Below are 141316 nucleotides of genomic sequence, written 5' to 3'. Positions count from 1 at the left end.
CCACAGAGGCATTAGGGATGTAAGTGATTATGAGCTAACACGCTCTGCTCCTATCTTATCTACACCAGAGGTTTCTCCCTGCTCAGGCCTGAACATGATCCAGCTGAGCAGCTTTAGCAGATTGTCACCAATGAAAGGGGCAACACTGCAGTCTCACACCTTCCTCTGCATCAGCTCATGCCTCAGCCAAGGCAAGACAGGGTGCTCTGTGTCTTTCTGCAGCCTTATTTTGTCCCACTTTTCCTCTGGAGTTATGATAGCTGTTGGAATTCACATTCCTCTGTAGTATCACAGAATCCCAGCCTGGTTTGGGTTGGAAGGGACTTTAAAGCTCTTCCAGTTCCAACCCCCTGCCACGGGCAGGGACACCTTCCACTAGAGCAGGTTGCTCCACTCCCCTGTGCCCAACCTGGCCTTGAACACTGCCAGGGATGGGACAGCCACAGCTTACAGCCACAAGTATCTTGCTTAACTCCTTTCCTGATATTTAAAGCTCGCAACCATTTGCCAGTGTGGACTTAAGTTCTATATAACTGGTGATTTACCTCTCTCCTTCATAAACAAAGTATCAGGCTATGTCAAAGGGGGTGTAACTTGTACCTCTCCTGTGCAGTCCAGTACTAAACTTCTGTTTTTACTTAGCTATGCAGGAAAATGAACAAGGGGCAGCACCATACCTGGGTTTATCTGTGCCAGAAGATTTTAGATCAAATCCAACATGGGATTGAAAAGGCACGAACTGAAACACAAGGGTTGTGGCAGCAGAGGGAGAAAAAGATGAGACAATTTAAGATGCTGTGTGAAGCTGAGTCCCAGCCACCTCAGCAGCAGGTGCTCTGGAACCAGCCTGGCTCCAGAGCAGAGCTGCTCCAGCCCTTGCAGCAGCTCCATGCCCTCCTCTGGCCTTGCTCCAGCAGCTCCATGTCCCTCTTGTGCTGGAGCCACATAAACCACAGCATTGATTCTATCCTGCGTTTGCTCCTCCTGACCATTATTAGTGAGTCAATTCTTCATAGGCCTGAGCTTTTCAGGTGCCCTGTCTCTGTCCTGAAACCCCCTTTTTGCTCCTATTCTAATTCAGGATGTGATTCACTACAACTCGCACAGGCTGTTAAGGGGATAAGGCAGGGAATTACCAAAGTCTTACCTGTAGAGACCCAACCAGTCACCCTTAAGCACACAGGTAAGTTGGGGCCCAGCATGCTCAAGGGTCTTCATGAAATCTTCCTGACAGAAAGGACGAATCTGTGGAGGGTTCTGCACAACAGAAGGTCCATATTAAACACACCAAAAGAAACTGGGGCAAGATGAGGTGTGTATTTACAGTGGAAGAGGCTGCACAAGGCACACTTGGTAACTAAGAGAACAAAACATGGATGAACATCTTAACCAGCCTTGTAGTAAAATTCAAATTAGGCTCACAATAGCTGAGCTTGCTGCAAAACAGGAAGCATCTGCCCCAGTGTTTGTTTCAGCTTGTATTTAAAGGAGTAATAACCCTCTTCCTTCAATGAGGGAAGTTCACACAGAGTATCAGAGTATGTGATCAGCATATGGCACAACTATTCCCAATCCCTGCAGGCAAAGTAAAGAAGTGACTGGAAACTGAGCATACCTTCCATGGAGTAATGGCCCTCTGCAGAGGCATCAGACTTGCAATGTAATGCTCCTAAGAAGAAATAAACCCCAAAACCATTAAATAATAATTAAAAAACTCAAGTTGCAACCATCAAGAAGCCTATTGAATGCTCATGGAGTTTGATGGTCTTCTCTGATACATCACAGACTCAAAAAACAGCCTCATACTCTCTGGTTTTTACCTCATGTGACATGAGCTCTAGTGTTCCAGCTTGTTTCCCACCATGGCTGGGTCAAAGGTCAGGTGGGCAGAAGTTGGCAGGAGAGACTAGAATCTGAGGAGACGCTCTGTCCTCCCATGTCCTGCCTCCTAAGATGATGTAGGAAAGGAAGTGGAGGAGCCAAACCTGGCCAAGAGGGAAGGCCTTGAAAGAAAGCATGTACTAAAACCTGCCCTAGGGAAGTGACCACCATGTGGAGCCTCTAAAGGTCCACAGCCAAGCTTCCCAAGCCAGAAGGGATTGCTTCATGCTGGCAATAGGTTTGATTCCAGCATTAGAGGAATGTTTTGGGCTCCCTTCCCTTCCTTATATACCTGCTTTGACTACTTGTTGAAAAGAGCAGAGAAGATCAAGTAACAGGGAGTATCTATCTATTCCTACACTGCAAATGTTCTGTCTTCACACACCGTGTGCTCCATAACCAACATGCAGATTTAAGGCTGATTACTGAGATCAAGGAGACATTTCAAGAAGCATTTTGTTCCTTTCCTTGGAGTAAAACATTTCTGGAGTGCCACATCCTGAACCTATTACAGATGCTCAGCTATGGGTAAACAATAGAGAGCAAGGGCAAACTTGTCACTCGCACATCTCCTGCTCACCCCCCTCGGGCACGTCTGTGTTCAACTCCTTACCAGGGGAATGATGAAACTCTGGGTGAGCTCCAGGAGGTGACGTCTCAGAAGGGCACTTTGGACTTCGGACGGGCGCTTCCGCTGGATCCCCTGCAAGTACACAGCACATTGCACATTCTCAAAGGTGCCATCTCCGGTATGCAGGGAACTGCAGAACCTGCACACTGCACGCAGAAGCAGCCAGTCCAGAGCAGTCTGGAAAACTGCTGTCCAAAACACACATTCCACCCTCTACTTAAACCTATCGCTCACATTTCATTGCCTACAATCTGTTTTTCAGACTCTTTTTGATAGCAATTGTTCACAGAATCAGGAAATGGTCTGGGTTGAAGGGACCTTAAAGCTCATCCAGTTCCAACCCCTGCCACGGGCAGGGACACGCAGGTCGCTCCAAGCCCCTGTGTCCAACCTGGCCTTGAACGCTACCAGGGATGGGGCAGCCACAGCTTCTCTGGGCACCCTGTGCCAGTGCCTCAGCACCCTCACAGTAAAGAGCTTCTGCCTTATATCTAACCTGAACTTCCCCTATTTAAGTTTGAAACCACCATCCCTTGTCCTGTCCCTACAGGCCCTTGTTCAAAGCCCCTCTTTAAGTTTCTTGTAGGTCTCCCTTAATAATACCAAACGAAAAATGTTAAAACTGGCACAATGAACATGTCCAAGTAACTCGACAAAATTACTGCATGCTCTAAAAGTCTGTTACTTTTGGAGAGTTCTGTATGTTTAAATCAAGCTGTTAGCACAGGTTTCCCATAAGAATGTAGGATAGAGTTGCAAGCCCTTACCTTTAGTAATCTTTTGATCAGGGTTTTGTCTTTGTGCAGGAATGTTTTATAGGAAGTATAGATTCCTAGATTGAAAACAAACCCAAACCAGGAAAAAAAACAGATGTTAGAAACAAATCTTCGCCCACATATCTAGCGGAGGCACTGCTGTATAACACAGGGATCACAGAACCCAAATTCCTAGTACTAACCCTAACCCTGGCTGCTCTGTGTGTTAATTACAGCAATGATTAAAAAGCTATTACAAGAATAGAGGAATTGCTCATGCAGCCAGTACTCACAGCAGGAGTAAAGCACACTGAACTATCTCAAGAGCCTTCTTGTGCTAAGCTGATAGTGAGATAAGTTTACTGGAGTCAGCTTATGGCCGGGCCTGAGAGGAAGTTAGTTAAGAGACAGCTGTATCTAGGCAAGCAAGTTCCTTTGACTTCCACCACATCTAAAAAGTGGGTATGATATAGAAAATAAGCCCATGAAAATTAGAAGCTCTTCTCCTGAGACTAAAATCACAGAATCCCAGACTGGTTTGGGTTGAAGGGACCTTAAAGCTCCTCCAGTTCCAACCCCCTGCCACAGGCAGGGACACCTTCCACTAGAGCAGGTTGCTCCAAGCCCCTGTGTCCAACCTGGCCTTGAACACTGCCAGGGATGGGGCAGCCACAGCTTCTCTGGGCACCCTGTGCCAGTGCCTCAGCACCCATACAGGGAAGAGCTTCTGCCTGAGAGCTCACCTCAATCTCCCCTCTGGCAGGTTAAAGTCATTCCCCTTGTCCTGTCCCTACAGACCCTTGTCTGAAGCCCCTCTACAAATGATCATATTGGCTTTTTCAACCTCAAAACAAAGCTGTATAGTTGTCTGTATTACATGGGGGATGCCACTACTGTGTAGCAGTTCAAATGTGAGAAGATGATAATGTGAGAAGATGGTGACACCAAAACACCCATTTGTTGAGAAGCAAAGAATAACATATGCCATGTTCATGTGCTAAATCCCTCATGTAGAAGGATAAACAAAACTAAATCATGCCTGACAAAATACTTACCTGGTTTTGTGTCTAGAGTTTTTAGTTTTGCCAGCTTCTTCACCTTCACTTGCTTGGGTAGGTCTCCTGTGGAATGACATTGAGTGACCAGTTCAGGCTCTGAATCCACCCCCACATCCATCGCATGCACCTGAGACACTTTGCGCTCAAGAACATCCAGTCCTACACTTGCACTACTTCAATGATACCCTCCCTTAACTCCACTTTCACATGAGCCTTCTCATCTGCTAACTTTCCTGCTCCAGTTTTGGACAAGAGAGGTGTTACGGAGGCATTGTACAAAACCCAACTCCTCAACCTAGAGGTTTCCTTGGCTTCATAGCTAATAATTTGAGCCTATCTCTCCACCTCCCTCTCCTTCTCTATCCAGTTTTCTCTTTCCTGCCCAGGAAGGACTTCTCTTTTTCTTAATGCTTAAAAAAATACAGCAAGTTAACCTCTCAATGATTTGTCTTTGTCATTGTGCTCATCCTGCACATCAACTGAGGCAGAGTCTAGACTTGCCTTTGGTTTCTCAGCTCTCACAGGAATGAAGATGTGTCAAACAACAGCTAGCACCACAACTGTGAGCTCAATGCAGGTCTACCTGCACAACAGGACTGTGCTTCCACCCTTACCTGACATTTTGAGCTCCCCAACCCGAAGAATGTGTGGCCAGTGCTGGAGAGTTTTGATAAAGAAAGGGTTTGTGACTCCCACAACAATGTTTGGCCTGGAAAGAGGGGGAAAAAAGGCAGATCAGTGTTAACCTGGGGATTTCCTTCACACAGCAGTGGCAAGGAGGGCAGGAAGGGTCTAGTGGCTACTTACGGAGCTTGTGTCCTGGTGGTGTACTCTTTAAATTCACTGTCGTGGATGGTAAAGTAGGGGCGGTAGTCACAGCAGTACCTCAGAGGAGCCAGGCAGCTGTAAGGAGACATAAACCCTTCACAGAGCAGGAATATGTGTTTATATCATGTGTATGAACTGGAGCAGTGGTTTTGTCCTGCCAGAGGTAACACTTTGGAGGAGTTCCAGGGTTTGGGGTTCCTTTTTGCTAAAGCAGAGTTCAAAGCTGGGGAGACAAAGTTCCTCAGGGCTATGAACCATCAGATCTCCTCACACAGGAGATTCACTTTTACTCCTCTTTACCATTATAAAGTATGAGCAACACTCTCTTGCTATGCTCTTTGTTTCCATGCTTTCATGTGCAAATTCAAGCTAACAATTGACTTGGCACAAGAATGAATCTGAAAGAGAAGAGCTGCCAGAACCCATTATTCCAGCTCCCTGTATCTCCAAATTTCCTGGCATTACCTGGTAAGTGCCAGAACCATTTCTGAAGACACTGTAGGGGATGGTGCCATGACAACAATTGGCTCTCCCAGTAACATCAGCTCCCACAACATCTGGATGTGAATTAACACTGGCTGGAAACATCTGTTAGTGAGCAGAAGAATGACAAGCTGAGCTTAGAGATGCAGTTCAGACACAACCAGACACAGTCTTTGCATATGCCCCTGCCCAGATGTGCTTCTATCTGGGAATCTGAAACCCAGGACTGAGTTTTAGCATTCCCCAATAATGCCACGTCTTTACACATGCTGCTGCTCAACCATTTCAGATATGTTTAAAGGAAATGTAAAGCAATGTAAAACAACCAGCTGATCATGTTGCTCTCTGTGTGTTTTTTTCATCTAAGCAAAGTAAAATGCATGCGGATTACAGCAGATGTGTCTCTATTGGAATTACACTGATAATGCAGACAAGTGCGGTTCAGGCACTCCATGTCAACATGTCAAAGCTTGAGCTGATCACTAGCCAAGGTCAAGAGAAGAAACCTCCTCTAACCAGGACACAGGGGTGTGGTAAGGGCAGCACACACAGGTTTAAACACTGAAGCTCTGCAAGCTTTAAACACAAGCTCTGCAAGCCCAGTATTCTACATGAATCTCTGCAAAGCAGTAAGTTTTGGTTCTTCATTATCCTTAGGATTTATAAGATGCTCTGAGGAAGGAGAGGGGAGAGCAGAGGGAGAGGAGGGGGTTGCAGGGATGGTGGCTCTCACCTGAAAAGATCCAGTTCATGAATACTGGGGAGAACCAATGGGGCTGGTAACAGATTCTAGATGAGGGAGAGAAAACACCAAACAAAACCAAAACTGTTAGTAAATGGAAGCCTCCTGGCTGAAATGCCAACTATACTGACCACATCCACTCCCTGTACAACAAGCACAAAAAGAAGAGAACAAGGTTAACACTTAGAGGGATGGATCTGGACTGAGCATTCAAGGTCCAAATGAATTCCCTTTCCTACAAGATCATCAGGAATCCCTTCTTTCCAAGATGCGAAGGACTTCCCATGCCTGCTCCTTAAGGTCCAAATGAATTCCCTTTCCTACAAGATCATCAGGAATCCCTTCTTTCCAAGATGCGAAGGACTTCCCATGCCTGTTCCTTTATATTCTATAGTTTCCTCTGGTGGAAGACACAGCTTAAGATACAGATGGAGACAATAAGGGTTAGCAATATGGATACCAGAAGTTGTGAAAGATGATAACATTATCCAAAGAGAGGAAAAGGGAGAAGATGAAATGAACAAGAATCAAAATGAAAGCTGAATCAAAGCAGTAAAGAGCGGTTTCAAACAGGATTAAGGCTGAAAGAGTTCCAGCTCTTCTCCATCCTCCCTCCTCAACAGTCTAGATTCTTCTCATCATGGGCTTGTGTCACACCATGCCTCATCTCACCTCTTGGTTGAACTGTTTCACTGGGCTTGATCCTGGCTTATCCACCCTTGATGGGATTCTCACCTAGATTACAAGTAAGAACAGATTATCCAGGGAGATGGGATCAGCATGCACACACACTCTGCTTTCTTCCCTAAGAATCATCCGCATGAGAAAGCTTCCCAATTCCAAAGTCTATTTGTACAAAGGTTGGGACTAAAGGGACAGACTCTGGAGTAAAGAGCAAACTGAACATCCAGAAGGAAAGGGAATACCAGTCCCACCTCCCAGTTTGCCCCAGTCTGCTGCTGAAAACATACCATCACCACCAAGTACCTGAATGACAACGCCCATCACTGGAAGGTTCAGGGTCTGTCCTGGTACAGGAGGTGGCCACTGATCAATCTCGTTGCACACTGCAGGGACACAGAGAAAGAAAAAGCTGAATGTGAAGGTCAAAACAGTTGATTCAGCTGGGCTTGTGAGTTCTGCCCATTCAAATCAGCCTTAGTGCACATGTCCCCCTGGCTAGCTGCAAACAAACCCTCAATCAAGTAATAATAGAATGGTTTGGGTTGGAAAGGACCTTAAGATCATCCAGTTCCAGCCCCCTGCCATGGGCAGGGACACCTCTAGACCATGTCACTCAAGGCTCTGTCCAACCTGGCCTTGAACACTGCCAGGGATGGGGCAGCCACAGCTTCGCTGGGCACCCTGTGCCAGCGCCTCAGCACCCTCCCAGGGAAGAGCTTCTGCCTAACAGCTCATCTAAATCTCCTCTCTGGCAGGACCCCCAAGTCCTCAGCACCCTCACAGTAAAGAACTTCTTCCTTTTATCCAGCCTAAATCTCCACTGTTTCAGTTTGAACCCATCACCCCTCATCCTGTCACTACAATCGCTGATAAAGAGTCCCTCTCCAGAATGTTTGTAGCCTCCTTCAGACACTGGGAGCTGCTCTGAGGTCTCCACGCAGCCTTCTCTTCTCCAGGCTGAACAGCCCCAATGTTCTCAGCCTGTCTCCATAAGGGAGGTGCTCCAGCCCCTGATCATCCTCATGGCCTCCTCTGGATTTGCTCTAACAGCTCCATGTCCTTCTTATGTTGAAGGATACCAGAACTGCTCACAGTGCTCACCTGACTTACATCTGCACCACCATTTCCAGTGCAGTCCCAGCAGCACTATACTGCTGATAAATCATGATTAAATTGAATAGTGCAATAAAGACCTGTACAGAGATGTAGCATTAGCAGGTTTTCCTCTCTCTGGGAATACATTGTATGGAAAACTGACAGCGACATCTATGAGGGTTGTCAGACATTTCCCATTGATGCTTCCTTTACAGCTGTTTATAATTTTGACATTTAACCACTTGAATGAAAGTTTTCCCTGTAGGAATCTGTTCCAGAAAGAACTGATTTGGAACATTTCAACTGTCTTTCAGAAACCTCCTGATAAAAACCTTGAAAGACCCCAGTGTGCAAAGCCTCCCCCCCGAGATGTGAGGGCTCACCTGCCTCCAGGCATGGCTCCAGCTTGTCAAAGTACTCAGGAGCAATCAGCTGCAGCAGGGACTGGAACAAGTTCACATATGGAAGGCGTGACACTAGCACCAAGGACTGAAAAAAGGCACATACAGGAGTCAGAAAGCATGATAATTGCTAGCACTGGATATAATTACACTGCTTACTAGGGGGTTAGCCTTGAAAACCAACATCAAACACATGAAATTGCTTCAAGGCAGCACTTTTACTGGTGGAGTTCTTCCTAGAACCATGGAATGGTTTCAGGTAAAGGGACCTTAAAGCCCCTCCAGTTCTAATCCACTGGCACGGGAAGGGACACCTTCCACTAGAGCAGGTTGCTCCAAGCCCCTGTGTCCAACCTGACCTTGAACACTGCCAGGGATGGGGCAGCCACAGCTTCTCTGCGCACCCTGTGCCAGTGCCTCAGCACTCTCACAAGGAAGAACCTAAGAGCTCATCTCAGTCTCCACTCTGGCAGGTTAAAGCCATTCCCCTTGTCCTGTCTCTACAGGCCCTTGTGCAAAGCCCCTCTCCAGGTTTCTTGCAGCCCCTTTAGGCACTGGAACTGCTCTAAGGTCTCCCTTTAAGGAGCTTTCTCTTCTCCAGGCTGAACCAGCCCAGCTCTCCCATCCTTTTCTCACATCGCTTCCCATCCCTTGGATCATCTTTGTGGCCCTTCTCTGGCCCCTCTCCAGCCTGAGACCCTCTGTCATTTGTTTGAGAGGATGGCATTTTATCTCTCGATGTGAAAAACCACTACTGAAAGTAATTCCAGGGACCCATGGAGAAAAGCAGATCTTTGGATCAAAGCAAAGAGTGCAATTCTACTCTCTTTCGGGCAGTGACCATACCCATCTGGCTAAAGAATATAAAGCACTTTGTGTATTTATGCTGAAAGAAACCTGCAGTTTATATTATTTTTCCCAGTGTCTGTGCCACAAGAATTCATATTAAGAGACAGTGTTGGTGAGGTACCAGCAGTGCCACTGCTGCTGGGCAGAAAATGCATCCCAGGAGGAGATCCATTCCCAGATGGCTACTAATGACAGTAAGGTTAAGGTATAACTAGCAACAGCGAGCAGATACTCTCACTATCTGTGACACCAGAGTATGTACTGAAGCAAATGTTCAGGTGCTTGAGGATCTCGTGATTCAGACAGCAGGTCACTGCACAACACACCATGGCAACAGCATCCAGCTTTGTTTGGAATGACACTTTCCACATACTCCTGTTCCCTGCGACCTTTGCTGTTTCCTGCAGAAGCACTGGGGGTGTCACGTAGGAAGTGGTGCTGGTTACAGCTAGGGCTAGGTGCCTTCTTACAGCTACGTAGCAGCTGAGTAACAAGCTATCTGGTTGCAGCACTCACCTTCTGAAAATAGCCCCTCTTCATGGAGCTGTCCTTGACTTGCCTGAAGTACACATAACCAAAGTAATGAGCTGATTCCCTCTGCAAGAGACCAACAGTGCTGTTACTGAGCAACCCATCCCTGCTGCCACCAAACTGCCTCTGGCCACTGACCTAACAGCACGCTGCACTCCTGTGATGATGCAATGACAGCATTCCCTCCTGTTTACCAGCATTATCTATGCTAAACTATCCAGGAGAGCTTCCAAATGGGAAGATAGAGAGGAGATAAACATCTAAACTCCCCCAGATTACAGCCTCTGGGTAGCACTTTTTGCTAGCCCCTTTGTGCAGCACCTTCAGGGCATCCACGCAAAGGGTTAACTGAGGTTTCCACTATTAGGACCAGCTCAGCCAACCCACTGAGCTCATCTGTGCTGCCAATCTTGTGCTCTGACTCTCTTTTCCTTCACAGCTAGAGGACAATGTACTGTTGAGGAAGGAATACTTCATCTTCTGAGGGGAGGAAACGTCCTCTGTGGTACCCATCGCATTTACCTATTGCTTTATGACGTATTTAAGGCAGAACCCATCAAACTTGTCTTTATATAATTTTTTGAAGTCCCAGTTTAAGGCACCTTTGTCTCCCCAAATATTATTTTTGCACAACAGAACCCAGTTTTCCTTGCCTTTCTTCTCTAAAGCTGGGTAACCTGTGAGGCAGTGTCTGCTTGCTACAGAGCACTAGAGATGTTTGCAAGCTGAAACACCTCTAGACCAGAATTTAGGAAAAGAAATCCTCCTGCTCCCTCTCAGATCAGCAATCCATTTCTGGACTGCACATTACAAAATCACGTCACAGAAAGATTGCAGAAGTATTAAACAGGCTCATGCACAGGAAGCATCACCTCAAAGGAGAGAGCAGAAGACGACAAGCTGATCTGATGGCCTTCTGCTCAATAAGAAGAAGCAACAGTGCTCACCCCTTCCGTGTGTGAAATGGGTAGTTCACTGATGGAAAACCCACAGCTAATGGACACTTCTGATCTTAGTGCTTGGGTTTGGTTAGACCAGCCCATGCAGAGCAAGCCAAGCATGGATTTGTAGCATGCCAATTATTCTGGCTGGTTTTATATGCATAGATCCTGCAACAAAAGAAAAGAACCATCACCCCTCAACAACAGAGGTAAACATGGGCAAGAATATTCTTGCCTTGCCTCATAGAACATGCACAGGTAGCCATGCACGCTGTTGGATGTCACTTGGGTGCCATCGTTTTTCTTTTTGCTATAGCCAGCCATGATCCTTGCCCTAAGCTGGGGTCTCCTGATTCAGTTCCACCTCTCAGAGTAGCTGGGATTCTCAACACAGCCCTCTACAGATATTAACATGGAAGTAAGTCCCTGTGCTGAAAGCTTTCTCCTTTGCTGACTGTTCCCACAGCCAGATAAAATGCGTACTTCATGCAGAGAAAACAAATCAAAAGCATAGTTGGTTTTTACCCCAATAGCACTACCATTTGCTTAGCATGTGTAAGCAGTGCACTGAAACCCAACTGACCTGCAGCATCAGAGAGGCTTCTCTATTGTACTCGCCATCATCCTCGTAGTGAGTGGTCCTCTGCCCCCCCGACTGGCGCAGGCGAAAGCTGAACTGAGTGTCCCCCAGGCCACCTGAGACAGAGAAACCCACAAATGCTTAGAAGGAAGTTTCAGTCAAGAGAAAGCTGGGAACTGGTTACATCTGAAGTGCTGACATAAACAGGGATGCTCATTTACAAGGAATTCTAAAACTGAAGAAGGAATTGGAGAGTAACAGCATAAAGGAACCCCAAAGTCTCAGTGCAGGACACGTAGCTCACCAGAAGAACCAGCATCACTAAGCTAAACTTTGCCAAGCCATTGCTGGGAACATTACAGATATCAGCCAGTATCATCAAACCTGAGCTGCTATAGCCACCACTTGTTATACACCCTACTGAAAAACCTACAAACAACCCTAATCCAGGACCACACAAACACTGATTTTAAGGACAATCCCCTGCACAACAGTTCCAGCACCATGGCTGGGCAGCCCATGGGTCACACTGTGCTATTCATCCCCCTCAAGTATAATTTGTCCAGCAGGAAAAAGAGAAGCATGAAGTGCTCAGGATTTTTCACCAGTTGGTTAGGGCGGGCAGAAGGTGTAGGGCTGAGTATGTGCAAGTCAGCTATGAGGAAACACATAAAGCTGACTGAACAAAACCCAAGGCTCAACTGATTAAAGTAGTCCAGCATGATAAGAGGGCATGCTCCCTTCTCACTGCCTGCAGATGTTGTGCTCTGAAGAAGAGTAGTGACTGCTGTGTATGTGTGTTATGAAGATATTTCTATTAGGAAACAATTTACTTGGATAAAAGAGACACTTAGTGTGAGTGTTCACTAAGGTCTAGTGCAAGTACATCCTTAAAAGCATTTCAACCTAAACTGGGAAGGCTGTAGCAAACTAAGTCAGGAATCAGCCTTAAAGAAACAGGTACTGGGATGAAATTAACCTGCTTATTTCTTAATGTCACCTTCCTGATTTATAAAGCCAAGCTTTGGGAATACTTCTGCTGTGAAAGCATCCACCCTCTTCCCATCTACTGCTCTTCACTGAGCACATCACAAACACAGAAATGCTGCAGTTGAGAGCTGCAGACTTTAAGGAACATACTCTCTGTGACTGTTTTCTATATCTTACTGGCACGGGTGAAGCATGAGTGTGTGAGAGTATCAAGATATTGCCCCATCACCCACTCGATCCAGATTCTACATCCACAGAGCAATCAATGTGCCAAGAAGCCTCTTTGTTCAGACCTAAGGGAGGGTGCTCCTTGATGTCACAGTGTTAGAGGCGAGGACTCATTCTTTCCATCATGAACCCATTTCTTCATGGCAATGAACCATCCCAGAAAGGCCAACAGCTGCTATTACTTACCTGAGTAGGAGTCTGGGAAGGACAAGTAACAGATACTGGTTTTCTACAACAAACAAAACCACACATTAGAAAAGCTCCATCTCTGCTGCTCAATATCTTTAGAAACAGGGGGGAAATAATTGAAATAGTTCTTACCTCTTTCTCTGTTAGCCTGAAGTCATAAGGATACACCAGCTGCAAGAGACAAGAGCCATGAAAGTCAGTCCCTCGGCTCCCCCACGACTTCTACCCCCATCTATAGATACTGCTGCCATACAATAAGCACCTTATTTTTCCCAACACAACACATCCTACAAGGAGGTTCTTCCCTGTGAGGGTGCTGAGGCGCTGGCACAGGGTGTCCAGAGAAGCTGTGGCTGCCCCATCCCTGACAGTGTTCAAGGCCAGGTTGGACACAGGGGCTTGGAGCAACCTGCCCTAGTGGAAGGTGTCCCTGCCTGTGGCAGGAGGTTGGAACTGGAGGAGCTTTAAAGTTCCTTCCACCCTAACCAGTCTGTGACTTTATGACAGACTAAAAATGGCTTTTAAAATGAAGCAATGCCATAGATGTGATGAGGTCTGGAAGGAAGAGCTACTGGGGGATGGTAACAGCCAGGGCTGGGAAACCACTTTTCTAGCAGCAAAGGGCAGGATTACTGTTCTCAAAGGCAGAGGAAAGGAGGCAGCAGTCATCAAAGGTGACAGTCATAGTCCAGACAAAGGTTCTGACTGTACGAAGAGATCAGAAAACAGAACATCCTGCGTACACTGAACAACACCAAATCTGATGTTAGACACAGCCTTGGGAATATATCCTAGCCTCGGGGTGAAAACACTTATTTAAGAGTCCTAAGGGAGTGCTCAGATAGAGATGCTGTTCCCTGTAACCAGGGAGAGCAGAAAGTGGGTAGTTAAGAGAGGTCTGAGAGGATTCAGAGCTGTGTTGTAGGCTCCCTGATTTGAGATCTGTTGTTAGAAAGCCAAGGTTTAGTTTGTAAGGAAAGAGGTGGCTGTGGCACGGGCTTGAACATTTATGCTTTGTCAGCATACACTGAGTTGTGTTCCACCCAATTTATCAGCCAGCATTTCAGATAAGAGGGACTGTCAAAGGCTCTAGTTAAGGACTCCAGCCTTGTAGCTGAACTGTGTAAATACTGATAACACTGTTTCTACATTTACCCATTGAAATTTCATTTACCCAATGAAAGAGAACTCAATGCAAGACTTCTCAGGTCAGAGCTGAAAGCAAAAGCAACATCCACTGCAGAAACAATTGCACTGAGGAGTGAGAAATGACAAAGCTATGGTAGGAATGAGTTTCACATGTCCCTGGGCAGGGGGCAAGAACCAGAGTCTTCATAGATCTGCAGCAGTTCTCTTCCCAGCCTCACAGCAAGCACTGATGGGGATGTGCAGAGGTTGCCAGTGGCTTTACGTAAGCGAGTAAGTCAGAACTGAGCCCTGAATGGCTTGGGAAATGGAGACAGCTCATCAGGCTTCTGCAGTGACTCTGCTCCAGGTCAGTGTGCGAGTCATCTGGATCTCAAATCAGGAGCTCAGCTCTTCTAACAGGGCTATAAATAGCAGGAGTGGCACCATGCCAGAGCACTGGAAGTTCACCGAGCGAGCTTGCTTTGCTCTGACAATTCCCCACTGATTCCTTGGCAAGGTCATCTCATCAGCTTCAGAGAGGGAGCCAAGTGAACAATTAAACATTCCCCTGATTAGCCCTCAGTTAAAGCTGCTCTGAAAGATGGAAGCTGCAAAAAGCAGGAGGAAAATGAGCATGTGCAGCTACAGCGGTGAAGGCACAGCAAGAGGATGAGTGCCAGAGCATGAGGGGATGCACCACAGAAGACACACTCCTCTGCTCATTGTGTTACTGCATTAAGTGACTGAATAAATTCTTGTGGTCAGGACTAACTTAATGCTCATACAACCATTTATTTGGTTCATTCCCATGTAATAATGGTTAGACCAGGAACAGAGACAGGACATCTGAGGCTGATTCATTGAGAAGCTCAGGAATCTCACAGCATCGTGCTTGCTGCTGATGTAAACTTCAAGAGTCCAGGTAGACTTAGAACCCTGCTGCTACTGTTCCTGGGGGGTCTTTCTGCAAGTAAATCAGACCAGAAGCGGATACTGATGGTTCCTAACTGCCCCGTGGGCCCAAGTTTAACTGTCCAAGGCCAGGTTGGACAGGGCTTGAAGCAATCTGCTCTAGTGGAAGGTGTCCCTGTCCGTGGCAGGAGTTGGAGCTGGAGGAGCTGTAAGGTCCTTTCCAACCCAAACCACTCCATGATATGCTAAGCTCATGCTTCACTTGGAGGTGTGTGTTCAGGATTTTAGGGGGGTAAAAGGGAAAAGAAGAAAAAAAACCCAGCCTCAAATGCTCCTGAGCACAGAAGTATTGATGGACTCCAAATCTCAGATGACTTTGAAAAATACCTTATCTTCTGCTTCCTTGCTATCCCTTCAGTTTAAGTCTGAAGTGTTTCTATGTTTTGGGATGGGGAGGAAATCCCTAAGTGTTTACCAGATTAAACCCCCAGTCTAAAGCAGTAAGAATCAGTGGCTAGAACTTCCCAAAAGTAAAAAGACAGTAAACAAAAAGGAATGTTTTACTTGTACAAGTCCCTGGATATCTCAGAAATAGTCCAAAAGGGCTTAAATCATGTCCTAACTTGTAATACAGCCTTCTCTCCCATCAGTGGTGCATTAACAACCGTGGAGGTGACACATGTTGCTGGAAGGAGATCCTTGCTGATTGCCAAGTACTCAGCTGCTGTCAGCAACACATCCAGAAAATGACTTCTGGTGACTCTGAAGTAACCAGGCTCCACAGAGTGCCTGAGTTTGGGAAAGCTCAGGAGGGAGGAGCCAGTGTCACTGGAAAAGGGATATTTTCAAACCATGGGGAGGAATTAGTGGTGTTTCTGTGACAGCAGCAGCAGAGAAGCTGGTATCCTTGAGGAGCTGGACAGTGAGGGGCCGGTGGGGATCCCAGCCTGGAGAGGAGCATCTCAGACACAAGTCTTCTCTCTCCTAGTGTTTTTTCTGTCTGTAGTAACTATTTGAAGAAATGCAAATTGGTGGATGAGTCAGAAACAGCAGTTGTATCTGATTTTTGCATTGACCTGCTTTTAGAGCAGCCCTGAGGAGAAGGACTTGGGGTACTGGGTGAGAAGAAGCTCCCCATGACCCAGCTTCAGTGTGCACTTGAGCCCAGAACCCCCCTGTGTGCTGGGCTGCACCCCCAGAGCACGAGCAGCAGCCCAGGGAAGGGATCCTACCCCTCTGCTGCGCTCTGGGGAGACCCACCCACTGCAGTCCTGATCCAGCTCTAGGGAAGCAGCACAAGAGGGACGTGGAGCTGTTGGAGTGAGGCCAGAGAAGGCCATGGAGATGCTGTGAGGGCTGGAGCAGCTCTGCTCTGGAGCAAGGCTGAGAGAGCTGGGCTGGTTCAGCCTGGAGAAGAGAAGGCTCCTTAAGGGGAGACCTCAGAGCAGCTCCAGTGCCTAAACAGGCTACAAGAAACCTGGAGAGGGGCTTTGGACAAGGGCCTGTAGGGACAGGACAAGGGGAATGGCTTTAACCTGACAGAGGGGAGATTTAGATGAGCTCTTAGGCAGAAGTTCTTTCCTGTGAGGATGCTGAGGCACTGGTACAGGGTGCCCAGAGAAGCTGTGCCTGCCCCATCCCTGGCAGTACTCAAGGCCAGGTTGGACACAGGGGCTTGGAGCAACCTGCTCTAGTGGAAGGTGTCCCTGCCCATGGCAGGGGGTTGGAACTGGAGGAGCTTTAAAGTCCCTTCAACCCAAACCATTCTATGCTTCCTTTGAAACACCTTTTCTACTGTATATTCAAATAGCAGCAGAGTGGGATTCACTGAATTTCAGGCCAATGGTGTATCCACACCTCAAGATGACTGCACAGAACACAAATCATGCAATGCCTGGAAACCTGAGCAGAGCCTAAGCAAGGCCTTGGTTGTATTCACAGAGCCTACCCCATTCCAGGATAGAAAACAAGATATTTTCCCTGGAAAGAGTCCTATACCTGAGAAAAAGTTATCTTCAGGAAGGGATGGGAAGGTCTCAGCACAGAAACCCTGACAGGGACAGGCCTGCAGGGGACATCCTAAGGTCAGGCTGCACTTGGGATGTCTGCACCTTCACACACTGGTTTACAGACATGATGCATGAGGATGGTGCAACCTCCAGAACAGAGGTTTCCCTTCCTGCTGACTCACTTTGCTGCGAGCATGAGGTAGTACAAGTTACTCCAGGTATTTGTAGCCTGTCACTCGGTGCAATCCTCGGGTGTGTGATCAGCTCCTGTGTGTAAATCACTCTGCAGAGGTTTGTACACCCACAAAACCACAGAGAGCTCTGGCAAGATCTAATCCCAGCCAGCTACACCAACCTGGTCATGTCTATGGCACACTGCCATAGGCGTTCCAAACTTCCCACACACTCAGCCAGGCCTGAGGAAGTCCCACAGATGTGTTTTAAACCTAGAAACATGCAGTTGAGGGCACAAACATGAAACTCCCTCTTCCTGGCTGCAGAAAGCAGCCTGCTTGGAGACAAGCTGATCCTGGACCAACTAAATCTGGACCCAATCTAGACCAACTGAGGCACCAAATGGAGATAAGCAGGAAGATAATGACCCCATTTGACTACTGGCTATTCCACTACTGTGGAATTTTCATTGTTTTAAATGCTTTTACCTGGAATTCCCCTAAAAGACAGCAACAGCTTGAGATTTCTTATTTTCCCAAGACCAAAGAATGGAACATGGATCTTTATCACACAAATTCTCCTCAGCCTCCTCCTTTCTGGGTGTCTCACACAATGCAGACCCCTGTTCCCTGCCCAAACCCTTTGTTCAGAGACAGAAATACACATGGATACCCAAAGGAAAAGGAACAGAGGGGCTGTGTCCTCACTCAGGCCAAGTACTGAGGTGTTCCCAGTTGTCTTGCTCATTTATACCACAAGAAACATCTTCCCATCACTACTTATGTAGGCAAAGGAGGAAAAGGGAAGAAGAAAAGCAAAGGAAGAAAAAGACCTTTCCAGGGATTAAGAACCCACATTACTCAGTTGATTGCACTTCAATTACAAAGTCCCCTCCTTAGAATGCTACACAGGCAATAAAACTGGTAGGAAAGCACCTCTGTAGCTCCATTAAGACACACTTATGAGTCATTAAGTTGTAAATGCTAATTATTATCCCGTATCCATATCCTTCCCAACATGTACCAGGTCTAGGAGAGAGTCCAGAGCATGTGAAACTCAGTTCTACAGCACATTGGTTTTATTTATTTCAGGTTTCATGGAAAGAAACATAGTGAAGTGTTTAAGGAAACAGAGCAGCAATGGGCTGGCTTCATCTCTGCCACTTTCCACTCCCTTCAGAAGCTTCAGCATGACTTTAAAATGCCTCAGATCTCTGAAAAACCCTGTTAACCTCCTTACACAAGGGGGAAGTGAGGAGCATTTCCCCACAGCTACACAACAGATGAGGAACTGGAAATAAGCCCTTGGGTTGAAAATAGCCCAGACATATCTGCCCCCCTTACATTGCACTGTCTATAACACCAACCTCTTCTTGCCTTCAGCCACGATACAAGCCGTGGGTATCTACCTCCCTTTGAATCCTCTTTCGGAGGTAACTTCCAGGGATAGGGCAAAGCTGTTCCAGCCCTTTCCCTCCCAGTTCATCCTCTCTGGCCCCTCAGTGATGTATCAGACCTGGGAAGCTCCTGACAACGCAGGAACTGTAACACTTCTGACAGAGCTGCTCAAGCACCTCATTATCTCCCCACCGCCCCCCCCCTATTCCCACCCAGCTCCTGCGACATCCCCCTCAGCTCCTCCTTATCCCCCACTGATCCCACACATCAGACCTGTGTTTGTAAGCGAGATTCATCCTGAACCCCTGCTCCACACCCCATCTTCCTGCCTTCAGCTCTTCCTCCACAGCCTTCTCCCACCACGCTCCTTCTCCCTTCACAGCCTGCCCCCTCTTCGGCAGCCCCCTGCCCACCTAAGTCACACCACTGCCGCCGTTTGTCCCGTACACACACCTCGCATCCTGGGCCCTGCACACTCCGTCTTCCCATCCGCAGGGCGCTTCTCTGGCCCGGCTCTGCCACCCCGGCCCACCCCGGCGCTGCCACCGTGGGGTGGGATGAGCCCCCACATCTCTGCTCTGCACCCACCGTCCCATGCCTGTTCGCTGCCCCGCACCGCGACCCTTCTCCCCCACAGCCTGACAGGGGCTTCCCCACAGCTCTGGGACCAACGCCCACCCCACGCCCCAAGGCCCGCCCGGGCCCAAGTCCGCCCCACGCCCCCCCGGCCCTGCCCGCACCTCCATGGCCTGGCCCAGCTCCAGGTCGAAGGTGACCACGCAGACACAGTCGAGCCAGGCGGAGAAGCGGGCCCAGGGCAGCGGGGAGGCGGCCGCGGGCCGGCGCGGCCGGGACTCGGCCCGGCACAGCGCGTCCATGGCAGCGGCCGCTCCGCCCGGCCCGGCCCGGCCCGGCCCCGCCCCGCCGCGCCGCGCCGCCCGGCGGCCCGGAGGTCCCGTGCTTGCCGCCACCACCATCGAGACGGCTCCGGGCGCGCAGAGTGGCTCTGGGGCGGGCGTCGGGGCGGGCGTCAGGGCGGGCGCGGCTGTGGCAGTGGTTTGCGGGGCCGCGTGGGCCCGGTACGGCCGCCGGTAAACCCAGCTCACCCTGCCCGGTTCTGCTTCCTGCCGCGGCTGCCGCTTTCCAGAGCCTCGCCCTTCCGCCCCCAGCGCCTGACTGCAGCTCGGGCTCCCCGTCACGGACCACCCGCGGCTCGGTCACCCCAGGCCGGGGTCTCCTGCCCCGGTCCGGTGCCCTCCACTGGGCCCGGGCTTGGGCTCCTGTAGGCGGGGAATGGTGCGGGGGCACCAACAGAGCAGGGGTGGGTGTGAGCAAAGGAGATGGGGAGAGGGTAAAGCAGGACCCTAATGTTCACAGCGGGGACCTCATCGCTCCCTACAACTGCCTGACAGGAGGATGGAGCCAGGAGGGGGCTGGGCTCTGCTCCCAAGGAACAAGGGATGGGACAGGAGGAAACGGCCTCAAGCTGCACCAGGGCAGGTTTAGATGGAGATGAGGAACAATTCCTTCCCCAAAGGGTGCTCAGGCACTGGAACAGGCTGCCCAGGGCAGTGCTGGAGTCACCGTCCCTGCAAGTGTTCACACACCGTGTAGCCGAGGCCTCAGTGCCATGGGTTAGTGATGGCCTTGGCAGTGCTGGGAACGGTTGGACTGGATGAGCTTAAAGGGCTTTTACAACCTGGTTGATTCCATGATTCTAGTTTTTAAGCATGTGAACTCCATGGCACAAGCCACTTCCCTCTCACCTTCATTCAGTGGTCAGGGTGGGAGGACAGTGCCACCGAGGAAATGCTAAAATATCGCTTAATAAGTAACACTTCGTGGCAGTTTCGTGAGGCACAGGCTAAAACCCATTAGCTTTTTTTCTCCCCTCATTTATTGCTAGGCTACTGGTGAGCCTGTTTCAGTCATGGAGCAAATCAGCAGTAGGGCCACTATAAAGAGAAAGTGTAAGAAGGAGTCTGCAGCAGCAGCAGCTCAGACACACATGTACAATGACTGAGCATCCCACTTGTGCCCTGTGCCTCCTAGAGAAGTTTGTTGCTGAGTTGTTGGGATGGAGAAGGAGGTTTTCACTCACTCAAGCAGTAACCTCAATCCGACCCTTAGCCATGGGAGCTTGGCCATAAAGCCTCATTCCTGGGCTAAAAAATTTCTGTTATCTAATTTTATGGCATAAGATGGGCATGTTTCTATGTGTTTCCTTCATGAACCCAGCTGGGGCAGTTCTGTCAAAACCAAATCAGATTTACGTGATTTTAGAGGAGAATCTGACTTATTATGTAAGTAATAACTAAGTACGTAAAGGGGTCCTACAAGAAACCTGGAGAGAGGCTTTGGACAAGGGCCTGTAGGGACAGGACAAGGGGAATGGCTTTAACCTGCCAGAGGGGAGACTGAGATGAGCTCTTAGGCAGAAGCTCTTCCCTGTGAGGGGGCTGAGGCGCTAGCACAGGGTGCCCAGAGAAGCTGTGGCTGCCCCATCCCTGGCAGTGTTCAAGGCCAGGTTGGACACAGGGGCTTGGAGCAATCTGCCCTGGTGGAAGGTGTCCCTGCCTGTGGCCGGGGTTGGGAATGGAGGAGCTTTAAGGTTCCAACACAAACCAGTCTGGGATTCTGTGAAAAATTCTTCAGCTAAGAGAGTCTATAATAAATAAAAAGCAATATCGCTTGAGAGTTGCTACTACAATTATTTGTGTTAGTGCAGCACCTCTGCACCCTGGTGACGGGCTACATTTAGCAAGCTGTGATACAATCCGGACAAGGAGATTAGATGGCTTACGTGTGAAGAAACAGCGTGTCAAGACCATCAAAAAGTGCAAAAGGAGGTATAAAAAGGGAGGTTGGTAGTGGTTAGTACAATGTGTGTTGCTTAGTACAATGTGTGGTGGTTAGTACAATTTGTGGTGATTAGTACAATACTTGGTGGCTTCACCACGTCATGAGCAGAGCCACAGCAGTGCTGTGCTGCACCATGCTGCTCTTGGCAAACAACTTCTGAGCGCGTGTAGCTGCTCTGTCGTAACAGCCACAGGATATGTGAGGGAAGGCCCTGCATTTGATCTTGACTTTGATACCTCCTGACAATGCAGAGAAGCTAAGGACGTGCCCCAGAGTATTTTTGCTTTCGTGTTGGCTAAACACAAGAGCTTTTATAATTCATTTCCTCTGCTTTGCCTTGAAACAAGACCAGGGAACACTGAAAGCCCTGATGGGCACCTGATTCTGTGACCCTTTGTGAAGGTGGGGAAGGAGCTGGTCCTGTGCTCCTCCAGAGAGAAACTGCAAAGTGGCTGGTTCTCTGAGAGAACTTAATCTGCTCATGTACAGCTGGGCTGCACCTTTGCTCTCTCCAAACAGCTCACCACAGGCCCATGGTTTCCAGCCTTTTAAGCCCCTATATGCTCCTGGACCATATTTGGGCAATTAAGGTCCTGCAGAAGGCTGTGTATCACTCCTCTGCAAGCTCTGGCCTGGCTGGAGATGCTGTGCTGCAGAGGGACTGCACTGCACAGGGCCAGCATGTCAGGTTTGCACTGCTCCTAAGCAACCTGAGTAAATAGAACATTTCGCAACCCTTAACCACAGCGCTTGCTCCACTTTCATCTATAATTATCTTCTGCATCAGAGCTCTCAAGAGCAACCAGCCTACCAGATTTTGCAGGATATTTTGCATTCAGCTTCAGTTTGGCTGCCTTTTCTCTTGCATTGCCAGTTGAGATAATATTCTCCAGACAAGAGGAGAAACATAAATACCCCTCAGACAGAGGAACGTGCAATATGCTGGAAGCCAAGAAGTGGTCTCTCACCAGCCTCACTGCTGATTGCTGTTTATATTCTGTGTGCTTCAGAGCTTTGTTATTTGAAAGAGGCCTTATAACTTGCCCCAAAAGGCAGCCAAATCCAATTCTTGGTGTTTGGAAAAGCTAACATGCAAATTCTATTTAGGAAAGAGCCTGTGACTCCAGTAGAACGGAAGAAGACTCTTCCCCTCCTCCCTTCAGTGTATCTCAGAGCTAATGTCCAAACCATCCCTTGGTGATCCTGATCTAAGGTGTGTCCTAGGCACTTCATTTCAAAGCCAAGAATAGAGACCAGGTTCCTGGTCAACGTCCTCTTTCTGGTCGTGTAACCTCTGAGCAAAATGTCTGCCTACTCCTTCTCTAGGTGTGAATCTGGGTAAGGCTCAGGCTCATGCCTCTGCTTCCAGAACTGGAAAGCTGCGCGCAGGGCCTGGAGCCCAGAATGCTCCTTGGCTGAGGTCTGAAGACACAAGTAGCCCAAGTCTTTGCTGCAGTGATCTCTGGATTTCTGACAAAAGCTCTGCTCTTTGTGCTTGTTCACTGAACTTCAAGTTCAGACTCCAAACTGTCTTAGAACAGGGTTCAGCGCTTCAGAGGAGTGAACAAACCCTCTCGTAGCTGGTAGTCCAGCAAGTCACACAACAAAATGTGATTTAATATGTCCTGACTGCTTGATGTGTAAATCAGTTCTTTGAGTTAAAGAGTGGCAGCTTTTCAAGCTCAGAGCTGTGTGTTAACGACAATTTGGGTTGTGAAATACATCTTCCACATGCAGAAAACAAGCAAGACAGTGCTCACCAGCCATGTAATCCCAAAGTGAAGGTTTACTTGCAGGGTGAAGATGCAGTTACATGTGCTGATGCTTGGGGAGGACCTAGGAAAGCAGTGATGACTGCTCTGGACTGGATGTGGTGTTGGGTGGAGGCTGTGGCTTTGGGTACAGTTCAGCAGTGGTACAGGTAATACAGTCAGCGGCAGGCTGTGGAGCAAGGGGGTGAACTCTTCCCATGCCCTTCAAGTGCCTGTTTGGTCACCTGCAAGACTGAGCTTTGCATGTTGCATGCTTAAACAATGTGGATTAGTTCTAAGTTGTCCATATGCATTGTTGTTAACATGGACAATGTGCTGAATGACAGATAATCTGGCACAATGACAATTTTGTGATCCCGGAGAGCTCGTGGCTCAGCTGCTCTTACAGAGCATACAATCATGTAAGTGTATATCTTATAGAGCATAGAATCACAGAACCATAAAATGGTTTGGGTTGGGAGGGAGCTTAAAGCTCATTCAGCTCCAACCTCCTGCCATGGGCAGGGACACCTACTAGAGCAGGTTGCTCCAAGCCCCTGTGTCCAGCCTGGTCTTGAACACTGGCAGGGATGGGGCAGTCACAGCTTCTCTGTACCAGCACTTCAACACCCTCCCAGGGAAGACCTTCTGCCTAAGTGCTCATCTCAGTCTCCCCTCTGGCAGGTTAAAGCCATTTACATCCTACCACTACAGTCCCTGATGAAGAGTCCTTCTCCAGTGTCCTTGTAGCCGCCTTCAGACACTGGAAGCTGCTATGAGGTCTCCACGCAGCTTTTCTTCTTCAGGCTGAACAGCCCCAACTTTCTCAGCCTGTCTTCATACGGGAGGTGCTCCAGCCCCTGATCATCCTCATGGCCTCTTCTGTACTTGCTCCAACAGCTCCATGTCCTTCTGTTGCTGAGGACGCCAGAACTGCACACAGTGCTGTAAGAGGGGTCTCACAAGAGCAGAGCAGAGGGTTCCACAAGACATCTTTGACACAGCACCATGGCACAAGACTTGGCTGCTTCATCTCTCTCCAAGGCAGGGGGAGCTGAGGCCACCAGCCAGGACAGTGGCTCTGTCCAGGCTCTTGAGTTCCTGTTAATTTAAGCAGCACTGGCACGTTTGTACCTTGCTCCTTCTTTCTGTCCATCCTGCGTGATGATGTGTAAGAAACCAAGTGACAGAAACCACCACGGGAACAGAAATCTGATTTTAACTTCCAGGTATGAAGATTTCAAAGTAAATTCATGTTTTTGTAACCTGTTTAGTACAAAATGGCAAAACTCCTTAGGAACTTCACTACAAAACTGTGAAAGGGGCAGTCATGATCTGAATTAGAAAAGGAACGCCACTTTTTTTTCTGTATTAGAAACTAAATAATCATAAGATCATTCCAGATGCATGCTTTAAAGGAAACAATATAGACAACATGGATTGCAATAAACAATTGTTCTGGAAATGCTGACACTTGGAGGAAGGACACTGAACGATCAGCGTCTTCCAGTTCAAGACAGGACAATAGCATGATAAGATTTCTCATTACTTACATCCTGTGTGGATTTGAACATCAGCAAAGGATGTTAAACCTAAAATTACTGTATTTTCCTAGGTGCACAATGAGGCAAATGCTGAGTTTTGTATCTGTTTGAACAAGAAAGAGGTCATACCTGTACTCAGCATCTGCATGTCAGCACGAGCAGCTGTAGAGGATGGTTTGCTCGCAGTAGAATGTCGCTGCCCTTGTAAAACAACAGGGTCTTGGACCCGCGGGATATTTCCCTACTTAAGGAACTCTCCCTGTTCTTGTACCTGCCTGTGTCCTGGCTGGGAGAGCTGAGCTGGCAACCCCAGCCTGTGTCTGCTGCCAAGCCCAGAGTTCAGCTGCACTTTAGTGTGTTTCACAGGGCTGAAGGAGAACAGGAGGAAATTGTTCCAAGATTGGTATCCTAGAAATCATAGAATCATTAACTGGTTTGGGTGGAAAGGACGTTAAAGCTCATCCAGTTCCAACCCCTGCCATGGGCAGGGACACCTTCCACTAGGGCAGGTTGCTCCAAGCCCCGTCCAGCCTGCCCTTGAACACTGCCAGGGATGGGGCAGCCACAGCTTCTCTGGGCACCCTGGGGCAGCGCCTCAGCATCCTCACAGGAAAGAACTTCTGCCTAAGAGCTCATCTAGATCTTCCCCTTGGCAGGATCCCCAACTCCTTCTCCTCAGGCTGCTCCATCCAGTCTCCCCCAGCCTGTGTTTGAGCTAGGGATTGCCCCAGCCGATGTGCAGGACCTTGCCGTTGGCCTTGTTGAGCTCTATGAGGTTCACACAGTCCCACCTCTCCAGCCTGTCCAGCTCACTCTGGATCCCATCCCTTCCCTCCAATGTGTCAACTGCACCACACAGCTTGTGACAAACTTGCTGAGGGTGCTCAGTAACGCTCATCCCAATCAGCTGGAGGTGGCAGTGTCCACAGCTTTGGCCATCCTGTGTGACATGGGAGGTGGATGTGCTCTGGGGATGGCTGAAAGACTTGGGAATTTGCCATTGTAGCGTCCCCAGAAGCCATAACAAGCCGCAGAAAATGCTTTATTAGCTCATTACCCTCCAATAGACAAAATAGAGAAATGAAACTTATGAAGTTGTGCCATTTTTTTCCTTATTAATGGCCAACACCAAGTTAATTACCACACTGGATCTGTATAAACTCTTGGAGCTGTTGTCTTCAAGCCCTTCGGCTGCAAAACCAGGTAATTTTGCCCATTTAGTTGGTGGCATTTTTGTAGCAAAGCCTCCAACACTGTGGTGCAAACAGGGCACTTTAAACCTGTTTGTTTGTCCTCATGCCCTGCTAGGACATGTTTTCCCCATGGTTTCTCAGGTTTCCATCCCATCCACTGGCACACCATGGCTCTTCCACAGCAGGTCTGTCCGCAGGTCCTGGGGCAGATATGGATGTGTTAAACTTTAACAATGTTGATTAACATTTGCAGGGTCAAGGCCTAAATAAGACTGGCAAAGAGGATGAGAAGTGGTAAATCTCCCAGCAGGAATTCACTTTGGAACTAGGATGCAAATCGGGGCAGTTCCTGTTGTGTTCCAGTGTGACTCTGGCACTTTGGAAGTTGTTTATTCATATAGGAAGGCAAATCCAGGCACGGTGACACTGAAATCTGCTTCACCCAGCGAGCAGTGTAACCAAGAGGTAGTTTTCCCCTCAGTGCTGTCTTCTGCTGCTGTTTCGGTCATCCCTTTTCCCCCTTTTCCCCCATTTATCCCCCTTTTCTCCACCACAGTGGACGGGTTCCCCTATTCTTTCTCCCAGCCCCATCTCAGCTCTACCCGTCCCTCCTGGGACCTAGACTGGATCTAGACTAGATCCCAAGCTGTCTCGATGGGTTGAGGTTCAAGAAGGCAAAGTGCCGGGTCTTGCACTTGGGCCACACCAACCCCCTGCAACCCTCCAGGCTTGGGGAATTGTGGCTGGAAACTGCTCATGGGAAAGGAGCTGGAGGTCCTGACTGATGGAGCTGAACAGGAACAGCTTGTACCCAGGCAGCCAAGAAGGCCAAGAGCATCCTGGCCTTTATCAGCAGGGCCAGGGCAGTGATTGTGCCCCTGCACTGGGCACTGGTGAGGCTGCACCTCGAATCCTGTGTTCAGCTCTGGGACCCTCACTGCAAGAGAGACGTTGAGGTGCTGGAGCAGGGCCAGAGAAGGGCAACAGAGCTGGTGCAGGGCCTGGAGCACAAGTGTGATGCCGCCGCCATTTTGGAGATAGCCGTAGCGCCCGCCCGCCGCTCGCCGCCCGCTGTCAACGCAGCCCCGGCCGCGGCGCCCGCCTCGGACGCGGCCCATGCACCCCGGGCCGCCGGCCCTCGCAGCCAGGCAGCGCCGCAGCGGCCTCGCCGCTGGGTGGAGGGCAGGCCCGGACCCCTAGCAGGTGAGACCCGCGGACGGGCCCGCTGTCAGCGCCGCCCGCCCCTCCCGCCGACACCTGCCGCCGCGCCGAGTCCGGGGCCTGCCGGGGCCGCGAGCTGCACCCCGCCGAGCGCCGCTTCCGCCTTCCTGCGCCGTGGCCGGGGCGCTGGGCCCGGCGGGCCGCGGAGGCGGTGTGCGGCCTGCTGCCCCTCCGGCCCGTGCCGCCACTGCTCCGGCCTTCTCGGCTGCAGCGACGCGGCCCGGGCCGCCGGTTGCAGCGGTCACCGGCCCGCAGTGCTGCCCCCGGGTTGGTTTGCAGTGGTTTCAGGGGGTTTTAAGCAGCCCGAGGCCGCGGCGGTGCTGGCTGCGCCGCCCTCCTGCACCCTCATCCCGGAGCACCCTGGTTGAACCGTTGCCCTCGGCCGTGCCCAAGTCCCCCCTTGTCATTTCGCACCATGGCTGGGTTAAATTGGCGCCTCTCAGAGTCATGTTTCCCATTTTATATTCCGGGGTGTTGACCTGGCGGGGCCGCCGGGATCCGGTTGCTGTGACACCCACCGAGCCCACCGTCAGGGGCTGAGGCCGGTGGGGAGAGGTGGTGGTAGCAGGGCTGGAGGTGGGGGTCAGGCCGCTGGCACCCACTGCTTTGGAGTGAGCAGGGTCTGAGCCCCAAGTGAGGGACCCCGGGGGCTTCCGTGTGCTGTCTGTGAAAGTAAATGTCACTGTGGTGGTGCTGTTAATGTCCAGACACTGGGGAAGGAGTGGAACCAGGAATGGAATGGCCCCAACACGGAATGTTGCAGAAAAGTGACAAGATGAGGTTGATGAGGGCTCCCTCCCTAATGTGAAGGCCTTGTTTGCTTTAGTTAAACAACCAAAACAACTAGGAAGTGAGACAGAGAAACTGAGGGAGCTTGGGGGGACCTGGGGTGTTTTCATCACTTGATCTCCCACTTAAACATTAATATTTTAAAACCCAAAGCTTGTTTTCATAATGTACTTTACTTCCTCCCTCAAAAACCGAAGGAGATAGTTGTGATTCCAATCCTATGCAGAGCTGCATGTTTGGAGCCAAGCATGGGATTATTTACTAGCAGGTTTTTGTTCTAAAGCACTGTTTGAAGGCTAATGGGAGAGTCACCCTTGATGATTTCTCTTATTGCTCTGACACTTGAAAGCAAACAGGCTGCCAAAATACCTCAGTGGCAAAAAAAACTCTGTTGGATGGTAGTATAGCAATTGCCATAGCAACCAGTGGTGATATCATGGTAAGCAAAGTTACATTTTGGAACGTGCCATAGGAACACATAACATTTGGACTGGTTTGAGTGATACCAATTGATGTTTGCTCAGGAGGAGGTGACTGAGGGCTGGATAAGACCAAAATGGTTTGAAATGGAAGGTTTTGGGTTTTGTGTCTTTGATATGCAGATATTTCTGGTGATTTTTGTGCTTGCTTTGTACTACGTTGCCAGTCCAGGGTCCTGGACAAGATCCTGTCTAGAAATCAAGGAAAATACATGGCATTGCAGCAGCTTTCTGGGAAGAGCTTGCTCTGTAGCAGGCTAGTGTCACACAGGTGGTGCAGAAAGCAGCACTGAGGCTTTGGGAGGTTCCTGCAAACCTCAGCCTGGGTACTGGCTGTTTGTTCTGAAAATGGCAGGGAAGAATCCTGCTTCCCAGCCTGGTGTAAGTTCATAGCTCAGAAATTGGAGACTGTCAAAATGAATAACAAGGAGAAAATTATCTTTAAGAGCTCATGTTTGGGTGGTTTATTTCCTAGGAGGAAGCATCCTGAGTCCATGGGCTTCAGTCACTTTTAGGAAGCTGCTGGCCGCTGTCAGGAGCGGTGTTGCCTGTTCTGCAGTGGGCAAGGCAGGAGCCCTCTCAGGCCCCCTTCTTCAGAGGGGTGCTGGTGGGGCTCCCCCACCTCAACTCACCATTTATTTGCTGGTTGGACTGGCTGTCAGCCAGAGGGAATTATATTCTCACTGTCCCCACATAGTGTGATCCTGAGCTAGAAGGAGGAATCCTTTAGTTATGCTTCTCCTCCTCTTTGGCAGGCGGATGGCCCCAGCATGGCTCATTGTGCTTTCCATGCTTGGTGATAGGAGCACTTCATTCATGCTCTGCCCTCAGTTTTGTTGCCCGTTAGCTAGGTGGCAAAGGGAAACCAAGTGTTTTCGTCCCTGAGATGCAGGAGGACATCAGACAGGAGAAGTTCCCAGCAGGAAGGTGTGTTTGAGCAGAGCTTGGGGCAGGGGAGCAGGGTCATGAGCTTTCCTACTCTGTATCTCTGATAATGAGGTGTGCAGAAGTGCAAGTGTAAAAGCTGTGGATTATATGTTAAGGAAAATGACTTCACATACATCATCAAGCACTGTGTTTCCTTAACACAGTGGCTTGGAGTCTGAAGCGTTAGTGCCTGAAGCAATAGCTGGAACACTGTAATCAGCTTAGCCATAAAAATGGGCCAACTGGAACGCCAAGAAATAGAAGAGTATCTCATTAGGGTAAATATTTCTTTAACAATAGCAGAATGACAAGAATAACAGGGAAACTTGGGTGTAAATGGTGCAGGAGAAGCAGATGAGGTCAGTGAGTTGAGAGCAGGAGCTTGACACAACTTCTGATGACTTGATAGGGAGGAATACTTGTGGGAGGCTGTGTTTTGTTAGATGCAAATGATTGAGAAGCTGATTGAGAAGAGCAGAGTTAAGAGACTGTATTCATGAGTGATGTCAGCTCTCCATGTGAGCAGAGACAAAAAGCACAGCTCAGAGCAGCAGTCTCTTACTCCTGGCCCTATTTATAGGGTACCACAGCTCTGTTCTACATTAGGCTCTACAGGCTGGGGAATCACTTTGACTGTCCTCTCCTTCTCACCAAAAACCTACACGTCAGTGGGTTTAAAGAAGGATCAGGGCAAAAAAGTGGCCTCTGTGTGACCAGTAGTAGCAACAAAGGCACTTAAGTGTCTTCTTTGATTCAATATTATTAGAAGCAAAAGTATGTTGTCTTTTCTAGGGCGCTTGTTTCTTTAATTGCGCTTTTCTCCCTCCCTGTCTGTGGCTGTATCCCTCCCACCAGCCTCCTCCCCCTATGTCTACTCCTCTGCTCCTTGTTTTGATCTGCCAAAGTAGTCAGCAGTGCAATAACCAATATTGACATTATTATTACATGCCTGGGTTATTTTCACCTGTGTGTTAGCTCTGTTATGAGGGGACACTCGGGCAGATAAATCTTAGTTATCTGGAGAAGCAAAGCTTTTGTAGCCAAGGTTAAAAATCTCAGCCTGAAAAGCTCAGGTTTTGGTGGAATTTGAATGCCACACACATCACATAGATGGTGTTTGCATCAAGTCAGTTTGACATCCCTGCCTGAATTAACAGTGACATTCTCTTTCTCTGCTTATTAATGCCATTTAGGCCTCGATAAAGCTGAGACACTGTGAGTAGTGATAATGCTAAACGGAGCGATGCCTAAAGTCCAGCTCAGGTAGTCATCTTTGGCAGGGTCACTTCAAACCCAACTCTGTTTGGCACTGAACTTTGGAAGGGGGGTGTCAGCAAAACAGGGAGAATGTCATGTCAGAAGGAGGAAGTTGAAATCATTACCCTGAGCATGGAAGTGCTGCAGCTGCTGCTCGTGTGCCTCTTGGTTTCTCTGTGTCTACCTGTGGTGCTGGTCTGTGCAGCAGTCCCCAGTGCTCTGGGTCAGCATGTGGCACCCTGCAGTGGTGCCTCTGGATGTCCCAGCATTGCAAGTACCCAGTTCCTTCAGTGCCATGTGCTTCAGGACAATCTTATCTGGACAGGAGGGGAAACAGAAGGCATGAGAAAACAACATTATGGTTCAGTGGCAAAGTTCACCAAGTGATTTGAGATGGGCAGAGCTAAGAGCTGTGTCCCTGCCTGGGCACACCAGGAAACTTTGACCACCTTTTGTTTCAGGAGGTGGCGCAGAAGGTGAGCTGCAGGGTTGGCAGAGAAAGCTCCAAACATATACATTCCTTGATTGAGAGTTTGTGCTCAGCTGGCCCTGCTCTCCTTCCCTGTGTGCCCAGTCTGCACTTTGCTCCTGTGGGAGTGCTGTGGCCTGCGGTGACACTCACAACTGTGAAGTCACTGTGATTCTGATTTAGTTTAGCAGAATTAGGAGCAGTAGCAGCAGAGCAGAGGCTGCACAGCCTACTGGGAGAGACAGATAAATGCAGAGCCTGCAGGAGTAGAGATGGTCATTCTTGCTGTAACCTACAAGGAAGGAAGAAGGAAATAGAGTACAAGATAGTTCAGTTTCAGTTTTGTCTTTGATTTTTCTATGGTAGACTTAATTTTGTTGGCTGAGAAAGTGCATGATGGATGTAGTTTGATATTTTGTAACCAGCAACTTGGATTCTCTGCTGTGTAGCGATTCCTTCCTTTCTTTTCATTCCCTATCATCTTACAAAACCTACAGATTGTTTCAGCTCCTTACTTTGATGTGCAGAGGGGTGGGATGAAAGAAGTTGTGTTTCTATAGCTGTTGACTTCATTTTCTTCCTTCAGAGGATCCTCTGCTCTGCCTTTTGATATCATTCTTTTGTGTTAAGATGGTGAAATGGATTTATCCTTTCTATAAGAAGGATAACTGAGACTATAAACTAACAGGCTGAAATGTGTATTTCCTTTCCCTGAGCCCACGGACTGAGGGTGCAGCTCCACAGTGGGTGAGAGTCCAGGTTGCCATGTGTTGGCGTTGGCACAGGACCCCAGAGAGCCCTGCATGCAGGAGGCGTTTTCAGCTGGATCAGCTCCCTCAACCAGCTCGATGTGTAGTTGCATAAACTGTGCTGACACAAGGGAGGACCCAGGGAGGAGAGGAGGAGTAGGAGCCCATCTCTCACCCTCTGCATTTAAATAGGGTGTGGTGTCATTTAGTTCATCAGAGTTTGCTTTGGTGCAGCATGTTCCTGGTCTGTCCCTCGGTGTTAGTGCTGGTCCTGTCCTTACAGGGAGCCAGGCTGTCACCAGGCTTCCTCCCTTCCCTGCCCTTTTCCTACTGGTTAATTTTACTGAACATTTGCCGGACAGTTTAAATACGAAGGGCTTGGGAATGGTGGGGCTGCAGCAGTGCTGATGTTGACAAAAAACCCCTGATTCCGTGTTGGATTAACTCAAACTAAGCCTAGTAAATAGAATATCCAGGTCATCATCCAAGCCCCAGGACTTCAGCTCCTGAGCCAGAGTACCTGATTAATGCTCAACAGATGCTCAATCAGCACTATTTCACAATTAGAATACACAAATGACGGATTTCAACTGGGTTCTGTTGCATGTTAGCCTTTTCTAATATAGAAGATTGCTTTTGCTATTGCTCAGTTGGTTTTCATGCTTCTCCATTCTCCCAGCCCTTTATATATTATTTGTTAACATTACACTGTCCGTGGTATAGTCTAAATTCACATTTTTGATTTCTTCTATGACTTTCTAAGCCTTTCCCCCCTCCCCCAACATTGTGTTTCAGATTCTGCCTTTGCTTTCAAGGGGCTGGAGACCTCTGACCGAAGTTCACACATCTGTGATGTAAATGCCTACTTCTGAGGTAACATTTAGGATTCCTTTTTAGTCAATGGAGAGACACAGATGCTTATTTCCTTTTGATGAACAAGTCTAAAATAGAGCTGAGTTTTGCTGTAGAAGTGCTTGTTTCCCTGCTCCTGCAAAGGGAGTGTGGGTGACTAATTCACATTAGTCATCCATAGTATAAATATCTACACGTTCAGTGAGACAGATCCTATTGCAGAAGGCCCAACTTGCTGGGCAGAGGTTCTGAAGGGGACCTCCTCATCTCATCTCATCTCAGTGAGGTGCCTTCTCACATTTGACGGACCAAGGTGAAAGAGCCATTGGGTATGTTTTGGAATTTGTTGTGCCCTTGCTCTGCTTGATGAATCTTCTTCCTCTTTCATAGCTGACTGCTAAGTTTGACGCTGAAGGCAGTGCCTATAAATAATTCAGAATCATGTAGTTATCTTCACTATAAAATCCTTCTCTGTGAGGGTGCTGAGGCACTGGCACAGGTTGCCCAGAGAAGCTGTGGCTGCCTCATCCCTGGCAATGTTCAAGGCCAGGCTGGACGAGGCTTGGAGCAACCTGCTCTAGTGGAAGGTGTCCCTGCCTGTGGCAGGGGATTGGAACTGAGTGAGCTTTGACGTTCCTTCCCACCCAAACCATTTCCTGATTTAAGACCAATGCAATAAAACAAGTGTAAGTTTTTGTCACACACATGACCAGCACAATTGATTATCTGGATTCTGGGTTGTCCGTCTACTAGCCAGATATGTTGTGGTTATCTGCCTCTTTTTGGGTCATAAGGAGTAAGCTCTGTGGGTGTGCCAGACAAGATTTCTCTGTGTTTCTTCAGCACTTGGCATGAGAAGGACCCTCTGAAAGCTGAAACAAACTTACCTCTGCTTTAGTATATATAAATACTGATTATTTTTCTTTCCCTATACTTTCCCTAAAGCCTAATTATGACCAGAGGCTGCTGCACGTGGATGAGTTTTGGGAAGGCTCAAATATGAAGTAGCAGAGGAGTTTACAAAAATAACAAGGGGTTTGAGGATGCCAAACTTGGCAGAAAGGCGTGTTATGTTTGAGGGGTGCAGTGCCAGGAATAAATGCATATTGGATTTCAGTGGTGTTACACTGTACCCGCTGCTTCCTCTTACAAAATAGGCAGCTAATTTCATTACTTCTCTTTTTTCCTGTTGCTTCTGTCAGCTTTGTTCTTAGCTCACTGGAGTCCCTCTAAAATACCTGTTACAAGTAATAGTTGTTAATACCTGTAAGTGCTTTCAGGGTGGCAGCTCTCACCCAGTGTCTGTGGTCTCCCTGGTCCCATTTTCCCCCTCCACTTTAAGTAGCAGCACTGCTGAAGAACATTGTGTCTTGCAGAAATAAACCTCACTGCTTTGACTTTGTTCTTCAGGAATGAATTGCAGTGAGTTTGTAAGTGCTGCTTTATGCAGTACCTGGAAGTAAATGTTGGAATGAAGTTCCCAAGAACTATTGTAACTAGTGGGTAGAATATCCAGGTCATTGTTGGGGTGTCAAGGCTTCAGCTCCTGCGCTCATTATAATTAAGTAGTCTTAGAGAAGCAAGTGAGAATATTCAGTGTATACTTGGGGTTTGGGTATATACTTGAGTTTGTACAAGGAACTGTGAAGTGAAACTGAATCACCTCATGTCACAGTGGACATTTGCCACATGAGGACAATATTGTTGCACAACCAGGGTTTGTTGTCAGAGCTGGTGGACTGTGCCCTGGTCATGAGTAAATTATTTTGGGAAAAGCAGAAACTTCAGCAGATCACTGACAAGTAAACAGCAGAGCTCGTGTTGGCAGAGGAGGATCTCAACAGCCCTTGATAGAAAGAAACAGCCTTCCACTGATCTATGTGCTGAAGTTCAACATGACCAAGGCCAAGGTCCTGCACATGGGTCAGGGCAGTCCCAGCACAAACACAGGCTGGGGGAGACTGGATGGAGCACCCTGAAGAGAAGGACTTGAGGTGATGGGTGAGGAGGAGCTCCCCATGACCCGACTTCACTGTGACCTTCAGCTCAGAACCACCCATGTGCTGGGCTGCACCCCCAGGGCATGAGCAGCAGCTCAGGGGGGGGATCCTGCCCCTCTGCTGTGGTCTGGGGAGACCCACCCCCTGCAGTCCTGATCCAGCTCTGGGGCAACAGCACAGGAGCAATGTGGAGCTGCTGGAGTAAGGCCGGAGGAGATGCAGCTATGCTCTGGAGCCAGGCTGAGAGAGCTGGGCTGGTTCAGCCTGGAGAAGAGAAGACTCCTCAAAGGGAGACCTTAGAGCAGCTCCAGTGCCTAAAGGGGCTACAGGAAACCTGGAGAGGGGCTTTGGACAAGGGCCTGTAGGGACAGGACAAGGGGAATGGCTTTAATCTGCCAGAGGGGAGTCTGAGATGAACTCTTAGGCAGTTCTTCCCTGTGAAGGTGCTGAGGCGCTGGCACAGGGTGCCCAGAGAAGCTGTGCCTGCCCTTGGCAGGGGTTGGAACTGGAGGAGCTTTAAGGTTCCTTCCCACCCAAACCGTTTCCTGATTTAAGGCCAATGCAATAAAACAAGTGTAAGTTTTTGTCACACAAAACTTAGCAGTGTTCAGGGCCAGGTTGGATGCAGGGGCTTGGAGCAAGCTGCTCTAGTGGAAGGTGTCCCTGCCTGTGGCAGGGGTTGGAACTGGAGGGGCTTTAAGATCACTTTCAACCCAAACCAGTCTGCAATTGCATTGGGTGATTCCAGGTTGTAATACATGAATTCTTACTTGTTGGAAGGAAATCACTACAATTTATGTATATTGGCTGCTTTAAATTCCTAATGGGTTGGGAAGAGATAGGGGAAGACCAGGCAGTGCTGGTGGAACATCAGTGAAAATTCATCTCAGTGGGTGAAGTAATAAGCCAAAATAACATTGGAAGTACAGTCATTGGAATGGATGCTGTGTCTGAAAATGGCAAAGTATTACGTGTGTTGGTGTTGAGATGGTTTTGAGGTATGTGATTAAAGAAAATAGCAGAGCAGATAAAAACCACACTGGGTAATCTCCTGTGTTTAAAAATGGAAAGGGGAGGTCTGAGGATGTGTGTGGAATTCCCAATGTATTTCTTGCTCACAGTTTTTGGGGGGTGTGTAACTTGTCAAGCTTGATGTCAGGGATATAGATTAGGCCATGAATTACTGTGTTTTACGCGTTAAATAAGAGGGCAAAATGCTGTTTAGGAGTAGTGGTGAGCACCAGCTTAACGTGCTGTGAAATACATTGGTGGGACTGAGGGAATCACAGAATAGTATCATGGAGTGGTTTGTGTCAGAAGGGACCTAGCTCTTGCAGTTCCACCCCCTGCCATGGACAGGGGCACCTTCTACTAGGGCAGGTTGCTCCAAGCCCTGTGTCCAACCCGGCCTTGAACACTGCCAGGGATGGGGCAGCCACAGCTTCTCTTGGCACCCTGTGCCAACGCCTCAGCACCCTCACAGGGAAGAGCTTCTGCTAAGAGCTCATCTCAGTCTCCCCTCTGGCAGGTTAAAGCCATTCCCCGTTGTCCTGTCCCCTTGTTCAGAGTCCCTCTCTAGGTTTCTTGTTGGCCCTTTCACGCACTGGAAGGTCTTCCAAGGTCTCCCTGGAGCCTTCTCTTCTCCTGGCTGAACAACATGCATCAAGTGGAGTTTAGGCTCCTGAGGCTGTGCTGGTACCATGGTGCAGGGGGGGCTGTGGATGAGCTCTGGAGCTGGCAGGAGCCCCAGTCCTTCACCTCCTGCTCAGGCCGTCACTGATGTTCCTGCTCTGCTTTCGAAACCTGAGCTAGTACCTCTGTACAGGGGCACATGTAAATGCACCAGCTTGCTAAGTAGGTGGGAGCATCACTTAATACAGTGCTTTACTTTGTTTTCGAGATACAGAAGCAACAAGAGCATTATTTGAAATGTCATTGTGGCATTTTCTAGATGAGGAAAAGCCACATCTTGCCTCCAGGATTTGATGAAAGCAGAAGGAACTCTCGTCTTTTCAAAGGATCAGTTGTCTTTTGTAGTCTTTGGAGCTGAAGTCAGGTTTTGCATTAACAGGAAGGTATTTCACCCAAGCCATGTTGCTGGTGGGGACCATTGGGGTGCCTCATTCTCTTACAGAGGTTGCAGTGGGAGTGCTCTGGGCACTGCAGAGTTCTTGTCCCTGCAGCATTGGTGTGAATGTTCCCATTGCTTATGGGGTGCTTGGCTTGAAACTGAAGCTCTGGCTTGGGAATTATTATTTAAATTGACTTGGAGTGTTGTATTCAAATGAATACCTTATGGTGTCTCCTTGGAATGGAGTAGTGAGTTGCAAGAACAAGCCAGCTTGAATACAAGGTTTTAGGGCAGAGACAATTGCTAAAATGATACTCAACTGCTGTTGCTATCAGAATTTGTATTCTGTGAGGTACTTGTAGAGAGCAGGAGTACTTCCTGTGCATGGTCTTTTGTGCGTGATTGATGTTAATTTATTTTGTTCATAGACTGGTTTGGGTTGGAAGGGACTTTAAAGCTCCTCCAGCTCCAGCCCCTGCCACAGGCAGGGACACCTTCCACTAGGGCAGGTTGCTCCAAGCCCTATGTCCAACCTGGCCTTGAACACTGCCAGGGATGGGGCAGCCACAGCTTCTCTGGGCACCCTGTGCCAGCACCTCAGCACCCTCACAGGGAAGAGCTTCTGCCTAAGAGCTCACCTCAGTCTCCCCTCTGACAGGTTAAAGCCACTCCCCTTGTGCTGTCCCTACAGGTGCTTGGCCAAAGCCCTTCTCCACAAGGTGCTTTGTGATGAATGAAGTGTAGCCCCTAAATACAGTTTAGATGATGGTGTGCAGGAAGAACAGGCTGGTGGTCTACCATCATACATAAAACTTTTATCTTCTGAAGTGTCCTAATACTTATTTTAACTGCAGAACTACTTAAACCCCATGTGGACTGTGTCTATATGATGTCCTGAAAGATTAAGGAAATTAAAATGAGTGTTGTTTAATATCCTGTTCCAAGGCACTGGTTTGTTATGGGTTTAGACAGTGATCTTGTGCCTCCTTCGCATGTAGCTGGGTTCGTGGAGCAGTGCAATGTCAGGATATTCTGGTTACAAACTGCAGCCTGCAAAGGGCTGAGCTGCTTTAATGTAGGTAGAGGCATAAACTCATTTGTGAAGCTTTGAACTGCGTAAAGCACCAGGAAGGGAGGGCAAGCAGTTGTTTTTTTTTGAGTATCTCATGGTATTGATAAAATAGGTGTATCTGAAACTACAGCTCTTGATCTTCAGCTGAAGTGCAACAGGAAGTCTTAGGTTGCAAATCTGCTGAGCAGAATGATGTCTCTTTGCTAATATTGCCTTATTCTGGGTGTGCAGCAAAGAATAAAGTATCCAGAGTCCATAGATGGATGTGGTAAATGACTTTGAGCAACTGGGTTTGTTGCCAATACTGCTTGTGTGCCCCAGTAAATACCAGCATCTACTTCTGAGATAACAGTTTAATACTAATGATTTCTGGAGGGTTTAACTAAGATGAGGCAGAAAAAATGTAATCTGTTGCTTAAACAACATGTAATAAACAGCCCAAGTGGCTTCAAAGTCTTGTTTACTGCTGTGAGCAGTGCAAGTGAAGGAGGAGTGGAGTGTCTGAGCAGTCCTGCAAGAGATGTAAAACAGCACTTAACAACCCCCCCCGCCCAGGACTTGGTTTTGCTTGTTTAATAGTGGTTGTATGTTAGCTCCTTAATAGCTGAATCAAGTTGGAAGCCTTGCGTTGAAAGATTACTCTGCAAAGCGAAGCACAGAGATCCCTGGGCTTCCTGCTGATGGCGCCTTCCAGTGGGGAGCAACTCCATACCTGGAATGTAGGGAAGAGAAATTTAATAGTGAGGAATTTGACTCTTAATGTTGTTAAATAACCTGTATTTCACTCAGTCACTGGTAATGAATCTGGAGATAACTACACCTTCGTAGATAAGGTGGAGCTGGTAGGTTGGGGAAGCTGAATTCTTTGGTGTGTGATCAGCTCCACATGCTTTTGACTGACCTAGGGGGAAAAGGACCTTTTTTCCTGGAGTCATGAATGGTTTGGGTTGGAAGGGGCCTTAAAGCTTACCGAGTTCCAACCCCCCACCACTGGTGGGGACACCTTCCACTAGAGCAGGTTGCTTTAAACCCCGTCCAACCTGGCCTTGAACACTGCCAGGTCTGGGACAATTTTGTGCCATTCCCAGTGTTTGGTGTATTTTCATGGCTGGGTTTTCCCTGCATTTTTTGAAGTTTCCTCAATGCCTGGGTGTGTTGAATTTAATTAAAAAAGGAACATTTACATGAAGAAGCTGTGCAAATTCTGTCCTTAGCATGGGGTAGGGCATCAATTAGAGGGCTGTGTAACGAGATACTGAATGGGGTTAAAGCTGATCATCAAAACAAAGTACTTCTTGATATCATCTCTTTATTAGGGAACTTCAGAAGCAGGGAATAATTAGAAGGAGCTCTTAATTCTGTGTGCATATTTGTACAACAGACAGCCCTTCATAACTTACTTGCCTGCAGCAGTTTGGTATTAAAAGAAGAAAACCCAGCACAACCCCTTGCTGTGCTGGGGAACCAGACTCGTGTAACTCTTGTGATTCACTGCTTGTGTCCAAGGAATTGTAGGTCATAGAATCATGGAACGGTTTGGATTGGAAGGGACCTTAATCCAGCTCTGTACACTCGGTCACAGTTACGCTTCCCAGCATGGGAGAGACCTGTGCCTCATACAACAGTGCCACAATCCACCCCACGGGCAGCCCACAGCTCCAGCCAGCTCCCAGCTCCTGCTCCATCTTCTGCTTCTTCACCGCCTCTGCAGCTCCTTCTCCAGAGCCTCCTCTTTGCACCTCTCTGGCACAGCTTCTCCTGCCACATTGTTCAGGGTTTTCCTGTGACACTCTCCCTGTCCCCCATCACCAGAAAACAGCAGGGGACAACCTCTGTCCCAAAGCCACCCTTCAGAAACGGTGTGCAACCCCACAGGGCACCAGTGCTGTGAAGACCCCCATGTTGCTCCATGGCCACAGCAAACATGGGGAGGAAGGTGGAAAGACTTAAAAGGGGATTCTGTTCATCTTCAAATTACATATATATGTTTATATATATATTCAGTTTGTATAACTGAAGATGTGTTTCAGCTCCCCAAGAGCTTTCTTGGCCCAAGCTGTTGGTTGGAAAGCACTGAGATAAACTTGTGATTCTCAGGTAAAACTTAACCAAAATAGTGTTTCACCAGTTCACCAAAAACCTCCTTTATTTCTCCTGAGCCAGTGACATGAGTGGCTTCATTTTCTTTAACATCTAACTGACAAATAGAAGAGACGGGCTGTGTTGGACAGGGCTTGGAGCAACCTGCTCTAGTGGAAGGTGTCTCTGCCCATGGCAGGGGGCTGGAACTGGAGGAGTTTTAAAGTCCCTTCCAACCAAAACCAATTCTATGAATCTGAAAATGCCATGAATAAAGTTTATGTTGTTAGTTGGTACCATGGGGTAAAAATTCCACCTGGGAGATGTGACACTCCTCCTTGTTCAGGAGGTATTCACCTGCATTAGCAGGGTGATAACTCTCCTTTCCATTTTGAAGTAGCTGAGCTTGGGGGGCAGGAGCAGATGCCTGCACTGGAGCTCTGGGTTGTGGGCACTGGCGGAGGCTGGTTCCCCTCCCGAAGACCTTGACAAGCCATGCTGCCATCCAGACAGAGCTTCATGGCCTTCTGCTCTGCAAGGGGACTGCAGGCAAAGCACTCTTGAGTTTTTGTTCTCTTTTTCCCCAGAGATGCATCCTTCACCTGCTTAAAACAGAAGCTTCTGATTGTTCACTCTGAGATATGAGACTTTGAAGGGGTGGAAGGAACAGAAAGTAATAGATTTATCATTATTTTTAGTGCTTTTTTTTTTGTTTTGTTACTGAGGCTGAAACATGATGTAAGACATACACCATGTAAGTTTTCACAGGGTTTAAGTATTTAAAGGGCTAGAGGAACGTGTCCCTGCCTGTGACAAGGGGCTGGGACTTGATGAACTTTAAGGTCCCTTCCAACCCAAACCAGTCTGGGATTCTGTGATTTAAGTTATCCCAGTGCTAAGATAACAGCTAACGACAAAGCTCCTGAGTACAACAGAGACAGTGTATAATTTTGTTGCTCAGGTGTAGGAGGGAATAAAGGTTATAATTCATTTTTGCATTATATATTCTGGAGACTTTGATGTGTAGCTCTGCAGTCAGAGCTCGGCTGAAATTGTGATCATGGTTGTTTGCTGCTCAGTGGATGTAGAATCATGGAATGGTTTGGGTTGGAAGGGACCTTAAGGATGCCCTGTGAGGAACTTCTGCCTAAGATCTCATCTCAGTCTCCCCTATGGCAGGTTAAAGCCATTCCCCTTGTCCTGTCCCTACAGGCCCTTGTCCAAAGCCCCTCTCCAGGTTTCCTGTAGCCCCTTTAGGCACTGGAGCTGCTCTAAGGTCTCCCTTTGAGGAGTCTTCTCTTCTCCAGGCTGAACCAGCCCAGCTCTCTCAGCCTGGCTCCAGAGCAGAGCTGCTTCAGCCCTCGCAGCATCTCTGTGGCCTCCTCTGGGCTCGCTCCAGCAGCTCCACATACTTCTTATGTTGGGATGTCTGTGCTGAAGGGAGGGGTGGACGGTTGCTGGAGCCATCATTGCCTCTGAGCATTCCAGTCTATCCTGCTTTGCCTTTTATTCAGAGGTTACAGAAAAGAATCAAACAATGAGTGCGGGAAGGTAACAGAGGGAATCGTGATGAATGAAAATATATGTATGTAAAATCCTGATGCGAAAATAGTTGTTTTATTCATGTCCTTCAACTTCTAAAGGTGTCCTGAAACTGCTGTGATGGTTCTTGCAGAGTTTTGGTAGACAGTCCTTCATAGGTGGTGTCCCTTGGCTTTATTTTATTTTATACATGTATATAAATATATATATTTATTATCACTTATTCTGTTGGCCCAGTTGAAGCTGTGGCTGCACCATCCCTGGCAGTGTTCAAGGCCAGGTTGGATGGGGCTTGGAGCAACCTGCTCATGTGGAAGGTGTCCCTGCCCATGGCAGGGGGTTGGAGGTGGATGAGCTTTAAGGTCGCTTCCAACCCAAACCAGTCTGGGGTTCTATGATATGAATCTGTGATTTTCACTAAACTGTTTTGAGTGAGGATGGGCTCATTGCATGATCTTAACTTGGGAGCAGAGAAGGCTGGTTTGGACTCATTCAGGCTGCTTCATTGAGGACAATTGCACATTTTATCTTAGTTCCTTAACTTACTGCAGCTATTGCTTGTAAACCTGTGTTCTTATACTTAAGGGCTATTTGAGCTTGCTTTGTGAACTGCTGTTTATTGCAGAGGCTATAACCCAAACCTTGGTTCTATTTTTCTCCAGGCTTTGTGCTTAATCTTTCACTGTGGCATTAAGCTACAGTTTTAGTGTGGCACTAAGGTTGGAACAGAGTTCCCTAAATGTTTGATCTTGGGAGGTGAAGGCTCTGTGTACCTGTAGAAGACAGATTTGTATCCTGCTATTTCATTCTTATGCTTTGGATTTATTGTTTGCAGGAGACTCTACTTAAACAATGCCTTTCTTATGAAAGCACATGGAGCACGTCAGTGCTCCATAACGTCTGGTTTTGTTGCTGTTGGGTTGATTTGACACCTTTTTGCTTGGGGAGGGACTGATGTAAAGACTTGGCTTTCAAAGAGTGTCTGCAGGTGGGTTTCTAAAGACAAAACCATTCTTTCAGGCAGGAGAGGCTCCTCTGTGATAAGGTTGAATTTCTTTCACCATCAGACGTAGTTTGACTACCCAAGGCGGACACAACACCCCTTTGAATTTGGAACAATGTGTATTAATGCAGTCAGAGTCCTTCCAAATTACAGCTTAGGTGGGCAGGAGAGAAGTAGAACATTGGTGAAGAGGCGTTTGCACTTCCTGCCTTTACCTCTGTATTTTTTACTGTGCCTTCTTGTGGCTCCTTGGACAGCTACTTCACAGGAGGAGCTGAGCTGGTAGGAGGGAGATGGGTGACTGCTGAAAGGAGTTTATTTCTTCTCCATGTAGGGGTGGGCTTCGGCAGCTCCAGCCCTTACAGATAGAACAGGAAATCCTCAGAACTGCTGTAGTTTGTCTGGAGAACCACAGACCTCTCGGGTGTAATTGTATAATAATATGGAAAAATTTCTCTTCTTGAGTTGTCATATATACTTACACAACAAACCTTCTCTCCAGTGGTGTTTTGGACCATTCTTCATGCCTTGAGTGAATGTGAGAGGAATCGATACAGATCTTTGATTGAATCTTGGCTATAAGATGAATTAGGAAATTGTTTAGTAGTGTTGTTTTGTCTTGGAAACCAGCACTGAGTCTGTTCCTACAGAGTCTGAAGTAGGATCCTGGAGAGGTTGAGAGTGAGCTCTGGAGATTTGAGTAGCTCGTGATTCTTTTCCCCTGACAGACCGAAATGGAGGTTTTGAGCCTTCTGGACCCAAAGGAGTGTAAGCCTGCTGTAAATCACCTTTGCTGTATTGTAATACAGCAGCAAGGCATGGGCAGCAACCATGGCCTGATTACTGTTACTGACAGTGATGGGTGATGTAGCTGGAAGGTGACGGCAGGACAACGGTGGGACTGAGGTTTTGGTCATGATGAACTGCAGAGGCAACAAGTGACAACCCATAACCTCAGCCTTAGGATGGGGGATTGCAGTGGGGTTTGAAGGGAGGGCACTGGGGAGATGGATGTGCACAGCAGCAGTGTTGATGCTTCAGTAGATTGGAAGTAGTGTAATACAGAATGTGGTAATGCAGGTAGTCTGTGTCACAAACAGTTGTCTTCTGGCAGGTTACAGTAGTTAAATCCTCCAGAAAGCACAGTGGGGTGTGCAACAGCAACAGAAGAGTAGTTGAGAGCTGTTAGTGTGCAGGGCCTTAGCAGCAGGAGAGGCATCAAAAGACATTCAGAAGGTGCTAACATCTGATATGTGCTCTATGCACACAGTCGTCAAGACTTCCCTGAGTCTGACTGAGCTAAAATCCCTTCAAACACAACAGCTGGTGACTGATGGGAACTGGAGAATGAGTTCAAAGAGACTGTGGGTGCCTGGAGTGCATTTTCAGTTGTTTTGAACAGATTCACTAACAGTTCTTTCCTTGTTTCCATTCTTCAGTATATGATACTGTTCTGGCCACCTCCAGTGCAGTTGTGAAGTGCTTGCATCTTCAAAAGCTTGATTCTTCGGAGAAACATAGGCTCATAGAATGGTTTGTGTTGGAAGGGACCTTAAAGTTCCTCCAGTTCCAACCCCTGCCATGGTCAGGGATGCTTTCCACTAGAGGAGGTTGCTCCAAGTCCCAGGAAGCCACAGCTTATTGTGCAGCCTGCTGTGTCAGGGCCTCACAACCCTCACAGGGAAGAACTTCCTAATGTCTGTTCTCTGGCTTCTAAATAGAATGTGCTTCCAGTAGGAGAACATGGTTTGAAATCCTGCTGGAAGCAAGTGGGAAAGAGCCTTGAAGGTGGCTACAGATGCTCAGGGGAAAATGTCCACTATCTGCACAGACTGTTCAGGAAACCCTGGGGAGTACACAGCAAAGCTTCACCTTCCTCTTGCCAATGTACTGCTGGCTTGGGGTGGGCTGCAGACAAAATGGAACCTCCCCCATGATCCCTGTTCCTCCCATCTTCTCCCCTATAACCTGAAATAGCCATTTGGATAATATGGAGATGTTCTTTAGGAAAGGAGATGTTCTGGTCACTGGACAGTTCTTCAGAGCCGTTACATGGTGTGGTTGTGATGTTTTTGCTGTGATCTTTTTGCAATGAGGAAGGTATGTTTTATTTTTCATTTAAGTGATAATAAAAGAATGGGATGAAGCACAAGTAAGACCAAACATCTCTTTAGCTGGTGGATTTACGTACTGATGACTCCTGGCAAGTCAGGCTCGTGTGGAAGACTGCCCAGGAGATCTGCTGCCTTTCTGTTGGTGCAAAACATGTTAGTTGGAGCTCGCCAGACACATTTCTTCTGGCTGCTTTGCCCTTAATGGGTACCAAACAACCCGCAGAGCTCCTTTTATTTCCCCTCCCAGCTTCCCATGGACCCGAGGTCGAGGAGTGTGCTACTTGTCAGCACCGGGCTGCCAAAGCCTTGGAGCGCGCTTGGAACCAGGCGCCTTTCCCATTGACTCTGTAGAGTTGTTTCTCTGGGAGTACACAAAGAAATGTTCTGGGAGCTCTTGTTATGCAAGTTGGGTTTCAGAGCATGCAAATAGTCGTGGCTGCAATTGGGAAGCTCCTTCCTCAAAAAGCCATTAAGTTGGTGTGAAGTGGTTGTGCTCCTCAGGAGCCTGCTCAGGGCTTCACTCATGGCAGGAGCAGCCTTGCTCTTGCCAGGTGTGCAGATGAAGTAGCTTACAAGTAAGACTCTAACTTACAAGTAACACTTCTGGAAAGAGTGTGATTTGTTTTCTTTATTTATTTTCTACTGTTTGCAGCATGATTCTGTGCATATTCTTTATGGAACTTCTGCAACTTTGGGCCGATGCATGTACCTCACATGGGATCATCAGTTCAAATGGCATCCTGAAATGCTTATATCGAAAGAAATAAAACATTCTTGCATCTTTCTGTTCAAGACTTAAAAACCAAGCAAGAATAGGGATGATGTTCTAGAAGTGTAAATAGCAAGGCATGTTTTTTACTCTGGCTTTTGACTTTCATAGAATCCCATCCTGGTTTGGGTTGGAAGGGACCTTAAAACTCCTCCAGTCCCAACCCCCTGCCACGGGCAGGAACACCTTCCACTAGTGCAGGTTGCTCAGAGCTGCCCCAGCCCTTGCAGCATCTCTGTGGCCTCCTCTGGCCTCACTCCAACAGCTCCACATCCCTCCTGTGCTGTTGCTCCAGAGCTGGATCAGGACTGCAGGGGGGGTCTCCCCAGAGTTCAGCAGAGGGGCAGGATTCCCTCCTTGAGCTGCTGCTCACGCTCTGCATGTGCAGCCCAGCACACAAGGGGGTTCTGGTCTCAAGCACACACTGAAGCCGGGTCATGGGGAGCTTCTCCTCACCCAGCACCCCAAGTCCTTCTCCTGAGGCTGCTCCATCCAGTCTCCCCCAGCCTGTGTTTGTGCTGGGATTGCCCTGACCCAGGTTCAGGACCTTGCCTTTGGCCTTTCTGTGGAAGCAGTGCCATTCTTAGCAGCACTGTTCAAGGCAGGGCTTGTCCATTCACAGTGTGTCCAGTGAAGCTTATTTCTATTCATGTGCAGGTTTGATCCCTAAATTAGTACATTCTGAACCCTCCAAATGCACTTCTGAGGAAGAGTAAAGAATCTTGAAGGTGGAGAACATGTTTGGAGTTCTGGGTGTAGCGGGGTGAGCATTCTGAGCTGGTCTGAGGTCTGGCTAAGGGAGGCAGAGGCCATGTGTCTTGAAGTCTAGCCATGGGTCTTTTAAGCCCTGGGAAGTTAAGCTGAGCTGTCCTTAGAGTGTGCTGTCTGTGAATTTGATGCTGAGTTACAGTGTTTGGATTGCCTGGTCTGTGGGTGAGCATAGAGAAAAGCCAGGACTGTAGTTTGTGTCCATGTGTTTGCTTAGACTTGGTCCCTCTTAGACTTTTCCAGCAGCTTGTCCCTCTTCATGGGTGCTTGGGGAGCTCCTGGGTGCTAAACTGGTCAAAACTGGCCCAGGGTTTGCTTTTCAGTCGCTTGCTGGGTTTTTCCTGGCACTGAAAGCTGGCACACCAAGAGTTAGGGTGCTCATCCCAGGGGAGAGACGTGGCAGTGTGGATTCAGAGGTTGGCATGAGCTGCTGTAGAGCTGCCATTCAAAAGCTCTTGTTTTAGTCAAGACAGGTAACTGGAAGAGGGTTAAATTATTTCTCCTGTGCCTTTTTCCTCTTGCTGTGACAAGATGAAGGCATTACATGTGCTGCTGAGCAGGTAGATGGAAACCACTGACAGCCCTGGGCTTTCTGCAAGTGATGGAAGAGGTGGAAATGAAGAAGAGACTCTGAGCTCTGTTGGCAGCGAGGCCTGAAGTGTGGGAGCAGCATGAGAGATGAGGTTGGGAAGAAAACAGTGGAATGCACAGAAGCTCCAGTGTTTCCAGGTTCTATCAGAATTCCTTCTAGACTGCATGTGCTCAGTGAATTCTCTCATTTATTGTGTCTTGAGTCAGAAGCATGAGAAGTTTTAGGTAGTATTTGTATACATTTCTCTGTCCCTAGAAATAGGTGGGCTCTGTGTGATCCTGTTTTTCCTGGTAAGGAATTACGTACTTGCTGACAGGTTTCGTTCTGTGCCCACATTCCCCTCATGCCCTGTGCATAGGTGGCTTTGTCACAGAGTACCTGAGAAGTTTGGCAGCTTCTCAGTTCAGTGCTAAAACTTGGGTTCAGCCTTGCAGAAGTTCAGCAAACGTTAGTTCGTTAGTTTCTGAATTCACTGTGGTTTTGGTTTATTAAAGCTAAACACATGATTTCTGAGTGGAGTGAGTTCAGTCTGCTGCTCTGTGTATACCTGGGACAGTGCCAGTGATGGCATTGGACCACAGGTTGAGGTTTGTTGTTATTTTACCTCAACTTTCCTTGTGCCTCTGGAAGCAGCAGTGGAGTGTGAGGGAAAGGAGCCTGGTTGTTGAGCAGGAGCGGCAATGAGAGGGTTCGTGTCATGGAGCTTTGCACTGGTTGAATAGACATTGGGTTTGAATGTGTTCCTGAAGTGCTGCTGAAGCTTATCTGTTGTATTGTTTCTGGGTGAGTTTTCTGAATAGTAGAGGGATTTATGGTTCTTTAGCAGAAGAACTTGGACGAACAAGGGTGATTCCAGTGCCTAAAGGGGCTACAGGAAAACTGGAGAGGGGCTTTGGACAAGGGCCTGTAGGAACAGGCCAAGGGGAATGGCTTTAACCTGACAGGGGGAAGACTGAGATGAGCTCTTAGGCAGAAGTTCTTCCCTGTGAGGGTGCTGAGGCGCTGGCACAGGGTGTCTAGGGAAGCTGTGGCTGCCCCATTCCTGGCAGTGTTCAAGGCCAGGTTGGACACAGGGGCTTGGAGCAGCCTGCTCTAGTGGAAAGTGTCCCTGGCCGTGGCAGGGGGTTGGAACTGGAGGGGCTTTAAGGTCCCTTCCAACCCAAAACAGTCTGGGATTCTGTGATTCTCAAGTGTGTCTTGTGCCTTTTTTGATATGAACTGGGTCCAGGATGATGCCTGTCTCCTCCAGCAGGCACAGGAGGAAGACTTCAGACTTCTCAGACTTCATCATGGATAACTTGAGACATTTATAGTGTGCTCTGAATTTTGCAGGGTATTTACTTAACTCTTCTGTAAAGTTGGGCCGTTTTTAGGTGAGTTAAAGTTGTGCAGTGAAAAAATCTCGCCAACCCAAATGATCTGATTTCTTGGGAAGATCTTGGTGATAAAAATACTGCAAATGTAAATTGTGTGAGGTAGCAGCATGGTGTTATGTATGAAACTGGCAACTTTCCTCAGCTTGTTTAGTTACTGAGTGGCTTGACAGATTCTTAAAATGGATTAGAGCTGACTTCAAGTACCAGCTTGGGGGTGTGAAAGAGCAGTAGCTGCATTGGCAGGAGGAGAAACATCACTTCAGGTGACACTGTCCCTGCCTTGTGAATCACTGGGCTTGGTAACACTTCTGGTATTAGTACCAGGTAAGGAGCAGTAGGACGGGTTTTGGGACCTTCCATACCTCTGCAGGTGAATTACTGTAGACTCCAGCTTCTCTCCAGCCAGTGCATTGGACAGGAAACTCCTGTTTCTGATTTCCTTCTCTGCCACTGCTCTGGTGCCTTTGGCACTTTGGTGGTTTACTGCCATAAATAACTGCCCTTGCTCATCTTCAGCTTGGTTTTAGTTATCCGGTTACACCTGACCTTGTGGATTCAGCCTTCTGTGGTCTTCATTGTCTAACTCAAAACCCCACAGGGACTTCACATCCATCCCGTGTTGTGCTTGACAGGTTTGGGCAGGTTCTGTGCAAGCTCTGTCACCATAACATCTTGTTTTTGGGGATGGTCAGCTTTTGTGAAAGACATTCCCAGCACTTGGCCAGCAGTTTAAAATAGGACCTGGTCTCGGTTACTTCTATAATTACCAGCATCATTTCATGTATCTCATGATTTACATATCACTTTGCACATGTCCAGATGGAGAGGAAAATAAATTTCAGCAGTCACTCTCAACCTGAATTTATAAGGGATGTGTTTAAAACTGGTATTTGCTGTTAGGAGTGTGTGTGAAGTCCAAGAAATGTGGTGCAGAGGCACCAGCATTGGGGTGGAGAGGAGCAGGCTGCTGCTCTTACAGTCATAAGAGTGTTAGTCTAAGATCAGACTGGTTGCTGACTCCTTCAGTGGTATTTCATAGAACCCCAGAGTGGTTTGGGTTGAAGGGATCTTAAAGCTCCTCCACTTCCAACCCCTGCCATAGGCAGGGACACCTTCCAGTGGACCAGGTTGCTCCAAACCCTGTCCAACCTCGCCTTGGTTTGTGTTTCTTTTTTTACAATTTCAGCAGTTTCTGTCAAATTGGAAGTGCTCTGATAATGGGAACTAGGTTCTCTCCTGAAAATAGCGTGGTGGTGGAAGTTGGAGGAGGATTCCCTGTGAATGCTCTGTCCCTGGCAGTGTTCAAGACCAGGATGGACGAAGCCTTGGGTGAGATGGTTTAGTGTGAGGTGTCCCTGCCCATGGCAGGGGGGGTGGAACTAGATGATCTAAAGGTCCTTTCCAACCCTAGCCATTCTATGATTCTATGACTCTGCTTACAGCATAGCTTGTGAACAGACAGCACTATGCATCATGTTCAATGTGTCCTCATGACACCAGAAGGATCCATGAAGTACACAGCGGTTCCTTTGTGTTTGCTGCTGTATTTATTTACCCTGTAACTGGTGACTGTGGGAATATTTAACTTCCCATATTGTGGCTGTGTCTCAGAAGAGTTGGGGGATAGTTTTTCATTCATTTATTTATTTATTGAGGAATGAGGAAGTGTAAAAGACCAGTCATTGCCCAAAGTGATCATAGAATCATGAATCAGACTGTTTTGGGTTGGGAGGGACCATAAATCTCCTCCAGCTCCAGCCCCCTGCCATGGGCAGGGACATCTTCCACTAGAGCAGGTTGCTCCAAGCCCCTGTGCCCAACCGGGCCTTGAACACTGCCAGGAATGGGGCAGCCACAGCTTCGCTGGACACCCTGTGCCAGCACCTCAGCACCTTCATTGGGGAGTGCTTCTGCCTAAGAGCTCATCTCAGTCTCCCCTCTTGCAAGTTAAAGGCATTCCCCTTGTGCTGTCCCTACAGGCCCTTGTCCAAAGCCCCTCTCCAGTTTTCCTGTAGCCCCTTTAGGCACTGGGATCTGCTCTAAGGGCTCCCCTTACAGCGCCTAGGGGCTGTGTGTAGGATGGTACCAGGCACGGGATTTGGTGCACTAAAATTAGTTGAGGGTATCTGGAGCAATAATCTTAGTCAGTTGCTGTTTGTCTCAGCTCTGTCATTCCAGCTGAGGCTTAAAGAGGTGCCCTGTTCAGCAGAATGCTCCAGGAGGCTTTTTGTTAGTGCCCATGAAGCGATTCCAAATAAGATCTCAGTGTTGTGTGTGAGGCCACAGCCTGTAGAACGGTGGTGGAGCTGACAGCAACGCCTTGAGGACAAAATAGGGTCTTCTGTGGAGAATAAACTCTTGACAGCTTTTTGGGAGACATAAAAATATCCCGAGTTTTCCCTTGTCTTTTGGAAATGATAAATAAGTTTTGTTTTGTTTTTTATTATCCTCCTTGATAACTTCACAGCTATTACACCCTTTTATCCATGAATTTCTGGATCTTGAGAAAAGCAGGGTTGGAAAGGAGTTGATGATCTCCAAAAGCCCAACTTCAGGAACTTGATGGAAGTCAATAGTATAAATCCCATGAAAGGGCTTCTGGTCTGCCTTAAGTACTACTTCCATGTCTCACTTGTTGCACTGGAGAGGAAGACGTGGGAAAGGACAATGACCACTTTATACTGGGCTCTTTTTCCCTTTGGATTGTGGTGTTTTTTTGGTGGCTGCTCCTAATGTAGGTGGGAAGAAATCTGAATTAATTCCAAAGTGTGTGCAAGTGGAGATCAGATTGATTAGAGAATTGCTTGCTGGTTTGATTTAAGCTGCCTGTTGTTGTTCAGCCTATGAGTGCTGTGGAGATGCCCTGCATAAATGTCTTTTTCCCCTCAATTTGCATAACTAACTTAATTAGTAATGTCTTGAGGGATACTATTGCTTATATAAAAGCTTGAGTTTCATTAATCTTGTTTGATATTCCTGATCAACTGCATGCAAGCAGCGAAGGCAGTGGGAAGAGTATCGGTTTCTTTAAAAATAGCTGCTTTTTATGTAATATTATCAAATGCTCACATCCTTTCTTCATGGACTTGCATCCCAGTACTGACTGCTGGGAGGTGTCACTGGTTGTACAGTGAAGATAAGAGTCTTGCTTCCCTCTTGTGTTCTCCAGCTGTTAAGATAGGCAGCCAGAGATTGTGGAATCAACCAGGTGGGAAAAGCCCTTTAAGCTCATCCAGTCCAACTGTTCCCCAGCACTGCCAAGGCCATCACTAACCCATGGCACTGAAGGCCTCGGCTACACGGTGTGTGAACACTTGCAGGGATAGTGACTCCAGCACTGCCCTGGGCAGCCTGTTCCAGTGCCTGAGCACCCTTTGGGGAAGGAATTGTTCCTCATCTCCATTTAAACCTGCCCTGGTGCACCTTGAGGCCATTTCCTCTTGTCCCATCCCTTGTTCCCTGGCAGCAGAGCCTAGCGCCCTCCTGGCTCCATCCTCCTGTCAGGCAGTTGTAGGGAGTGACGAGGTACCCCTGAGCCTTCTCTTCTCCAGACTGAACCCCCCAGGTCCCTCAGCCGTTCCCCATCACACTTGTGCTCCAGGCCCTGCACCAGCTCCGTTGCCCTTCTCTGGCCCCGTTCCACTACCTCAATGTCTCTCTTGCAGTGAGGGTCCCAGAGCTGAACACAGGATTCGAGGTGCAGCCTCACCAGTGCCCAGTGCAGGGGCACAATCACTGCCCTGGCCCTGCTGCCATACTGGTGCTGATACAGGCCGGGATGCCAGTGAGATGCTCTTTTTTTTTATGAGTTAAATATACCTTTTGATTATTTTTATCAAGGGATTCTCATTCGTCTCAGTATTTTCCTCTTCACGTCTTTTCCAGATAAACAATCTCTCTTTCCAAGTATTACTACAAGTTGTGCACAGGGATTCTCTGCAGGGAGGCAGCATTCCAGCCCCTAGGAGCCTTGGTGCAGCCAGGTTGCTTTTCCCTGCTTCCCCCACAGAAGCAGGTACCAAAGCAAAAGGAGCTCAAGGAGAGTTCTCTGCTTGCCAGCAGCTTCCTTATGTGTGCTCTGGTTTTAATGTTTTGTTTTTTTGTAAGCAGAGGAGCACTGCAAGAAGCATCCAAGGTCTCCTGGCTCCCATGCTGCTGCCATAGTTGGGTTTTGGATACATTCTGCAGGCTCGAGGGCTATGTCTGAGTTGCCTTTCTGGCTTTAAGATGAAAGAGGCTAGATTTAGATCTTAGGCAGAAGTTCTTCCCTGTGAGGGTGCTGAGGCGCTAGCACAGGGTGCCCAGAGAAGCTGTGGCTGCCCCATCCCTGGCAGTGTCCAAGGCCAGGTTGTATGTGGCTTGGAGCAACCTGCTCTAGTGGAAGATGTCCCTGCCCATGGCAGGGGTTGGAACTGGATGAGCTTTAAAGTCCCTTCAGCCCAAACCAGTCTGGGGTTCTGTGATTGTCGTTCACAATAACCAGTTTCCCATTGACTGGTTTTGGGCATGCTGCCACACCAGTGAGAAGGTCAGAGTGAGAGCAATCTGGGATGTGTGTGCTGGAGGCCTGAAGAACAAGTGCAGGTCTAGCACAGGAGCATCCTCAGACAGTTGAATTCCTAGGAATCAAGAAAGTGCAGTTGGAATAAGGAAAGCTGTCACCTTGAATTCACATGATTCCCAGTTGTGTCTCTGAAGGCTTCTCTTTATGGATTCTCTATGGCCTAAGTTAGGCTAGATTTCCTCTAAAACCTGTGACTTAGGGGGTTAAGTTTGACCTGCTGGGTTTGTTCTCTCCAGCCTATGCAAAAATGCAAAATGCCTGGAGAAAAGGTAGAAAATATAAACTCCTATTTACTGGCACCACTTTGTTGTGCTCTGTTTCCAATCAGTTGTCAGACAAAATAAAGCGCATGGCTCAGGAGAGAATTAGGCTGAAATTGCAGCAGTGTGTGTTCGGGATGTAGGAAAGGACTTAACCCCATTACTCAAATCTGTTCTGACTTTGCTGAAAAGCGGTGGATCCCATTGTCCTGCTGCTCTTAGCTGGGAATTTATGAGCTGTTTCAGTTAAATAATGGAAGAAATTGAAGAAAATTGAGAGGAATGGAGTATCAAACTGAAGGATGACAGAGCTGGAGGCTGATGCCCGTCACTTGAAGTGTTGGAGGTTAAGTTCTTGCTGTTCTTCAAGTCAGAAGAACAGTGTCACGTCGGGTTGCTTCCACTATTCTGTAATCCAGGAAGGCCACTTCAGAAAGGTGTGACATGACTGTGTCCTTAAGATACTGATGTGAAATTTGCTTTCAGGAAGAACAAGATGGGTCCTTGCTCCTGTTCTTCATGGGTTTTACAACATGGACATGGGGTGAAAAGAAGCATTGAGGGAGAGCGGGACACTGTGCAGTCAGTTTGCTGACACCTTAATATGGATTGTGTAAGCTTGGAAAAACATCCCTGGCTTTTGCCTTGGTAAATCAGAATCACAGAATTCAAGGTTGGAAGGGACCTCTAAGATCATCTGCTCCAACCTTTTTAGGCAGAGCATGACCTAGACTAGACGGCCCAGCACCCTGTCTAGCCCAGTCTTAACAGTATTCAGGTTTCTTATAGCCCCTTCAGGCACTGGAGCTGCTCTAAGGTCTCCCCTTAAGGAGCCTTCTCTTCTCCAGGCTGACCCAGCCCAGCTCTCTCACCCTGGCTCCAGAGCAGAGCTGCTCCAGCCCTCACAGCATCTCTGTGTCTTCCTCTGGATTCTCTCCAGCAGCTCCACGTCCCTCTTGTGTTGGGGGAAGATGAAGAAGGAAGGGGAAGAAAATGAGAAAATACATTATTCTGTCTGTTAGTGCTGTGTTACACTCCTGTGCTGCTCTGGGTTGTGATGTTAAGATGTCAAGGCTGGTTGGAAATGTAGCATCAATGTGAGCATTCTCTTTCTGTTGGGGTAGTGAGAGAACACCATTTGATGCAGGGTCTGGCTGCTGTTGTCTTCTCTTTGATCAGGATCCTAGCATAAAAAAAAAAAAAAGGAATACCTGGATAGAGACAGGGGTTTGGTTAAACCCTCTTCACCAAGGCTCTGCAGTTGTGGGTGGGACTCAACAAGTTAAGCCAGGCTTAGTTCTCTTCCCACTTCCATCTATGAATCCCCTTTTAAAACCACGGCAAGGGCTCTTGTGGGGCCGGGTTCCTTGCTGCCGCCTAGAGGTGCTGGGGCCCCTGACCGAACGTGGGATACGTGTGGTGTTGCTGCAATTATTCTTGGAACAAGTGAAAATGACCCTCACGTTTCCCTGACAACCTACAACTTGCTTTTTGAAACCATGTCAAGAAAACAAGCATGTGTTCTTGAATGAGGTACAAGTCTCACAGCAGAGCAAGGGCCACGAGGGGCCGGGGCTGTTAACCCCTCACTGCCACAGCAGGGAAGGAACATGTTTGCCCTGTGCTGCAGAAGGAGCACAAGTGGAAAGAGGATGTCTGATGTGGTGCTGGTAGCTTTGCAGAGTGTTGGTCACCCATGGTCTTGCTCAGAGCTCTCGTTGGGTTGAAGGGTTGCATGGGAGTTTCTTTATGGTGGTAAAAAACTCTTTGGCTTTCAGTTACCTTTGGTTAATAACAGCTTTTTCCAATCTTTTCCAGGATAGGAAGCTTGAGGAAGAATTCACACTGGATGAAAATAATTTTCTGAAACTGGGAGTATTCCAGGAACTGTAACCCAAATGTTTCTCTGTCCGTGCAGAAGATTTCACATTTGAAATAACTTCTACTGAAGGTATGTACATCTCTTTTTTAAGCTCAGTAATGACAACATATTGTATTATGTGTTCTGGTGGTTGCTGCTGAGATTGTTCTTGCTGGTCATTTGAGAGGGAGCTGTAGTGGCCCTGGGATGGTCCTTCTGAGGAGATGAGAACTGGTTCCTTACAGCTGAGCAGCTCAGCTCTGCAGTCTAGTCATGGGATGTGGGTCAGGTTACTCCCTAAAACCAGGTTTAGCTGGTAAGTGTCTCTCAGAACTTAAGCTGATGGGAAGAAGATAGGACTTCTTTCTTTCTAGTGACTGTCTGTAATTCTGGGAAGCACTTGTGGCTCTTCCAAGAAGTAGCAGTATGGAAATGACATGTAGTAAGTACATTTTGTCATGGGGGTAGTCAGAGTGACCAGGCCGTGGTTACTCACTGGTTTTCATAAGGTGAGACATTGGAAGCATCCAACAAAGTTATCAAGCTGGCAGTGAAGCAAACAAGAGGAACTGCTCTTTGGTGCAGCGTGGGATTACACTGAGGATTTACAATTCAGGATTATTGGGATATGGACTGACTGCCTATGGGAGCCCTGGGATCCTCCTTGGTATCACCTGGAGCTGGCTGACTTGATCATTGTTCTGCTGCTGATTTGGTTATGAAGAGCTTTCTTAATGATACAAAGGCAAGAGATCTTATGTAAAGCAACGTCTCCCAGGGGAATAAGTTATGAATTAAAGGCATTCTTAAAACTCCACAAGGAAGGAGCAGACACTGAGTTTTATTGCAGAAAAAGTGCGGCTTTAGGTGAGCTGTGAATAAAGATGCTGCTGCTGAGGGAGCTGGTAATATTTATGTTGTGTGTCAGACCTGATGGCTGGGAACTGGTGAAATTTAAGGGTAGACCGAGATGAGCTCTTAGGCAGAAGTTCTTCCCTGTGAGGGTGCTGAGGTGGTGGCACAGGGTGCCCAGAGAAGCTGTGGCTGCCCCATTCCTGGCAGTGTTCAAGGCCAGGCTGGACACGGGCTTGGAGCAACCTGCTGTAGTGGAAGGTGTCCTTGTCTGTGGCAGGGGTTGGAACTGGAGCAGCTTTGAAGTCCCTTCCAACTGAAACTATGGCTCTGTGAACATTGCTCTGGAAGCCATCTGGGATCTGGAGCATATGGATGGTGCCCAGAGGTTAGTAATCATGTGGGTCAGTGACATACATAGAGATAAATAGTAGCAGGAAACGATGTAGCCCAGTCTGGCAAATTCTGCTCATCCCTGAGGTGTGGCTGGCTCAGCACCCTCAGTTACCTGCTCTTGCTGTCAATGGACACAGGAGAAGTTCAGAGCAGTGCAAGTGCAGGGTAGGCAGTGCCACCATCTGCCAGTCACCTGGGTGAGTGACCTGTCTGAAACATTCTGGCTGTAAAACCTTTGAGGGTCCTTTATAAACCTGCTTGATAGGAACTGGTGCAACCAGCTGGGGTCTTGAGCTCCACTGAGCTTTTGGTCTCCATAACCAGTAAGTTCTATGGCATTTCTTGGCTGCTTGATAACTTTGAGGTGTCCCTGTTCTTGGGTTTACTGGGGACTGTAAATAACTGTGCACTTCCTTAATACCATTCATGCCTTCTGCTGTATCTCCTGTTCTTCTGTGCTGTAGTCATGAATCAAGGCAAGTTTAATGCATCTTCCATTAGAAGCTGGTCTGCTTCATGTTCTGCTCAGTCTCTTTAAAGAGAAGCTGATCAGACCAGCTGCACTTTTTGAGCTCTGCTGCCTGTTCTGAGAGAAGCAAAGCAGACCTCGAGCAGCGAGATGCAATGTGCGATACTTGGGTGATGTCATGCCTCCTGTTTACTTGCTTGATCTTTGTTGGAATGACTTCTGACATGCTGGAGTGAGGCCGGAGAAGGGTAACAGAACTGATGCAGGGCCTGGAGCACAAGTGTGATGGGGAACAGCTGAGGGACCTGGGGGGTTCAGTCTGCAGAAGAGAAGGCTCAGGGGTACCTCGTCACTCCCTACAACTGCCTGACAGGAGGATGGAGCCAGGAGGGGGCTGGGCTCTGCTCCCAAGGAACAAGGGGTGGGACAAGAGGAAACGGCCTCAAGGTGCACCAGGGCAGGTTTAGATGGAGATGAGGAGCAATTCCTTCCCCAAAGGGTGCTCAGGCACTGGAACAGGCTGCCCAGTCACTATCCACAGACTGCTGGAGTCACTATCTCTGCAAGTGTTCACACACTGTGTAGCCGAGGCCTTCAGTGTCATAGGTTAGTGATGGCCTTGGCAGTGCTGGGGAACAGTTGGACTGGATGAGCTTAAAGGGCTTTTCCAACCTGGTTGATTCTCTGATTCTATGGTTACTTCTGCCTCTTTGGCTGCAGCACTGTACTGATATCCTTGACAGTATCTCAAAGATCATTCCAGGATCAGGATCTGTTCTGTTTGTATGTTAAAATGTCTTGTTTCTTCAAAAGGACCACTGTTGCATCACAGGAGGGCTGCTTGTCTGCTGTTTCCTGGCTCTGGCACTTGGGTCAGGTAGAGCCCTCTGGAAGGAGGAGAAGTGGCTCCTTCCTGGGATCATCTGAGCATATCTGGGGGAAGAGATTCCCAGAGGATGGGATAGGGCAGGCAGAAGAGTTGAGAGTGTGTGAAAATACAGCAGGAAAGAAACTGGTGATTCAGGAGAGTGTGGGATACAGCTCAGATGAGCAAGGGGCAGAGGGAGAGCCTGGCTTCAGAATTGGTGGACAGTGAAGGAGTTCTTGAGGATCCAGAGGAAGCTGCAAGCATTGACTGGATGCAGAAAGCTCCTGACTTAGATGAAACCCAAGGCCTATGGGGAATGGCTTTAACCTGCCAGAGGGGAGATTGAGATGAGCTCTTAGGCAGAAGCTCTTCCCTGTGAGGGTGCTGAGGCGCTGCCACAGGGTGCCCAGCAAAGCTGTGGCTGCTCCATCCCTGGCAGTGTTCAAGGCCAGGTTGGACACAGGGGCTTGGAGCAACCTGCTCTAGTGGAAGGTGTCCCTGTCCATGGCAGGGGGTTGGAACTGGAGGAGCTTTAAGCTTCCAACACAAACCATTCCTTGATTCTGTTATTTTTTTTATCTCTTTCTCTGTATAGGAAAGATGAAAACTAATTATTCTTATCAAGGAAATAAAAGAGGTTTTGTATTAAAACTCAAGGGAGGAAAAGCATAAAATAACCTTAAAATTCACATCAGGAATCCTAGCTGTCAAGACGAAAGCACCTGACTGCATTAAACACGACCTAGGGAAGACTCCTCAGTTGTGATGTAGCTGCTGGAGTTCCGTTTGCCCTTTTGTGTTCATAACAGAAGGGATGTTACAGGAAAGTCAAAAGGACTCAGGAATCCTTTCTTGGTGGAAACAAGCAGGATAATATACTTCTCTCAGCATTTCCATGTGGTTCCACTTAGTAAGTAAGTGGAAAATGTTAAATATTTTATTATATCAGGAATGGGCTTAAATAGGCTTAAATAGAAACAATAAATCAGTAAATGTTGGTGTTTTCCTCCCAGTTTCCAGCAGGAGTTGCCTGGGGATTGCTGGCATCCACTCTCCGTTTTACTGGGCTTGGAATACAGGGAACATTATGAAAGGGTGGAAAATGCTGTGGATGTCTCGTACGTGTGCCCATAGTCAGTGAGGCTCAGGGTAGCCTCTGGTACCTACAGGACTGACTGCAGGGATAATGCTGGGCAAAACAACACAAATATAGAATCCAGGTATGAAGAGGAAGACAAAATCTGGATTGACCTCCTGGTGGATAAGATTCTGGCCGGATGGTCACACTCAAAGAGTTGTGGTCAATGGCTCAACGCTCAAGTGGAGACCTATGACAAGTGCTGTTCTTCAGGGGTCAGTTTTGGGACTGATCTTATTCAACATCTTTGTTGTGACATGGATACCGGGCTTGAGCACCCTCAGGAAGTATGTGATGACACGGAGCTATGTGGTGCAGTGTCACAGTGGAGGGAAGGGATGGGATCTAGAGGGACCTGGAGAAATGGGAATGTGTAAACCTCATGAAATTGAGCAAGGCTAAGTGCAAGGTTCTGTCCCTGGGTCAGGGCAATCCCAGCACAAACACAGGCTGGGGGAGACTGGATGGAGCAGCCTCAGGAGAAGGACTTGGGGTGTTGGGTGAGAAGAAGCTCCCCATGACCCAGCTTCAGTGTGTGCTTGAGACCAGAACCCCCTTGTGTGCTGGGCTGCACATGCAGAGCGTGAGCAACAGCTCAAGGAGGGAATCCTGCCCCTCTGCTGAGCTCTGGGGAGACCCCCCCTGCAGTCCTGATCCAGCTCTGGAGCAACAGCACAGGAGGGACGTGGAGCTGTTGGAGTGAGGCCAGAGGAGGCCACAGAGATGCTCTGAGGGCTGGAGCAGCTGTGCTCTGGAGCCAGGCTGAGAGCTGGGCTGGTTCAGCCTGGAGAAGAGAAGGCTCCTTAAGGGGAGACCTATGATTCTGTGACAAGTTCACCAGAGATCCAGGGGAAGCAGGAAACGCACTGTGGTGGTGTTATTTTTGTTGCAGCAGCCAAGGAAGCGTTGCAGGGCCCTATGAGTTTTGTGATATGTGGAACTTGAGCCATGTATTTTAAATCTTCAGATCTGGAATGGACATGTGAAACTTTAAAACATGAATTTTAATCACCTGTTACTTTTGTAGATGCCTCCTGACTTTTTCTAGAACAGGTAGAGAGAGACCTTTGGACTCGACTTAATAGTGCTCAGGTGAAGGCTCTAAAAAGCCACTTCGCACTTTCCCCTAGAAGAACTGTTAAATAAAATCCAGGCCACAAAGTGAAAATCATAGCATCCCAGACTTGTTTGTGTCGGAAGGGACCTTAAAGCTCGTCCAGTTCCAGCCCCCTGCAACGGGCAGGGACACCTTCCACTAGAGCAGGTTGCTCCAAGCCCCTGTGTCCAACCTGGCCTTGAACACTGCCAGGAATGGGGCAGCCACAGCTTCGCTGGGCACCCTGTGCCAAGGCCTCAGCACCCTCACAGGGAAGAGCTTCTGCCTAAGATCTCATCTCAGTCTCCCCTCTGGCAGATTAAAGCCATTCCCCATTTTTTTGTCCCTACAGTCCCTTGTCCAAAGCCCCTCTCCAGTTTTCTTGTCCCTTGTAAATGATTACAGGATCATTGGAAGGATGATACGCAGTGAGGCAAACCCAGTCATTATGGGCCTCACAGAGGAGCGTGGAGGCTTTGGGCATTCTGATCATATAAGGAAGAAGATGAAGAGCAGAGATTACCTCAAAACATGCACAGTAAGGGGCAATATTACTGGTTTCTTACATTTCTGTTGTTGACCATCTCTCCGGCCCCAGTGTGCAGCCAGGGATTGCCTTGTGTGGTGTTGTGCTGCTTGACTGGAGCCTCCACATACCTTCTAAATATTCAGACATTCCTGGTGTGCATTGTTGGCAAACAGCAGGTGTTTGAGTGACACTTTAATTCTGCACGTTCCCATTTAGAAATGCTCTCCAGAAAGCTGTTAATGTTCAGAAACAGCAGCTTGTTCTTACAGACAGCTCCTTGCTTCACATAGCCGTGGGTTTGTCTTTCATTGCATACCCCAGCTCAGAAATACGATGGATAGCTTTGGAGGACTTTGAGATGTCCACCTGCAAAGGCAGAAGACATGGTCTAGGGTGAGGTATCCCTGCCCATGGCAGGGGGTTGTAACTGTACGGTCTTAAGGTCCTTTCCAACCCTGACTGTTCTATGGTTCTATGATTCTGTGTCTAGTTTCTGTTGATGTAGATGCCCTAAAGAAAAGTACCCAAGTGGCGAGATGCCATCCAGAGGGACTTGGACAAGCTGAAGAAGTAGGCCCACTGCAAACCTCATGAAGTCCAACAAGGCAAATGCAAGGTCCTGCACATGGATTGAGGCAGTCCCCAGTATCAACACAGGGTGGGGGATGAAGGGAATGAGAGTAGCCCTGAGGAGAAGGACTTGGAGGTATTGTTGGGTGAAAGGTTGGACATGTGCGCTTGCAGTCCAGAGGAGCCAGAGGGGGGCCAACAGGTGGTGGTCCTGCTCTGGTGAGACCCCTCCTGGAGCATGACATCCTGCTGTGGAGTCCTCAGTACAGGAAGGACATGGACCTGTTGAAGAGAGGCCAGAGGAGGCCACAAAAATGATCAGATCATGGAGCACTTCTGTGAGGAAAGGCTGAGAGAACTGGTCTTGTTCAGCCTCAAGCAGAGAAGGCTCTGGGGAGACCTTATTGTGGCTTTTCAGTTCTTAAAAAGGGTCTCTCAGAAAGGTGGGGGGAGACTTTTTAGCAGGGCCTGTTATGAGAGGACAAGGGTGATGGTTTTAAACTGGCAGAGGAGATTCAGGCTGGATGTGAGGAAGAAATTCTTTACAATGAAGATGCTGAGGTGCTGGCACAGGGTGCCCAGAGAAACTGTGGCTGCCCCAACCGTGGCAGTGTTCAAGGCCAGGTTGGACCTGGGCTTGGAGCAACCTGCTGTAGTGGAAGGTGTCCCTGCCTGTGGCAGGGGGTTGGAACTGGAGGAGCTTTAAGGTCCCATCAACCCAAACCTTTCCATGATTCCATGCCTAATCCCTATGGACAGAGCAGTCCATACAAACCACTCTGGGCTTTCAGGCCTGCTGAGCAGGCAGGGCTCCTGCTAGGACAGGGAGATCTCTGGCTCCTGCTTTGCTGGATGTCAGCAGCATTGGGTGTTTCTTACTGCCTTTTCCCCTGCTGAACACTGCTTGCAGCCTGGACAAGAGGCGTGAGCACAGTTGTAATGAGCACAATGAATTTTCTTCTCCCCAAATGCAAGAGCTAGAAACAGCTTTAAGAGAAAAATAGCAGGAGTTATCTAGAGCAGCAGGAATGTGAACCCTGACCCCACCATGTTTATCCTCATGTTCTCATATTCTGATTTAGCTCTGTTTTACATGTTGGGTAAGGAAGGAAAATGCAATTTGAGAAGCTGTGTGAGGGGGATTGTTTGGAGGATCTGCAGGGCTCTGAGCAGCCTCTTGCTATCTCAGACAAGCTCTGCCTTGGCTACAAATAAGAGCAGGCTGGTGGTGGGGATGGCAGCTTGGTGAAGAAGTACCCACTTATGGAAGGCTTATTCTGAGCTGTTCACAGCTGGTAATCCCTGTAACATCCTCTTGCAGCTCAGGACTTCCCCAGGTCTGCAGAACTGGGAACTTCAGTACGGGGAGAGTAAGTGCACTGTGGTAGGAATGATGTTTGTGGTATGAGGTAGGTGAAAGAATGACAGCTAGATGGTTGAATATGGTTAGTAAAATGAGAAAATTCACAGTACTTTTGAATTATAACTATTTAGTTGTGGTCCCAAAAGCACTGATGTGACTGTTCTCTTCATTAATGTATCCAAGGAATTTACCCATCATCTTTAAGAGGAAGTTCTCACTTTTACCAAATGCTCCTTTTTGTTTGCATCCTTTTAAAGTAAGTTTTATGAAGATTTTGACTTTTAGTGTCAATTAGATCAGAACAAAGCCTGGGACTTAACTTCTTATTTACAGAAAAAGTAAACGTTAACAGCTCTCCAGTTTCACGTTTCAGAGCAGCTTCCTCTTAATTCATCTGCTGTACACAGCTTGAAGTTTTCACCTTATCCTGCTCCGTAACTTATACCATCCTTGTGGATTTCTTAAACAATTTAACTGGAAGCAATAAGTTTAATGCACACAACGTAATCACTGTAGACAGCTAAACCAATGTGTTCACTGCACATTGTGATCAGTGTTGTCTTTATACTCATGCTTTACCCCTTCTGCTTTCAATAGATCAGTAGTTTTTAAGGACTGACTGGTGTGTCTTGAAGAGGTTTTATCCCATTCTGTGTCTGAGAGAGGGAAAGTGAATGTGAGGAGGTGGTGTTTTGTAACTCAGCATGGCTGCGAGGAGCAATGACACACAGGGAATTCCATCCAGCTGCTTTAAAAAGTACTTTTCCAAAGAGTTTGAAACTTTGCTGTGGTTTAAGGTCAGGGAACACTTTTGACACCAAGCTCAAATGGATTTAAAAAGGTTAATCATAGAATGGCTTGGGTTGGAAAGGACCATAAGATCATTCAGCTCTAACCCCCTGCCACAGACAGGGACACCTTCCACTAGAGCAGGTTGCTTCAAGCCCCTGTGTCCAACCTGGCCTTGAACACTGCCAGGGATGGGGCAGCCATAGCTTCTCTGGGCACCCTGTGCAAGTGTCTCAGCACCCTCACAGGGGAGAATTTCTGCCTTAGATCTAACCTGAACTTCTCCTGTTTCAGCTTGAGCCCATCACCCTTGTCCTGTCGCTGCAGTCCCTGATGAAGAGTCCCTCCAGCATTCTTGTAGCCCCCTTCAGACACTGGAAGCTGCTCTGAGGTCTCCACTCAGCTTCTCTTCTTTAGCATATCTGTAGGGTGTATTAACTGATAATTGTTAAACATGAGATTTCAGGTGGCACTTGAGGTTATCTGTGATGAAATGAGAGAATGTTGAGGCAGTTTACCAGGAAAACCTCATTCCTACCCTTCTTCCCAGCCCTGGGTCCTGTGCTTCTGGGAGGGGGCTCTTCTCACCCAAGATGGGCATAGCATGTTGCTTCCTGTCATCGTGAAGGCATCTCAGTGCTGTTTTAGACATTCTGCTTTTGCTTTTTCTGAGCAGATTCAAGAAATTAAGAAATCCCAACTAGAGAAGTGACTCTGTCCAGAAAGCCTCTTCACTTGCAGAAGGGGAGATTGTCATTAGTTGGAAGCTGAGGCTTGGGCTCTGCTTGGCTTCTTGCCTACAGAGTTCATAAATGCTTCCTTTTCCTTCTCAGCCCTGTGTTAAAGGTAGGAAAACCAAAACTGCATCCAGTGTGCCTGGAAACTGAAGTTTCCCTTTCTGGAGTACACTGATGCCAAGCAGTGGTAGTTTCAGAACAGGGTAAGTAGAAGGATAGTTGGGGAACTCCCGGCATTTGATGTGCTCAGCACTGAAGATCCATTCTTGAAGCACTGTCAAAGGTTAAATTAAAAGATGATCCCTAACTTTCATTTAATGACAACTTGGGAGGGAAAAATGGGCATTCTTCAGTTGAGAAACCTTTCCCTCTTACAGAATCACAGAATGGTTTGGGTTGGAAAGGACCTTAAGATCATCCAGTTCCAGCGCAAGTTATTTCACTTCAGCATGGAAAACTCTGTCAAAGTGAAAACTGCCATCCTTGTACTAATGTTGGAATAGCCTGTTTCATCATCTCAACCCAAGTCTGTTGAAATACATCAGTTTGAGAGATTTTGTTCCTATTAAAGATACTTAAAACCCCAATTCCTGACCATGTTCTCATCCCTTTAGCGCTTGAGGTTAGGCAGCTGCTTCAAACACTCCTGCGCTTGGCCTTGTTACCATTACATCCCTGAAACTCAGAGCATGTTGAAGTCTCATGGAGTATAATGCTTTTCTGGACATAGAATAAGTAGCTGTGAATACTAAGGAGGTGTAAGGAAGGGCAGTAGGAGCTGTTATATGACCATACAAGAGTTGATGTATGTTTCATTGCAGACTTCTATAAACCTTAGAGATCTGTTTCTCCATCCTGCTTTCTGATGTGTCTCTCTGTTAATTTTGTATCTCCTAGAGCACAAGTGTGATGGGGAATGACTGAGGGACCTGGGGGGTTCAGTCTGGAGAAGAGAAGGCTTGGGGGGCCTTATTGCTCCCTACAACTGCCTGACAGGAGGATGGAGCCAAGAGGGGGCTGGACTCTGCTCCCAAGGAACAAGGGATGGGACAAGAGGAAACGGCCTCAAGGTGCACCAGGGCAGGTTTAGATGGAGATGAGGAACAATTCCTTCCCCAAAGGGTGCTCAGGCACTGGAACAGGCTGCCCAGGGCAGTGCTGGAGTCACCGTCCCTGCAAGTGTTCACACACCGTGTAGCTGAGGCCTCAGTGCCACGGGTTAGTGATGGCCTTGGCAGTGCTGGGGATTGGTTGGACTGGATGAGCTTAAAGGGCTTTTCCATCCTGGTTGATAAGACAATTATATGAGATTTTTACCTCTTTGGCTGTGGCTTTATATTGAGTTTGAGAGGGGATCTCGTCAATGCTGATCAGTATCTTAAGGCTGGGTGCCAGGAAGACGGTGCCAGAGTATTTTCAGTGTTGCCCAGTGACAAGATGAAGAGCAATGGCCAGAAACAGCAAGCTTCATCTCAACATGAGGAAGAGCTTCTTTCCATTGAGGGTGGTAGAGCACTGGAACAGGCTGCCCAGGAGGGTTGTGGAGCCTTCCTCTCTGGAGACATTCCAAACCTGACTGAATGCGTTCCTGTGTGATCTGCTCTGGGTGGCCCTGCCTTGGCAGGGGGTTGGACTGGATAACCTCCTGAGAACTCTTCCAATCTGAAGGATTCTGGGATTCCTTTGTTGGGTCCCTTCTCTTTGCTGCCATACCAATATAGGTGTCTTGGTGGTAGCTTGTTTCATGTTGAACATGGTCATGATTTTCTTCTTGTTGGTAGGATTTAGGGAGTCCAAGGTGGTCATCGAGGATCTACTATTGAGGACTGGAACCTTCTTAACAAGAATGAAGGAATGAGTGCAGAAGACGGTTCACACTGACAGGATGTAAAAACCAAGCTGAGCTCTGTAAGAAGGTTCTGCAATTCCACAAGAGGAAATGATGCAGACCACAGAATTATTCAGCAGAGATGGGATGTTCCTTCTCCTGCTCTCACCAGCAAATAGTGAGAGCTATGAGAGAGTCTCTTTTGCCTTCTGCTTTCGTTCTCATTGAGTTACAACTGCACACACACCAGCCTCGATGGTGACCGAGTGGCCTGTGGTGAGCAGGGTGTGCTTCGTTTCCACACCTCTTACTGCTGACTTCCCTACATGGGTCTGTTTAATGCTTCCGTGTCCAAAGCAGCTTTTGCAGCAGGGAGTACAACGTAGCTTTTGGCTTTGGGAGCCTCCCATTCACACCGTTTGAAAGGCCTGAGAGAGCCCTGCTCAGAAACTGCATCAACTAGAGCCTAAAACCAGGGACAGAACTCTGATTAATGCTTGGTAGTTGCAAGTGCTTGAAGCTGGCAGTTACCATCCACTTTGTGGTCTCTTGTCCTGGAAATCTGCACTCTTTTTACTATTATTTTGTAATTTTTTGCCATCAAATGCCTCTGATCCCTCTGATTTGATTAAATTTCTGGTTTTTTCTTCATTATGGTGTGCAATGCAGCAACTTGTTAAAAGTAGGATAGTCTTCATAGCCCTGTTTCTGCATCTGTCTCTTCTGCTGTGCCTTGTATTCCTTAACTTTCTTCATAGAATCCCACACTGATTTGTGTCTGAAGGGACCTGAAAGCTCATTCAGTTTCATCCCCCTGCTACAGGCAGGGACACCTTCCACTAGAGCAGGTTGCTCCAAGGTTTCTTAATGTTAGTAGTGATGTCTAGTGTTTAGTATTTTAGTACTCATATATTCCTCAAGTTTAAATAGGTGTCTAAAGATAGCAGAAACAGGAAACAGTGTTGAACCTGTAAGGCATTCTTCACAAGAAGAAAGTGTATTTACCGCTCATTGGGCTCATTGTACTCAGCAACTCTTGTGCTGTTTTTTTCTCTCTTGGCACAATTCCCGTTACTCAGGAGAAAGATGGAGAAAGCTGAGGTGCTCAGTGATTCTCTGCCTCAGTTTTCAGTCGTAATCACTCGTCCCATATCTCTCAAGCCCCTGAACCTCAGTCAGTGAAGATCAGGTTCAGGATGGCTTGAGGACACTGAAAATAGGACCCATCCCAGGGTACCCAGGGAGTTGGCAGATGTAGTTGCCAAGCCAGTCTCAGTCATACTTGAAAAGTTGTGGCAGTCCCAGTGACTGCAAAAAGGGAAACATCAGCCCTTTTTTAAGAAGGGTAACAAGGAGGATCCTGGGAACTGGCCACAGAGATGCTGTGAGGGCTGGAGCCAGGCTGAGAGACCTGGGCTGATTCAGCCTGGAGAAGAGAAGGCTCTTAAGGGGAGACCTCAGAGCAGCTCCAGTGCCTAAAGGGGCTACAGCAAACCTGGAAGAGGGGCTTTGGGCAAGGGCCTGTACAAACAGGACAAGCGGAAATGGCTTTAACCTGCCAGAGGGGAGATTGAGATGAGTGTAGGCAGAAGCTCTTCCTTGTGAGACCCTGCAGACAGTGTGACAGCAGCGTGTTACCTCTCTTGTTCCTGACTTGTTCCAGTCTCTGGGTTTTTTGTATGTGGTTCCTTTTTGTTTTCAAGGTGGTAGACATGTTACGTGGATTATGAAACCTCACTTGATCACTGGACGCTTGCTCTGGCATAACTTCTGGTTTCAGTTTGCCACAAACAGTCATTTCCAAACCTCACTTGCTGTGTTTTACTGCGTGGCCTGTTGCTGTAAGAGGGTTTTTTGGCTGGGGTGAAGAAGAGTAGTCTCACATTGAATGTGTTCTGGGCAGCGTGGTGGGAGAGTCTCTGCTGCAGGACAGCCTCCTTTCCCAGCTGGATGTAGCTGTGCCCAGTCCCAGAGTGCTGGGAATTGCAGCAGCATCTTCCAGAAGCCCAGCTCTGCCAGCAAGGCCCTGGAGAGGACAAACTCCTCAGGAATCCTTCCAATGAAAGGGTATCTACCTGTTCTGTGCTGAGAGAAGAGCCACCTTCCTTCTGTAAGGACAGCTTACTGGAGAGTGTCTCCTACAGATTATCCATGTATAAGAAGTTCCAGAGATACCTAAAAAGTTATGGAATCATGGAATCCCAGACTGGTTTGTGTTGGATGGGACCTTAAAGCCCCTCCAGTTCCAGCCCCTGCCACAGGCAGGGACACCTTCCACTAGAGCAGGTTGCTCCAAGCCCCTGTGTCCAACCTGGCCTTGAACACTGCCAGGGATGGAGCAGCCACAGCTTCTCTGGGCACCCTGTGCCAGCGCCTCAGCACCCTCACAGGGAAGAGCTTCTGCCTTAGATCCAACCTGACTCTCCCCTAGTTCTGAAAACCTGTAGAATTGATGGGTTAATAATGGGTTTAAATTTGCAAAGTGAGACTTACATGTGTGTTACACATGTATGTATGAGAGATGTATGTGTTTGGGTTAGCTGTGCACCCAGCCTCCTTAATTTAAGGCCTTTTATGCCAGCTTTAACTTGAGGAATATATAACTAAGCATAGCTGGTTAAAAATATCTGAAGAACACTTTGTAAGGAACACACTCTGCAGCCAAACAGCATTACTGCCACAGCAGTGTCACGTAGGTTGAAAATTCAGATGTCTGCTCCTAACTGAGGAGCTCAGTGACTTGAGTGTATGTTCAGCACCTGCATGGATGGATGCAGGAGCTCCTGCTCTGCTAGAAGTTAACATTTTCAATTAATTTCAATATATTCTTGAGTTAAACAGCACAAACTGCTTTGTTCTGTGCCACTTGTTAGACTATTTTAGGGAGGGAAATTAGTTTCCAAAAGAGAGAGGAATCCCCTGCAGTGCTGTGTCCAGCTCTGGGGACCCCAACACAGGAGGGACATGGAGCTGGTGGAGAGAGGCCAGAGGAGGCCACAGAGATGCTGTGAGGGCTGGAGCAGCTCTGCTCTGAAGCCAGGCTGAGAGAGCTGGGCTGGTTCAGCCTGGAGAAGGCTCCTTAAGGGGAGACCTTAGAGCAGCTCCAGTGCCTGACGGGGCTGCAGGAAACCTGGAGAGGGGCTTTGGACAAGGGCCTGTAGGGACAGGACAAAGGGGATGGCTTTAACCTGCCAGAGGGGAGATTGAGATGAGCTCTTAGGCAGAAGTTCTTCCCTGTGAGTGTGCTGAGGTGCTGGCACAGGTTGCCCAGAGAAGCTGTGGCTGCCCCATCCCTGACAGTGTTCAAGGCCAGGTTGGACACAGGGGCTTGGAGCAACCTGCTCTAGTGGAAAGTGTCCCTGCCTGTGGCAGGGGTTGCAACCGGATGAGCTTTAAGGTCCCTTCCAACCCAAACCAGTCTGGGATTCTGTGAAAAGTTTGGAATCAACATAAGTGACTAACCTGCAGTTGAGGAGACAGGAAATGGCACTGGGTGGGTCATGGGGGAGGTTGGGTAAGCTTTTTTTCTTGACAGCTTCCCCTCACGTTTCCCTGTGCAACTGAGCTGGGACTATCACAAATGAAACCTGTAGACTTGATGATTATAGGTAGCTGTACAAGAAACTTGTAGTTTTGTCTAGAACTTGTTGACCCAGGATGATTAAAAGGACCTTGGTAGGCACAAAGTGATGTTCTGGATGTGATGCTTCATCATGATCTCAGTTCTGTTTCTGCTGGGTACGTCCCCATGATCTGTGTGTGATCTCTGCCTCAGAGTGCTGGGAGTCCAACACCAACAAGTAAATGTGGTGTATGGGAGGAGAAAGCCCTGAAGAGGCTTTGTATGTCTTGATAGCTCATAGCCGAAATGTTCCCTTTATCTTCTAGTATTGCAACACCAACACGTTCAAACAGGGCTTCGTTACGTCAGCAGCTCTGTCACAAAGGACAGTCTTGCAGTGAGTTTCTTGAGTTCTTCCGAAGTTCAGAGGTAAAGGCATGTAAAGGAAGAATGATGTTGATCTGGATAAAAGCTCTCAAATAGAGAAATTACCTGTGACAAGTTTGAAGCGCTGAGTGGAGCTCCACAGAGTTTGTTATCAAATATCCTGGGTAACAGAGCTGTTCCAAAGGAAAATAGCCTTAATTTCAGGAGGTGATGAGTCCTCTTTGGTTTAGAGATCCTTAGGCACATACACATATGAAGAACCCTTGAACTGAAGTAAGGCGCAAAGTGCAAGTCAATAACTTCATTAGTAAAAATAAATGAAAAGCTGTTCCTTCTTTTACTGTGTTTCACCTTGTTCACTGCAAGAAAGCGGATATTAAACTGTGATCAAGAAGTTTAGGTTTTTACCCTGTTGAATGGCTGTAACCCTTCCTGAAGCAAAAGCTGGTGTTTTCTGCTGGTCTTCTAAAAAGACTCATTTCAGATGCTGCCTCAGATGCAGTTATACAAGCAAGGAACTGGCACACAGTCAGGTGTGGTAACATTTTGGGATGCTGGTAAAAGCAAAATGAATGGTTGGAGCAAGTGTTCCCGCTGCTGTTGTAATAGCAATGTGGGTTAGGTTAAAAACAGCAGTGGGATCTGTGTATGTAAAATCATGTTGAGCACAGATAACAGGGGAATGGAGCATGTTGGCATCTCCCATCCAATTGACTCCACTTTATGAAACGTTGCTTAGCTTAATGGTGATGTTACACAGAATGCTTGTCTTGAGTGATGCTCATCACCTTTCATAGAGTGCCAGACTGGTTTGGGTTGGAAGGGACTTTAAAGCTGATCCAGTTCCAACCCCTTGCCATAGGCAGGGACACCTTCCACTAGAGCTGCTTGCTCCAAGCTCTGTCCAACCTGGCCTTGTACACTGCCAAGGATGGGGCAGCCACAGCTTCTCTGGGCACCCTGTGCCAGCGCCTCAGCATCCTCACAGGGAAGGACTTCATTACCTCCAACCTGAACTTTCTCTGTTTCAGTTTGAACCCATCACCCCTTGTCATACCGCTACAGTCCCTGAAGAGTCCAGCATCCTTGTAGCCCCCTTCAGATACTGGAAGGAATTACAATTAATTACAATTCATACTGAATACAGTTAATAACCATTCTAAAAGCTGAAGTGTTCTGGGGAAGATAACTCTGAAAATGTAATTAGTGGAGTTCATAGGGAGAGGAATCAGGGTGACAGAAAGGGCAGGAAGCGTTAGGTTGGGAGTGGGGTGAAGATGATTAATACAATGTGCAGTGCTCCGTGCTTAGCAAAAACTGGCTGAAAGGGAATGTTTTTCCTGATCTACATGGCAATAGTGAAACCTCATCTCAAATACAGAGCATGCGTCTGGTCACATGCTGAAGTTCCCTGGAGAGCACAGAGAGGAGATGATCTGAACCAGGATTGAGGGAACCCTGCTCAGGCAGGGGGTCCTTGGGCACTGGTGGGGGTAGAAATGCCCCTGCAGCCAGGGAAGTGTCCTGGGCTGCATCCCCAGAGCATGAGCAGCAGGTCAGAGGAGGAGATCCTGCCCCTCTCTTCTGCTCTTGTGAGACCCCACTTGCAGCACTGTATGCAGTGCTGGTGTCCCCAGCATGAGGACGTGGAGCTGTTGGAGCAAGTCCAGAGGAGGCCACGAGAATGAGCAGGGGCTGGAGCACCTCCCATATGGAGACAGGCTGAGAATATTGGAGCTGTTCAGCCTGGAGGAGAGAAGGCTGCGTGGAGACCTCAGAGCAGTTTCCAAAGTCTGAAGTGGGCTACAAGGATGCTGGAGAGGGACTCTTCATCAGGGAGTGTAGCGGTAGGACAAGGGGTGATGGATTCAAACTGAAACAAGGGAGATTTAGGTTGGATCTAAGGCAGAAGTTCTTCCCTGTGAGGGTGCTGAGGCACTGGCACAGGGTGCCCAGAGAAGCTGTGGCTGCCTCATCCCTGGCAGTGTTCAAGGCCAGGTTGGACACAGGGGCTTGGAGCAACCTGCTCTAGTGGAAGGTGTCCCTGGCCGTGGCAGGGGGTTGGAACTGGATGAGCTTTCAAGTCCTTTCCAACTAAAGCCACTCTGAGATTCCATTATCATGCATTTATTGTCTCCGTTGTTGACACCATACCCTTGTAATCGAAGTCACAGCAGTTTTATGGCTTGAGAAGTTAATTTTGGTTACAGAGTGTGATTCTTACAGTTAGGGAGGCAGCAGCATTAAGGTATTCCCCTTGAATCACAAAGTAGGAATAAATAGCAAAGGTAGAAGACTAACTCATATTCTTTTGCATTCCAGCTAGTTGTGTCCCATCAACATGTTCTGGAAGTTTGATTTGAACACAACATCACATGTGGACAAGCTGCTGGATAAAGAAGATGTGACACTTCACGAGCTCATGGATGAAGATGACATCTTACAGGAGTGCAAGGCCCAGAACCGCAAACTGCTGGACTTCCTCTGTCAGCAGCAGTGCATGGAGGAGCTGGTCAACCTCATCACCCATGAGCCCCCCATGGACATGGAGGAGAAGATCCGCTTCAAGTAGGTATTTGTTTGTTGGCCTATCATATGGAGAAAGTGGGATGAAAGAGTTTGATGTTGGAAGTTGGTGTGAGGCGGATGGAACCTTCTCAGGTTCTCGAGTAGGGTCAAGTACTTCACAGCAGATCGTTAGTTGTGGTGAACTTTCAGAAGCTTCATTTTTAATGGTTTCTTCAATTTTAATGGTTTAAGATAGAGTTTGTATTAAAAAATTGATCTCTTACTGATAACAAGCATCTCAGAAGTACCTTTAGTAACTTTTTACCAAAATCACAAGCAGAGTGTTCTGCTCTAGGTTTCAACTGTGTGGGCTTGGTTGGGTTTCAGTAGCCAAGCCCACAGAAGAAGGTGAGCTGTACAGTGAATAAAAGATGTCATATTTCCAGTGTGTACATGTGCAAAACCTGCAGATTTCCATGGTCATACAGTCAGGGAGAGGCTCTGCCTCTGTCAAAAGCCTGTCTTTTACTGTCAGGGAGAGGCTCTGCCTCTGTCAAAAGCTTGTCTCTTATCTCGGTGGGCTCCTCAGATGTGCTTGGTTCTTATAATTGTGTTTATACATCTTTCACTGAATGTATACTTGGAAATACACTTGGAAATGTTTACACTTTGGGCTTGGGAAGTTTGTCTTTTCTTCCTTAAGTTGATGTGAAAATACAGGGCTGTTCTGGGGATAAATAAATAAAACCCAGTATGTTTGTGCCTGTGGGAGCATCAGTGTTTGTTGTTGCTGCTGCTGCTGCTTCAAGCCCAGGGAGGGATGGCAACTGCTCATCTGCTAGGTATGAGAGAGGTGATCAGGGTGTTTAGGTGACTGTTTCCAGGTAAGTGAATGCCAAGAAGTATGTTCTGTCATCACTTGGAGTATCACATCTGCTTGGCTTCTGCTAGAAGGTGTGAGTTACTGGGTGGAACCAGGAGTGTTCTACACTGTTGTCCTACACTACTGTTCTACACAGGCATATATTGTACAGGTACTCCTTAACCAGGGACATGGGCCACCAGAGCCTCCTGACTTCTGCATTTCCAGCATTATACCAGGTGCAAAATAAGAATAAGTGGGTTTTCATGTGGTGACTAGCTCTGTGCTTACTGCAGCCCCCTGTAGATGTTGTTTGCACAGCTCACCTGAAAGGAACTCAAACCCGGAAGGTCTGCTTGAAGAAGATGGGCAATACTTTCCTAGTGCCAAGAGTTAAGGAGCAGATAAATGCTGAATGATTGGCCCCTTGCTGGAACCTGAGTGTATTTTGCCACAGAAGAGAATGAGAGATTCCAGTACCAATTCATACAGTGTCCATATCAGTGCAACTACTTCTCCAGTTAACCAGCCCATATTTTTATGCCCTGTTCTTCTTGAGATCTTTGTGACTGCTGTCAAAAGATGGTTTATGTCTCTGACCCTGTGTGCTGAAAGGTGGAAGCGGAAGCCTTTTCCTAATGTAACTGGACAGATTAAGAATAAGAGGCATTTTGATAATAAAGGACCTTATATGAGAAAGCTGGGGTGGTTCAGCCTGGAGAAGAGAAGGTACCTTAAGGGGAGACCTTAGAGCAGTTCAGGTGTCTAAAGGGGCTACAGGAAACGTGGAAGAGGGGCTTTGGACAAGGGCCTGTAGGGACAGGACAAGGGGAATGGCTTTAACCTGCCAGAGGGGAGACTGAGATAACCTCTTAGGCTCTTCCCTGTGAGGGTGCTGAGGCACTGGCACAGGGTGCCCAGAGAAGCTGTGGCTACCCCATCCCTGGCAGTGTTCAAGGCCAGGTTGGACACAGGGGCTTTGAGCAACCTGCTCTAGTGGAAGGTGTCCCTCCCGGTGGCAGGGGGATGGAGCTGGATGAGCTTTACAGTCCCTTCATCCCAAACCACTCTTGGATTTTATGACAGAACAATTAGGATTAAGGTGGGGAGAAACTCAACCTCTCAAGAAACAAAATCCTTAATGCCAACCTAAAGGAAGAGGAAAGCTCAGTACAAGAGTGTTCACTCCTGGGCACCACTGAATTTCTCCTGCAGAATTCTGTGCCTTCTCATCAGCTTTTGGAGGTAACATGTGGTTTGGGCAGCTCCTGGCTGGCAAGGAGGCATGGACAGAGGCAGACAGTGGTGGGAAGAGACCAACCTCCAGTGCTGTTGTCCCTGTGCTAGCAGGATAAGATCTTGTGTTGGGAAGACCTTCAGCTGGCAGATTCATTCACCAATCTCTCCATCAGATGATGCCATTACATCTTCTTCCTCTTCTGAGAGTGGCCCATAAGATGCCTGCTTGTAAAACTGGTGCAGGGGTGGGAAGTGTAGTTATACACTATGGATGGGTAAGGGATTAATTGATGGCAACAAGAACCACGTAGTGACCTGCTCACCAGGACAAATAGAGCTGGTGTTTATGAAGTATTAGTTTGGCAATGCTTCTAGGGGCATAGGTAGACAGGAGGTGCAGTTTCAAAGCGCAGTGAGGCACTGGAGGGGAAAGATGTTTTAAGCTTATAAGAACCTGGGAAATATTTTGGAATAAATCAAGGCTAAGCAGGAAGAATGGACTCTGCCTAAATTCAAGTGGAATCCAATTCTTGGCTCTTAAGAAAAGTTTATGAATGTTTCTGAACTGGAACAGGGGAGAAACTCGATAGCTTTGAAAGGACACGCATCCCAGAATGATGTGTGCTGTGGAAATAGAATCGTCCAAATGCTTTCTTCTTGAAACAGCCAGAGGATGGAAGTTCATGAAGTTCAGAAGGGAAACCACAAAGAGGAAAACTCCACCGTAAATCCCTGTCTGAGGGTAGAATGTGAAACTGAGCAACCAGATGAAGACCTGCAGCAGTCAGAGAAGTGTATAAACTATATCATAGAGTCACAGAATCCTGGAGTGGTTTGTGTTGGAAGGGAGTTTAAAGCTCATCCAGCTCCAACCCCCTGCCACAGACAGGGACACCTTTCACTAGGGCAGGTTGCTCCAAGCCCCTGTGTCCAACCTGGCCTTGAACATTGCCAGGGATGGGGCAGCCACAGCTTCTCTTGGCACCCTGTGCCAGTGCCTCAGCATCCTCACAGGGAAGAGCTTCTGCCTAAGAGCTCATCTCAGTCTCCCCTCTGGCAGGTTAAAGCCATTCCCCTTGTGCTGTCCCTACAGGCCTTTGTCCAAAGCCCCTCTCCAGGTTTCTTGTAGCCCCTTTAGGTATTTGAACTGTGATGTCTATTTGCAAGGAACCTGTTGATATTTTAGGGTGTCTCAGAAGCCTGTTGAGATTGTGCAGTAAGGAATGTACAGGCTGTAGGTAGGGCAGAACTGACCTTGCTGGGGTGATGTGGATTTTAGAGGTTTGAGAACTGAGCATCAAGCTGCAACATGGAAAGAAGCTTCCCAGGATGGGGTGTGGAGCCTGAATTGAAAGGGTGAAGCCTCTGATCTGACTTTGAAGCTTGGAGGCTGTAACGGCTGCAAGGGCAGAAGGTGCTCAAAGAGGAGAGGTTTCACTTATCCCCCTGCTGACAGCATATATATCACAGTGCAGGGATTTTTAGGAATCATGAATGCCTTTTGCATGGAGCAATGAGTTAGAAAAAGGAGGAATAAGTCTTCACATACCCTTGGGGGGCTCCAAGAAACTCTGGTAGAATTACTCTGTAACAGTAACCAAAATGTACTCAGATCTAACATCTTCATAGGAGCAAAGAAGGCGTAAAGAGCATTAGTGTGGATTTGGGGGTGTTTGTCTAACTTTTGGGACTGGAACTACATAAATAGGAGGAGGCTCTTCAGGAAGTAAATGTTGCTGTGAACGGTGAAAAACTCACAGTGGGCCTGGAGGCAGTTTAGTGGCTTGTGGTAAAAGCAGAGCTTGTGTTACACGGATTTAAATAATCCTAATCTAGGAAACCGGCTTGGTTAAAGCAAATATCCCATTGCAGGTAAAAGTAAGCCCATCAAAAGGGAGCTTGTGTCCACATATGGAAAAAAGGGAATATAGGGGAAATTTGGGCTGTTCAGCCTGGACAAGAGAAGCTGCGTGGAGACCTCAGAGCAGCTTCCAGTGTCTGAAGGGGGCTACAAGGGTGCTGGAGAAGGACTCTTCATCAGAGACTGAGGTGACAGGACAAGGGGTGGTGGGTTCAAACTGAAACAGGAGAGATTTAGCTTGGATACAAGGAAGAAGTTCTTTACTGTCAGGGTGCTGAGGCGCTAGCACAGGGTGCCCAGAGAAGCTGTGGCTGCCCCATCCCTGGCAGTGTTCAAGGCCAGGTTAGACGCAGGGGCTTGGAGCTCTAGTGGAAGGTGTCCCTGCCAGTGGCAGGGGTTGGAGCTGAATGAGCTTTAGCTCCCTTCCAACCAAAACCTATCATTGAGAGCCAGGAGCCATGAGGCTTTGGGATACCAGCACCAGGTAACACTTTTTTAATGGAAAGCTACGTGGAGACCTCATAGCAGCCTTCCAGTATCTGAAACGGGGCTGTAGGGATGCTGGGGATGGACTCTTCATTAGGGACTGTAGTGATAGGACAAGGGGTAACAGGTTAAAACTTAAACAGGGGAAGTTTAGATTGGATATAAGGAGAAAATTCTTTACTGTGAGGGTGGTGAGGCACTGGAATGGGTTGCCCAGGGAAGTTGTGAATGTTCCATCCCTGGCGATGTTCAAGGCCAGGCAGGGCAGAGCCTTGGGTAGCATGGCTTAGTGTGAGGTGTCCCTTCCCATGGCAGGGGGGGTGGAACTGGATGATCTTAAGGTCCTTTCCAACCCTGACTATTCTGTGATTCTATTCTATGATTCTGAAGCTTAAATCTGAAGAAATTTCAGGCTTTTAGCAAAACTAACAGGCCCCTAAAGACTTTTTTTTGGCTTTAGATTATTGGCTTTATTGATATTCTTTTCTGTTTGGCGCTTTGATTACAAACATAATATTACTTATAAACACAGTATTACCTTTTCTGATCATAAGCGTGACCCATTTCTAAAAGCATTACAGGAAGAGCAAAAAACAAGGTCAGGATTTCAGAAAGGATTTCATTAGTTGACAAATGGTATTTCATATTTTGATTTAAGTGATGGAATTATTTAAGCCAGTCACAGTAATGTTTTCTGGGAAACGAGTTAATTCCAAAGAAGATTACAGACTTTACTGAAAACCTGAAACTCGGGTTGGTTATCAGTTGCCTGCTTGTACATAGCAATTGCTCATTTGTTAGGAGTTGTGTGTCAGGTCTGATGTTCTGACTCTAAATTCTAGTCCTCATGATTTAAGAAATGAACTTGATGCTCATTTTTTAATTCAGCTCCAGTAGTGGAAAGAATAATTTTGTGGAAACATTAAAGAAACCTGCTAAAATGTGTTTTCCAAATCAGCCTTCAACCTTTGGGTTAATTTTTGTTGGAGAAGTGGATTCATGTTAAGAGATTTTAAGTGTATTGAAAGTGGTTGAGCATCACTTTTAAAAATGAGGACTAACTGCAGTGTGAAAGCAGCTGAGCTGCATAATTCAGTGTTCAAAACCCATGTGATGTGCTGCAGGAAATAGTGTTTCCTTAAAACATGCTGTTAATGCAGATGACCCTTGTTTCTGTGTGGGTTTCCCCCCCTGTCCTCCAGGAAAGATGATCCTAATACAAGGGTTTATAACTTGAATAAGAGAAGATATTCCTGAGAGTTTTCATTTCACCTTTAGTCGCTCTGGTTCCATCCCTGCAGGTACCCAAACACAGCATGTGAACTGCTGACCTCAGATGTGCCGCAGATCAACGACAAGCTGGGAGGGGATGAAACTCTGCTCAACATCCTCTATGACTTCTTGGATCACGAGCCTCCTCTGAACCCTTTGCTTGCCAGTTTCTTCAGTAAGACTATTGGGAATCTCATTGCAAGAAAAACGGAACAGGTAGTGATTAGATTTGTCCTGATTCCTGAGCACAAATGCATTCACTTACGGTTGTGTTGTATGGCAGTATCATTGCTATCCTCATCACTTCCTCATAGTTCTAGAGCTGAAATGCAGCTCACTGTACTCATTAAGGTTGGAGTTGTCATGCACTGTACAATGAGTTCTTCACATTCCTCAGTGAGGGATGCTGGGTTGACACCTTTGCTGTTTCATTTTGGATCTGCAGTAGCTGGGATATTCCTGTGGCAAATTTCAAGCTTTGCTTTTCTTACTAAGGCATATTGATGCAGCCTTTGATCATTGCCCAGAATCAGCTCGTTGCATAAACAGCACCTCAGTCTCATGCCTGTAAACAGGGTGCTGGAAACACAAGCTGAGCAGTGTTTTAGGAATACACACACTGATTCCAAAGGGATCTTTTAAATGAAGGCTGTGGAGAGCCTTAGTGGGATAGAGGATTCTCCAGCTTCACCGGCTTCTTGGTGTTCTTAGTCCTGTGGGTTACGTTTCTTTGTGGCATAGGGGAAAGAAAAGGTAGAATCATAGAATGGTTTGGGTTGGAATGGACCTTAAGATCATCCACTCCCAACCCCTGCCACAGGCAGGGACACCTTCCACTAGAGCAGGTTGCTCCAAGCCCCTGTGTCCAGCCTGGCCTTGAACCCTGGCAGGGATGGGGCAGCCACAGCTTTTCTGGGCACCTTGTGCCAGTGCCTCAGCACCCTCACAGGGAAGAACTTCCGCCTTGTGTCCAGCCTGAACTTCCCCTGTTTCAGTTTGAACTCATCACCCCTTGTCCTGTCACCTCAGTCCCTGATTAAGAGTCCATCTCCAGCATTCTTGTAGCCCCTTCAGACACTGGAAGCTGCTCTGAGGTCTCTACGCAGCTTCTGTTTTCCAGGCTGAACAGCCTGCAGAAAAGAAGATAGCTAAAAAGATAGTTAAAGATAGAGAAAAAGATTTGATTTAGTATGGCCTTGAAATGAGAATGTTATTCTCTTATTCTCTGAAGACTTTCTCAACTCAGTAGCATCAAGAGGTGTTGGTAGAAGGTGAAGTGTAGAAGCTCTGTGTGCCATGTCCATGTGTTGCATTAGCAGCTGATGGTGCCACTTTCATATTTTCTTTTTAGGTGATTGCATTTCTAAGGAAAAAAGACAAATTCATTAGCCTGGTGCTAAAGCACATAGATACATCAGCCATGATGGACCTGCTGCTGCGCCTCATCAGCTGCGTGGAGCCTGCAAGCCTACGGCAGGAAGTGCTCAATGTGAGAACCTCCTTCTTTCTTTCTTCACAAGATTGGGAACTAGGGGGGTGTTTGTTTGTGGCTTTAAGGACTAGTTTTCTTTGTCACTTACTATGAGAGCAGAACCACACTCCTGAGTCTGGAATCTTGCTGGAGTCTTCACGTTTGGTACTATGGGGCTTCAGCCTGTTTGCGGCTTGCACAGCAGAAGCCTGGGTCAGTCCCTGGCAGTAAAGAATTTTCAGCTCATTTTTCCATATAACAACCACTGTTTGCTCCAGATGGTTTTGCTGTAGAGCTTACGAAGGAAATGTGTCATCTTTCCCAGTGTCCAGGATTTTTAGAATGATCACTTGGGACAGTAAACTGTTTAATTCCTTGCCATGTTCAAGGAGGTGAGTGTGATTTCTGCATATGATATCCTGTGTCTCCTCCTTCCTCTTCCTCTTTACTAGGCAGCCTTAGAAAATACTTTATTGTGATACTTAGTTTGCTTTACAGGTAGGACAAGTTTTTCTCCCTTCGTAGCCTGGGTGAGGCTCATCCCCCTGTAATGGGCAGATGTGCAGGGTCTGAGGGAAAAAACCTGCTGTAGCTCCCTCTCAGTACAGCAGTGTGATGAATGTAAAGCTTTGCTTGAGTCACTGAAGCCCACACCAGGATGTATATGTTAGGTAAGCCTTGCTGCTTAAGTATTCTGTGTCCAGAGCATGGACCACACCACAGCTTAGCAGCTGAATGAATGCTTTTTGCAGAGACTCATGATAGATGATTGTCATTGCTCAGTTCCTCCTCTCAGCTTTACAGTGCATCAAGCAGTCCACACAATGTTACAGAGGAGAGAAAAAATGCAGGCACAGATTGATCCTTGGAGATTTGTATGTGTGTTCACCCATGAGAGGAGGTCTTCATTTTTGATGGGAAAGTTGCAGTTCAGTTGATTACACATCAAATAGTAATACCGTCAAAGGACATGAGAGGAAAAAGCTTTCAGGAGATGGACTGACGAAGGATAATCACAGAATCCCAGACTGGTTTGGGTTGGAAGGGACCTTAAAGCTCATCCAGTTCCAACCCCTGCCAGGGGCAGGGACACTTTCCACTAGAGCAGGTTGCTCCAAGCCCCTGTGTCCAACCTGGCCTTGAACACTGCCAGGGATGGGGCAGCCACAGCTTCTCTGGGCACCCTGTGCCAGTGCCTCAGCACCCTCACAGGGAAGAGCTTCTGCCTAAGAGCTCATCTCAATCTCCCCTCTGTAAGTTTAACAGATTATTTCATTATTAACAGACCTTAACATGTTATGTCAATTTGGGTGTTCTTTTCCTTTTGAATTTCATTTCCTGTGTCCCAGAAATGGAACAGCAATTCCTGTGTTCAGATGAATGCTCACACTTCCCTCTCTTCAGTACCCCTCTTTGTGGCCACCCTACTGCCCCCAGAGCCCATGATTCTGACAGCCCAGGCAAAAAGAGCAAACCTTCTTATCCATGCTTACTGTGGAGCTCCCAGTTGGAATCCGTAAAGCCCATGGACTTAACTGTTGGAGGCCTGGAGGAGGAGGAGGTTGATACAGCATGAAGCTGAAACTGCACTGGAGAGCTGGGATTTAACTTAGAATCATAGAATCAGCCAGGTTGCAAAAGACGTTTAAATTCATCAAGTCCAACCTTTACCCCAGTGCTGCCAAGGCCACCACTAACCCATGTCACTAAAATTTGCTGTGCTTTGCAAGCGAAAGGAAATACCCTTAATGCAGGAGTGTTAATAAGTGAATTTCTTCGGGCTTTGGTAAGAGCAGATGGAACTTCAGTAGTTCAGAGTTCTTCTGCTGACATGGATTGGCAGGTAGGTTCTGCACAAAGCAGCAAACAGGCTGAAACATCCTCTGCACCCTGTCTGTGGAGCCTAATATGTGGAGAATGGAAACTTGGGGAGAAAATGGACGTGGTTGAGAGGGTTTTTTATTGGAGTTGTGCAATATATTCATAGTGTGGGAATACCCAGAGATTGCAGTCGCAATCTGGGCTTGTAATCATGGTGCTGGGCAAATGTGGGGTGTGTAACGTAGGGGACCAACAAGGTAGGCCTAACAGAAAAGGTTACCCATGAAAAGAACATCATCCAAGCACAGGGAGATGAGCAAAGGTGGGTGTATTCCTACTGAGCCAAGAGGGAATGGTCAGTAGAATGGAGATGGCAGGACTGATGGATTAAGACCCAGTGGGCATCAACTCTACTGTGGGGGTCTTGAGAAGAAGCTTCAGGAGTTTAATTTTTATACTGAAAAACTAGAAACCAGTGGAAGAATCTGAAGAGGTAAGTTAGTGAAAGACTGATGAGGAAGAATGTCTTAGGAGCTCCACTTTTTTAACTTTTGGGTACACTGGATGATGGGAAGAAGAAATCACAGAAACCAGATCTGAAAATACCATCTAGAATGAAGTACTTGATGTAGCAGCTGTAGGCTGGGTGGCTTCTTGGACACCATTTGTATTTTTACAGTAATAAAGGACACCAGAAAGGAGACAAAGACATTTCAGACTTGTAGGAAAGCAGCAGTATTATTGATAGGAAAAGTCACTGTAACTGGTGATGTGGAGTTTGTCAGACAGAGTGTTTGTCAGACAGACTCCATGCTCAGCATGGCACTGGGGAGGAGAGTCTGAGATGGAGGAGGGTTATTAGAGTGAAGAGGCAACATAAGGATTAGAGTTGAAGTCATGTGAACAGATAATACAGAAATGAGCATTCAAGGGGAGACTTGCACAAACCTTAGAGAGAAATGGAAGCAAGAGGCTGCTCATTTTCTCTGACTGATCTGAAGAGAGATGGACGAGTCCATCACTGCAGAAACCTTCAGAGTCTTTTCCTTTTAATTCATGTTGGGTCAGTTATTTCAGAAGCAACAGAGAATGTGTTAGCTTGACTGATGAGTTTGATGGGTGTTAGACATTAAGCAGGTTGCCTGGAGTGAAAACTGTAGAAATCAGAGTTAAAATGGTTGGGTAGAAGGAGATATTGAGCTTGCAGATGGAGCTTGGAAGGGAGAGAGTGGAACTTATCATTTGCAGATGGTGTTCTTGGTTTGCATGTGATCAGGAAGGGGAGATGAAGTGATAGCTTGCACTGAGGAAAAGCAGATGAAGCTGGCATGGAGCAGGGAGGTGAGGTATGGTAACAACCATCCCAAGGTTTGAGGAATTACTTGTGTAACCAGCAATAAGGCTGCGGGAGTAGGAAATGGGAGAGAAGAACATGCTGGTAATTACACTAATGGTCCTGCAGATGAGGTAGTGCTTATGGCTGATCTGTTCCATGCTTTCGACAGGTATGGAGGGGTTTGGTTCCATGGGCAGGGTGCCCATGCTGATGCAAATCAAAATGCATCTTACTGTGTCCCTGGGGGTGTTTGGATACTGCCTGTGGCTTGGATTGGAAATGGAAGGAAGCTTGTGTTATGCAAAGCTTCTCAAGATCCTTGTTTTGAATTCTGTGATACCCAACAAGGATTTTCTTTCTCCTTTCCTTCCCCTCCAGTGGCTTAATGAAGCAAAGATCATTCAGAGACTTGTGGAATTGATCCATTCAAGCCAGGATGAGGATGTGAGTATCACAAGACTCAGTCTTGTCTTTGTGGGCAGAGGGTCCTGTAAGCTCCAGAAGACTTTCTTTGTCTCTTCAAAAACACCCAGGTGACTTATGGAAGGAGATCACAAGGGAATGATGTGTATGGGTGGACATCCTGTCCTCTGCTTGCTCAAAACTAAAACACTTCGTTGTATTTTTAGTCAGCTTTTGACTTATTTTACTCCCAAGTTCACAGCTCATTCTGCTGCTGCATCACTTTGTCTCCGTATTTACAGCCACTTGGTTTCAAGTAGGAACCTGCTTTTGAAACTGGCTGTTGAAAAACCTCTTGAATAAACCAGTTTGCTTCAACTTCCAGTTCTTTTTAGTAAGTAGGTTGTAAAATCTGCATGATGCAGTTGCCTGGGCCCTTGAAAAAGCGATGCTGTTAAATTTTGAGTGCTGTATTTTCCTTTTTGCTTTTAATGATTTCCATTAAACACCCCAGGCAGGAGCTCTGGGTCTGGATTTCAGATACCTCTACTACCATTTCACACTTGGGTGCCTGTTGCCATCCCTGGTGCTGAGCAGGACGGATGCATGGAGGTGTGGTGATCTCTGACTGTCCTCCTTTGATTTAGCTGGGGATGGAGCACTGGGTTACAGATTCCTGTGAGTTCCAGCAGCAAAGAACTGATGGCAGAGGGTTCCTTTGGTGTGGTGCTGATGCCAACACTGTGACTCCTTCATCACAGCGCCAAAAATTACCCCTTCTGAGGGGAAAAAGTGGGAAGTATCATGCTGATTTGTGTGTCTTTAGCAGTGCTATGATATGGGTGAATGCTGAATTACAGCATCAGGACTCATACATACAGCAGGTACAGAGAGTCTTTGATTGATAGTCAGGATGAGATGATGAATTTATCAACATACTACTTTAAAGCCTTTTAATACGTAGTAATTATGTTGTAAAGGGTTAGGTTTAGGGTTAGGGTTCTGCGTTCCTTTTTCTTCTTGCAGAAAACCTGAGTAGTGGGAAGCAAGAATTACTTGACACTGTTAAGTTCAGGGAGTTAAGTCCAGTTTAAAATCCTCTTTGATTCTAAAATCTCTTGATGCTTCTAATAATCAACGTTGTATTTAACAGATGAATAATTGAGAGCATGGTAGCACTTGCTTTGGAAAACCCTCATGTATTCAGCCTCTTGCATTCCCACCATGTTCAGTTGTCTCTGACGGCCAGAAGGAGCCAAGCAGAGGCTTTAGCACTGAAATGGGCTCTGTGTTGTTGTTACAGAGGCAATCAAATGCGTCCCAGACCCTGTGTGATATCATAAGATTGAGCAGAGACCAGAGCAATCAACTCCAGGATATACCTGAGCCTGATCCGCTTCTTACAGCACTGGAATCGTAAGTACTTCCCAGAGGATGTTGCTAATACTGTCACTACTGATGGCTCTCCAGAGAGACCAACTGTGTGTGTCAGCCCTTGGCTTGACTCTTGACATCTGTGACAACATTTTAATACTCCTGTTAACTTGTAGCATCACTTAACATCCCTGTTGAGAGCTCTGGGGTTTGTGGCTCTGTGTGAAGGCCATCTGGGTTGGTGGTCCCCAAAGCTCACAAACTAATTCCAGATGAGGCAATACTAGTGAGTGTGTTACAGTGAATTTGGAGAAGGGTGAACTGCAGTGGCAGTAGTTGAGGGAGAGCCCATAAAGGCTTACAGTTCATAAAATCACAGAGTGGTTTGTGTTGGAAGGGACCTTAGAACTCCTCCAGTTCCAACCCCCTGCCATGGGCAGGGACACCTTCCACTAGAGCAGGTTGCTCCAAGACCCATCCAAGCTGGCCTTGAACACTGCCAGGGATGGGGCATCCACAGGGAACCCTGTGCCAGTGCCTCAGCACCCTCACGGGAAGAACTTCTGCCTTATTTGCAACCTGAACTTCCCCTGTTTTAGTTTGAACCCATCACTCCTTGTCCTATCACTACATCCCTGATGAAGAGTGAAGAGAATTGAAGATCAGCTGGTGCAGCATCATCAGGGTGATGGAATGAACATCAAATCTAGGTTCTCAATAGCTGTTGGCTGCGTGCAATGAAAGTGAATTCAGTTAATTACAGTAAACTCACTTCTTTTTCCTGGCTCTGCCTCTTGTGCTTGTGCTGATGGAGTGGATTTAGCTGCTACTTATCAAAATCATTTTCCCTCATGCATTATTCATGTATTTTTACATTTTCAGCTTGTGTTTTATTTATACAAATGTAAATGAGATATTGTCCAATGTTAGAAAATAGTGAAAACGAGGCTGTGAACTTGAGTAACATAGGTTTTAGCTGGACATGTGACTTTGCAAGGCAAGAAGGGCACTTGCTGAGTCCTGGGGTTTGGAGAAATGTCAGTAGCATCCTCTAAAGTAGCATGGGGGGAATGTGAACACTGAGGGGAAGGAGGCACGGCTACAGTAACTGTAGAAGAGCACCAGCGCCAGCCTGAACCTCCTGTTCCTCCCATCTATTATTCATCCAGCATGGCAAACGGGAGAGAAAAGTGAGTGTTATGTTTGTGCTTTTTACTCTCTATTCTAAAGCTGTTTCAGAATCATTTCAGATGCTGGAAAGGACCCAGTGTCCTTATTCGTTCTGACTTCACCAGTCTTAGACTCATAGAATGGTTTGTGTTGGAAAGGACCTTAAGCTTATGCAGTTCCAATGCCCTGCCATGGGCCAGGGACACCTTCCACCAGAGCAGGTTGCTCCAAGCCCCTGTGTCCAACCTGGCCTTGAGCACTGTCAGGGATGGGGCAGCCCCAGCTTCTCTGGGCACCATGTGCCAGTGCCTCAGCACCCTCACAGGGAAGAGCTTCTTCCTTATAGAATCATGGAATGGTTTGGTTGGAAAGAACCTTCAGATCACCTAGTTCCAGCCCCCTGAACTTCCCCTGTTTCAGGTTAAACCCATTGATCTTGTCCCCCAGTGTGTCAGTGTTTGGAATGTACCTTATGTCAGTTTGAGGGCTCAAAGAGATGGTGAATTCGTTAAACTATTTCAAGGGGATAATAGCTAAAGCTACGAAAAATGTGTGTATTTGATACAGTTTGCACTGGTTGGCTCTCATTCCAGGTCCTGGATCTTACTGTGCCACTGGTGAATGATAAGGGTCAACTTGGACTGTTTGATGTCTTTCCTCTGTGGGTCTGAGGGATAATTTTAGATAATACCTCTGCATTGTCCTTCATAAATTAAAGTTAACACTTGGTTGTAAGTAAGAGTTGTATCCTGTTGATAAGGGAGAACAACATCTCGGTGTGGAGTCTAGGTGGTTGTAACCAGGTCTTGCCATAGTGATGAGCAACCAAGTTGAGAAACCTGGTGTAGAACTTGTATCTGAGACTGCAGAGAGGAGTGTCTTTATTCTGTCTGAAAGAAAGCAGAATTTGCAGCCTTTTCCTCCAGAAAACCCAGAATTGGATATTTAGTGATAAAAGCAACTGCCAAATGCTTCTAATTCTTACCCTGCTCACGGCTGTGTGTCCCTCAATAGGCAGGAATGTGTGGAGCAACTCTTGAAGAATATGTTTGATGGAGAACAGACTGAAAATTGCATAGTGAATGGCACACAAGTTCTTCTGACATTGCTGGAAACAAGGCGTTCTGGGTAAGTCAGCACTGGCCTCTCGCAGGAATGATTTCAGGAACTCAAATCTAGCTTTATTTAGTCAGAAAAGGGAATTTTCATGGCCTAGTGAGAAGTGCTTACTGGAACTGAGTACAGAAAAAGCTGTTTGGTTGTTCTGATGCAGTAGCTGTAGCTCATGGCAGTTGGAGCAGTTGGCAACTAGTTCTTGTCTGGGCTCCTGGAGTTCTGCGTGTGTAGAGCAAAGTCTTGTCTGTAATATCAGAGATCTTAGAGCAGTGAAGGAGGCAGTGGTACACTGTGCATAATCTATGTGACGATGTATGCATATATAGCTACATATCTGGTGTATAGTTTTAAATTTGGTTTTTAAAATTACATACCCTTTTGTTTGTTTTTATGGAGAGGGAGGAAAGGCAAAAAGGAATTCTTGGGAAAGAATGAGACATGGAAAATGTTCATTTTCATAGAATCCTGGAATGGTTTGGGTTGGAAAGGACCTTAAGCTCATCCAGTTCCAACCTCCTGCTATGGGCAGAGGTGCCTCACACTAGACCATGTTGCCCAAGGCTCTGTCCAGCCTGGCCTTGAACACTGCCAGGGATGGGGCAGCCACAGCTTCTCTGGGCAGAGAATGATTGGGCAGCCATGTTTGGAAAGTTTTAAAACCTAGAAAGCCCTTTGGGAATGTGTCTTTGTCAGCTCTACAGGTGGGTTAGTCCCTGTCTTCCCACTCAGCTCATTCACAGATTTGATTATGGAATATCATTTTGTAAATGATATATTAATATAATACAGTTATGGAAATATATTCAGTATCTGGAAATTACTGTCCTTCATCTTTATGGTCATTTTTGAAGAGAAGATGACCATCATGGGCAGTTTGCCTGGGAACCATGCTAAGATGTTGTCAAATCTTAACGGTTGTGCTTTTCTTTACAGAGTGGAAGGACTGATGGACTCATACACTCAGGGATTTGAAAGGTCTTACACTGTCAATAGCAGCATCTTACATGGTATTGAACCACGGCTGAAGGATTTCCACCAGCTGCTGCTTAATCCTCCCAAGGTAGAACATCTCCTCCTTCCTCAGGAGCATGGAATGGTTTGGATTGGAAGGGACTTCAAAGCTCCTCCAGTTCCAACCCCCTGCCACAGACAGGGACACCTTCCACTAGAGCAGGTTGCTCCAAGTCCCTGTGTCCAGCCTGGCCTTGAACACTGCCAGGGATGGGGCAGCCACAGCTTCTCTGTGCCAGCACCTCAACACCCTCAAAGGGAAGAGCTTCTGCATGAGAGCTAATCTCAAGTCTGCCCTCTGGCAGGTTAAAGCCATTCCCCTTGTCCTGTCCCTACAGGCCCTTGTCCAAAGCTCCTCTCCAGGTTTCCTGCAGTCCCTTTAGGCCCTGGGACCTGCTCTAAGGTCTCCCCTTCATGCAGCAGAGGAGGAGAATCCCCTCTCTGAGCTGCTGCTCACACTCTGGGGATGCAGCCCAGCACATGGGGTAGTTCTGGGCTCAAGTGCACACTGGAGCTGGGTCATGGGGAGCTTCTCCTCACCAAACACCCCAAGTCATTCTCAGGACTGGTTTAGCCTTACCTGCAGAGAAGAGTTCTGAAATGAAGTAGCTGTGTTTAGTCAGGTCACTGCATGTGTGCACTGGAGGAGATGCTGGGCCTGACTGAGGTGCTCATGATGTGTTTCTCTGACAGAAAGCAGCAATCCTGACGACAATTGGAGTCCTGGAGGAGCCACTGGGGAACGCTCGTCTTCATGGATCTCGTCTAATAGCTGCTCTGCTTCACACAAACACTCCCAGTATTAATCAGGAACTATGCAGACTCAGTACCATGAATTTATTACTTGTGAGTAATACACCAAGACACTGGGAGTGGGGAGAGGAAATAACTTCAAACTGGGAACACTTCTGCTCTTCTTTCATCTGTTCAGTGCAGTTTGTTACGTGTGTGCCAGTGTCTGTCATTTTTCTAATCTGTTGAAAGAGGAGCATCATCCTCAGCAGCTTTTGTGATACAAATACAGATATTTGTCTTGTGAACTGAACCCCATGCTTTGAATTTATTGTTGTAGTAGTGTATATGCAAAACAGGCTGGTTACTGGGAAAGTTTGAGTACCTTGTGCCTATCAGCTCTCATCATACTGAGAGATCAGCTTTCTCTGTATGTGAGCAGGGACGCGTTCTGAACACTGCCAGTAGAACCTGGGTGGGCTTTCAGAAAGTTATTTTCATACTTACAAATTCATAGAATCCCAGACTAGTTTGTGTTGGAGGGACTTTAAAGCTCCTCCAGCTCCAACCCCGTGCCATGGACAGGGACACATTCCACTACAGTAGACTGCTCCAAGCCCCTGTGTCCAACCTGGCCTTGAACACTGCCAGGGATGAGGCAGCCACAGCTTCTCTGGGCACCCTGTGCCATCACCTCAGCACCCTCACAGGGAAGAGCTTCTGCCTAAGAGCTCATCTCAATCTCCCTTCTGGTAGGTTGAAGCCCTGCCCCATCCAGCCTAGCTAAATTATTTGTTATAACTACACTATATTAGCATGTATTAGTATCTAGTGGTTGGTTTAATGGAAGGTGTGTTACAGCAGAGCAAATGGAGCACATCCAGCTACAAGTGGATACTGAGACACATAAGTAAAACTGTTTAGTGGAATTGCTGATTGAGCAACTAGCTGGGCAGTGTTCTAATATCATTTGCTTGTTAAAAATGGGAAGATGTATCTAGAAGAAGTTAATTTGTCTCTCCTTTGTTTCCAGGACTTATTTTTTAAATACACATGGAATAACTTTTTGCATTTCCAAGTGGAATTGTCCATAGCAGCTATTCTCTCCCACTCTGCCCAAGAGGGAAAAACTACTACTACTAATGACCTAGAAAGTAAAGAAGAGGTGCTGAATGGAAACGTGGCCACAGAGAACACAGAGACTCCAGAAAATACGGAGAATATCATGGTCACTCATGTAAGTCTGGTTGCGTCCCCTGAGGAATGCAGACTGACTGAGTCAGTCTTCACTTAGTATGATGAACCTTTCAGGAGTGTGGAGGTTATTTATGGTCTGCAGATCATAAAATCGTAGGATTGTAGAATGGTTTGGGTTGGAAAGGACCTTAAGATCATCTGTTTCCACCCCCCTGCCACAGGCAGGGACACCTTCCACTACACCAGGTTGCTCAAAGTCCTGTCCAACCTGGCCTTGAACACTGCCAAGGATGGGGCAGCCACAGCTTCTGTGGGCACCCTGTGCCAGCGCCTCAACACCCTCTCAGGGAAGAACTTCTGCCTTATCCTTGGTGGATAAAGAACTGGCTGGATGGCTGCACTCAAAGAGTTGTGGTCAGTGGCTCAGTGTCCAGCTGGAGACGGGTAACGAGTGGTGTCCCTCAGGGATCGGTGTTGGGACCGGTCTTGTTCAACATCTTTGTCAGTGACATGGACAGTGGGATTGAGTGCGCCCTCAGCAAGTTTGCCGATGACACCAAGCTGTGTGGTTTGGTTGATACGCTGGAGGGAAGGAATGGCATCCAGAGGGACCTTGACACGCTTGTGAGGTGGGCTGACGCCAACCTCATGAAGTTTAACCATGCCAAGTGCAAGATCCTACACCTGGGTCGGAGCAATCTCAGGCACAGCTACAGGCTGGGCAGAGAAGAGATTCAGAGCAGCCCTGCAGAGAAGGACCTGGGGGTGCTGGTCGATGAGAAACTGAACATGAGCCAGCTTCAGTGTGCTGTCACAGCCCAGAAAGCCAACCGTATCATGGGCTGCATCAAAAGGAGCGTGACCAGCAGGTCGAAGGAGGTGATCCTGCCCCTCTGCTTTCGTGAGACCTCATCTGAAGTATTGTGTGCAGTTCTGGTGTCCTCTACATAAAAAGGACATGGAACTGTTGGAACAAGTCCAGAGAAGGGCCGCAAGGATGATCAGGGGACTGGAGCACCTCCCGTATGAAGACAGGCTGAGAAAGTTGGGGCTGATCAGCCTGGAGAAGAGAAGGCTGCATGGAGACCTCATAGCAGCCTTCCAGTATCTGAAGGGGGCCTATAGGGATGCTGGGGAGGGACTCGTCATTAGGGACTGTAGTGATAGGACAAAGGGTAACAGGTTAAAACTTAAACAGGGCAAGTTTAGATTAGATACAAGGAGGAAGTTTTTTACTGTGAGGGTGGTGAGGCACTGGAATGGGTTGCCCAGGGAAGTTGTGAGTGCTCCATCCCTGGTGGTGTTCATGGCCAGGTTGGACAGAGCCTTGGGTGGCATGGCTTAGTGGGAGGTGTCCCTGCCTATGGCATAGGGGTTGGAACTGGATGATCTTAAGGTCCTTTCCAACCCTAACTATTCTAGGATTCTATCTCCAACCTGAACTTTCCCTCTTTCAGTTTGAACCCATTACCCCTTATCCTGTCGCTACAGTCCCTGATGAAGAGGTTCTGTCAGATCTAGATGGAAATGTATTTGCTTTTGTAGATCTGGTTTTAGCATCCAATTAACAAAATAAACATACCACCCATCTCCTTTAACAGGCTTGTGATTCCATTTTTACTTAATATTTTAGTAAAAACGCATATAAACTGTGTATAAGACCAAAAAAAAGGAGCTACAAGTGAGTAACTACATTTTAACTTCTGCATAGAGGCCCTAATGGTGAAACCTTGCTGTTGTTATGTTGTAAATGACAATAATGTCCTCATGACTGCTCAGTGAAGCCCCAGAGCAGCAGGCTGAAGACATTTATAGGTATTGCTGCTTGCCATGGATTGTCTGAGAAAGAAGAAACTTGAGCTCTTGGGAAGGGGAAGTGCTGAACTCGAAGTTCTTGTTCAGTCGAGTGAAGGACTGAACAAAAAGTAACTCTAGTTCAGTGCAGACTTCTGAGGCCTGAGTCTCCCTTTGGCAAAGGTTTGAAGTTTTCTTCCTATCTCTTTGTTTTCCCCTCCAGCTGTTCCAGAAATGCTGCCTTGTGCAAAGGATATTGGATGCCTGGGAAGCCAATGACAAAATACAGTAAGGATCTGGGAACAGAGGCTTTTGTCTTGGGGCTGCAGGTTTAGAATAATGCCTTAAAATAGTCTTCTAATTATTTGGCTAAATCAGTGGTGTCTGTAATGATTTGGGTTGTGATTGTGATTTGGAAAGAGGTGATATTTGAATTCACCAGCAGACATATAGTGTGAAAGGGTGACTTATTTTATTTAATGTCTGTAACATCTCACCCCAGACACGATGTGTTGCTTTCTTGCTTTTTCAGGATAGTACAGTGCATATTAGCTTTGCTTTTAGTTTAAATGCACAGTTATATTCTCCCCAGTGAGCAACTCTGTGGAAGCAGAGGTGGGAAAGTATTTTTGTCCCAGATTTGCCCCAAGTTAATATTACAGTTCTATAAACGACTCAGATTTCATTCTGATTACAATGACTATAAGAACTAAATCGTTAAAAAACCATAAAACATATGAAAGTGAACATTTTATCCAGGCTTCTCCTTCTTTGTCCATCTAAATGTTTTGGTCCTCCCTCGCTATTTTGAGCTCTTTATGGCTTCACAGTGCTTTGTAGTCCTACTGTAATAACTGTAGGGTCACTGTGAGACCATAATTGGTGGGTTTGGATTTGACTTTTTTTGGGTTTGGTTTGATTTGGTTGGGTCTTTTTGGTTTGTTTCTTCCTCTTGCATTCCCTTGGGCTCCTGATAACAAATGGCACTGATAGTTTCATTGCACAACTCTAACTGTGCACAGTTTTGTAGGTAACAAAAACATCTGTGGTTGCTGCTTAAGAGTTTTCCTAATTAAATTAGATAGGAGCTAGAGCTCATCCATGTTTCATGCCAGGCAGTTCCAGTCACCACACTGGAAGGAATTTTAATGGCCAGAAAAGAATACTGCCTTAAAAGAGGTATCTCAGATGATATGCTCTAAGAAACTTGAGCTTAGCTGGAGATGGTTGATGCACTCAATGAGGAGATGGAGTGAGGCACTGGGAGCCCCAGGGGTAGAGTTTCCAAATGGAGGTATTGGGAGTTAGTAATCATCAGCAAGAATGGTGGTAATGTTTTTTCCTATTGGAACATTGGATTGTTCTTGGGTTCTCTTAGTTATTCTGTGTGTTCTTAATGGATTTTGTAGCTACTAGCATTTAACTTCAAGGTAACCCACATAGTTCTTTTATTGCAGAGCATTTGATGAGTCTAGGTAATTAGAATTGAAAATGAAGTAGGTATGGTCATCAGTGTGAGTTCACAGATACATCCTTTTCCTGCAGCACACTTTCTTATGCGTTGTCTCTGCTGGCATCTAGGACAGAACCCTTTGTTTTACAGCTGGAGATGTTGTAAAGTGAGGTGGAAACTTCTTGTCACCCTGTTTGTAGGGTTTTTTTTTCTGCTTAGTTTGATTCTGAGCCACCAGTTTTGTTTGGGGTGGATTGAGTCAACCTTGCATGGTCCTGGTGCTACGCCAAGAAACTTTCATTTCTGAATCTGACTTTAGGATTTGGTATTCTTTAATGTCTAGAATTGTAGAATGACAGTTTCTGTTGAAAGTAATGTTAAAGCTCATCCAGTTCCAACCCCCTGCCACAGGCAGGGACACCTTCCACTAGAGCAGGTTGCTCCAAGCCCTGTCCAACCTGGCCTTGAACACTGCCAGGGATGGGGCAGCCACAGCTTCTCTGGGCACCCTGTGCCGCGCTTCAGCACCCTCACAGGGAAGAACTGCCTAAGATTTCATCTCAGTCTTTAATAGTTAAAGCTATTCATAATATTACAGTAAATAAGAGTCTTGTCTCTGCTTCTTTTCAGCACCAGTGTAAAGGTAGAAATGCTGTTTCTAAACACAGTGCTGTGAAATTTCTTACCAGGAATCTGCCACTGGTTTAGGTTTTCCTTCCAAATCTCGGTCCTTCTTGGACAGTGTGGAAAGCAGATTTATTTCAGGCTCTTCGTCCCCTGGTTTTTGTATTGCTGTTCCGCTAGAACCGGTAAAGATTCAAAGAAAAGTGACTCAGGCTGCTCGTATTTAGTGCTGGGGGGTATCTAATGGTTGTGGATTAATGGCTTTTGTTGTCTTGAATTCGTCTGCTTAGTACTTCAATTGCAAGTAAAACTAAAGCCTTTTTGGTAGTAATGATGTAAATTCTTACTGCTGGGAGTTATGTTTAGTGGAAATTATAATCAGATAATTTCTATCTGCAGTGTTCTTCCAGTGTACCCACTTAGCTTCCTCTTTGTAACTGGCTTATATTTTACCTAGTGTATACTGAACTGGATAAATGATCTCTTTCCTCTCAGTACATGGAAGGTGCAGACAGATTGGTTTGTTCTGGGAAGGCTCATCCTGCATGAGCAGGAATATTCCACTTCACTGTTGCATCTTCCATAGGGACCCTTCCTGCAGCAGCACCTGCCTGTGCCAGACCCTTGCAGCAGTGGGGAGCTCATAGCATGTCTGGCTGATGGAAGTGGTTTTGGATGTGACCCCGGGGCTCCTGTGCCTGGTTCTTGTGCTAATGTCTCTTTCCTTTTTCAGGGCAGAAGGTGGGATGAGGAGAGGCAACATGGGCCACCTCACTCGGATAGCAAATGCTGTGGTGCAGAATATGGAGAAGGGCCCCATGCAGACTCAGATCAGTGAGTTCATTAAAGGTTCGTGCTCCTTTCTCTGGTCCTTCCTTTCCCCTTGATTCAATAACCCTTGTAGGCCTTTGGAAAGACTATTGCATGTATTTCATGATGATTCCTTCTATAATGAAAAGGATTTCCAGTTAAACATCACAATTTCCCGTAACTTAAACAACTGTCGAGACCAAACTTGGTTGCTCTTTATTTTCATACAGTTAGGTTGAAATTGTTGGAGCTTTGCTTTTTGCAACCAGAGACTGAAGGTAACTGAAGGAAAGAATGCTGCTTTCCTTCCTGATTTCTATGTATATTCATAGTGCTTCTTTACAGCATTCTAGAGTGGTGTTTCTATACTTCTTTATTCTCATATCTGTCTGAGAGGAAGAGACACAGTAAATGATGTGTCACAGAGGCCCTATGTCTCTGCTTTGTCCGATACATTGCCAAGCTTTGTCCATCACATCTTCATTGAATTCATTTGGAGAACTAGATTTATCTGACATTTTCCTATGAGAGGAAATCAGATTTTCCATCTGCATCTATTCAGGGAAATGAGTTTCCATTTTTGGCTTCTGTCAGACATCTCCAGTGGTAAGACACTGTAAGACAGTAACTTGGTATGATGTCAGATCTACATGAAAATGGAGAAGTTACAAAGATTTCAATAAAAACTGAAAATATCACAGGTCCTGGTGATTTCCCTCCCTTGTTTCACTGCACTGGGCCTGGGGGGATGAAGACAACTTTATTCATAGCAACCATGCAGTGCTGTGTTTGGGATTTGTGATAAATGGTGCTGATCACACCCCACTGGTTTAGCTCTCACTGAGCTTGCACAGCACCAAGGCTTTCCCTTTTATCCATGCTGCGTGCCCCAGTGAGCAGACAGGGTGGATAAGAGGATGGAAGCTGGCCTGATTGACTGAAGGGCTATTCCATATATTACTCCTATACTCAGGAGCAGGAGTTTTGTATCTTTATCGCACTGTAATTCCACAAGTGAGTTAAGATGTTCGGATCAGTGATATCCTACTGCTTGGCCTAACAGAAGATGTTCCCTTCTCAGCAGAATTTACCATTTTTAGGAGATCACGTAAAACGTAATTCTCTTTGCAGAGCACTTACACAATTCATTGCTTAGCTCATGTGCAGGGGTATGTGTTTGCTCAGCAGCTCCAATTAACCAGTGGGGCAGAGTGATTGGTTTGATACTTCTCTATGAGTTGTGCTAAACCTTGTGGTGCCCTTTTTCTTGCAGAGCTACCTGAGGATTGCAGAGGGAGATGGGAGAGCTTTGTAGAAGAGACACTGACAGAAACCAACAGGAGGAATACAGTGGATTTGGTGAGAACAGTGCAGATTTCAGATGGGCCCGTTACCTTCTAGACTTTCCTTAGCTTTTTTAGCTAAGTGATACTGCTAGGGAGTTTTTTTGTTCTTTTGCTTGCTTTTATGAAGCAGGCTTACAAGGGCTCAGTGTTTGTAGAAAACATGTTCCATAATAGTTCTTGAAGCAGGAACTCTGATACGTGTTGGTAAACTCTCGTCCATGTTTTTGTGTTAGTCACTGGGGTGGTTTTTGCCATCTGACCACCATGGTAAATGATTATATGTGTGGAACAAAAGGCTTTGAGCTTTTTAGCTTTCACTTGTGCTGATTTTTCTGTACTTCCCTCAGGTGAGCACTCACCATCTGCACTCCTCCAGTGAGGATGAAGACATTGAGAGTGCTTTTCCCAATGAACTTTCTCTCCAACAGGTGTGTTGATAACATGCTCTTTACTGTTCCTGGGGAGTTTCCTTCTCTATCTTGCCCTTAATCTTCCCCAGCATAGAGTGGTTCCTAAAGTCCACTGTTAGTGTGTTCAGCTCTTTTGTGTTTTTCCAGTGTGACCGCTTACGTGGTCTGCCCTCCAATTGGAAATCATAGAGTAGTTAGGGTTGGAAAGGACCTTAAGGTCATCTAGTTCCAACTCCCCTGCCATGGGCAGGGACACCTCACACTAAACCATCTCACCCAAGGCTCTGTCCAGCCTGGCCATGAACACCGCCAGGGATGGAGCATTCACCTGGGCAACCCATTCCAGTGCTTCACCACCCTTACAGTAAAGAACTTCCTCCTTATATCTAATCTAAACTTTGCCTGTTTAATTCGTTACCCCTTGCCCTATCACTACGGTCCCTAATGAAGAGTCCCTCCCCAGCATCCTTATAGGCCCCCTTCAGATACTGTAAGGCTGCTATGAGGTCTCTGTGCAGCCTTCTCTTCTCCAGGCTGAACAGCCCCAACTTTCTCAGCCTGTCTTCATACGGGAGGAAATAGATTTAAATGAATCCTGGAATGGTTTGTGTTGGAAGGGACATTAAAGCTCCTCCAGTTCCAGCCACTTGCCATGGGCCGGGACACCTGCCACTAGAGCAGGTTGCCCCAAGCTCTGTCCAGCCTGGCCTTGAACACTGCCAGGGATGGAGGTGCAAGTTCCTAGGGTGCAAGCAGAAAAATAGAAGTGTGAAGCTGCGGTGGGAGACCAAACATGATGGTATTTGGGGATATCGTTTCAAGGACATGTGGAGTAATTTCCTGTTCTCCTTGGTGAATGTCCAGTTGGAGGCAGTGACCTTCAGAAGTGATCTGTCTTAGCAAAAAGTAACCTAGAAGTAATGAGAGTGATCAGGGGTGTAGAATATGACATGGGAAGTAGAGTTGAAAGAGTTTGGTCCACTTGGTCAATGGAAGAAAAAGTTATAGAGACATGTGCCTCATCCTACAAGGAAGAGGGGTTTAGAGGGAAAGTGCCTTCTTGATGTCCATGGTGGGTTTAAGTAGCAGCAAGGTAAACTTCATACTGCAACAGGGGAAAACAAGTAAAAACCACCAGTACAACATTCTAATAGAATAATGGAGCCAACAAATGGCTCCCTAGGGAAATTCCGTAAGTCTCTTTGGAAGAAGCTAAGAGCAGATCAGAGAAACATCTCTTCAGGGCTTGCTGTTTGATCCTGCTTTTAGAAAGGGGGTTGGAGCAGATGATTCCTCAGAGTTCACCAGTTTGCTGTGATATTAATGCTTTTCTAGAATACATGTTTTCAACCAGTTCAGTTGCATGTCTTTGGCCACGTTAATGAGGGCTCTTTTGGGTTCCTTTGCTCAGGCTTTCTCCGAGTACCAGATCCAGCAGATGACAGCAAACTTTGTGGATCAGTTCGGCTTCAACGATGAGGAGTTTGCAGACCAGGATGATAATATCAAGTATGTTTAGAAAACTTCAGGAGGTTTATATTGAGCATTTAAACCTCTTTGCCTCTAATCTTGCTTCTTCTGATTCAGGTTTGAAAAGGAACCTCACTCTCTACCTCCTTCGGTTTGAAACAGACTGATCAATGGCTTGGAGAACATCTGATGGTTTTCTGTTTATAGGAGTCCACCCTTTATGGCCAAAGCCACTTGTAGAACCAGGGAAAAGCACTTCTTCATTTTGTAGAGAAACCTTTTAAATAAAACATGGAACTATTACCCAGCCCTATTCTAGAATAAATGTAACTGAACAGAAAGCAAAGCATTAGAGCAAAGTCCAGGCAGTTCTACAGATATTCCCCAGTGGCATTAAGGCCTTATTGAAATTAGGAGGAGGAAGAATAATGTTTTCATGAAGTCCACAGAAAAAATCAGCTATTTGCTCTTATGGAAAAGGAAATGTAAATAAGGCAGGAGCAAATAACAGTTCAAAGAAGGCAAATAGAGGTGGATTAAATGTTACATGACTTGCTGAACCCAGTGTTTGGAATTCGTGCTGCTTTTAGAGAAGAATTAATAGAGTTAATTAATTAAAACTGCAGCTCATCTTCACATCTCAAAAACTGTACTTAAGGGAATTACCAGGCCTGAATTATCCTGTTTGTCCATAACAGTTCAGGGACTGTAACCATTTAGTGCATAGTGACTGTCAGAAGAGTGCTTCTGGAGACACCCAGTGTGTTCCCTTGTTTCTCAGCTTTGTCTGTTCACTGTCACCTTGTGGCAATGTTTCTCTCAGTCAGAGGAACTATTTGTCATTGGGGTGTCAAGGCAGAACCTGCTGACACCATCCTGGAGCCAACACTGATCAGTAAATGCTGAGGCTGCTTTACAAAGAGCCACAGGATCCCGGTGCCCTGGAATCTGGGCAGGAGCTGGAAGCTCTTTGCCCAGCAAGCTCTGGGCATGGCTCCAACTGCTTGGCTGCTCCAGATGTGATTTATTGAGGATTCTTTTGGTGGTTCTGCTCAGACCCTATATTTAGCATCTTCTGGGTGCCATGAAATACCTTAAATGCAGTGACAGTGTAGAAATAGCTTGGCTGCTGCAGAGCTGCTTTCAAGCATGAATCAAAGTAGAATCATGAGATCCTCAGAGCCTCAGGGGCTTTACTGAGGTGTTTGCCAAGTAGTTGGCAACTGTATTCTATCATGGAGAAGGGTTTTGGAGTCCAGCTTTCCTGTCTGGGCTTTTAGTGAGCCCTGTGGATGTCAGAACTTTAATAAGGCCAGAAAGATCAAGACTAGAATGAGAGTTCATTTGAGCTTGGCTTAAATACTTAGTTCTACACGTTAAAAAGTAAAATACACTTTTCACTTCTGTTAGATAGCAGCAAATACTGAACTTGTGTGTGTATAGGTAGAGGGAAAGAATTAACTTACGTGAAGAGCTAAAAGCATCTTATGTCCTTATAAAATGAAGAAGAATCTCATTAACATCTGTAACTGGGATATTCTCTCTGTATTTATGATTAGAGAAACAGACAATATTACAGAACAGTCCTGGTATTGAACATTCTCCTGTTGTCTGTTTTCTTGCTGTTGAAAACTGCTACAGATATTAATTTGAGTATTTTAAGAAGCATTAATCGTGTTTCAGTGTCCTGGGGATTTGCATGGCAGTATCTTTGCTAGAAAACAGCCTTCTTAGGAAGAAAATGATACTGCCAAAACGTAGAGATCTGTTGATACAGTGAAGTATGCAGGGACCCAAACTGTGCTCTGAGGTTGGAGATTTTTGGCCTGCAGCACCCTCTGCTGTTCTTGCGGTAGAATCGTAGAGTCACGGCCTGTTTTGGGTTGGAAGGGACCTCAAAGCTCCTCCGGTTTCAAGCCCCTGCCACGGGCAGGGGCACCTTCCACTAGAGCAGGTTGCACTGTTGCACATAACACAGAAGTGAACATTCAGGGAGCAAATGTGGGGCCACTGAGCAGTCATAGAAAGCGTCTCTGTTTTCTTGCTGGGTGTGCAGATGTGCTTTGTCACTCCATGCCATCACTGACACTTCTTTCTTTTCTTTTTGCAGTGCTCCCTTTGACAGGATCGCAGAGATAAACTTCAACATCGATGCAGATGATGACAGTGTGAGTCATTTGAAAGGAGTAAGATTTGGTACATTATTTGGGGTTGGAAGGCAGCTTAAAGCTTCTCCAGTCCCAACCCCCTGCCATGGGCAGGGACACCTTCCACTAGAGCAGACAGCTCAGAGCTGCTTCAGCCCTCACAGCATCTCTGTGGCCTCCTCTGGACCTTGTCCAACAGCTCCACTTCCTTCTTGTGCTGCTGCCCCAGAGCTGTACCAGGACTGCAGGGGTGGGTCTCCCCAGAGCACAGCAGAGGGACAGGATCCCCTTCCTGAGCTGCTGCTCACGCTCTGGGGGTGCAGCCCAGCACATGGGGCAGTTCTGGGCTCAAGCGCACACTGAAGCCAGGTCATGGGGAGCTTCTCCTCACCCAGCACCCCAGGTCCTTCTGCTCAGGCTGCTCCATCCAGTCTCCCCCAGCCTGTGTTTGTACTGGGGATTGCCCTGACCCACATGCAGGACCTTGCCCTTGGCCTTGTTGAACTCCATGAGGTTCACGTGGCCCCACCTTTCCAGCCTGTCCAGGTGGACAGCTTTGCTCAAAGGCTTCCTGCCATTCTGTCAAGAAGAATGCAGTCATTGAAACACATTGCACTCAGGATTAGTTCAGCTGGGGCCATTTGCATCTGTGGCATCACTTTATTCTCCAAGTTCCAAGCTTGTCAGTCTACAGATGTGTTCTTATGAGAATTGTTTCCAGCCCTCTTCTACCATGACTGCCATTGTGAAGATCCAGTGGAGTCATGTCACAGACCAGCAGCTTGCAGAAGCTCCTGCACCTTTGGGAGCAGCATGGGCTGAGATACTGTGGTGGTTCTGCGGTGGTTCTTTTTGGATCTCTCATGGGCTTGCTGCTCCTGAGCATACTGTTCTATTAGTACTCTTCCACATCTGAACATTGCTTGTTGCACAACCTGAGACGTAAAATGAAATAAATGCAAACACCTTCATGGTATCAGTTGTGTCCAAATGCTGCTCCATTAGCTGCTTCATCACTGAGGTTTTTGTTTCTGTCTCCTAAGAATGAATGGGATTTGATTTTGGTTTTAATATTCTTTCAGCCCAATGCTTCCCTCTTCGAAGCCTGCTGCAATGAGAGGATCCAACAATTTGATGACAACGAGGAGGAAGAAGATATCTGGGAAGAGAAGGAGATAACCTATGCAACCCAAGTGAAATCAAGAACACGGTAAGGTGAAAACCAAGATTAATCTCCCCAAAATGTTATGAAACTACAGTTTGGTTCAGTGCATGCTGAATTGTTTGTTACTGATGTGCTGAGAGGCCTTTTTCTGACATAACCACAACACTTCCCATGTCACACTGCTGCAGGAAGAGGTGGTTTGTGTTGAACATGAAACAAAGATTCAATTTAAGGCAGCATACTAATGACAGAAACACCAAGTTACTGAGTCTGTTATCAAAGATACTTAAAAACAGCCCTTAGTTTGAAATACTTAAAACTCACTCATATTTTGAGGAGGTTGGAAAATTGGTAAGGCTGAGGGTAGTCAAGGGAATATTCTTTTCCAAAATGTTAAAACAAGGAATGTTTTGCATGATAATGAGAGGCCTCCTGTGGTGCATCTCTGCCAGTGCAAATAATTTACAGTTTTTCATCCCTTTGATACAATCACTTATTAAATAAAGTTAATTCTCTAAGTCTGAAAAGACAATCAAATGAGACAGGAAAATGACCAAGACTTTAACATCTACTTGCCCAGCATCAATAATTGTCTTGCTCACATACAGAATTGATACCACACCAGTGTTCCCCTTGTTTGCTGTTACCAGTCACTAGCCCTGAACACGTCACTGCAACATATTTCCCAGTCTAGCTCAGCAGGGGCACTTTGGCAAATATAGCACACAGAGATGGTAGTGGGAGCTCCTGAAGGAGCATCTGCTGGTGCCTCTCTGAGCTTTGTGCCCTTTGGGAGATGAGCTTTCTGAAAGGCCTCACTTGGTCTGCTCAGTGTCTGGGCTTTCTCCCTGGGGCAGGTGAGGGGGGACCTGGCTGCTGGAAGGGATTTTCTAATTCTGAGTTCTGCAATTTAGATTTGGGGCATCTCAGACCTCAGAGAGTTCGTCAAAAAGTGATCTTGAGAATGGGGATCATGACGGCAGCGTGGACTCCGAGGAGGAGGAAACGGAACAGCAGCCGCCTCCTTCCCAAGCAAACAGCAACAAGAATAATACTTCTGAGCGGAAAGACTCTGACTCCTCTGAAGGTAAATGGTTCAGGACATTATCCCCTTTGAGCTGAGATCTGGAACATTTCTGCATAACAGCAGTTTGGAAACAGCCAGGTTTCTGTGGCTGTTCTGCAATTCCACCTGTGCAGATGGGATGTGGGAATTTCACTCTCTACAACTGCCTGACAGGAGGATGGAGCCAGGAGGGGCTGGGCTCTGCTCCCAAGGAACAAGGGATGGGACAAGAGGAAACGGCCTCAAGCTGCACCAGGGCAGGTTTAGATGGAGATGAGGAGCAATTCCTTCCCCAGAGGGTGCTCAGGCACTGGAACAGGCTGCCCAGGGCAGTGCTGGAGTCACCGTCCCTGCAAGTGTTCACACACTGTGTAGCTGAGGCCTCAGTGCCATGGGTTAATGGTGGCCTTGGCAGTGCTGGGGATTGGTTGGACTGGATGAGCTTAAAGGGCTTTCCCAACCCAATTGATTCCATGAGTGTATGATCCAGTCCTTGGTTTTGGCCTCAGAAGCATTAGTGAGATTGAGCCCTGCCCAGCTCCTTCACAGTAGCAGAGTGGTGCTTTAGTTGTGCCAAGAAAACCACACAGGTACATACACAATAGTAATACCAGTGCTTTTCGTGCACATACTCATGAACAGAACATCAGTGGAGGATTATGATGTTAGCTCCTTACATTGCTTTAGAAGAGGGTTATGCAGACTCTGCCAAGTGTCTCCACACTCCTCATATCTGCCTGTCCTGCAGATGTAGCTTTGGTTTGCATCTTGCAAACCTGTTCTTCCAATGCCTGGAGGAAGACTGGAGAGAATCACAAAATCTCAAACTGGTTTGGATTGGAAGGGACCTTAAAGCTCATCCAGTCCCAGGTGTCCCATGGGCAGGGACACCTCCCACTAGACCAGGTTGCTCAAGGCCCAGTAATCAGCTCTCTAAACGCATTCAGCAGTGTCATATATTTTCAGTTCTTATTAGGAAGAACCATTATAAATGCCACAAATATCATCCTGTGGATGGTGTCCGTCAGGTTTGTTACCCTTCTTAGGGACATGGTTCAAATGTTGGTTCAGTTTATGAGCAAATGTAGGAGCCAATGCTTGATGGAGCTCTCCTACTCTTAGTTTTGCTATGTGCAAAACAGTTTGCACAGCAGACCTCTGCAATCCTTTCTCTTTCTTGAGAAAACACAAGTAAAAATGCCTTTAAAAATTCATGGTTTGTAGGAGTAGATGTTCCAGAGTAGACTGGGACTGTTAAAACCAAGTATGTTCTTAGTTTTGCTCAAGATCACTTCTGTAATCATCAACATTTTAATCCTTACATCAATTCCTTCCCTGTAGTTGCCAAAACTAAACAGTTGGTGGTTGAAAGCCACTTGGTTTGGGCAGGAAATGGAGGTATTTGGGGTCCAGCTGAAAGTCACTGGCTCAAGAAGTGAAGATACTCATTTAGTTTTCCTAATTGATGCTTCTCTCTTGTGGATGATGTTAGTATTTATCAGAAGAGGGATTTTGAAGCTGATTGTAATGTGTGAGGTGGGCACTTCCTGTAGATTCTGAAGTTTTCTTGTCTCTGGGATGACTTTGGAATCTTTTTGGAATGCCCAAAGAGTCACGGGATTCCTGTCTGTGGTTCCATGGGCAGGCTCTGGCTGGACAGCGGTGTTTGAGCCCGTCAGCTCGAAGCCCCCCACGCCCTGTGTTGCCATGGATGTTGGATCCAGCGTGTGGGATTCAGCAGCCCCGGAGAACACCACACCAGAGGAGAAAGGATGGGCAAAGTTTACAGACTTCCAGCCCTTCTGCTGGTAAGAGGCACAGAGCCTTCCAATCCTGTCCAGCTTCTGAGTGAAAGAACTTTTGAGATGTGGTTTGATAGGGTACATTGACTGTGATCTCTTCTTCCCTTTCCCTTCCCTTTGCTACCCTTTTTAGTTTGTAATGTTGCTGATTAGTCTGGATCAAGTCTTCATGCTTTGCCTTCCAGTGCTTCTATCTGGTGTTAGCATCGTGTCATGTGATACAGGAATACTTTTTGTATCAGCATTGCTGCTACAATAAGAGTGGAAAATAAGTAAATAAACAGGCTTTTTAAAAGTTAAAAGTATTGATGTAAAGAAAGAGTTCTGGTGGTTTCTTCTGCTGGGGCTACTCAGAAGCACAACCAGGACACCTGTACTTCACTCTCAAGGCTTTTCTCCTCTACTTTAGCTCAGAATCGGGTCCACGATGCAGTTCTCCCGTCGACACAGAAAGCAACGATTCAGAAGGGAACCCAAAGCAGAGTCAAGACAAGAACTGTAAGTAAGATGGTACAACCAAGTCTGCCAGGGAGCACTCCCCTCCAGCTTCGCCTCCTGCATCTTACGTGAAGGCTCTTTTGTACAGAGATCAATCTGTTGAAATAATAACTCAGAAATCCCAAGTGTTTGTTGGGATAATGCTATTCAGCAATAAAAGTTTTAAGTTAGTAAGAGTTGATATCACAGAGACCATTCATTTCTAAACTGTTCAAAAGTCCTATTTTAACTGCAGGCTTGATTTTATTTGCCAGGAATTCAGAGGATGAAATTTGTGGTTGGACTCGATGATCTTAAAGGTCTTTTCCAACCTGTTGATTCTGTGATTTTGTGAAGTTAGACTGTTGGTACTCGTGGTGAGCCACTGGGTGACCTTCAGTCTGATTTCTTTCCCTCATCCGTTCTGAGCAAGGAAAACCAAGGTTTAACAGAGGAATTTGATAGAACTAAATTTATCTTTTGTCTAGTAACAACTGAAAGTCAGAGAATACTGGAAGGGAGAAGGTGCCGCCTTCTGCCCCACTTTTCTGGTGTGTTCTCCCAGTGGAGCTATGGATACTAGATTGGATGGGGCTTGGAGCAACATGCTCTAGTGGAAGGTGTCCCTGCCCATGGCAGGGGGTTGGAACTGGAGGAGCTTTAAGGTCCCTTCCAACCCAACCACCCTGTCATTCTGTCAATCAAAATAGTCTCCTCTGCTGTCTATATTAAACATGGACACAAGGTAGCAGGTGGAGAACGCTCATTTTTACTGCTTACTTGCAAAAATGAGCTTGCATGCTGTGGGATCTGTACAGAAACCACTGTCTCCAGATATGCAGCCATTGTAAGCACCGTACTTCACACCGCTGTGCTTCCTTGGAGTGGTACCTGGGGAGTTTCTCCTGTGTTTTGTTCACTGTGCACTGTGGGTTATTCACTCCCTGCAGTCAGCACTGCTTCCCCCTGTGTTTGGAACGTCTGTGTCACGAGGAAAGCGCCACTGGTGGCCTCAGACAGCAGCTCCTCCGGGGGCTCCGACAGCGAGGAGGAGGAGGACAAAGCTGACACCATCACAGAAACCATCAGCACGGGCTCAGGCCAGGAGACCATCAAGCTGACCATGGATGCGAAGAATGAGAAGGCTGTTTTCACCAGGTAGGAAGGGAACTTCCCTGGTCCAGCATCCCGCTCTGCCCAGCATTGATAAATCCCTTTTCCCTTTAGACCCTATGGTTCCATGTGTGTGTGAGGTGTCTTCCAGCTTCCTTGTCACAATGGGTTTGTTTCAAGAAACATGTGGCTCATTTTAGCCACTTGGCCATGTCATGGAGCATCACCCATCTCTCTGCACAAGAGATCCAGGCCCAGGCTCATGGCAGAGATGCCAGGTCAGATCACACAGAAGAGTCAAGCAAAGTGTGTGATAGCAAATGCAACATCTTGGAAGCAGTGTGTGGTCTTGCAAGGGGCAGATTTAAGTGACTCAAATTGTCATTTTCCTCTCATTGACAAAGTAGTACATTAGAGACAGTAAATGATAGAAAGTGCAAAATGCCAGAAAAAAGATAGAGCAAATCCTGAGATTTTTTTACCTGCTAGGCAGCAGTGCAGGTGGAATTGCTTGTGTTCAGATCTAGCCTACTCTAGTTTTGAGAGGGGAAGGTGCTTTTCAACGCACTAAACATCAAGTTCACTTGCATGCAGTCAGAAATACTACCCAGTTTAAAGATCATAGAATCAGACTGTTTTTTGTTGAAAGGGACCATAAAGCTGATCCATCTCCAACCCCCTGCCACAGGCAGGGACACCTTCCACTAGAGCAGGTTGCTCCAAGCCCCTGTGTCCAACCTGGCCTTGAACACTGCCAGGGATGGGGCAGCCACAGCTTCTCTGGGCACCCTGTGCCAGTGCCTCAGCACCCTCACAGGGAAGAACTTCTGCCTGAGAGCTCATCTCAATCTCCCCTCTGGCAGGTTAAAGCCATTCCCCTTGATCTGTCCCTACAGGCCCTTGTCCAAAGCCCCTCTCCAGGTTTCCTGTAGCCCCTTCAGGCACTGGAGCTGCTCTAAGGTCTCTCCTTAAGGAGCCTTCTCTTCTCCAGGCTGAACCAGCCCAGCTCTCTCAGCCTGGCTCCAGAGCGGAGCTGCTCCAGCCCTCGCAGCATCTCTGTGGTCTCCTCTGAATGCACTCCAACAGCTCCCTCTTTTGTTGTTGCTCCAGAGCTGGCGGCAGGTATATGGGGTTTTCCTCATATTCCTTGTAAGTATTCAGGGTGTGATTTAACTAGTTGGAGTCCCTGTTTTATGCATCTAAGGAGCAGTTATTTACTTCTTACCCTGTTAGGTTATGTGACATTGTTGGGTAGTCAGCGTGGCCTTGGCATGTGCACACTCTCCAGCAAATAGCTACTAGGAGTTAAAATGCCATGGCTCAGGAAACAATGGGATTACAGAACCATGGCTGATTGAGGGAGGCAGTTAACCAGAGGTGTGTTTGTTTTGGCAACTCTGAGATGAGTTGTTAATAACATGAGTGTGTTTCATTTTGGATGCCCACCTCAGACGGCCTTTTCTTCCTCATAGGTGAAATGAGTGAGATGCCTGGGATTCCTTTGCTTGCAGGGATTGCAGCTGAAGAGCTGTTTGGATAAGTGGAGCTTGTTTTTACATATAGGGATGGCATGGCTAAGCAGCCTGGCTTCACAAAAGAGATCTAAGAAAAGAATAAGAATACTCCCTCCTGCTGTGCTGAAAGCACCATCTCCTTTCCAATTTTCAGTGTACTTGAATTAGATCTAATTAAATCCATTGGCATTTGTACCTAAAACAAACTGAGCTCCAGATGTTTTTACTCTCTGAATGCATAGTATGAGTAGAGTAGGATAACACATGTGGCTGACTGGATGCGCAGCAGCAGCGTGAGTCTTACTTGGCAGGTTCTTATGCCTTCCATTTATTCCCTTGCAGGTAGGAAGCTGGGTTTTCTTCTGGTTTGGCTAGTAAGATGTTGTGGCTGTGCTGCTGTTTCAGGCAGTGTCATTTCAAATGTGTTTTTCTCTCTACATAAGTGGATATTTCTGGAGCACTTTCAGCAAGGACAAACCTTCCAGAACCTGCTTGGGTTTGCATGACTGCAGTCCTACAAACTAATTCCATTTTGGCAAAGAAAGTAGGTACTTAAATAACCACAGTCTCCACTTAAAGGTGTCTGTATCTTTCACAGCTACAACTGTAGCCAAAAATCAGACTAGAAGCTGTGGGAAGACAGAAACCTGTTCCATGGGTGGTGATTTCAGCTGCTCCAGCTCAGTTCAGTAACCAGGTTTCTCCCAGTGTATGAATTGTCATCTTGAACAGTGATGGGAATGGGAATTTTCTGGTATCTGCTGCTCTCCCAGACTCTTCCTTCTCTTGGAACAGGAGCATTTCTTACCATGTTCCTTAATGATCCCTGAAAAATGCTGGAAGTTTGAGAATGTTTTGGATTGACTCTGTGGTTCTTAATGACTTTCTACAAGCACTTCCCCAAACCACATTCCAATTCCTATAGAAACACCTCTTCCTTCTCCTTTTTTCCCCTCCTGAAGTCTACAGCGGAGATCCTCCTTCTCCTTTCTCCCCTCCCTGCAATACTGAAGTCTACAGTGGAGATCCAGAAGGACTCTAGATTCTACAATCACTGGGATCATGCAAGAACCAGATGTTTCAGAATATGCCTCCAGATGTTTCAGTACACATCTAAATACCCTCTGTGATCAGCTTCCCAATTGCTGATGCTTCTCTGCCTGCCTGTGCCACCCCAGAATGTAAACTTGGAAAGGTTAATGGTTTGACCTTTCATGGATTGGTAGGACATCCCTCTTGGCAGTTCTGCTTAAACTACTCCTGAGAGTATTGGCTACCTTAAACATCATATAGACAAGGTGTTCCAGGTGTATTTCTTTCCTTTAAGATTATTTAGCTAACTTTTTTTCCCATATTTAATTCTATGTGGTAGTTTCTTGTGTGAAAATAAGGGGTTCTGCTGAAGTTCTCTGACCAAGGAGCATCCAGTATCAGCAAATCCCACTCATTGATAACTTCAGCCTGGGTGTGTTGGGCTTGAGAAAGATGATTTTTACCCTGTGTTGAATCTTCTGCTTGGTTTATATATTGATGTGAATTTTCTGTTATGTTCAGTGATTGTACCCTTTGAAATGGCTTTGGAATGTTCCTGGTATGTCCTGGGAGGAACTCAGCATTTGAGGATGTGGCTATTGCAGAGTTAACTCTTCTGTCTGTTCTATTTCAGCAGTCTTTACTGTTTCTTCCTTTCTTTGCTTTCTCTCTCTGCCTCTCTTGCTGCCTTTCTCTCTTGCTGTGGGTATTGCTCAGAGTATTTAGACCTGCAGTTGGAGGGTACGTATGATGGGGACCTCCTCGGGGTTCCAAACATCCACCTGACAAGTCATTTCTCCCGTTAGTTACTTCATCCTGGGCTGGCAAAAAAGAGCTGTCGGACCATTGGAAAGCTCCTCTTTTCCCAATTGCTTAAAAGATCCTGGAAATCCTGTTTTGAAAACCTGAATTTGAGTTGGGTATAGAGCTCTGGGGAAGTGTACACACAGCAACAGAGCCATTGGTGAACCTCTAAAAGGCAAATACGGTGTTGTCATTCATCATGTCCTTGAGCTTCTGCCATCCCCCTATTTGTGAGCTCTTTCTGCAAAAAAGATTTGGGGTTTGTTATTGTAGAAAGGAGAGTTCATGCTGTGGTCCAGATGACTCAAGGAAAGCCTGGCTGAGGGCACTTGGCTGATAGAATTGCTGCCTGCATTACCTGGGGCAGTGGTCAAGTCTCTCAAGACCTTCTCACAACAACCCTAACACATACTTTACTGTAATAGACCATGAAATAATGGTTGATGTTATTTTCCAAACTCTTGTTTATTTTTACAAAACACTTATTTTTTCCTCAGATGTTTTCCTTTTCTTTTAAATTCTGAGGTTTTCCTCATTATTTTCTAGAATTTATCCATTTAAAAGAATTTTCCCTGTGCAAACTAGCAAGATGTTGCTGTAATTTCTGGAGGAGATCAGGGACAGACAGAGGAATCCACTGCACTAAGCACATCCATATGAAGAGGAGTTTGTTACAGCAAAGGTGTAAATGTTCAGGTCTGGGATCACAGCTACTTAGTGGCAGAAATACCATCCTGGCTTCTCCAAGCAGGGGATTCAGGAGATGCAGCCAAAAGCAAAGGACAGAGGGTTTCTGTAAGGCTTTGTATTTTAGAACAGTCATAATTACAAAACATAATTTATTAGTTTTATAATTAACAATGTCATTTTAACAGTTTTGAACATTTTCTGCCTCATTCATAAGCAGGTGAGTGCAATACATACATTTATCTCACCAAAAGGGCTGTCAGGCTGCACTGCTAGCTAGAAAAATGCAGTAACAGTCGAGCTATTAAGGAAAGATCCAAGAGGATCTTTGTGTAGTCTGTGACTGGTTGGGCTTTCTTGAAGCTGTTTTGAGCAAGCATAAGCTGTAAAGGTCTCAGAAATTACTTCAGAACTTTGCTGAAGACATAGCATCACAGAATTGTTTGGCTTGGAAGGGACCTTAAAGCTCATCCAGTTCCAACCCCCTGCCACAGGCAGGGACACCTTCCACTAGAGCAGGTTGCTCCAAGCTCCTGTGTCCAACCTGGCCTTGAACACTGCCAAGGATGGGGCAGCCACAGCTTCTCTGGGCACCCTGTGCCTGTGCTCTCACAGTAAAGAATTTCTTCCTTATCTCCAACCTGAACTTCCCGTGTTTCAATTTGAACCTGTTATCCCTTGTCCTATCACTACAGTCCCTAATGAGGAGTCCCTCTCCAGCATCCTTGTAGCCCCCTTCAGATACTGGAAGCTGCTCTTAAGTCTTCATGCAGCCTTCTCTTCTCCATGCTGAAGAGCCCCAGTTTTCTTTGCCTGACTTTGTGCAGTCATAGGAGCAGTCAAAGAATGAGGCAGGTGAAACTTGAGGGCTCAGCAGCTCGAGACTGTATCAAATCATGACTTGCATTTACCAGGGAAAGAGGAGTAATGGATGCAGGAGTGTGTGCAGTGTGAGCGGTGTTCTTGTGGGAAATTACTTGCATTTCCGTGTCTGTCTGCTTCAGTTCTAATTGTGTGATATTAACCTGAGCTTTGTATTTCTCCTGTATGATTTTCAAGAGCTATCTGAAGGATTGTGCTACTGAATTGTTCTAATAAGGTTCCACACAGCTGCTTAAAACATGAGCTGCACTTAGAGGAAAAATCCAGCTTTTGCTGTGTGTGGTAATAGTGGGCTTGGGATGTTTTAACTTTTAATTTCTCTTTCAGTTTAACTTTACCTGAAATGCTCTTTCCCTTTTCATTTGTTCTTTCTTTATTTTTATGGTTTAATATGTTCACTGTCCCCTTTTCCTTAGTGCTCCTCACCCGATTAGCTTGGATAAGCAACTGAATAAGAAAGTTCAGAGGAGAGGCTGGAATCCAGCAGAGCAATAGCACTTGCTACCTGTTAAAAACAAGCTAATTTCTTCCATGGCTGTGTGATACCAACTCTCATTTAGTACATTCCTCAGTTTTGGAGGCAGACACTGAGGTGCTGCAGCAGTTCCATAGAATCATGGAATAGTTTGGGTTGGAAGGGACCTTAAAGCTCCTCCATTTCCAACCCCTGCCACACGCAGGGTCACCTTCCACTGAAGCAGGTTGCTCCAAGCCCTTGTGTCCAACCTGGCCTTGCATATTGCCAGGGATGGGGCAGCCACAGCTTCTCTGGGGACCCTGTGCCAGTGCCTCAGCACCCTCACAGGGAAGAGCTTCTGCCTAAGAGCTCATCTCAGTCTCCTCTCTGTCAGGTTAAAGCCATTCCCCTTGTCCTGTCCCTACAGGCCCTTGTCCAAAGCCCTCTCCAGGTATCCTGTAGCCACACTTAAAAGTGCTGGAAGGCTGTAAAAGTCTCCCCTTGTTGCTGCTCATACACAGTTTTGGGATGAAAGCCCTTAACTTCCATTCTCACAGCAGAGACAACCCTGAATTGCTGAAATAGCTCAGAAATAGCTGTTGGCAGTGGTTCCTCCCATAGCTCTGGGTGAGGGACCCAGGGTCCAGATATGGTGGCCATGGTCTTGGCTGCCACTGAGCAAGGAGTTTTGGTGCAGCATCTACTTACACACAGAAGAGAGATGAATCCTCTGGTGTCCCAGGCCGAGTGGAGTGACGTGTCACAGTGGATGTTTTGGGCTCTCATTTTGGGATGTGTTTGTTTTCTGTGCCTGCTGCCCGTTTGTCCTGCATGACATTGAGATTCACGTGGTGTCAGCATGTGCTGCTGGAGCTCCATTATGATGAACATGGAGCATCAGCATGAGAAATGGGTGTCTTGCTTGTATCTCATGCTGCTGCTTAACATGGAGAAGCTGCTGGCATGCTTGAGCGGAGGATGAGAGGAAGGAGCATGCTGTGGGAGATGGGGTACGGCGCATGGCACATCTGCCTGCAGATCAGTGTACACTTACTCATAAAGAAATGAAAGTGGGTACTCTGAGGTCCCATTTCACCAGGAAATGTTTCCAATCAAGGTGAACACAGCACAATAAGTGGCACAGATGGGATCTTCTAAGCTGACATAAGTGTTGGCCTTTTAATGAAGACTGCATGTACATTTGGAAGCCAGACCTCCTGTGTGGTGTGACTTGGTCTGGTTAAGAGCCACCAAGTCACTTCACAGTGTGCTGAGCAGTGTGTGGCTTGGCTGCTCTTGCATCCTTTCCATTGCTTCTGGGTGGTCATTGCAGAGCCTGGATGTCAGGAACTCATTCATGGGCTGGGCATGAGGCTCGTGTCCAGGCACGTTCTTTGTACCCTTCTTGCTTCTGTGTTTATAGGACCACTGCTTTCCCCAGTGCATCTTCATGGTGGTCTGTTGTCTATGTCTGTGATACCAAAGAGACTAGAGGATATCTAAAGTGTATCCCAGGAGCCACAGTAGTGAGCTTCAGAGGTGGGTAGAGTTAACTCAAAGGCTGTTTCATTCAGTGTCAGATCCTCCTTTCCCAAAGTACCTAAAGCTCTATGAACAGTTGGGAGTGACTTCCTTATAGACCCTTTGTAGATCAGGAATGCTGTTCTCATGGGGAAGAGCTGCATTAGGTGCTGCAGTATGTGGGTTTCCATTTGGCACCAGAGTGCCAAGTCAGCTTGGACAACAAAGCTGGTGCAGCTCAATTTGTCCTGCTGGAGCTGAGAGGCTCTGGGTGAGAAGACCAGGGAAAGGACAGGGTGAGTATAGGGTGTTTTGCTGTAGTACTGTTGAAATGGGTGTTAAAAAGAAGTTTCCATAGTGAAACTGGGTGAGATTGGTGTTTGAAAGTTGCAGTGCTGAAGTACTTTCTCTGTAAAGCTGGTGGAGATCTGTAGGAAGAACTGAATAATACCAAAAGTTAAGTGAGCTCCTGATGTTTTCATCTTCATAAGCAGAAGAGCAGATCACTTTGATTCGCCTGGATATTTGGTTTGATACGGAATGGTTTCATGCCAACTTCAGCTGTTACAAAGTATGAACTCTGTTAAATCCTGGTTTTCCAAGAAGTTGCACTTCATGAAACTATTGTTGCTTGAGGGAGCTTTGCATGTGCAGGATTTGGGCACTGGGGAAAGAGGAATGCACAACTGCTTGTAGCACCCCAGCTCTGAAGTGAGGGTGTATAATACTTCTTGTTTTCACGGGTTGTATTACATGTAGTAAAAGCTGAGGAGCTATCAGGGCTATCAGGCTTTTCTCTCAGTTCTTTATGGAGTTGAACCTTGTTAGTTGAGGGAGCTGTGAGTTTTCAGTAGCAGTTGAGAGGCAGATCCCTGCAGAGCATTCACGAGTACAGGATGAGCATGTCTTACCCCCTGTGCAGGCTCATCCCTCTTGGGCTTCTAGCAGAGGCAGCCAGAAGCCAAAGCTTATTTTCCAAAGTCCCTTGTCTAGAACAATGTTTGTACATTGAGGAGAGGTCCCCAGAGGCCTTCTTCAAGCCAGGCACAATACTGTCATCGCAGTTTTACATGACTACCTTCTCTAACTGTAAATGTGTTTCCCAGTGGTGAGGCAGTGGATGTGTACGTGTGCGTGCGTATTTTGCACAGGCACTGGAGACTTTGATCAGAAGTGTACAGCTTTTGAATCATGGAATGGTTTAGGTTGGAAGGAACCTTAAGTTCATTGAATTCCAGCCCTCTGCCACAGGCAGGGACACCTTCCACTAGAGCAGGTTGCTCCAAGCCCTCTCCAGCCTGACCTTCAACACTTCCAGGGATGGAAGTTTATACAAACTGTGTTGGAACCTCCTAGGGGCTGAAGATGGTTGGGCCCAGTAATACAAGTCATACCTTCTGGTCTTGTTTTCTGATAAGACTGAAGAGGTTGGACATTCAGCTCATGCACCAGGGGTGGTTTGGTATCTCAGAGCATTGTGGTGTTGTGGAATGAGAGCAGCCTCTGTTCTGAGTGACCTCCAGAGTAGTATTTACAAACTTGGTAGTTAAGTCACCAGATTTGGCTATGACATTGAACTTGGTGAACACAAAGGAAGATTGTCCTGGCTGTTGTGTTGGGAAGCCCAGTGGGCACGGCTGTAGGTGGCATTCCCAAGTTGTTTGTGCTGAGTGCTTGTCCATTGTGAGAAGAGACATGTTTCTGACCAGCATTCACTTGCTGTTGGAAAATGTGTACAAGTGGCTTTGATTTAGAGCTGAAAAACTCCTCATTCCTTCTGGAGTGGGAAGTATTAGAGATATTAGAGGAAGAACTTCCCTGTAAGGGAGGTGAGGCGCTGGCACAGGGTGCCCAGAGAAGCTGTGGCTGCCCCATCCCTGGCAGTGTTCAAGGCCAGGTTGGACAGGTCTTGGAGCAACCTGCTCTAGTGGAAGGTGTCCCTGCCTGTGGCAGGGAGTTGGAGCTGGAGGAGCTTTAAGGTCCCTCCCAACCCAAACCATTCCATGAGCGTATGATCTGCTTGCAGAGCTTGAGACTATGGTAGCTACAACCTTTGTTGCTGATGACTCTTCTTCCTTAGTCTGCCTTAACGAGAGTACATTCATGTTCACTGTGGGCAAACACTCTCTGTCCCTGCCCTCAGCCTGGTTGGGTTTTGGAATGTGTTTGGTTCAGTGGAGGTAGACAGATTGCCATCAGTGTCATCCCAGTCTGTTGTCAGGGACACAGCCAGCAGCTACAAACAAGCTGACCAAAGGAATACTAATCCCAAATATTTATAGGCACCAGAGTTCATTCCAGGCTAGAAGGAGATATTGTTGTCAACCTTCCTGCCTGGGTCACAGCATTCCCTCTTCCACATAAACTTCTTGGTCTGTTTTCCACTGGTGAGTGTCCTGCAGAGCTTTGCACTTCCATGAGCTGCTGAAGAGAGAAGGACTTTCATGCCCCCTTAGTGGTCAGCTCCCCTCAGGGCTTCATCACATTGGAATCCTCGTGTCATGGAAAGTTTTAGTGATTGAATTTAAGGAGTTTATCTTTGAGCAACTGGAGTCTCATGAGCTCCGGTTTCCTGCGTGGGAAGTCATCTTCTAATGACATTTCTGGCAGCTCAGTTCAGTTCTCCACTGTCTCATCCATCCCCTGCAGCTTCTCTCAGGTATATTTTTGTACTTGCAGTATTTCTTTTTAAGAGCCTGTCAGCCCTTCAGGAACAGAAATGTTTTGATCTCATTATTCTTTATTTTTAATGTATTTTTTTCCAAGAGCACACAGAAAATAGCTACAGAAACAGGAGGTTGGTCTCCAAATCTCTGTCACATCTTAATTACCAGCCTGTGATTATATGTGCATTATAAATTCCTCATCAGCTGGTGAGAGGATTCCAGCTCAGTCATCCTGAGCTTTCCTTCCGTTTCAATAGGCTTGCTCTCTGAAAGAAGGAGGAGAAGTCAGGCTTGAGACTGGATCTGGGTAAAGGAAGAGGTGGGTGAGAAAGATCATTCACACACAAGCTTTTCTCTGCCTTAGAAGGCAAAAACTAAAGATGTTCACAGCAGTCACTTCTCCAGTTAGAGATATGGGTCTTTAAAATACAAATGTAGAAGGCTAGGAGGGTTTGAGTTAGCAGGATTTTCCTTTTTCACGATTTGAGCTTCTGTTTTGTTGTGGGTAGATGCCACTGGAAATGTTGCCCCTTGGGTGTGGAAATCTGTCATCCAGTGTGTAACCAAGAGCAAATTAGAATCACAGATTGAGACAGGTTTGAGTTGAAGGGACCTTAGAGCTCCTCAAAGGTCCCTTCCAGCCCAGGCTGCTCCCTGGTGCTGTGTACTGGTGTTGAGTCTCTAGTTTGCACCAAGATGAGTGGTTTGCTTCTGGCTTGTTGCTCCCAGTGGTCAACTTGACTTTCTGGACCCTCTAAACTTGTGAAGTCCTGGCCAAATGTGCTTCACATTTGCATCCTTCTACTGCTGGTTCCCTGTGTTTGCGCATAGGACAGCGCCCAGCAGAGGTAGTTGTGGAGGAGGGTGAAATGTCTGGGGAATTCTTAGGGTGGATTTTGCTGCAGGAATGGGAATGCCTTTCTTGAGGAGCTGTTGTGTCTGTGTGTACTTGGTGTCATGTCGATTTATAGGAAGCAGCCTCCAGGATATGCACACTGCCTTTTAATTCCAGTTTCTTTTCCATTCTTATTTCCTTATGGGCTTTTTGTGCCCTGTGCTGGGAGAGGAGGAGGAATATTTTTGTTCCCCATTGGAACTTAAGCCCCATTAAGTGCCACTTTCCCATGACCATGAACTCTCCCCACAGTGATGCAGAGTGCATGGTTATCGACTCACTGGCCATCACCAACACCGGCACGACAAAAGCACCCAAACCCCGGAACAGCGTGGCCCAGCACGTGGAGGAGCACCAGAACACGGCTGCCGTGGTCACAGTGGTCACAGAAACAGCTACGAAAGACAGGTGAGATGCTGAGAGCTCTGCTCTATCACCCTGTGACAGAGAATTGCTTTTGCCATGTCACTGAACGCTGTTATTCTGCCATTAGTGTATGGTCACAGTCACACAAGTGGTAACTCCAGAGTGTCTTGGAGTGTATTACACTGCAGGTAGTGCAGAGTTACCGCTGTGATGTATTGTGCTAATGTTTCAGTGGCCCAGAAGTCAAATCATTTTTGATTAGAGTAGTGGACTTCTTAATTCTTACTTATGGAGAACAAGCACTGCTGAGGGTACTCAATCCCACTGTCCGTGTCACAACAAAAATGTTGAACTGGATTGGTCTCAGCACTGACCCCTGAGGGATACCAACCCTGAGGGAAGTTGCAGATCCATGTGTGCAGCACAGCTCTAGCAGCTCCCAGGCTGATGTGGGAGGGTGCCTATCAGAGGTTAGTCAGGTCAAAGCCTTCTGGTAGGCTCATAATCCTGACAGTGGTATTCCAAACTGCTGGTTCAATGGATTAATCAATGTTGTGTAACCAGCAGTCAGAGATGGCTTCTGTGCTCCTATTTTTTAATGTAGCATTTGAATCATAGAATCAAGGAATGGTTTGGGTTGGAAGGGACCTTAAAGCTCATCTAGTTCCAAGCCCCTGCCATGGGCAGGGACACCTTCCATTAGAGCAGGGTGCTCCAAGCCCCTGTCTTCAACCTGGCCTTGAACACTGCCAGGGATGGGGCAGCCACAGTTTCTCTGGGCACCCTGTGCCAGCGCCTCAGCACCCTCACGGGGAAGAACTTCTGCCTTATATCTAACCTGGACTTCCCCTGTTTCAGTTTGAACCCATCGCCCCTTGTCCTGTCACTACAGTCCCTAATGAAAAGTCCCTCCCCAGCATCCCTATAGGCCCCCTTCAGATACTGGAAAGCTGCTATGGGATCTCCATGCAGCCTTCTCTTCTCCAGGCTGAACAGCCCCAACTTTCTCAGCCTGTCTTCATACGGGAGCTACTCCAGCCCCTGATCATCCTCATGGCTTCCTCTGGACCTTCTCCCACAGCTCCATGTCCTTCTGTGCTTGCTCCATTTTGTAAGGGTCTTGGAGGAGGTTCTCCTTAGGAAGCTAATAGTTTTTCAGCATGCAGAAGAAGCAAAAATAAGAGGAAGGATGGCTCAGATACTGCTGAAGAGGAAAGTTTCCATCCAGGATGACAGTAAGCTTGAGGAGCGGGTATGTTCCTGTAGTTCTGTTACTCTAACATTACTCTTTGGGTTTCTGTTTAGGAAAGAAGAAGTCTTGCCCTGTGCTGAAGCCACATTAAATGGCCCTGCTTGATGAATCCGATGCAATGGGACGTGTGTGACCCAGGCCAGGCTGCTACCTGGTGATGCAATTTGTCAATTTATTATTTTTTTTTGTTTTCTTTTTAATTTTATTTTTTAATAAATGCTGCATTGATGAGAGAGCTGGCATTCAGGACCAGAGCTGCAGTTCCAACACCAACTATCTGTTCTGAAAGACACTTGCATTGTCTAAATGTAGCATTGAATCAGTTAGTCATCACAGGAATGATGGGGTTCTTCCCAAGCAAGCCTTCTGCCTAATTTGAGTTCCTTGTCCCCTCTCTCCCTCGGTTTTGTTTTGTATTTGGGGTTCAGTCCTATTTTCTTAGTGTTATTGCACACAGTATTCAGCTTCTCTTCGGAAAGGTAGCAGGTCTAACGCTGGGACTTGGACACTGCACAAGAGTCCCGCAGTCGTGTGACCAAAGTTCCTGATGGAGCTGTCTTTGGGCAGCATTTGCACCGCTTTTGTATAGCAATAAAGCCTTATCAGAAACATTTCATAGGAGGAAAAGATGCAAACACTTTAAATGGGATGAAGCAGGGAGGGATTTGATTATACACCTTTGTGGGGTGGGAGGGAAGCCGTTGACATTGTCCCAAGCCAGAGGCCGAGTGGCTGACTTGCTGTAATGCTGAACTGTCTGGAGAAATGGGAAGTGGTAGCATTGCAGGGAATGCTCAGTGCTCTCTCCTCTGGAGATGGGGCAGTTCACAGCAGGATCTTGGCTCTCTTAGCCATTGGTCTCTTCAGTCCAAGCCACCAAAACTGAACTTCCTGGATGTCATCCTCCATTGGCTGGAGAGTATGCAAAGGAGGGAGCTGTGGTTTGCCAGCTGAGAGGAGAACTGCCCCACTGGACTGCTGCTGTGCAGGACCGAGAGCAGATATGGCACAACCAGGTTATCAGGTGTTTGCTGGCTTTTTGGAGACTTAATGTATTTTCAAATGATTATGGAAATCCTTTTCTGTTTGTTTTGTTCTGTTTTTAAAGTTTTTAATGGATGCAGGAACAGCAACACTTTTGCACTTTGTACCTAGTGACAACATTGGAGAGTAACATGGCCCCAGCACAGGACTCCTGCTGTTACTCCCCAGGTAGTTGGTCATGGAGAAGCTTGGGTAGGGGGGACACGTGCTGCTGCTTTGGGGTGCTAGAGTGAAACAGGCTGGAGCAATGGACTGCTCTTCACACTGCCTGAAAGCAAGGTCAGTTCAAGGTGTGTACTTGACCCTGGAACATGGGATCTTCTGTGTAGGCTGAAGGACCTACTCCTATAAAGACTGTCCTGGTTTCAGACACAGCTCTGCACCGAGTGGTGCCAGCCTCTGTGTCGAGCCTGTTCCCAGACCAGATTTGTGCACACCGACCATAGGGCTGTAGGTGTTGGGCCACTTGCAGAAGCAGGCTTGAGCTGGAAACAGCACACCACCACGACCAGAGCTCCAGTGCTTGTTCTTGTGCCCCTGTAGTCTAGATACAGAGGTGGGCCTGCTTCAGTGTGTGAGCTGTGTGCTGAAACCCTGCTGTCAAATGCTAAAACGCCGCTTACTTCATTAGTCCAAGACCTAAGCTGGAAAATCATTCACTTTGGAATAAAAGCATGAAGCTTGACACATAGGTAGCCAAATAGCTTCTTTTACAGATATATTCTCACTTGTGCATGAGGGACTTCCCCTGTGAGTACCTCACTCAGATCTGTTGTATGAGCAAAGGCATCCTAGCCAGATTTCAGTCTTTGTAAGAAGAATCCTTTATTTTTACCTGTGGTATGTCTGTAGTGCATCTGAACTCATGTGAGAGGTGAGCTGGGGTGGTGGGGAGTGAGGAGAGCTAAGTGGTGTTCACTGTCAGTATGTTCTGCTGGATCAATGTCCACCGGTGCCATACCCACAGCACTCCTCTGTGTGCCCTGAGATAGCTCGTTTTCATTATTGCTCTAAGGGAAGGTTGAGGAATTGCTTTGCTGGAATAGCACAGTCGGAGGTTGCAGTGCAGGAGCAGGATGAGGCTGTGGTGTGCTGGGCACTGGGGCCACTGTGTGCTGCTGACATAGCTGGGTTTGACCCAGCTGCAATTCCTTAGGAAGCAGGTGCTTTCCTGGCACAATACTGTTCGTTTTGGAGGTCTCCTCACTCACTGTCACTTCAGTTAAATAATACAAACTTCTGTTGAACTGGGAGGGAAATGAATCCCTCACTTTCTGCTTTGGTTACTCTGCCTTTTGGAGACCAGCCCCACTCTTAGCCAGGGTTATCAGGAAGGATGAGTGGGGCTGAGTTCCCAACTGGACACACAGCAAAGTCTTAATTTTCAGAGGATTGGTGCTAGAGGTTTTTTTCTGAAAATCAGGGTCCCTTTGGGCATTCTTGAAACACCCAAACCTGCTACTATGAAACCTGAAACATCATTCATGGAGTACAGCATCAGCACAGCTGGTTGAAGACCACGGTTGGTCTTTAGGCCCATTCAGTACCAGGTGATGGCAATAGTTCTCTTCCAGTCTGTTCTTGACCATGGTGTTTGTAGGTTCCAGCATGCTACAATTATGACCAAGTCCATTTAGGAGCAGGAGATGAAGGGAAATGTCCATAGCAGGCACAATTGGGATCATCCTTCTGGCTTGATGTGTTTTCCATCCCTCATTAAGCAGATAAGTGATCTTTGTGTTGGGGGATGTGGTAGACAGGGGTCACTTCCAGCTCCTCAAGCTGTGCTGGCTGATCCTGCAGGAATTGTGATCATCTGTATCTGCTGGATCTGGTGCTGGTGGTTTGGGGATCAGTAACCTCTACCTGGGAAGTGCTGTGGTAGCAATAACACCCTGAAGTGTTCAGAGGTACGCAAGGATGTGTCTGACTGTGCCTTTCATTATGCATCCTTTTTGTCAGCTTTTGGCTTTGAGTCTGTGAAGTTCAACAGAAGCTTTAATAACCCATTTTAACATATCCAGTGAGCAGTTCCAAACCCAGGTTACTTACTGGGGAACTCATTCTCTTGGTTTATTAATTTGTTTACTCATGTCCAGTTACTTTTGTGACAAGGTGTTTTACTGGTAGTTAGATGTGTGCACAAGCTCTCTTGCTTTTGTGGCGGTGAATAATTCCTTCTCTCCTGGGATTTATGCTCTGGATTATACCTCATTGCTCCTGTGGGATTGTTCTTCACACCAGCCAAAAGGCTGATCTGGGAGACATTCCTCATGCTCGACGTTGTGATGGAGTTTGCAGTTCGGATCACATCCTGAATCAGGAGATGGTTTCCTTGCCTGCCTCAGAAGATGTTATAGGAAAACCATACATAAATTCCTTTTCAAGCCTGAACTTCCCATCTGTCTGGAGTCACAGTGGATATAGATTCACTTAACCCTTTAAACCCCCTTGGCTTGCTTAGCTGCTTGGTCAGAAAGCAGTGAAGACCAAACAGAGGTTTCATTCAGCACTGTCCTTCCTCCCTTCTGTGCAGTATTTTGAATCTGTCCATATCAATAGGATATATATAATTTTAGGTTTGACTATGTATACTGATGAGTGTGTATATAGATATATATTTGCAATATGTATTATTCCATGTATATTTATACACACACGGCTGGATATTGTGAGAAAGCTGGTGAAGCAGATACTCAGAGCACAATGAGCCTTTTATATCCATGTACAGCTGCATGGTCAGTGACAATGTCGTTGTACAAGACCAAAACCAGTGAGGCATTAGCGTACCGAGGGAAAATGCTGCTGGACCATTGTATTTCAGTGCTGTTACCCAGCTGGGCATTGCAGGGGTGGGTTACAGGAGAGCAGTGGCTTGTGCAGTGGTCCCCCAAGGTTTAGGGTCATGATCTCTGTTGCTTACTACAGGCACTGAATGCTGCAGGGACAACTGCTGTGGGTAGGGGAGATCTGGACCTGGGTTCAGGGGTTTCAATTCCCTCAGTGTCCCAAAGAGGTGAGGTCCTCTCTAAAGATGTATCCATCAGCTTCAAATGAAGGTTTAGGTGGAATAGTCATATGAAGGAAGGATGAAGGAACATGATTGTTCTTTACTCACCAGTTTTACCAGTTATACAACAAATTTTTCCTACACACAAATATCACGTATTGCTGCTTCTCTTGAGTCGTAACCATTATGGGAGACAAAATCCCAGTTATTCATCTGGAAAAATACATCATCAGCAACACCTGATACAAATTTTGTGAGCATCCCAAGGCTTTCATAGAGTCCCAGCCTGGTTTGGGTTGGAAAGGATCTTAAAGGTCATCCACTCCAAATCCCTGCCAAAGGCAGAGACACCTTCCACTAGAGCAGGTTGCTCCAAGCCCCTGTGTCCAACCTGGCCTTGAACACTGACAGGGATGGGGCAGCCACAGCTTCTCTGGGCACCCTGTGCCAGTGCCTCAGCGCCCACAGGGCAGAGCTTCTGCCTAAGAGCTCATCCAGGGACTTTGCCGCCCATATTGCTTTTTAGAGGTGCAGCATTGAAAACCAGCGGGTGCACACAATTTAAACGAAAGAGAAAAAATAACCACAGCAAACCCCCTGCATTAGTCCCCTGAATATCTGTTCCAACAGGCTTGGGCATCCCAGTTTGCCTATGGAAAGGATTTGGGGGTGGCAGAGTGTGCAAGGGGTTGGAAGCTGAGGGACATTCCTAAATAACGTATCTAAGGGAAAAAATTAAGATCTGGGATCCAGAAATCAACCATTGGGCTGTAATTGAATCATTTATCAGTGTCATCACTTCAAGCACCTCTCAGTGCCCTCACTCAGCTCCTTACTCAGCCTCAGCGCCTTGGTTTCCCTCCTGCCCCATCGGAGCTGTGCCTGCGTGTAGAGCCCAGGACTGCAGCCTATTGTGGGGCTTTGGAGTTCCACACCTCTTCCTTTGCTCTTCTCTTTTCCACCCTTGCCCATCTTCTGTCTTATTTTTGTCAGCGTTTACTAGGAAGGTTTCTTTTCTTAGACCTTCCGTTGTGCTGAGCTCTGTCTTACTGCAGGAAGAGCCTTGTTTTCTTTGGTTCTTTGGTGTATCTGGTGCAGGAAACAGCTGCCACATGGCAGAGTCCCCCAATTCTGCTAACGTTTAAAACTAAAGCAAGTTGGCTGTCACGGGGGAAGAGTCACAACAAGCTCTTTCATGTATTCAGACCATGCAATTAGGTGTCCCCTGAGACTTGATGGGAGAGGAAGGTCCTGGCTGCCAGATTAATGATACTTGATAAATAAGATCATTTGATACTTTTGCATTTAATATTGGGGGTTTTGATGCCAGACAGCAGCTTATCCTGCACTTTTTGGTCCTTTAAAGAACAGGTTTTATTCTCCTCTTCCCAAGCAGCGATCTCTCCCTGAATCAGGTTCAGAAATGACAAGTGATTGTGGTGTTACAAGAGGTTTTGGTGTTATTAGACGAGGCAAAATGAAAGCTGTTGGCACAACAACATACTGATGTCCTTTGGTTTGTTGGGGTTTCTTTGGCATCAGTTCTCTCTGAAATCCTCTCTGCCACATTCTCTCTCGTTCCTAAAGCATCTGCTTCTCCAGCCACGAGCTCTCACAAGGCAGGTGGAATGCACTGCATGCTCTTGCCAACCCCAGCTTGAAAACAGAACATTTCAGATGCTTTTCCCTGAAATTCAGTTTCTTAATCTTACACCATCCCCTTGGTGTTAGGGGAGAGCATTCCATAGGGGAAAGCACTGAGGGGGGTGTGCGGTACAATGTGGGTTTGTGGTTCAGGAATGTGGCTCTTGGCTTCTCTGGTTTGGACACCACAACCAGCCAAACAGCTTCTTGTGAGGAGATCTTATTCTGTTCTGTTGTGTGGGATGGGGGGCTTGACCTCAAAAAGAGCTGAAGAAAGATGGGGAGTTGTACCAGGGTGCATCTGCCTTCACAACATCATGTTGTTTACTATGCTTTGCCTAAAGTAGGACACGCTGCAGCACTGCACACAGGAAATGCTCTGCAGCCTCATGACTGCACTTGTGATGCTGCCCACTTCTGAGGGAGTGTGGAGAAGCTGTTGCTGTCGTTGCAGAGTGCATTTGCTGCTGCTTTTAGCTTTTGCACCTTAACACGTACGGTGCTACTGCCGCTTGCTTGTCTAGTCTTGTTCTAGCTTGCATGGTTTCCTTAATCAGGATGTGAAAGGGTTGTATTGAACCTTGTTACTCAAACCGGCATCATAGAATCATCCCAGACTGGCTTGGGTTGGAAGGGACCTTAAAGCTCATCCAGGGACACCTTCCACTAGAGCAGCTTGCTCCAAGCCCCTGTGTCCAGCCTGGGGTTGGGAGCTGGGGCAGCCACAGCTTCTCTGGGCGCCCTGTGCCAGCGCCTCAGCACCCTGCCAGTAGAGAATTTCTTCCTTAACCTCACCTAAATATCCCCTATTTAAGGTCAAAATGCAGCTGATGGAAAGTTTCTGGTAAACCCCAGCAGGCATTTCCTTTCTTAGGAGATCTGAATCTGACAAATCTGAATGTACAAAAGAATCAGTTTGGCTCCTAAACATTGGCTTTTCTCATCTGAACCTCATGTACCTCATTCCAGAAGGGCATCGTGGTGACCAGACCCACCTCCCTCACGTGTCTTTCCTAGTGACTGTTATCTGTCACCTTCCACAGTGTGTACATAGAAATGTTCGTGAAATGCACCTCTATATAAAATGTATTTTTCTATTTGATGCTGATGAGAAGGATCCTTCTCCTCCTGATGCTGGGGCTTTTGTAAAGGACAGATCCTTCCCCATCTGTTTTTTAGTTTCTCAACTTATTTGGACAGATGTAAACTATTAAACTCTTTTATTGTAGAATTTTGATGTTTGTGGCTCATTTTCCAGAACTTTCTAGGACTTCTAGAAATGCTGTAGAGAATCTCCCACTGTTGGTGGGTATTGAGTAAGCTCAAATTCGGCACTATCGCATCCCATTGCTGGAGACTGCCAAAGTGTCTCCTAGACTAGCTCTTTAATGGAACTAGACTTGAAGCACAATTAGCGCCAGACACAGCAAAAGTTAATCAAAGACTTCTCAAAGTGCATATCGCAGAATTGTTTCTCACTCACTGTTCAGCCCATGGACATTCTTTGCCAAAATGCTGGATGTTGTGTTGGAGCTGGCCCAGGCTGGGTGACTCATGGCGAGGTCCTGGTCCTGCTTTGTCCTTGTTTAGGTGTTGATAGGGTGTATGGAGCTCTCTTAGTGCTGCATCATCTGGGCTTTGATTTACAAAATAGGTCTGGAGAACCACCTGTGGTCCTTACTGCACCACCAGCTGTGTGAAAGGAGGGACAGGGAGCCCGGGAGCTGGAACCATGCTCCTCTTGTTTGGTGGCACTTGCGTTCAGGGATCCTCACCACATAGCAGTGACTTTGCACTGAAACTTTAACTCTTTTCCTGCTTGTAGAATCATAGACTTGTGGACTGGTTCGTGTTGGAAGGGACCTTAAAGCTCATCCAGTCCCAACCCCTGCCGCAGGCAGGGACAGCTTCCACTAGAGCAGGTTGCTCCAAGCCCCTGTGTCCAACCTGGCCTTGAACACTGCCAGGGATGGAGCTTCAAGGTCTCTCCCAGCCCAAACCAGTCTGGGATTCTGTGGTTCTGTGATCCTTACTCTTTTAGAATCAAATAACAGAAACCATTGGTTACCTCATGCTATAAATTAATGTACATTTGGACTGTAACATACATGAGATACACAGTAACGTGAATGCATGTTACGTTGAAACATTGCAAAATCAGAGTATTTTGTAACTGATACAGTTGCAATCGTTAACTCAGTGTTCTTGGGTTCCCATCCATGGTTTGAGATTGAAACATTCTCCTTGTAGAGTATCTTCATTCTCTTTGTGAATATCTTTGCAGTAATTCTCAAAGCTGTTTTCTTTCTGCTTGAGCCTTTGAACAGGCTTTTCTTTCCTTCCTAAAATGAATTGGCCAAAGCACAGGATGGGAGAGTTCAAAGGACTGGGGACTCCTTTGTTTCCGTTCACAAAGTTCCTTCATGTGGCACGTGTGCTATTAATCTGATTCATTTCAATCTCTTGCCTCACATCCCTCTCTGCCCTTTTAAACCTCAGCGTATCTGCTGGAACTTGACCAAGAAAAGACATTTGTGCTCACATAGATACCACCAGATCCTGCCTGGGCTAGAGCAGGTGGGGCTTTTGTCTTTAGTTTGTCTCATTTCTCACACTTCCATACTTCCATCATCTTCCAAGTACATGCATTGTCTTTCTTGCTCCAAGGTGCATTGGCAGCATCTACCATCACTGCTCTGATGGAATCCTCCCATGGGGTTGGGGTTGCTCTGGCTGGGTCAGGTTTGTCACCCCATTCCCCTCTGGGACCCCATCCCTGCTCCAGCATGGAGCTTACCCTCCTTGGCATTCCAGCTGATGACCGAGTGCCCTGGACGAACTCAACAACCTCCAGGGCAAGCCAATGATCAGCAATAAGAATTCCAGCTCTAAAAACACCAGGTGCCTTTGCTTTAGTTCAGAGTCATTTCTTCTTATTCCAGCTTTGCAGCCAAGTCATGTTTCATCTCCAGACGGGCAGGAAGTAAGGAAGGAGAACATGATGCGCCGAAGGATCCTAGTGATCATTTTCCAATACCCCACTGTTGTTCCGAGTGCCTTATATCCATTCAGATCCCAACAAAAGGTGTTTGTGTTCCTTGTGTTCTTCTTCCTCTTCCTCCTTCCCAAGCTCAGAGCTGCTTGTGCCACTTGGTGGATTCTTTGTATGCCCCTCCAAGCATCCCAGCCAAGCCCCAAGGTTGTCTTCATCAGGGGCTGCACTGGGGACTCTTCCGTTCCTTCCATGGGCTTTTGCATGGAGCCAGACCATTGACTTGAGGAGCATTAGGGAAAGAGCTTGGGAATTGGGTGATGCTGCAGCATCGTCCTCACCAACCAGCGTGTTGGTATTTCACAACAGAGGAGGAAAGGGATGGCTTGGGAGTTGATACCTTCAAGCAGAAGGTCCATGGGCTGCCCTTGAAGATGGGGCTGTGCAAGGAGAGCAGGTTCCTTTCCCTTAAGGATGATGGAGATTATGAGACGAGGGCTCCTTAAGGATGATGGAGATAACGCCATGGGGATCCTTTCCTTAAGGGATGATAGAGGTCACACGACGGGGGTTAGCTCAGCAGAGCCTCTGACATGGAGCAGTAACAGTGAATTTGATGTGTCCTGTCCGCTCAGAATGGTTCATTGGTGTCCACCTGAAAACTGTACATTGAGTTTGTGCTCCAGGTTGTGGGGAAATTGTGCTTCAACTCACCTAGAAACTGATGAGACATGATCTTGTGTTGAAACAGAACTAATATTTAATATGAAATATTTTATTATTTAACGTGTAATTTAAATTAAATCCTCATTTCTCATGTAAATATTTTTCCCTTCTGAACTATAAATACCCCTCCTCTGAATTCTGCTTCTTCTGAATGAAAAGTCTCTGAAGAACGCTTTGGAAACTGCCCACGAGCTTCTCCCTCTTATTCCAACCTTAAACAGCAACATGATACTGTTGTAATAGAAGGTAATGGGAACATTAGAACATTCTGTGTTGAGCTGATGCATGTGAAGGTTGGACCTTGCTGTGGCCATTGGCTTCATCCCAAGCCTGCTGTGTGGTTTGAGGCTGGTTGTAGATCATGAGGTGGGGATGTGGGTCAGGTTCTGAGGTGGCTTCACTGTAAACTGGGGTTTCTAATGGTGTGCTCCCAGTATAGGAAATAGGTTACTGGGAGAGAGAAGAGCATGGGTATTTACTGAAGCCATTCTGTCGTGTTGGTGGCTTGCATGTTTGACTGGGTGCGCATCACTGGTGTGACGTGGCTCATCCTTGGGCATTCACTGGTCCAACCTGGGAGCATCCAGGTGACAGGCCTCTGCTGGCCTGTAGTGACCCAGTTGTTAGCGCACAGCTCGGGCTGTGATGAAGCACTAAAACCTGATGTCTTGGTCTTGTGTCTTTGGGAGTGGATGAGGCGCCACCTCCCCACCAATGGCTGTGGCTGGAGGGAGCTGAGGGGCTCCCCTGGCTTGGGATGTGCTGGTGCTTGGCCAGGCTGGAGGTTCCCAGCCCCACCAAGCCTTAGGGGGTCCAGCAAGGAGCCATGGGATGGGTCTGCTCTGGAGTATGGGGTGAAGGAACGGCCACCACACAGGCAGGGCTTCCGCTGGGGAGGCTCCAGGGGCAGTGGCTTTGTGTAGGTCTGTAATCCCACCTTAAACCAGAGCTTGAGTTGCGCTTTCCTTTGTGGGGTGAAGGTGGGCACCCTGTGGTGGGTTTGGAGCAAAGGCAGCACAGTGTTTGTGTTGGGGCAGCCTGGAGACCCCTCAGTCCTCAGTGCTGATGGACTCTTGGCCAGTTTGCAAACACCTGGTCACCCCATGGATCTTATCCCAGCATCCATGGAAGTGTTACCTTGTCCCGCTGCTTCTGTTTGCCTGAGGATGTGAGCAACCCAAGACTTGTGTGCTTGGGCCATGACACAGCAGAGAACAGAAGAGACTTTGTGATTAGTGGGATTATTGGGCTTTCAGTCATAGAATCATGGAACGGTTTGGGTTGGAAAGGACCTTACAATCATCCAGTTCCAACCCAGTTTCAAGGAAGAAGACTCTTTCTTCTGCCAGCCTTCCAAGAGCAGCTTTGGAGCGAGAAGCTCCCTTCCTGCTGCTCTCTGTGCCTGAAGTGTTCCCATGTAGTTCAGAATCTCTCCTCGCAGCATCCCCTCCCCTTTCTGCTTACAGCGGTTGTACCAGTGAAGGGCAGTTTATTTGTGAGGTGGAAGCTGCTGGGACAAGATCCCGGTAGGATGAGGGGTCGGTGGAAGGTGCTGCTGGCTGGGAAGCACCGGCTTTGTACAGCCTTGGCTCTTCATCCCTCCCTCTGCTCATCATCTCCTGTTGTTAATGTATATAGGGACTATTTATATATATATATATATATATATATTTCTAAAATCACCTTAAACCTATTTTTCTCAGAGCTTTGGGGTTTGCACTGATGATCAGTAAGTGTGCACCTTTGAAACCGGCGTCAGCATTGGTACAGTCAAAGGTCTCCATGGTACTGGGCACAGCAGGGAGGTTCCTCGACGGGCAGGATGTGCTGGAGCTCACTCCATGGGGCTGAGGGCTGGGAAGGAATTTCAGTTCAAGATCGGCATGGTTTGTATTGAAGGAACCTTAAAGCTCCTCCAGCTCCAACCCCTGCCGCAGGCAGGGACACCTTCCACTAGAGCGGGTTGCTCCAAGCCCCTGTGTCCAACCTGGCTCTTTAGCACTTCCCCAGCCATGGTGCTGGGAAGATGAAATCCTGGTTCAGTCTGGTTTATTCTGGTTGCCGCTTTCCCTGGAGGGTGCTCTCAGCCCTGCAATAGGCGTGCTCTTGGTGTCCCCATCTGGTGTCTCCTCAGTGAGGCTCATGGCAAAGGAGGCTGTTGGGCTGTGACTTGTTCCGTGTCCGGTTCTGTTTCTGCCTTTTGCACGTGCCCGGGCTGGGACGTGGTTGAAGTTGAGCAGCTCCAGCTCAGATGTGGGCTTTTACAGAACCTTTTCCCGAGCTGGATTTTCTAAACCTTTTCCTTCACCACAACCCTGGTACTGGCACTGGATCCCTTTGGCACTGGATCCACTTGGCACTAGATCCATTTTGCAGTGCTTGAGACCGTCATCCCATACACGTGTGTGTACGTGCACACACATGGATCTCCACGGAGCGGGTAACGTTATTGCGCATTAAAATACCCCTGGTTCTAATGAGGTTTTCTCCTCCAGGGTGTATCTGATCAAACAGAATCCTCCTCCTTAGGCTCTGCTGTTCGCAGCCCCCCAGGACCCCATCACTGAACCAGTTCATTTGCACTTGGCACACCTGAAGCAATCAGAATATTAAATGTCCTTTTGCCACCTCCTCTTGGTCCACGCTCTGTTGAATCAGAGCCTCTGGAATTTCTTCTCTGGGGCCTGTCCAGAACCCCCATTGTTTTCCATTCGGCATCAGTTCAGACACAAGGTGATCAGGTCAAAGGATGAGACTTGACTCAAGAGCTGGGACATTTGGCTTTTTGACTGTTAGCACAAACCTCTTACTCAAGGTCTGTCCTCCCTGAAACCCACCAGTGGCTCCCTTAGGCCACAGGTCCCCAAATGCTTCTTTAAACTCAAACTGAACCAACCCAGTTGTTTCTGTTAAAGAGCTGCTTATCTGCAGGAGGTCTGGGAGGTCCTGGGATGCAGCGGGGCTGGTTGGAGGCTGGGAACAGGGTGGTGAATCCAGGATCTCCACTGGGAGCAGAGCTCTGGCCAAGAGGACCCCACTCTGGGACTCCACTCTGTGCTGCAGCCTCTCATTTGGGGATCAGGCCATGGAAGCAGCCACCTCCACAGCCCCTGTGTCACAGCAGGGTAGAGCTCAAGGCTGGGCCATGGGGATGTGAGGTGAAACCTTCCTGAGCCCTGGAGCAGGAGATCGCTTGGATCTGCCGGTGCAGACTGGGGAAGGTGCTGCAGGCATGCAATGGGGGTTGATGCATTGGAATGAGCTGTATTGTGCAGTGCTGTGTGCCCAACGCAATCCCAGCACATGCTCTTTGGCTGGTTTCGGTGTCCTGAGGGCCCAGTTTCCCTGGAAATCTGCCTGTTGGGAACTAGATGCCAAGCTTCCCAACGGATCTGCTCGGGAGGGGCAGGAACAGCAGCATCAGGCGCTCAGTCGATGCCTTTGCCCAAGCCCAGCCCGTGCGCTGGTGGCCATGGGGGAGATGACTCTATAGCAATAAGCACCAGTGACAGTGGCGGCAGCTGCGGGTGGTACCAGGGCTGCTGTGGGACGGGGAGGAGGCCCTGGGTCATCCGTGGATCCCGCTCTGGCTTCACGCGGCCTCTCCTCCGAGCTGGGAAGGGCGGGAGATGGAGTTGGTGATGGAGTGCAATGACATGAGGGGGCCTTCACTCTCATGATGCCGACTGCCCTTAACTGCTGAGCCGGGTCCTCGCGAGCTCCGTCCATGTCTGTGTAAATACAAGGGACAGATTTGAGATTACTGCCTTTCCCCCCTTTATTTTGGGAGTAATTCCAGATGTACTTTTAGTCTCTCTGAACTGTCAGAACTTTTCTATTGTCAATCTGATGCTGGTGGCTTTTGGTTACTTTTGTTTCGGTTTTTTTGTAAAAAAGAGAAGAAAAAGAAAAAAAAAAGGAAAAAGAAGAAGAAAAACCCAAACTCTGCATCTCTGTGTTGTCAGTTTTAGGCTGTAAATTCCAACTATCAATAAAAGCTCAAAACTCACGTGATGGTGGTGGAGTCCTCCATAGAGTCACAGCATGAACCAGGGTGGAAAAGCCCCTTTCAGCTCATCCAGTCCAACTGTTCCCAGCACTGCCAAGGCCACCACTCAGCCCTGGCTGTACCACATCCCACCCTCTGCCTGGGCAGTGGAATGGCTTCATCCAGCAGCGGGTGCAGGCAGAGCACAGCAGTGCTGTGAGCCCCATGGGCTGCGGTGCTGTTTTGGGGTTGCGGGTGCTGGATGCACCCCTGGTGTCTGCAGCTGATGGGTGAGGTGCTGCGGGGCTGATTCTCTCCCCCCACCCTCGAGGGGGCGTTGCTGACCGCGGTTGGGCCCTGCCAAGGCTCTGGCCAGCGGCAGCTTTGGCACTTGTTGGCTCTGCATGTCCTGGTCCCTTGTGCTGGCTCCACTGTAAGAGCAGCGCAGTCCCAGGAGTCTTGTGACCAAAGCCTCAGTCTTTACCCTGCAGAGCAGCTGGTTGAGGCCACAAGAGCCGTCAGTGCTGGGGCAGAGCAGGGCTGGCCTCAGGCACTCATCCCCTTGGCTCAGGCCTGGGGATTTTTCAGTCCTTTGTGGTGACGCTGAAGCCTCCTCTTGTGCCCATCTTGGTGGCCACAGCCAGGAGCAAGTTTGCCATTCGAGCTGCCTGAAGTCACTGTGCTGCATTCTGAAGCAGTTGGGGTGGTTGTCAAGGGAAAGCAAATGCAGGTTTGGTGCCTGCTGTCCTGGTCCCAGAGTGCCCAATGTCGTGTCGTTGTCGTGTCCTGTCCCACCCCCCCAGTGATGAGGGGAGCATCAAACTGGTACCACGGTTTGGGCTCTTTTCCAGCTTTCCTTTCGCACCATCTCCCATCCCCTGCTCTGGAGCAAGGTGGTTTCCAGCGTCTCGGCTCAGCAGCCCCGTGTTCCCTGTGTCCTGGTGCTGCTCCTGATCCCTGGGACCAGCACTTCGCTCAGCAGAGACACACTGAGTCTCAGGATCACCCTCCGTGGTGCAGCCTGAGCTGTAACCCCCCTTTTCCCACAGAAGAGGTTCTGCTGCACACCCTGACACCCCACAGACCACCCGAGCTGAGCCTGGGTAACATGGGTTCATCAAACCAGGTCCCGTTGGGGCAGAGCAGCGCCTGGTGGCCCCAGGCGCAGGCAGGACACGGGTCCTGCCAGGCACAGGGGGTGCAGGGTGGGCGCATCCCCAGTGTGGTGGAGCAGCCCCGTGTGACACCGGGACAGGGCCATCCCCGCACCCCCCCCACCGTGCACTGCGGTGCTAAGGCCCCTCCCATATTAACGTTTTCATTAACTCCTGGTTTCTCTTTGCCGCGGCCGGGCCGGGCCTGGAGCACAGTGCATGGGACGTCAATAACCTGCAGCTGCTCCGGCAAGCTCCACCGCCGGCGGTTCCAGCTCCTGCGCGCAGTGATTGTACAACGGGTGTGTGTGTGTGTGTGTGTGTGTTAAGAGTGTACGAAGATCTCTGCACTGAAATAAAACATTGGCCTCCTTACAAACAAACGGGGGGGGGGGTGGGGGACAGGGACCCCTTTGGGTGAGCCAAGCCCCCCTCCATCCGTCACACCAGGGCGGCGGGGGAGATGCTGCAGGAGCCGCTTGTACCGAGATTCCCCTTTGCACTGACATGGGACACGCAGGAAGGGGGGTGGGGGGACGGGGAACGGACCTGCAGCTCTCCTCAGAGCAGACCCGCTCTGCTCAATGCCCCCCAAAAGCACAAGCACGGGGGGGGGGGGGGGGGGGGGGGGGAGAACAGGAAGGGCCCTGAGGTGGAGGGGGGGGACACAGGCAGCTCTGAATGGTGCCACCTGGGGGGGGGGATGACCTGTGCAAAGTGCCCGGGTGGCACCAGCCGGTGCCACGGGGACTGGAGTGACCGTCCCAGCCCCTGTGTCCCAGCACCGGTGTCGCTGCTGGAGGGAACCCTTGGGCACAGGGACCCCTGGGCACAGGGACCCCAGGGCCAGGGCTGGTTCCCCCCCTCCACACAATGTGACAGAGGTGGCACCTCCCATGGGGAATGTGCCCCCCCCCCCCCCGACAGCAAACCTGACGGTGGAGGCAGAGACTGTGCCCAGGAGGGACAGAGAGCCCCTTTGTCACAGCCACAGCCGCATCCCGAGCTCAGTGCCCACGGCTCCAACCACCACCAGCCATGGGCCGCGGCTCCTGTGCAAGACTGGGACTCTGCCCACAGTGCCCAGGGGACACCGGATGGGCAGCATAGTGCCTGTGCTCAGGGTGTCACCCCCACCAACACCAGCACCTGAGCGGTAGGGCCCTGGGTCCAGCAAGGTGGGAGTGGGGTGAATGCTGCACTATGACACATGGGGAGCAGGGCTGGTCCTCCTGGCTGCTTGGTGGATAGGCAAGCCGTGGGGAGGATGAGAAGAGCAGGTCCTGCCTCCTCCAGCAGTGCAGGGGTGGAGGCTACAGTGGGGTGCTGGAGGGACACAATAATTACAGGGCTCAGACAGGCCTGGGGGGGACAGGGCAGGACCAGCTCCTGCTCATCCCAGCTCGTCCCGACTCATCCAGGGCCTACTTCAACGCAACGGGATCCTCCACCAGCGCCTCACCCGTAGCCGATCCCAGCCCCGGCTCCGGCGCTGCCTCTGCTCCGCGGGCCCGGGCCCTGGCCCTGAACAGGGGCTCCCGCGCTCCCGCGTCCGACAAACAGCTCTGGATGCGGTCGATCCATTGCTGCTCCCCGGCACGTCCTGGGCACAGAAGTTGTAAACGCGCCCCGTCGCCTTCAGCTGCAAAGGAGGAGGCAGGAGGCGAGGGGGGACCCCTAGCCCAGTGACACTGTGGACCCAACCCAGGCACGGCAGGCCCAGCCCTGGGGCACCGCACGCTGCAGCCCAGCACAGCCCAGCACCACACTCACATCGAAGAAGGCTTTCTCATCCACCGTCTTGGGTGCCACTATGGTGGGGGTCCCCGGGGTGATGGACTCCACCTCAGCCAGGTCAATGACTCCTTTGCACTCCGGGTCCATCCGGCTGTCGTAGTACCCCAGCTGCAGGGAGATGTCCCTCATTGTCAGAGCTCATGGGAGGGGTGGAAGGAGAGACAGAGGAAGGAGACAGGGATGGCTGGCTGGCTGGCTGGCTGGCTGGAGGGATGGAAGGATGGATGGAACACTGGAATGATGGAAGAACAAAGGGATTGAGGGATAGAAGGATGGAGGGATGAAAGCATGGACAGACCCGGGGCCTCCCTGCCCCTCTGTACCTGATGTTTGGTTTTATCCAGCACGAACCAATGAGGCTTCCAGGGTTTCATGAAGGTCCTTTCTTGTACAGAGACCCCTCATAGGAGCTGCAAGGATGAGGCAGCACATTAGGGCGGAAGGGAGGGAAGGGATGAAGAACAGCTCAGTCTGTGGCATCAGTGGGGACAGGAGGTGATGGTGGTCCCACAGAGTACCCACAGAGCATCCTCCCGCCCCCCCCCCCCGGGCCCTGCTCCTGCCTGTTCTCTCTCTCGGACGTGTGGAACTGGCTGTAGAGGGTGCTGGTGCTCCCGCGCTCACCCGGCTTCCCGCTGGATGGGGTGGACGTGCTGCTGATGTCGCTCTCCAGGCTGAGGTTGGGCGTGGAGCCCACGCCGCTCTCCTGCAGGTACACCCCGAGCGAGCGGTGGTGGTGGGCCAGACCCGACAACATCAGCAGGGAGCTGGGGGTCTGCGGGAGCAGAGACCACGGCGTAAGGAGGAGGGTGCCCGAACACCAGCGCCGGCACCCGCTGCATGGGGCATTCTGAGTACAGCTCCTCCATGGACCTACCCGGCTGCCCTCCTGCCACACCTTGGTGCACTGGGAAGCTTTCACCTTGTCCCACATGTCTTTCCAGCGCTCTGGAATCTGCCCAGCTCCATCTCTAGGTTGTGCAGTTCTTGGTGGGAGGTTCAGGCATCAGACCAGGAGGGGAAGAGACCCTGGGACCAGTGTCAGTGTCCTGGGGCTCAACCAACATCAACCCTGACACAACCCCACTGTGGGGACACCAGTGGTGCTTCCCCAGGGGCCGTGCTCACCTCCAGCAGTTTGGAGATGGTGGCGGGCTGTGTGCGGCTCTGGTTGTCATAGCAGGGCCAGATGATCTTGTGCTTGGTCTGTGGGGCTCCAGCGTCCTGTCGATCCACATCCTCCACTGGCTCTGGCTGCCCCTGTGCCAGCTCCCAGTCATAGGAGCGGCCCTTGGAAAGCATCTCCTCTGTAGTAATCCCCCACTTTCGGGCTGGAGATGTTGCTATACGGCCTCAACACCTGCAGAGCACAGGGTGATGCTCAGGGAGGGGAGGACATGGCACTGGCCATGCTACAGGGACACGGCCTGGAGAAGGCTCCTTAAGGGGAGACCTTAGAGCAGCTCCAGTGCCTAAAGGGGCTACAGGAAACGTGGAAGAGGGGCTTTGGACAAGGGCCTGTAGGGAGAGGACAAGGGGAATGGCTTTAACCTGCCAGAGGGGAGACTGAGATGAGCTCTCAGGCAGAAGTTCCTCCCTGTGAGGGTGCTGAGGCGCTGGCACAGGGTGCCCAGAGAAGCTGTGGCTGCCCCATCCCTGGCAGTGTTCAAGGTCAGGTTGGACACAGGGGCTTGGAGCAACCTGCTCTAGTGGAAGGTGTCCCTACCTGTGGCAGGGGCTTGGAGCCGGATGAGCTTTAAGGTCTCTCCCAACAGAAACCAGTCTGGGATGCCATGATTCCATGGCATTCTCCTATTTCCCTATAGAAGTCATGCTCATTTGTAAGAGTCTGATACTCCTATCTAATTGAAAATAAGTGAATATTTTCCTCAGTTCTAATGCAATTCATCTGGTGGCTGTTACGGGATGAAATGAAAAGGAATGAAAAAAAATGAAATGAGCTGAAAATTGGCCAAAGGGCAGGAAACAGGTGAACAAGAAGAGTCCATAAAATTCCACATATTTTTCTGTGAAAAGAAGTTTTTAGCAGAGGCAGGGACAAGGTGGGCAGAGGGTGTCATTTAGTGGTGAGAGCTGTCATTTGCAGACGTGGCGTGGAGCAAAGCCACAAAACAACAGTGGCTGTTGCCAAATACAGAGAACTTTCAGGCAAATATTTGCTCTTGGCCACAGGCAGCAGCTACACTTCACTTCTTCTTTCACATTGATGGTTCTAACTGTAACCACAGAGGACGATGCTGCCTGCCCATGGAAGGAAAGTTGGAACTAGATGATCTTAAGCTTCTTTTCAACCCTAACTGTTCAATGATACTATGATTCGATGACATCTGGAAGTGAATCCTGATGCCTGAGGAGCATTAGGCTGTGAGGATTCTGGTTCTCTGTTCCTCCAATGAGGTGCCTAGGCTGAGATCAGCATGTGTAGCTTTTGTGGGTCTGAGGGATGCAGGAGGCTTCTGACCAGTTTCCCTTGGTCCTTACTATGCTCATGTTGGCTGGAACGGAGTTAATTTTCTATACAGTAGCTGGTATGGGGCTGTGTTTTAGCTTTCTGCTGTAAACAGTGTTGATAATGCAGGGATGTTTTTGTTATTGCTGAGCAGTGCTTGCACAGAGTCAAGGACTTTTCTGCTCCTCACCACATAAGCCAGCAGGCTGCGGGTGCACAAGAAGTTTGGAGGGAGATACAGTGGGGACAGCTGACCCCAGGAATACTCCATACTCTATGTGTCATGCTCAGCATATAAAGCTGGAGGAAGAAGGAGGAAGGGGGGAGATGTTTAAAGTGATGGTATTTATCTTCTCAAGTAACCATTATGCATGATGGAGCCCTGCTGTCCTGCCTGTGATGACAAGTAGTGAATGAATATCTTATTTTGCTTTGCCTTCATGCATAGCTTATCCTTTACCTATTAAACTGTTTTTATCTTAACCCATGGGTTCTCTCACTTTTCCTCTTCCAGTTCTCTCCCACATCCCACCAAGAGGGCAAGCAGCTGCATGGGGCTGAGTTGCTGGTGGGGTTAAACCATGACACCTACACAGGTATATGGAGGGGAGGAGCAGCCTGCAGAGGCACTGAGAGCAGGCATCAGATTTAGACACTGACTGGCCCTGCGGAGGAGCACATACCTCTATTGCAGGATTAAGTATCTAAATTTGGAACCCAAGGTTAGATACTCTGAGGCAGGGATGAATACCAACTTTTTCCAAGCCTGTTACAGCCTCACATATATTTTCACAACTTAAGAGCCTCCTAATTGGAAGGCGCATGCAACAAAAATCTAATGTTAAAGCTGGTGAAATCTGACTCACTTTAAAACCTCTGAGGAAGTGAGGACAGTGGAGGATGAAAAATGAGTGTGGGGAGGATAAGAAATAAAGAGGAACAACGATGGGTCTAGTGACAAAAAGGCTTTGACTGCTCACCTGGTTCTCAAGCTGCAGGGAATTAAACAGCACCCATTGCATGGGGCAGTGTTGCTACACAGCAACAGAGAAAAGCTCTGAGCAGTGATTGCAAACAATTGCAGCAGTAATGACACTGGGAGCTTTGTGTTTAGTGTCAAAGAAAGTGTTCAAAAGTCGTGTAGATGAGGCCCTTAGGGACATGAGTTAGTGGTGGCCTTGGCAGTGCTGGGGTAGTGGTTTGACTTGATGATCTTAAAGGTCTTTTCCAAACTGGCTGATTCTATGATTCCACAGGACACTGGCTTGTTTGCCAAAAGAACACTAAGTGCAATGACAGGAGGCAGCAGCAGCGCCAGAGAAGGACCTAATCTGGGGGGCAGGTTTTGAGCCTGGTTCACAGGTTATCATAAAACATCAGTAGCAGTCATGTAGTTAAAACTGGATTCAGGTCCTTTCTTTCAGCAGAAAAATCTTTGATTTAAAAACCCCACCAATTTCACATTAGAGTACAGGTAAACTTTTCTGATAGTCTGATGCACATCAATCCTATAACTGATTTTTGATTACTACTTCCATTAATGATATATTGCATCTCTTTTGGTGACTAAAGTAAAGTAGAATAGTATCTTTTCAAAGAAAACAAGGCTAAGACCCAAAGGAGGTTAGTCAGCAAAGTCACATGAATTCCAGGTGTGGACAGAGTAAAGAACCTATAGAAAATCCCACACCAGGAGAGTAATGTCCTGAAGTTTCTGTGTTATTAATAGCAATACAGAAAACATAAATTATCTGAGGATACAGTAAAAGTATTTCATGCACAGCACCTATCATGTGGGGCTGGGAATCAGCACAGAGTCCTGGCTAAGTGGGAACAAAAAAGCAAAATCCTTTTCATCTGTTCTTCAGGCAAACATCAGAGAAACCCTAATAGACTCATGCAGCTCTCTGCTAGCAGAATTCCCAAAGCAGGAAAATCAGTCATTTTTCCTTGGCCTGGGTACAAGAACAAGGCCCTGCTCTCCCTGTTGTCCTGGAAGTACTACACACCTGACCAGAATTAAGCAGTTAAGCAGTCCTTCAGCTTTAAAGGTGCTGAACCCCCCTGGGATTTGAATGCCTTCAGCAGTGTTGAAAATCACGTCACAAGATTCTTGGGGAATGCCATAATTTTTGGAGAAATAATTTGTGTGCAAACCCAGGTAAGGATGTGCCTGCCTCATATTCTGTAAACAGTCCATTTTTTTTTATAATAGCATCCCAGTTAATAGGTGGAAGTGTCTTTATATATATATATATATATACTCATTTTTATATTATAGAATCATAGCATCTCAGACCGGTTTGTGTTGGAAGGGACCTTAGAGCTCATCCAGTTCTAACCCCTGCCACCGGCAGGGACACCTTCCACTAGAGCAGGTTGCTCCAAGCCCCTGTGTCCAACCTGGCCTTGAACACTGACAGGGATGGGGCAGCCACAGCTTCTGTGGGCACCCTGTGCCAGCACCTCAGCACCTTCACAGGGAGGAACTTCTGTCTAAGAGCTCATCTCAATCTCCCCTCTGGCAGGTTAAAGCCATTCCCCTTGTGCTGTCCCTACAGGCCCTTGTCCAAAGCCCCTCTCTAGATTTCTTGTCAGCCCTTTTAGGTACTGGAACTTCTCTAAGGTCTCCCCTTAAGGAGCCTTCTCCAGGCTTAACCAGCCCAGCTCTCTCAGCCTGTGTCTGCAGAAGAGCTGCTCCAGCCCCTCTATACATGTGTTTTACATTTCCACCGCATCCTAACAAGGTCTGCCTTTGCCATGGGATGAGCTGCTCTTTGTACTGACCACTGGGGTGAAGCAGGTGCTCCTGCAAGGTGCGTTTCCCACCTGGGTGCACTGTAACCCGAGGAAATAATGACCCCAATAAATACTTGTGTTTCATAAAGGAGGGGATCCTGCATGCTTACTTTGTTGTCCATGCATGGTACTTACCAGCATTAGAATGGTGACCCTAATGTGCTTTATAGCATGCCTGAATTTCAAAACATCTCTTCCTAGCACAGCATGATGCTCTGAAAGTTTCTGTAGTGATCTAAGTATGAAGCTGTGTTATGCCCCTTGTCATCTCTCTATTATTTCCTAAGGTCAGAAAAGCCCTGTGTGGTACTTGCAGTCCTGGCTCCGAGTTGCCTCCAGTTGGAAATGTGAGCTCAGCTGTAACCACAGTGCTGCAGCAAATGCTATAAAAACGAAAGCTCCTGAAACTGGGATGTTTTCAGGGCATTCTCAGAGAAGGCAGCAGAGGGTCTGTTTAATGCACAGGGGAAGCTGCAGCCAAAACCAAATCTGTAATGGGGGTGAGTGTGTGTCCTGGATTCAGCAGTCGCAGTCATTTTTCTCCTTCTTAGTAGCTGGTGCAGTGCTGTGGTTTTGACTTTCAGCCTGGCAACAGAGCTGATAACACCGATGTTTTTAGTTGCTGCTCAGTAATGTTTAGTCTGACCAAGGACTTTGTGAGTCTCATGCTCTGCCAGGGAAGAGGGGAAGCGGGGAGGAAGCAGAGACAGGACACCTGACCCAAACTAGCCAAAGGGGTATTCCATACCACAGCACGTCATGCCCAGTATATAAACTGGGGGCAGTTACCCAGAAGGGTTAGGTCACTGCTCAGGTCAGGCTGGGTATCAGTTGGAGGGTGGTGAGCAGTTGTATTCTCTTCCCTTGTTATTTCCCTATCATTATTACTATTGGTGGTAGCAGTAGTAGTGGTTTGTGTTATACCTTAGTTACTAGACTGCTCTTATCTCAACCCGTGGGAGTTACATTCTTTCGACACTCCTCCCCATCCCTCTGGGAGCTGGGGGAGGAGGAAGGGGGGGAAGTGAGTGCGCAGCTGCGTGATTCTGGGTTGCCAGCTGGGCTTAAACCACAACAGTGTAAAAAGAAACATGAGGTTGTCAATCAAAGTGAGGAAGAACAGAATTTCCAGGGAGATGGAAACACTATATTAAAAGTAAGCTTTTTGGAGAACACATGAAAAATATTCCTTAGAGATGGACGGAAAAGGGACGAGAAAGAATCAGAAGAAACAAAGCAAAATTGCACTCACAAGGCCACAGTTGCAGGGGATTGAGAGCTCCTCAACAGCTAATACACGTTGTGTTCTCTGTGTGCTGGCCTTTGCCTCACCAAGCAGGGTCTTAGAAAACTGCTGTGATCCACTTAAGATGATCTCATTTTCTTCTAAATGGGCAGTTTTTTCTTCTGCTACAGAGTCTTCCCACATATTAAAAGTGAATTTTGGAAGAGCTTTTCAGTGAATGACCATGAAATACACCAACCATGAGAAAATGAATACGGGCAAGTGTGGAAAGCCCAGTGCAAGCACCGACAGGCAATAAGGCCTGTCAGTGTTTTCCAACACTTTAAAATGTACATAAACCCACTCTTGCTATTACGGTAGAGTCACATAGCCTCATGATTTGACAGGTCACTGTTTTAGGCAATACAAAATCAGTAAGCAGGAAGTATATCCAGAGTAAGCTGTAAGAGTAAGATCTGCATAAGTAAACATATTAAGCACAAACTTGAAGTTGTTCTTGTATGAGGCTGATGCTCAGAACTGAAAAGCCACAATTGCCATGACAGTCAGAAGAGACTGTAGGGGTTCAGCAGATGCTGATGAAAACTAGAGGCACATTTGGGAACCTCCAAGTGCTTCGTAAGAACTCGCAGGAACGGGGAGATCAGGAAGCAGGAGCACAGATTTACATATACAGAACGTACCTGGACACATATTTATTTTATTTTAGGGTACTTACCGCTCTCCCAGAAAATAAGGTACTAACAACAAGGACTGGCATGTGTATAAAACACTTCAACTATCAATACCTTTCCCTCTCCTTTAGAAAAGGATACACAATGAGTAGGTGTGGTAAGGAAGAGCAGGGAACTGCAACTGGGGCAGCCTGTATCTCCTGGAACAACACTGCTTGGTCTTTAGGCCTGTTGGTATCTGGTGGCTGATGAAATTATTCACTAATTGCCTCATCTGCACAGCTGCTGCTTTCCCAGGAGACTGCCTGAGCCAGGTGTGAAGGAAGAGACATTGCTGCTCCTGCAAGTACAGAACAGAAGAAAAAAACAATGTGAGAAGTTACATTGCAAAGTGACATTTTCTGGAAGAACTATTTTGAGTAATTGGGGTCTGCAGAGAGCTGTGCATCTCTCAAACTAAAACCACTTACTGTGCATCGTACCAGTAGCTGGCAAAGGAGAGCTTTGGGGTTCAGCAGAAACACAAATGGAGAGGTGGGTACTTCCCCAGATCCATCCCTCTGGGAACTTCAGCAGAGACATCAAAGAACCTCTTTTAGAAGCCTCCTGAGCCTCCTCTTTTAGAAGCCTCCTGAGCCTCCTCTTAAACAAACAAACAGGTTTCATCCATGAGGCTCCTATGGCAAGGCTATGCCACACTCTCACTCATCTAATGGCAGTATCTTTGCTCCTTCATTTCTGGCTCAGATGTGTTACTGTTCAGTGTATACCCATTTGCTGTATTACTCACATAGTTTTCCATCTTGCATAGCCTCTTGCCCTCTCAGATCACAAATGCCTGTCCTCACAGGCTCCCCAGTCTTTGGATCACCTTTGTGCTCCTTCTCTGACTCTCTCCAGCCTACCCACAGCTTCCCTGCATAGCAG

At 47.6% G+C, this 141316-nt stretch overlaps 2 protein-coding genes across 5 annotated transcripts in view; one reads left to right on the top strand and one right to left on the bottom strand.

Moving 5' to 3' along the window:
* DENND6B (DENN domain containing 6B) overlaps positions 1–19396 on the bottom strand; it is a 23070-nt gene extending 3674 nt beyond the window's left edge. The window contains exons 1-17 of the mRNA XM_057422445.1: positions 19227–19396; positions 12999–13037; positions 12864–12906; positions 11463–11575; positions 9924–10004; positions 8541–8646; positions 7366–7445; positions 7051–7113; positions 6370–6425; positions 5619–5741; positions 5133–5228; positions 4940–5034; positions 4323–4388; positions 3280–3344; positions 2495–2584; positions 1616–1669; positions 1148–1257 (exon numbers count right to left, since the gene is read on the bottom strand). Of these exons, the coding sequence (XP_057278428.1) occupies positions 1148–1257; positions 1616–1669; positions 2495–2584; positions 3280–3344; positions 4323–4388; positions 4940–5034; positions 5133–5228; positions 5619–5741; positions 6370–6425; positions 7051–7113; positions 7366–7445; positions 8541–8646; positions 9924–10004; positions 11463–11575; positions 12864–12906; positions 12999–13037; positions 19227–19364 (1418 nt within the window). The 5' untranslated portion in view covers positions 19365–19396. The remainder of the gene's footprint in view (positions 1–1147; positions 1258–1615; positions 1670–2494; positions 2585–3279; positions 3345–4322; positions 4389–4939; positions 5035–5132; positions 5229–5618; positions 5742–6369; positions 6426–7050; positions 7114–7365; positions 7446–8540; positions 8647–9923; positions 10005–11462; positions 11576–12863; positions 12907–12998; positions 13038–19226) is intronic.
* Positions 19397–26888: 7492 nt separating this feature from the next.
* Positions 26889–117078, top strand: PPP6R2 (protein phosphatase 6 regulatory subunit 2). Of its 4 annotated transcripts, none has more exons than XR_008973926.1 (25): positions 26889–27039; positions 32523–32600; positions 54608–54740; positions 71557–71802; positions 77492–77678; positions 78814–78951; positions 82469–82534; positions 83796–83908; positions 86051–86164; positions 87086–87212; positions 87857–88009; positions 88929–89132; positions 91110–91174; positions 93697–93812; positions 95047–95132; positions 95467–95547; positions 96941–97038; positions 99110–99167; positions 100229–100356; positions 101226–101398; positions 103023–103185; positions 103589–103677; positions 104607–104814; positions 104884–105047; positions 115480–115609. XR_008973926.1 is itself a non-coding variant. In XM_057422441.1 (25 exons), exons 4-25 carry the CDS (start codon positions 71576–71578, stop codon positions 116948–116950), a joined length of 2802 nt encoding a protein of 933 aa, XP_057278424.1. In that variant the 5' UTR covers positions 26890–27039; positions 32523–32600; positions 54608–54740; positions 71561–71575; the 3' UTR covers positions 116951–117078. The 4 variants fall into 4 exon arrangements, 3 of the variants coding, with proteins under 3 accessions (XP_057278425.1, XP_057278424.1, XP_057278423.1); XM_057422441.1 differs by lacking the exon at positions 104884–105047 and adding an exon at positions 116899–117078 and having other exon boundaries at positions 26890–27039; positions 71561–71802; positions 115480–115635; XM_057422440.1 differs by lacking the exon at positions 104884–105047 and adding an exon at positions 116899–117078 and having other exon boundaries at positions 26890–27039; positions 115480–115635.
* The last annotated feature ends 24238 nt before the right edge of the window (positions 117079–141316 follow it).

This window comes from Pezoporus wallicus, unplaced genomic scaffold, assembly GCF_028554395.1.
Source record: "Pezoporus wallicus isolate ANWC-B61680 ecotype Strahan unplaced genomic scaffold, APGP_CSIRO_Pwel_v1 contig_3058, whole genome shotgun sequence".
Lineage (NCBI taxonomy): Eukaryota > Metazoa > Chordata > Aves > Psittaciformes > Psittacidae > Pezoporus > Pezoporus wallicus.
Note: the sequence above shows the minus strand (reverse complement) of the source record. Positions and strands in the feature narration are given on the sequence as shown.

Coding starts and splice junctions, on each gene's coding strand:
- PPP6R2 (XM_057422441.1), top strand. CDS start 71,576: ATGTTCTGGAAGTTTGATTTGAACACAACATCACATGTGGACAAGCTG. Junction 88,010..88,928: donor GTACCATGAATTTATTACTT/GTGAGTAATACA, acceptor CTTTGTTTCCAG/GACTTATTTTTTAAATACAC. Junction 91,175..93,696: donor GAAGCCAATGACAAAATACA/GTAAGGATCTGG, acceptor TTCCTTTTTCAG/GGCAGAAGGTGGGATGAGGA.